Source organism: Leptosomus discolor, chromosome 4 (genome assembly GCF_034619465.1).
Source record: "Leptosomus discolor isolate bLepDis1 chromosome 4, bLepDis1.hap2, whole genome shotgun sequence".
Taxonomy (NCBI): Eukaryota; Metazoa; Chordata; class Aves; order Leptosomiformes; family Leptosomidae; genus Leptosomus; species Leptosomus discolor.
In genome coordinates, this window is record NC_141394.1 from 17,969,623 (window position 1) to 18,113,801 (window position 144,179).

The 144,179-nt window shown below is 38.1% G+C and overlaps 1 protein-coding gene across 1 annotated transcript; it reads right to left on the reverse strand.

Annotated features, from left to right (window-relative positions):
* Positions 1 to 26,402: 26,402 nt before the first annotated feature.
* HHIP (hedgehog interacting protein) lies at positions 26,403 to 101,191 on the reverse strand. Its single transcript, XM_086464280.1, has 13 exons — positions 100,925 to 101,191; positions 93,668 to 93,863; positions 86,347 to 86,503; positions 85,350 to 85,551; positions 46,146 to 46,297; positions 45,534 to 45,707; positions 44,016 to 44,159; positions 43,014 to 43,135; positions 40,857 to 40,980; positions 40,046 to 40,176; positions 39,414 to 39,495; positions 29,141 to 29,289; positions 26,403 to 26,596 (listed from the first exon to the last, which is right to left on the reverse strand). Exons 1-13 carry the CDS (start codon positions 101,189 to 101,191, stop codon positions 26,403 to 26,405), a joined length of 2,094 nt encoding a protein of 697 aa, XP_086320406.1.
* Positions 101,192 to 144,179: the final 42,988 nt, after the last annotated feature.

Here is a 144,179-nt window from a genome sequence, read left to right on the forward strand (position 1 = left end):
ATGTTCAGGGTAATAAGTAGTTCAGGGAAGAGATCAGAAGAGGGAAAGTGATGAATGAAAAAGGAGAAAGTGTATAGGAGAGATCCAGACTGCTACACAAGGAAGGGAAAGGAAACCTGGGGCAGAGGGCACATATCTTGCAATGAACAAGGCTTTGTTTGCTTCACTGATGACTGAATACAGCGGCTACACTGGGTCTGGGACTTCAGATATGGCTGTCACCAGGTTTATTCTTTACTTCTCTCTGTATGACCCTTAACTTCTCCGTATCTTTTACTTCCTTGTCTTCAGCTATTTCAGGTTTGGCGATATAGGACAGGAGAAGGCTGCAACTATTCTTACTCTGAGAAGACATTCTTGGAAAATATGTGGGTGGAGGCAATTCCAGTTTCCTCGCATGACTGTGGATGTCTCTTGGCCTTGCAATCTACATTTTAGACTGGTCAACTTTACTGGGAAAAATGAATTTGAGGCCAGAGTAAATGTGCCGTCTGCAGTCGATATTACTAGTTACAGACATTCTGCCACAGTGGTTTTGAGCTTTCTGGTTCAGGTATATGTATAAATGAAATTCTTCTGATGGCACTTTATCATTTTCCAACAAAACTAGGGCTTTTTTCTAGTTTTAAATGGAGAATGTCACTATAATATCTAAGCTGAAAATTGTTATCCTCTAATTTTCTCTTCCGAGTTACTTTCTTACTGATTTTGTAGGGCAGATAAAAAGAAACAGAATATCTTTTCTTGAATGATTTTGATGGAACTCAATGATGTTGGACAGATTCAGGATTTTATTTTGGCCTGCTATAATACTGTAGTCTGACTTCTAGGTTTTAATCAATTTTTCTTTGAGTATTTTCATGATTTTGTTTTTAATTTACGAGGCCATGTTAAAAAGGGTACTGTGGAAATTAATACTGTAATTTTAAGGTAACCTAAATTATGCTCTAAATAATTATTTTCTAAACTATGTAGGTTGAGTTGATGCTACATAAAAAGAGAAACGTTTCTGCAGGGCTAATAAAACTCTTTGCCCATGCTCATGCAGCCTCACTTTTTTTCCAGACAACCTCATGACACATTTTATAAAGCTTTTTATTTGTTAATGTATTTTTGCATTTAGCAAATAGGAAAACTGATGAACTACCCATGTTAGCATGAAGTGTTTAAGCATGTTATGCGTAAACCCATTTTCCATTTAAGTTTCCAGTGGATCTCTCTTCCGCTTGAATACTGTACAAAATCATTATAAAGCTGACCCTGCTAGGACCCCTGAAAGGTATCAGCATGACTCTTCAGCTGGTGTTGGAACCAGATGCAGTTTGGTTCATTATAAAATTTGTCCAAAGAAGGTAAAAAAGACACACACTGCCAGCCCTGTAAGTATGTGGTCTTAAGAAATGCGCACAGCTGCAGGAAAGAACTGCCAATTAATGTAATTTACAACAGGTTTCAAAATCTTGACTTAGATTGTGAGCTGAATAGTGAGGGGAAACACAGAAGGGAATGGCGTAAAAGTCCAGGCAAAGGATGCAGTGTGGCAGGGAAAAAATGGGTAAGCAACAACATCTGGAAACTGGCTTGAAAGAGGAAACAACCAAAAGTGCAACTCGTAAGAGAGAATCCAGGCGACAATAGATTGGAAAAGATCAGAAGTAGCCAAGAGGAGAACTTTGTGGTAATGTGGCACGCAGCAGGACGCAAACATGATTGCTCCTTTTGACTTGGAAAGTTCTATCACTTTCTTTAAGTATGATACCTGTGTAATTAGTTTGGCATGTTGGGTTGTTTGCAAGGTCAGAGATTAACAGAGATTTGTTTTCGAAGGTGGGAAGTGAGTAAACTCCACTACTTTCTTCACAGTTCTGCTATCTGCGATTGCCTTGTGGCTGTAAAAGTTCTTTCCTTACATGAGTATCGAGGTGATTTTATAATCACCTTACCAAACTATGTGTTTAACTACCGTCTGATGTGCCTCTAGAGGAGCATCTTTGGTTGTGTCCACATAATATATCGCTAGATAAATACTTTTTTTGGCAGGTTGCTTGTAAGTCATGTTGTCATCACCTTTGCCACTCATATGGAGCCAATCACGGCTTTCCCTGTTCATTGCAAAAGAATGCAGAGCAACCCATTCAAAGCGGTCCACAAACACTTGTTTTAACTGTTACCAGTTGCTTTACTCATCCCTCATTAATTACTAATGGATGCTCTGGTCCACGTTTACTGCAATGTACATGCATGGGTCTCTCAAAGCACACGCTGAGTGTGGGGACTGACAGTACTGGACAACTCAGGGTGAATGTGTTTGGGGAAACCATTAGAGGTGTGATGATTAATTTGGTGATTCTTTCTTATTAAAATTGGCTCTTTACTTTAGATTAGAAGTTTTTTCCAGCTCTCACAAACTTGAGGAATGTGTCACTTCTCGTGGGAGAAGGTTGAGATATGTCAAGTTCCAAAATACTGTGGATCTGCTTATACTTATCAAAACACTGAATGTTCTTATAAGAAAAGGAAATCACCATTTGGCAAAACGGAAGTAAAGGAAATTGATCTTCATGAGACTAGTCGGGTAATTTTGCAGCTGTCGTGATATTGTAGAATACTTTATTCATATTTGTATCTGCCTAAGGCAAAACCATTTTACGTTTCAAATCTACAAGTTAAGGTCCTGGCAACAAAAGAACATAGGCGTCTGAAGACAGGACAAAAAAATAACTGTCCGAACTTATTTTTTACAAGAAATGACAAAACCTATTTTTGTTCCCCAGTATCTTGGGAGGGGACACCAAACAAAACCAACCTTCTTTCACAGGGGTTTTCTTTTTACTTCAGAGTGTGAAAGCATTCCCTGGCTTTTAGACTATCTGGCTGTATGGCAAAGGACTTTTTTTTCTGTTTGTTTGGAATAATGTGGCTGCAGATCAAATGGAGTGTTTGGGCTCTACCATAGCATAGGTGACATGATAAAAATCTGACTTACGTTAATTTTCCTCAGCAGATGCTTAATGTCCATCCCTGTGATCCTAACACATGGATGTTTTCTTAAATGCCTGGTTTTCCCTGTTATCATCAAACCTAGTCTGTTTTCTCTGGACTAACTACTCCTTCTCGAAGCATAAACAGGAAGAGTTTCACAGACACTGATGGGGCCTGTCTTGGATCTGTGTTAAAAACCTGTGCACCTCCATAAATCTGTGTCTGGTGAAACAAATGTCTATAGTTACGTAAATGTATAGATGCATGTGGGACTGCACATCCACACAGTCACGTTTCTACATCTTCTGAAAAGTCCAAATCGTAACAGTAATAGTTGGACTAGAATCACGAATGGTTTCATGCAGTGCTTTGTGGAGGGTAGGTTATGTTCCTTTGCTTCTTCACTGTTGCTTTTACTTACAACTAGTTTTGAAGAAGAGGGGGGGAAATGGTCTATAAGTGATTCTTCTAAGGTCTATATGGGTGTTGTTACAAATGCATGGTGGTACAGCTGTCAGAGAATGTCAATATGTAACTGCATTTTATATTTCTCTGGACTTTTTTTCTACTTCAGTAGAAGTTCCGTAGGTTAATTGTGTACTGTAGCTTCCGTTACTCAAAATAAAGATACTTTATTCCCAGAAAATTTTACGTAAAAGAAAAGCATACAGTGAAATTACACCTCACCATCAGTTAATTTTAGTACCCTCAAGTTCTGTTGCAGTTAGAAAACAAGTAAGGGCACATAGCAACTTTCAGACTCTTAGATACCTTATATGTATGCTTTGAACAGAGATTCACCAATGAGAACTTCATACTTTTAACTGAATATTATATGCAACTCGTAACTTGTTCCTATAGTGCCTTCTATGCTGGACTATTCCTATAACTTAATACAATTGCACTTTACAAAAAAAATTCCACTCTGAAATTATGGTGCAGGATTGAAAGAATCCATATTTTTTGGTAAGCAATTTCAAGAAAAAAAATCAAATAGGTTTTGATGAAAGGTGAAGGTGGCTTGGTTTTTTATGGCCTAATTTATAGGAGCAATGAGATAGCACTGCTATCTGAAATGCTGTTTTTTTTGAAAAATAAAATAATGCTTTGGAAAATTGCATGTTACAGTAGTCTTTAGACTCAGAAGTTACTCTTTTCTGGATAGGTGAAATTGGATGATATTTGGTCCCATATCCCTTCTTCACTCTTCAGATTAATTTTCCCAACTGTTTCCTAAGGTGTATGAGTTATGCATCTGTTTGTCTTGTTTAGCAGTGGGTAGCGCTTTTCTTGTCTTCTCAATTATGTACTCATGCTGGTTAGGGGGAAAAGAATCAAGAATATCTATACTGGAATAACATTTCATGTAGATTCCATTCTTAGCTAGACAGCAGAGAAATTGCTGCGTTTCATTTTACCTGTTTATGCATTTTCTGTGCTCATCTAATTTTGGTCTTGGTTTAGGGTACACGTTTTTAGTAAAGAGTACTAGGTGTTTTAAAAGTCTTTCGGTTAAATTCTAAGCAGAGCAAAGTTTGCAGGGTGGGCTAAGGAGAATGGGTGATGTGTAGTGTGAGAAATGGTAAACGCAAAGCTGTTCTTCCAGGTGAGAGCTGGAAGGTTAGCAGAAGGCTTTACTGGACGGCAAAGCCTGCACCCGTACAGAGCTGGCTGCTTCTGTACTGTAGAACTTTTTCATATGCTCCACCAGGTGGCATGTTTTAGGAGGCTTGGTGACATGGTGTTGTCAATACATCAATAAAATTGTATGGAAAATTTTTTCCTTTGATCAAGGTATAGCATGTGTTGTATGCTTTTACAAGTCATAAATTTTGCTCTGGGAGATAACGTTATTAGTCCTGCATTTCCATCCATGCAACGTTTTCAGAGCAGTTAATAAATTCAGAATATGTTCGTATGCTTTACACTGTAGTACGCTTTCCAAATTGAAGTGTCAGCTATTTTAATAGCCTATCTTTCATGTGAACCCCTTTTTCCTTACAATCTTCTGAGGCTCCACAGAACTTTAGTAATGTTTTCCTTCATTTAGAGTTTGTTTGAAACACGTAGCATATGCAACGTAGGTTGTTCTTGGGGTTTTTTTGGGGTTGTTTGTTTTTCCCTCAGATTTAAAAAATAGAATCATAAAATTGTTTAGGTTGGAAAAGGCCCTTAAGATTATCGAGTTCAACCACTAACCTAACGCTCCCAAGTCCACCACAAACAATTCTCCCACTCCTTTAACTTTAGATAATTCAGTAAATCTTGTGTATTGCAGAAGAATTATTTTTTTAATCCCACCAAGTTAATTTTTCAAATTTTAGAGAGGATAAATTTTTTTTTATTCATTCTAAAGGTAAGAAATTTGAGGATTACTATTTGCAAATTAATCTGAGTAGAACTACTTGGTATTAAGTATCTTGCTGAACCGAGTCTCACTGCTATTGTGTCACACCATCTTAAATGTGAACTTATATCCACTATATTGTTTTGAGTCTTTATATGAAAAAGTCAGATATAATTCTCTATGATATAAGAATGTAATTAAATAATTACCTTAAAATGCGTGCATCTTTTTAGGAAGTTATACCTCACTGCAATTGTTGATCAGATAACCAGGGAGTAAGTTTTGTTAAACGGGTTAGCTGATGGGTGGTCTTAAGAATATTAATATTGAAAGATAAAATCAAAGAATAGAAGCAGATAGAATAAAATTGGTTAACCTCCCACTCTGTTTAGAGAAGGATTCTGTTTCAGTAGAAGCTAGCTTTTTTTAAGACCGTAACAGCTTTTGGATATCTTAACAGGCAAATAGTTTGTGGGCATAGGTATGACACACATCCACAGATGTTTAAAAAAGTTTTCTGGTTCATCTGAGGTTTTGTATTAAGCTTATTGTGAAGAGTAGTGAGGTGTGCAAGTACAAATGAATAAATATCTCCAACCTTTTTCCATAAGTCATGCAGCTGTGCTCTGGGGAACGTGCAGAGTAGAGTGGGACAAGCTTCTGCAGAGAAAATGGATTATTTTCAGATAAAGAAAGGTTGTAGCACAAAATCTATCTATGAGTGGTGGAAGTTCATATAGAACTGAGTATAGAATAATGATTAAGATAACACGGAGAAGGAAAAAGTTATTGGATAATGTCAATCATGATTATTTTCCAGATCTATTGAGCACTGTTTTAGTGTATATTTTTCAAACTTAGAGTTTGTTATACAGTACCTATATTCATATTCTTCCAGTAACAGGAACAGTGTGTTTTCAGAGGTTAGAATAGTCAGCATTGAAAATCAGGTTCATATTTGTTGTGCCAGCTTTCTTTTTGGTTCCTTTTCTGTAAGATGTAACTAATATTTATTACATATTTAGCAAATTAATTAGTCCTTTCACAGTTATCTGAAACTTTGAGTGGAAGGTGATACAGAGGTACAAATTATAAGTGTGAATATTTCGTTTTAGAACACAAATTTTGTCTCAGAACTTTTTTGTTGGCCAAGTACCATGGAGAAATAGAAGAGAGACAGGCTAGTCTTAATAGCCATACCCTTGAGGAATATAATTTATTTTTTGTGTTAACAGTAGATTTTACGTGCAGGAGGCAGTATTAACTTGCTATTAATTTATCTAAATGGAGCTGTGCAGTAGCTGTAGCAGCTATTGAGAAGTGATTAGTTAAATCTCAATTTCCCTTTGTGGCTGAGATTTGGGTTTGTTGGCTAATGATACTGAAAACACTAAAGTCTCGAAAAGATTTTGACAGACCTCTGTCACTCACACTTGCAAGAGACCTGGAATTCATGGAGGTTTTGTCTTTTTCCATCTGGGATCTGGGGCAGCAGTCACGTTTTAAGAGAAGAAGGGTATTTCTGCCAGTCTCTAAGACCATCAAGAGTGAATCCCTTTCCTGACTACTCACATAAATTGTTACAGTAACCTGTTGTGTTCTGGGTTATTGCCTAGTGCTTCATTTTTAGATAATTGATGTTAAGTACACATTCATCAGAACATCATTTTGCTGCAGGGGAAGCATAAAGACTATGGAAATACATACATAATACAAGAATACAAGAGGCAGATTTCATTCACCATGAATCAGTGAACTTTTGAGTGTAAAGCCTGACTCAGAATAACTCTTGCATTATTTCTTATGTGTGTAATTTGATATTTGATTAGCGTCTCAAAACCCAAATAAATCTTAATGTTTTAAAAATATTAAAAAGACTTTAAATAGTAATATCTAAGCTTTCAAATTCCTGCAGTATCATTTGATAATCGTGATTTAAAGTAAATGGAATTGTACTAAATCCCTTCTAATAGATATGAACATTTATGAACAATGAAAAAAACCCTTGTACGCAATTAACATGAACTTCATAGGCTTCTGTTATCATTTTATTGGAAATCAGGTTAATATTTGAAGGATAACAGACTCATATTATCTTAAAAAAACACTTCAGTCTATCAAATAAAACCTAATGAAATGCAATAAGTTGTTCCTGATTATTGCAACTAAGGATACAGCCAGTTTTTATAATTTTTGTTCTTGTGGATGAAATTTTCTGTTCATATTTTCCTGATGGAGACTATGAGTATGTATCCTTGAATCTGAAGGTCTATTCTACCAGTTATTTTCATGCTGGATCCAAGTTTCTACAGAACCTTGAATTAATTGACTAATTTGCTAATGGCTTTGGTTCCACCTTTACCTGAAATTATTGACCACATATTTATCCTCATGCTTTGATAAGTAGTGTTAGTATAGAAAAAGGCCTACAAGGTTCAGCAGTTTAATGAAGATGATTGTCTAGGCATCAATAGAATTTAAATTTCATCCTTAGTCTTGAAGTGTGATAAATCTGGCTAATGCTGGGAAAAAAAAAGTGACGTGTCAAAATATGGTGAATACCGTGTCAGTTTTGGAGTACTTTTGTTTCACAATTACTGCTTTCTCAAATATTTAGCTAACAAGAAGTATTTATTTCTTTGCAAAATGCCTTTTCTGTAATAGGAAACACTCTGGTGAAAGACTGAGTAGGCTCTGTATAAAGTATTGTGGGGTAACTGCACAAGCGATACACCTCTAGCAAAAGCAACAACTCTTGTGCCAAATTAACTTACAAGGCAGGAATTGGTCCAGAGTGGCTGTCATGTTAACTTAGGGCAAGGCTGTAGTGTTAACTCAGGAAGTTGCAACATTACCTTGACCATTGCTGAGTGAATTCTTAGTAAGGGATATTTTATTTGATGTGCATTGCCTTTTTGTCTATTTGTGAATGAGTTCAGAGTAATTCTCAAGATTTAAGACATTCTCAAGCTTAGTTGTTAAATACATTGAATACAATTAGTGTAGTTAAATAAGAGAGAGATAGTTAAGCGACCAACAAATCAGTGCAGTAATCATTTGATAGCATATTCAAACTTCGTTCTGATAGATAACATAGCCAATAAGAGAAATTTCTAATCTAATGGATGAATACAAGTCTGAGAATCTGGTTTCTTGTTAAATGCATGAATCATTTCTGGGAATGTTCATCAGTATCTGCTTAATTTTTTTTTTCCCTAAATCACTTCTGCAAGTGACAGAATATTTGCAAAAAATATTTCAAAGTCCTGAGTATAGATACAGTAAATCCATTAAACATTTAAGACATTAGGTGTAATATTCTTCTACAGACTAATTCCAGTGTGTTCATATTTATTTACTTATGTCATTTCTGTTTTAAAGATAGTGTCCCATGACTGAGGGCATGCATGCTAGGATAGAAACAGTTGAGAGAGGAAGGCATACATTCTAATAATTGACATAGAAGAGTCATATTTTACTAAGATTTGGATTCTGATAAGAGGGACTAGATAGGCTTATCTAAGTGCCTGGATAACGCTGTGCTAACTAGACGAGGGACTCGCAATTGCTGCTACTACAACACAGTAGCGTACAAAGTGACTTCGAGTAGTACGTAGTTTGACATAGGGGTGGAAACTGCCACTGCCAATCATCCTGACTGCTGTTCTGTTACTGGTACTACCCAGTGCCATGTCCAGTAGTGATAGCAGCAAAAGAATTCTGTCAGATGCCAGGGTAGAGATAGGTGTTAAAGAGTATTTACATTTATTATATTAACAAATAATTCTCAGCAATGAAGTATCAGGAAGACTGCTATTGTTCGTATCCCTAACTTTCTCTTCAGGGCTCGTTAGCCTATCAGCCCTTCTTTCTTTATAATCCTTCATTCCATTTCACTTTTCTTTGCCATTTTTCAGATGCCTAATCTTTTCCCATGAGTCTGTCTGATTCCAGTTCCACAGTTTTTTTACTATCCTGTCCTTTTTCACTTTGTCCATGGATGAGGAGCTCAGGAAGAGCTGACAGTACTGTCTCTGGAATAAACAGGAGATATTTTAATATAATAATAACAATGACAAAAAATAGAAAGAGGCATTAAAAAGAGGAACCTTCTCCTTATAACTTCTCCATGGTCAGAAGAAAATGCAAGAACTAGTCTTGCTCTGCGTTCTTTCCTAGAAATTTCAGAAGGTAATAATACAAAGGTTACCCAAACCCTATTTTTCCAAGAAGAGCTGTGTGTTGTTCCCAGGGTGGATGTAGTGTAGGAACTGCGTTCATACTCAAAAGCTATTGTTTGTAGCTGGATAAAATTGTTCAAATCAAGTAATCCGTGAAAGTCAACCAGTTTTGCACTGTTGCAATAGCCAGCTTGATTGTTTGCAGAAAGCAAGGCTGTTTAATGGCCATGACTTGTTTTAGGATGTGGACCTCAGTATTGCATGGACACAAAATGCTAAATCATGGAATGTATAAAGACTTATTCTCACATTTTATTTCCATATTTGGAAAAATGTCTGTTTCTTTTTCAACTCAGGAATATGAGTTTCATTCAGAAAGTCTCTTCTGTTACTGTGGCAGGGATGAGTTTCAAAGTCTTATTTTTGTTCAATGTATGATCCGCATATGCTGTTAATGAAGTAAAATTAGGCAATAACATTTATCAATTTATTTTGAGTTTTGAATTAATGATGTGGAAATGTTGAGCTTTTCCTTATATTTAGTCTTTTCTGATTTTGCCCTTTTTTGTGTTGAAACAGTACAACTATTCATTAAAAAAAAACCCTAAAACTGTCACAACCAAATTAAAGCCTTGTTTTGATCAAGATATAATGCATGTGTAAATTGCAGCACTTGCTGTTCTGTGTTCCAAGCCTGCCGTTGCTTTCTCCGCTAGTTGAGACTCCAGTACTTAAAATGCTCCTCTTTTTCATACATAAAAATGTACCTCCAGCCCATCAAACTATTTCCTTGGGAAGTTGTGGTTCACGACAGTGTGACCAAGTTACTGTTCTAACCTGGAAATGAAAGGAAAGCAGAAGCTGAGCTGTTTGAGAAACATTGGCACAGCAAGGGATTACCCTGTCTCATTTTCCCCAAACCACATTTTTCTGAAATTACGCTTCCAGTGAGAGTCCCCACCCAGGCAGTCCTTCTCCCAGATGAGTAAAGGAAGCCACCATCAAGCTAAGCTAGGAGCTGTGTTAGACTTCTCTGAGTTGGAAGCCTGTCTTCATTACATCACACCTGGCTGTATTTCAGAGATTAATGAACAGCATCTTGTCAGTTTTAATATATTGCAGTGCTTTAGTTTACATTGACGATGTAATCATAAATTCCCTGAGCTGTGAACTACACCTTAAGGACTCGCATGGAGCTTTAAGAAGGCAAGAAAAAGAAATGACTATAAACTAGAGAGTGTGCCAGTTTTGAGAAAAACCTGCAGATTTTCTAGGACATTAGGTTTCAAAAGAAGGATTACACACAGACTAAACAGAGTAGAAGTCATAAAAATTTAAAGACATCACAAAAATAAGATCCTTTTTAGCTATGACAGAATACTAAAGGAAATTTATACTGAATTATACCACCCAAGCAGACCCATTAATTAACGTAATGAGAAAATATGTTCCATTTCCATGGACCTAAGCATGTCAGGAAGCATTTGACACTTTTAAAAGGGGGAGAGGTGAAAGCATGCACTTCACCACTCCTGAAATTCTCAGATTTTAGCTTATCTATTCACGTTCATGTTTGAGCTGCTGAGGCATTTGGATTAGTACTAATCAAGAGAGGGGAAGAAAAAGTTACTGTAAGTGACTAATATGTCTAAAAAAAATGTAAACACATTTTGTGCTGTGTAACTTCTAAGGTTGCCTCTTATATCTCAAACATTGGAGAGTTTATCGTATCACACAAGGAAATCATGAGTGAAAAGAAGCTTTTTCTTGTCAAGATATGATTCTGAAAATGATATATATGTGAAACTTAAATCCATAAGCAGATGCTATATGTTCATTTCGACTGCTTATACTTCTAAAGCTGGCAAGTAGGGCAATTTGAAGGATCAGGAAATAAAAGCTAGACTTTCAAGGCTGTTCAGAGATCAATTTTATGTGCAGGTGATTTTAAGAATCAGGTTCTAATTCCTTTTCTCAGAGTTTTATTCCATTCTTGTTATTAAAATATTCTCCTGCATATTGCTTGGAAATTCGTATAGTCACTCCTCAATAGAAGCAAACTGAAAAGATTAGTTTGATCCATAATTTTTTTGTGACGCAAAAAATCCTTGAGACGTGTTCTTTCATATCTGTGATCTTAAGAATAGGATATTGTAGGTAGTTTCTTCTGCAACATCATGTAGTTTTTTAATTTGGATAGCACCTCCCGGATGATTCCATCCCTGTTGATTTGAAGGATTTTTGATAGGTGTGACTTCTCTCTGCAGATATATTCTTAGTCTTAGTATGTTGATCTGTCAGTATTCAAATGAAGCATCGCTTTAGTGTATTTTAATAAATGTATGTTTTATATAAATACAGCTGATGCTGAAGGATTTACAATTTTTACGCATGCAAAATTTTAAGAGTTAATTACACTTGTGTACGTGAGTGTGCACATCTGATCCAGTTCAGTTAATTCTTTGATTTTTTTCAGATTAAACTTTATGTTTCTTTTCACTTGTTAGTGGCAGGAAATGGGCCCGCAGATCCCTTGGCTTTTTTGTGCTAAGCAGTTTACATGCTGCATGTGCAAAACAGCACTGTAGCCAAAATAGTATTTGAAATATTTGGTCACCATGAATCAACAGAAAGAAGGCCAAACTTCATGCTTTTATGATGACATTAAAAAGCAGGAGGTAAGTAATAATAGCTAACCTATCTGTGCAGTTGAAATGCAAGGTAGCAGTTGTTTTATAATAGTAGAAAATATAGTATAATTATTAAGGTAGAAAATGCAGGAGAATTTTATGTTTAATTGAAATCAGTGAAAATATTTTACATACGCAAAATCCAGTTTATTTACTTTAAGCGTTATCATATATTGCACTATCATTTTATAGGAGTGCTAATTACTACCCTGATTATGCTAATCTGAATGTTTGCAATCCAGTGTATATTCATTTGTTTAAAATATTTTGTCTCTTGTAGTTGTTGTGCAAATTTTATCAGCATCACCTGTTTCTGAGGAGAAACTTATTGGGGAAAATGTGCTAATGATCCCATTACAGATATTTCATAGAAAGCTCTTTCTGAGAAGGTAGCTTTCAAAGTAGGCAGAGGAAGGAATCTGATTTGCATGGGTTTACTCTTTATAAAAGGGTCAACATTAGTTGTTAGTTAATCGCTGTTAATTTGAGTGATGATTTTCTGATCTATGGAAGGCTGTACTTAAGTCAGTAAAGCTACTAGAGATGAGTCTTCGGCCCTGTCTATACTGCAGTTAATCATGACTGCAGCACCCAGTGAAATTTCTGAATGAGGTGTCAGTAGGCACTTTAGGAGACTGGTTGCAGTTAAAAACAGCCATGCAGAACTTCACAGGCTTACCTGAGATGTTCCTTTGCCTCCCTAGACTTCCTGGTGCCACTGCTAGACTGCTGCTCGTACTCAAGCTGCCTTAAAGGTGTCTCCCAGACCTCTGTACAACTCAGTAGTCACTAAAAACTTCACCAAAGATGACTTCACTTTCACTTCCTTTTATAGAATAGACAACACTTCAGCACTTTCTGTTACCTGTTCAAAAGATGCATGAAAGGATTCATTTAATCTTGTGAGGTTTTGATGTCTCAGTGCCATAATCTGACAAATCTTTCTTTTTGAGTTTTTGTAGTGGTATTCATTTGTCAGGGAGCTGAAGCTTGAAACTCACAGTGATAGCCACAAGCTGCACTGAAGCCCATTGCTGTCTGAACTTGCCTTCCTAAAGAGGCTGTTAAATTTGAGCAGATTCTAATCTCTCTGTGGGTTGCTATGCTGGCACCACTGAAATCGCAGCCAGAGCTCCTGTGGACATCAACAGGTCTTATTTGGCAGGTGGATTTTGAAAAACAAAAGAAATAGCTTCTAGCTCTCAGGTAGCAAAATTTTATGTTGAGGCTGTTTTCTTAGCGGTTCCTGTGGTGGCTTTTTGCTTTTTCTGTTTATTCTTCTCTGCCTTGTAAATCTATGCCTGTGATATGAATTGGGGCTTATATCATTTGTAAAATAGTAATAATTAAAAAATCCCGTGTTATTCCTTGTAAACAAACACTTTGGATCCCATCCCTAAATTCTTCTACAAAACTTCTTGGAGACTCCAGAGATGCTCTGCCACAGTGAGGGGTAAGTGAAGAAGTACAATAGAAGAGGCATTCTTAGTGCTGCCTGTTGAAAAGGGACCAGTCACAAAAGCAGAGCACAGAGACAGAAAAGGGAGTTTGACTCATCTGGAAAGAGAAAGAACTGAGGCACTGGGTCCTGCTTCCTGGAGTGTGTAGAACTAAATTGTTAAGCAGAACTAATTTAGTGGGCCTTTCCACTTTCAAATAAGCTTTCTAGGCCAGAAGATTCTCGCTCTGTTCTTCTCCCTCTTCTTTTGACCCATTGATTTTTATCATTTCTGGCTACATCGTAGCATGGATTCAACCAGAAGGGTTGCAGTTAAAGCCGTTTCTTGGGAAGTAACCAGAAGAGTTAGATCTACCTCCTTCTGAATTGTAGTAGTGTTCTTATCATTAAACTGGCACCACCACCCATGAAGTTAATTGAGGTGCTGGCTAGAACTAGCTTTTCAGGATTCTCCAAGGTCTCAAGCAAGCATTGGCAATTGTGTCTTATCCTGGATTGCTTTTAGAAGGAGATAAATATCTATCTCCATATTGTTTGGGTACTTCTGAGAATGTATGCCAGCCAGAAAAATTTCTAGCCAGATTAAAAGGTATGTAGTGAGTTCAAGTGCCAGGAAATTTAAGTAGTACTGGAAACTGGGTAGACAGGCTTGTTGTTTGGGACTCGGAAGAGGTTACGTGCCTGGGACACACTTTGGGTAGGCATCAACAGCATGTGGTTTGAAACCTGGTGTCTTCTTGGAAGAAAAAGTGGTCCGAAACAAAACAAAAAACCCCAGTCCAATCTGTGTATGACAGACATTAAAAGTAAGATATTAAGAGTATTCCATCTGGGGTAATTTCAGGTGAATTCCATACCAGGTCAATCTGCAGTCTCAGCAGTCACTGCTGAGTGTTATGGGATGTATTTTATTTCCAGGCTAATAAAATAAGTGAAGAATCTGCAAGATGATAGTAAATTTAGAAAATATTGAAATACAGTTTATCTGCATAGTGAAATAATTCCATAGAAGTTCTGACATAAACAGAAAGCTGTAATTAAAAATGCAAAGTAAATATGATTGTAGTATATCATGGGGAGCCTCTTAGACAGAAATTGACCTTACTACTAAGGTGTTTAAATAAGAAAACATAGAAGATGTCAGACAGCTCTATTCTTCAGAATTATTTTAATAAGCTCACATGGCAATGAGTTTACCAATCGCATCCTGTTGCCTATATTCAAGTCTCTGTGCAACTGAGTCACTTCACTATAATTTTTCTCCTGCATAAACATCTTAAAAACTATCTAATCTATTATGTATCTTTTCATTCCTTGTTTGCTTTGATCTAGAACCAAATAGCTTTGAATAAGTGCACAAATGATGCATGAGGTGTTACGCATGTGTGCGTAGCTGCAGGTTTCTGGTACAGATATAATAAGCAACAGGTATATGTAGGCTGTACAGTTATATGTCTTGGAAACCTCAGGGTTAGGCTGACATAAGTGCCTTCTGATGGCTTGCTAGGTAAGATCTAGCACGAGGCTCTCCAGGGATGAATTTCTTAAAAAAATAAAAGTGGGATTGACCACATTTATTTGATATTACATTCATAGGTGTAAAATAGCAGTTTATAGTTTCACTTGTCCATTTCCCTTGCTCTGGATCTGCCTCCCTGATCAAGAAATTCAATAGCTATTAAAAGCTGCAGCTGTACTAACAGTCTTATGCTTTATAGGAGGAATTTTGCAGGCGTTCTGTGCCAGTACAGATGTTGTGTCCACCTTTTTCATAAGCAGTTTATCTGCACCATGGGCATTGCATTTCCAATGTTTGCTTGAAATTGCTAAACACACTCTGTAGCTGTAATTTATTTGGGCTGGTGTAGTTTAAAGACCTGAAAGCAAGGTCTGCACCTGTTCTATTCATCTGACCAGAAAAGCACTAATTCATTGCATGAGAGTTTGCAGAGTTTGGATCTCTTCTTTGTAAATCTCCTAAACCAAATGCAGCCCATTGATTCACATGCATGTTCCCCTTCCCTGAAGCAGAAATAGCTTACATATCTATTGCTGAGTTTCAGTTTTCTAATACTGAAGGGGGAACACACCACTTCATCTAATGGAGGACTGGCATATGACTCCTACGTTCCCTCCCTCAATCCATCTATGAGTAATCCAACGTGCATAGTGAAATGCGAAACATGTAGGACGGTGTGTGTAACTGGAGCAAACTCTGCTAGTAAGATGACGCTGGCTTCATTGTGGAATGATATGACAAAGACTTCTGAGTGTAATGTATTTAAAGTGATACAAAATGAGTGAGAAGGAAAAGAAACTACTTAATGTAACATGATTCAACCAGACAACCTGACAACACTGATATCAGTGAATTCGTACTAATATGAGATAAGCAACACTTGAAGAAGGCTGCGATATTGGCAGTAGCCTAAGTAATAAATGATAAACTTTAAATATTGGATGTTGAACCAGTGCAAGAGCCATTCATTCAACTGTTTCAGTTCAAAATTTTGGAATTCAGACAAATTCAGGAGTAGCCCTAGCTTTGTAAGACAAAAAAAAAAAAATTTTAAAAAATCTGTAAAAAACCCCAGAAACCACCTCAAACCAAGCAAACAAGAAAGTTACTGTTCAGTGAGGTTTTTCAAAACCAAAGCTATGTCCCACTTTGCCCAATTCCGCCAGAGATATATGTCGTTTGTAGACATGTCATCAAATATGACTCAAACCAACCCTTCCCCCAAAATAAATAAATGCAACCACACAGACCGAAATGATTCTTTGGCATTTTAAAGATTCTCCCCCACTTACTTGTGGTGCATTTTTAATTTAGAGTTAAACCAGGGGCTGATCCCTTACTTAGTGTTTTTGTTAAAATAAAATTGATTATGGCACAAGTGCTTTTTTTCTATCTTGTTAAACCCTTGTAAATATGTAGTAAATTTGGGACAATAGAATGAAGAAGCAGCATCACTATAAGAAAACAAAGAACAGAGCTATACGTGGAAGTAAAGAGAAGGCAATAATAGGACAGAAGCTTATTCAGTGTCTGTTTTGGGAATAGTGATTAAATACTGAAGCAAAGATATTATTAGTGACTGTGTTGCTAAAATGAAATGCTCCAGAATTGTGCATTTAGGCTTTGAACTCCTTTTGAAAGTTCTGATGACTTCAACAAACCACACCAGTCTCGTTCAAGAGGCCAAGGATACCTCCTTTGATTCATCTAAAGGCAGAGCACAACTTGGCCCCTCAGGTTTAAGATGCCATCAGAAGCTCTAGATAGAATTACAGTCTTGCTGTACACAGCTGAGTGCATATAATTCTTCAAGTAAAATTCATGTCTTATGTGTAGTAAAAGAAATGAAAGGTAGCTGTTAATTCCAAGGCTTATAAATATGTCAGTGCGTTTTCATAATGTCTTAATAAATTACAAAACAAACTCAATGACTCATGATATCACCAGAACTACATGCTGCACTGTATTTATTGTAATTATGTACTATACCTCACAGAATTCTTTTACTTTCTATATGAATACATAGATCCCACTAAAAAAATCAAAACAATCCTTATTGACTTCTTCATTCTTTTTTTGTTTGCTACCTTTTGGCTGTTTTCTTGTTCTGAGCCCTTCTTCAAATGAAGAAAATTAAGAAAATGTGTTTCAAAGAACATTGCTGCAACTACGTATTTATTCATTGAAAAGCTGAAGTAAAATACTGTTTTCAAATATCCTCAAATTGGGTGACGCTCAAATTTTCCTTGGATCCTACTTCTCTGGCTGGCCACCAGCCCATATCACTAATGGTATAACTAGCTGAAAAATGGAAAAACAATTTCATGAGAATTTCAAGATTATTTTGGCTTAGAACTGAAATGCAGGATAGCATCAATATCATAGCGTCAGTAATGCTTCATTCTTTAGTCTAAAAAATAAATGCAGGATGGGCTAAACAGTTTAGGTAAGTTAACCGTGTAAGACTAATACAACAGCATTTCAAAACGTCTAAGGTAAACTTAGTGTGTGAAGAACCTCTTGGCTCTTTAGTGCTCCCTGTCCAAACTGGTTTTTTCCTCTCACAGATGTAAGCTGCAAGTGTAGTTTGCGTTTAGGTGTCGCGATTAAATGTTCTTTTGTATCAAAAAATATAGTGAGTTGATATATTGAGTTGGCCCTGCTCCCACATGTATGCTTAGGTGTTGATTTCAATGGAACAGAACCTGTTACTTAAGATGGGGAGAAATGGAAAGAATTCCGCGCTGCATCCATTTTTTATGGCCCTCATTTAAATCACTGGAAATGGTACATCTGAATGTTGATTTGATGACATGCTTCTCTGAAGAAATTAAATAAACAAAACGATGAAATGACACCTACTGTTTCTCCCATCGTTATTGAACTAATTCTCCAAGATACCTGTACTTGAAAAGGCTGTACCTGAAATCCCCTTATTCAAGCTGTGTGTGCATTCATGTATTGCTTGCAATGAAACAGGTATCTTTGTAATAGGGAGGTCTTAATTTTCACTCTCATTTATCCAGAAGCAAACAGGAATCCCCATTCCACACTTCCCATTCCAAAAATAATAGCAGTGTTCAGCCACATTTTATGAAAGCATCTTAGAATTTATATAAATAAAACTAGTGTACATTTCAAAGAATATATAAAATTCTGGCATTTTGCTTTTACTGCAAAGATCAAAGAGCTGATTAAAATTAAAATTTCATTAATTTTAAATTATGCATTTAGTCATAACAAAAATTAAAAAAAAAATTAAAGCAGCAGGTGTACCTTATATAGTAAGATAAAGTTTAATATATTTTATTAGCTTAAGGGACACAGAATAACTATCTATCCAGAACTTCAGGCATGCATTTACATAAATATATTAAATTAAGAAAAGCAATTATACACTTAAACATCCTTTTGTCTAAAAAAAAATCATTAAATCCACAGATTAACAATAAATCCAACTCTATGCATTTATCACTTCCAGATACAACTGTTCCATTTCTCAGATATTACACAAATACATTTGTTAGAATTTATATGCATTATACATATATTATATATTACATAATAGTGTGTATACATACATGGTGTTCAATAATATAATAATAATTTGTACTTTTTATAGCACTTTTCATTGGAAGAGCTCAAAGCGCTTTACGAGGATTGACTTCACTAATTCTCAGATGAAAGGTGGAGGCACAAAGATGCAATTCTTTCAGGTTAATATAGAATTTGTGACAGTCAGTAACTGAATTCTCTTGTTGTGAACTTCAGCCATGCTGTCTCTTTAAAAAGGAAAACATGTATCGCATATGTGGTCTACGTAGGTAGACTTGCAAAGACTTGTAAGGTCTCAACCCAAGAAAGCACTTCATTATATTAATACTGTTAAGCACATGACTTCAGTGAGACTCATATGCTTAAAATTACTTGTGTGCTCCAGTGCTCTGCTAGATTGGTGCCTGTATATGCTTAGTAGTATAATACAGTTTATAGAAGATACTTAAACATAGATTGAATGATATTTTCTAAGCTATTTTCCCACATTTCAAATGTACATACAGTACCTGACAGCTACTATAAAATAAAACTAATTGAACAGAGGAATATCACAACAGTAATGTTCTCAAGTGACAGAATTGCGTTATTTCCTTTTCTGCTTGGCTCCCATTACAATCTAATTGTTCTCAAAAGGGAATTGAAGCTTTAATTCTGCAGAATATTTAGGGGGTGGGGGGAGGGGACAGCTAATAGCATTTCTGGATAATTCACAGGGTAGGGTTACTGCTTCTGGTATCAATGGAGATCACTACAAGATACATCTGGTGACTTAATACCAGGTGGTTTCTGGTCTCAGTATATCTTGATATGAATTAAATTTGTTCCGCACACCAGTTCTGACTCTGCCTAGAACATTTTCCTTTTAGTGGCTCCTCCTAGGAACATTCAGCAAATGGGATTTGGTCGTTACTGCCTTGGGATGCAAACCACCTTTTTGTCCTACAGCAAAATGCATCCTACATTTAAAAAACCTGTTCCAAAACAGCCACCTCTCTCTGCCTTCTTCCCACCCAAGAATATTGTGAACACAGTTACATGCTTTAGCTAGTGCCTTCTTTCTGAAATTTCCTGGGAATTTAAGCAATTTTTTATTTAAATATTGTTTCACTTTTGTTTTTATTGTAAAATAAAAAATAAATAGGAAAATCTAATAGACCATAAAAGGAACTTAACTATATGACACATGGGACCCTATTATCACTTATAACAGATGGAAGCCTGTTTTTTTATCAGTAAAAATAAAACTCTTCTCCAATAATGCAGCTTGCTGTTTGTGCACGTTCTTAGCAACAATTTCTGACATTTTTGATTGTGGAAGACAGTGTGTGTACAGTAGGCAATAGGTAAAGACACACATTAAATGTATATAACACAGAATATTTTTTTTTCATTGCTATTTCCTATAGCATGAAATGATCACTAGAATGATAACTTTTCAGTACTGAGAGTCCTGGTAAGCAGGTGTGTCACTTTGCTTTCAAATCAACCTGCACAGTGTAACATGAAGAAAAATTTCCTGTGGAAGCCTGTGGGAATTTTCTTTGGGCTATGGGACAACATCATAATCCTTTGCTAATATATAGACCAAATTAGTAATTATCAATAACTCATCAGTGAACTCAAGGAAAAATGTGATGTGTCAGTCGAACCACTTGTACAGTGCAATAAAACAGCAATGATTCTCTTTTCCCAGATAAGGCATTAGTAATTCTCGGATTAGTCACTCTGCACAGTGTAAATCTATGCAGAATTAATTGCTGTGCTAAGATTGTTTGGATGTTGTGCACGATAAATTCTGTGTGCAGAGTGGTAATTGAAATTACTGAGTACAAAGGCAAGCAGCTATCCCTTTGCCTAGCACGCGTCTACAAAACGCTTGCTCATGTCCCATCCCATAGTCGCTTACGCCTGTCATTTCAGTACCAAGGAGTCTCATCGCTTTCCGTCTTACTAGTCTTATTAGTAAGAGTGGAAACAACATTTTTGGATTGTCTCCTCCACAACAGAAATAGTTTTGATTGAAATATTCTACCATTACTATGAAATACAGGAAGAAGGGTTTGGAAATGTGCCTAATGCTGCTGAATTCAGCCTTTGTAATACTGGACTTAAAACAGTTGAGGGAACTCTTCTGTGGAAGTTAGCATCTGCGAGGGCAACTTTGGGTCCTGTCTTACCATGGCTACTTCATAAAATGGGGCCACTGACTTGGTATTTTAATACCTTTCCTGCTTAGTGGCATATGCTTATGTACTTGAAATAAGCATGTATGTGTGTGAAAGAGAAAAAAATGTGAGTGAATTGCTCAACATTTTTAAAGAAATATCAAGAAGCCTGGCAGATTTAATAGACCCTTATGTAACTGTTGGCAATACCTGTAAGGAAGCCCGAGAGGATTGGATATGCTCTGTATGTCTTTAAGTAGGATATGCTCCAAATGGTTTTACGCAAGGCTGAATCTGCAGTCTTATTCCAGAAAACCTTGGTGGGTCTAATGACTGCAGACGCAGACACAGAGAGGTCATGTGTGCACTGATGTCTGAAGTTAAGATCTTCTGCCAGCTAAGTGGAAATCTTTTAAGGACTTAATCCTATAACTAATGAAGTCAGTAGAAGATTTGCAGTTGACATCAATGGACTTCGAGTCAGGCCCTTAAAGATTAAAGTAATCCTGTACTAAGCTTTCAGGTGGCTTCTGCTGTTTCACACCTATATCCTAAAAAGTACATGTGTCTTATTTCACTGAATTACCCTGCTGTTGAAAGCAACAAACATTTTAGCAAAACAGTCTTAACTTTTTCCAATGTTTCTACCACATTTTGCCCTGAAACTACTTATGGAAATATTTATCAATTTTTTGTAGCCAGAACCCAGATTATTTGTTACATATTTTCTAGAATTTGGATTAGAATAAATTTAAAGGGTTGGTTGCCATTTTGGTGAGGTACTTAGTTAACGTTTTTTAACGTAATTATTTTAACATTAATAAGGGAAAAATTAGTTTTCATTTACTTCATGACTCCCTTCTGGTTTTTCTGAGACAAAGATCACGTTTTAAGTTGGACAGAAGATCAAAATGGTATCATTCCTAATTAATCTGATACACAGTTAAAGTAAAGGATAGTAAATTAAAATGCATTAATGTCTTTTAAAGGATTTACTTAATTAAGGAAAAGTAAGCAGAGCAGGATGTCATCTGAGTTGTTTTTTCCATGTAGACCCAACCTTACACATGCCTACTTCATGGAGGCACATAGAATTACACGTATGAATATTTATTTTCACCTTAATGGGAATTTACACCTCTGAAAAGTTACTTGTTCATGTCTTCAGAATCTCTATTTTGCATATTTGTACATGAAAAGGACCTCGTGTCTAACCCCAGATTAGAGAAGATGTATACTGAAAAGCAACATTTCATCATCCCAGGAATATTGTTCTGGTTTTCACTTGAGGCATCTGATTATTGGATTGAAATCGTTAACTTTCTGATAAGCACAGTGATTGCAGAGTGACCAAGTGCTTTCTCCCTTCCTCCAGCTTCAGTCTGGCTGTGACTGAGCCTCTCAGCCTGAGGCTGAGCTGCTTGAGGCTGGTGCTCCTGAACTGTAAATGCCCAGCTGAGATACAGTATTAGAAGTCACTATAAAATAACAAAGTTCTGTGGAATGATCAAAAGATCAGCCTGCTGGGAAGCCTCTTGGACGCACACAGCTATTAGGTGATTTCAAAAATAATAAGCATTACCTCCAGCAGCCAGGGATTATTGACGTTTGCTCTGGTTCTAGGAAGGAAGGAGCTGCAAAGCCAAAATACGAAATGAATGAAAGAAGGAGATAAAAAGAGGTGTTGTGTTGGCAATATTTTTACCTAATTTACACATTGTTTGCATGAAATAGAATAATCTGTGAGGATTTAAAGGTACAAAGGGTTTTCATCTGTGTCCCTGACTGTTAAAGGAAGTAATTTATTTCCTTGAGGGGGAGGGTTTGAGTTAATATTTCTTATTGGACGCATTAGAAAAATGAGTTTACTGTTTTTCTGAAGTGGAGTGAAACAATTTGGAGCTGATTTTACATAACATCTTTTTCTCTCCCTACTTATCTACGGAGTAAAGACATTTCTCCTTATATTCCAGTAATATGACTTCTTTCTGATCAGTGGCATTTAAAAAGAGAAAGATGGAGGTTTTCTGTCCCAAAATAATAAAATGAGGGTTGAAAACTAGCAGACATCAGGAATAGAGTTATGTTTCTTACAACAGGTATGCTTGTTCTCTTTTAAGAGTAGAAAGCCTCAAAGAATGTTTGAAATGTACAATGTGTTGGGAACTGAGAGGCAGTATCTTCGAATAAAGGAAGAAATGAATGGAATAAAAGATTAGGAGAGAGAGAGACAGAGACAGAGACAACTTGAACACACACATAAAATCCCTTCTAGAGGCCCTTATCTAATTGCCTCATTTATCTAGTTTCATTTATAAGCTCAGTTTTATTCTGGGACACTCTCGGAGGTTGTGTGAGAATGGCTGCAGAATGACCTAACTGGCAACAGGCTTTCTACAGACCCTTTTTTTTTTTTTTTTTTGTATGCCAATTCTCAGGGCAATTACTGCAGTTGCCCTTTTTATATTAGCATCTTGGGTGGCTAGGCCTGGGGTTTACTCGCTCTTTTTAATAGTATAATTTCTTTTGATAAATAAGCAGCTAGGATTTTTTGTGTCTTTTTTTTGAGAATACTTCTTTTCCACTGGGACTCCCTATGTACCCATGAGGGCTTAATGCAGATGCTTGCTTTCACATGATGTAAAAGATGATTTAAAAATGAAGCAACGCACTTTACACAAACTATCTCCCCTCTCCCTCTAATCTTCACTTAGATTACTTCTTAGTTCTGAAGTTTTGATGGGATGACTCAAACAGAAATCTTGTTTCAATAATATAAATTGAAGTGTTTTGCTTAAATTTTTAAAGTGATTTTCTGGGTGCAGCACAGCCGATGTGAGTTTTTTGCCATTGATTTGAATGAGGCCCAGATTTAATTCTCAGCTTTTACTGGAGTTTTATTTTCTGATTTTCTGATTCTGAACTAGTAAACTAAATTGTCTTTATTATTAAGATCATAACTCTAAGATCATTGTTATCCTTTATCTACCTGACTATGGCATTTATATTACTGGTGATCTTCAGTTTAGGTACCAGCTGTGGTATTTTTCAAGGCTCCGTGAACTAAGCAGTGAGAAAAGAACTATCACATCTCCCCAGCTGGTTGTTGAAAATAATGTGTCACAGTGGAGTTAAAGTTGGGTTTATTTTTAAATATATTTAATTAAAGAAACTGTTAAAGGTGTTATCTCTGTCAGATATTTAAACGTTACTAAAATACTTCAGTGACTTTCTTGCTTTGCCGATTATGAAGAGTGTAATAAAACTGCACTATTTGACAGATTTAGACAGCTGGCTCATTCATGAGAAGTTCACATTTTTGTCACCCACGTTGAATAAGGAAAGATTAGATGCTAAGGTCAATTTACAAAAATGGTTGTCAGGACATTTTTTAATTGTAAAACTTTTTGTGATGGAATTCAGGGAAAAGACTAAAGGCAGAAAGCAGCGGAGACAAAGAGCTGCTATTAACCTACAGATGCTACCACAGGGTTCATTTTAAGATTGGTCACACTGCTTAGCCAATGAAGTGTTTGTGTGACTATAAGGGACCACCCTTTTCTGGGGTGAGAGGGCAATTTGGTCTTCATGCTCATTTAATCCCAAGACGTCTTTCAATGGACTGTCAGTTCAATCTACATTGTGCAAAATTATGCATGCACTTTTTAATGCAGACCATTGTTCGCTGAGCACTTAACCAAGATTTCTCAACCAATTTCCATTTGGCATGAGGTCACCCGAAACCCAGGCAAACATATATGGAAGGCAAATGTAATTTTCTGTTCCTCTGAGCTGGAATACATAAGACAGAGAAAGACAAGTATCCGTCATGCTGTACTTTCAGATTTAGTACTTACTAAATGAAGACTGATAACTTTCTATAAAGGAAAATCCATTGCATGCCACTGCCCTGGAGAGGTAATTTTGCTACAGGAGAGTAATATGGCTAAAGTCTTTCAGATCTTATTGCCTAAAGTGTTGTAATTCATTGATGCGTGAGCAGGTACTTATAAGAACCATAGGATGTGCACAGTGTGGCTACTCTGCTTTCTTTTCATAGGCAAGATTTTATAAAAGCCAGGTAGTGCAAAGGAAATCTGATAGTTGGTAAGTAGTGAGCAAAGACACTGCCAATAGCGCCCTACAGCTGGAGATAAGAGGGCACCAGTTCTGAAGATACATCTAATTAGAGACTATTAATACTTTAGAAAACCTGACTATAGCATGTACACCATATTTATTGATACATTTACAAAGATTCAATTTTATGTTAGCTCTTCAAGGAACATTTACATTTAGAACTGCATTTGGCAAGAATCATTATATGTTTTGTACAAGTGACATCTTACACAGCCAACACGCGCTCATGTGAGCTCTCGTCCAGGGACGTTCCGTTCAGTGTGAAATTGGCAGCAGTCTACCCGTGTATAATCTGGCCTGTCCTGTTACAGTGAAAATCACTTTATGAACACTTTTAACATATGCTGGAATTTTATTATGATTGGTTGTTGGTTGTTTTTTTCATCCATCAAAAATGAATACAAGTTGACACAAGGATACATATCTAGATTAGATCCACAACACGTTAAAGAGTGTGTTTGCTCTCTCTTTCCCCGTCTTTCCAATTAAGTTGGTGAAAAATGTAACTTTAGTATTTTACAGGACATGGTAAAGCTGTCTCATCTAGGTGATGTCTATATTATAAAAATAAAATAAAATAATATAAATATGTAACATGAACCCAGTGCCCATCGTTAAATAAAATACATGATAAAAAGCAGACCTTCTAGGATGACTGGTTTTGAAATATGTGAATATAATTTAATTATTAAACACTTGAAACAATCTTGATATTAAGCTGCGATAACCAGATTTTGCATCTATGCTAGATAAAGAAATGCATAACATTCTGTAATAGAGTTACATTGATGAAGGTGAAGGTTACAGTCTTACAATGAATTGCCTAGATAGGAATGCATTAAGGAGTTCTGAAATATTGTCTCATGACGTAGTTCAGTTCACCTTAGAAACTGTTACAACTGGATTTTATTAAGTCCAGCAGTTTATACAGTGATGTTTGGAACTGCTTTCTTATTGCTATAATCAGATAGGTACAGACACAAGATTTCTGGGATGTCAAAGAATCCATTAAGACATCATGAAAGTCCTTTGACGAAAATGTGGTTTACAGTGGAATTACTTTGTAAACTATTTCTCATGAAGAAATAAATATAAAAAAAAAATTCCACCAGCTGTAAAACCGTATTTGTGATAGTGCGTGCATGTGTATGTGTGCACGTATTGGATATCGGTACCTCTGTGGAGACGTACAGAGATTTACACACATACAACGAATTTATCTGCACATTTGTGGATATGGTACTTAAATTAATAAAGTAAATCAAACCACTGGTGTTTGTTGCAGGATTACAGTCTTTCAAAAATGACAGGATTCAAAACAAATGCCCGTTGAAAGTGTAGTTTCCAAATAGTCCCAGAAACTATACAATATAGCTGGTTAGATCCAGCAAATAGGATGTCATGTCTAGGATCTGATCAAGAATACCTGCCCTTGTCACTCTTCGGATGTTTCTATCCACTTGCTCACACTGGGGGCCGAGATAGCCTTTTTTACATAAGCATTTATTAGGCCTTACACAGACACCTCCATGTCGACAGGCTGGGTCACATTTTGCTGTGGGTAAAAAAAACAGCGATTTTCTCATTTGTTTAGAACACCACAAACTGAAAAGATACCGTATACATTCATTAAGAGCTTTTCTAAACTTACAATGATAAAGCACAGAAATTAAAAACAAAATAGAAAGGACAAAATATTAGAAGTTTTGAAACCCTGGTTTTTAAAGTTTTAGAATATTAGGTGGAGGAAGTAATTTTGTATGTCTGAGAGGATGTCACCCAGGACAGACTGAAACTCAAATAGCAGATTTTTGAAAATGTCCAATTCCCACATTTGTGCTTGATTTTGGAGTGCAGAGAAGACCCATCTCAAAAGACTTTAGGCTCCAAACGGCTTATTATTTGAAAACAATACATAGAGCACATCTAGATCTTTAAACAGTGGTGGTCTACGTCACCCCATTTCTTATGCGGGCAACCCAACAGAGTCCTGAAGTTGGTGAGACATTCTAGCACCTGGCCATCTCCAAGCTAGCAAGTACTGAATCTCAGGTAAACTCCTTTGTACTTGCAGCTCTGCACTACTTGCTTTCCTTAGCAGAGCAGACTACAGGTGACCATAGGGTTGCACTCCTTTGGCTCTTGAATCACTTACAAAATTGGAACAAAATTGAATTCACTTTAGAAAAAAAAGAACCAGAGTATTTTTTCAATAGCTTTAATCAGTTAGATGTTTCAAAGTTTTTCCCTCTCTCTTTAGCAGATGCCTGATGATTTACCTGTAGAGTTCTAGGTTAATCAGCTTGCTTAAGTTTTTCAAATTTAAATGCTAGTTTAAATTGTAGCCAGTGTTAGCAAAACTAATGATCAATAACTTCAGTTGTGGAAGTATTTTCTTCTGGGGCACAGTCACAGCACTGTGATAAATATAATGTATCTTTCTTTTTGCAGACATTTTGCTGTTTACTGTTATCTATTACAATAAAGCTATCATGTTGATTTACAGAGATTTATAATACACTATACAAAACCAGGTTTCTTGATTTTATTAATGAGTTTCTTAATTACACTGATGCCTTGTAAGGTAGTTTTTCTTATTTAAATTATAGTAGTAGCTTGAGGTCCAACCTGGAACTTCTCTGTTAAGTGCTGTGTGGGACACAGGGAAGAAAGATCCTCAGTCTATATGTTTTCTGTAGCTTTCTTGTAGAATGCATCTATCAAATTATCTATCATAGAGTTATCATTTTCTTAAAAAACCAAATTATTCAAGACCCATGTCTGTTCACATTGGAGACTTTTTTTACTTTAAGTTCTACTTGGACAAGGGCTGTAGAATGGGCCTCATTCTCTAAATGTAGGAAATCTCTGACTGACAAGGGAGGAGAAGTGAAGTTGGGCTATCTGGCCAGACTACTCTGTGATTCTGTGATTACCTCATCCATTTCTCCAAACTGCTTTTGTTGCATGGTTGTACAATGGTCAACTCACGAATCTTGCCAGTAAGATGTATCATTAGTGATTTCATTAATTTAATTTCATTCCAAACAAAGTCACTCCTGCTTATCACTAAAAACCCAGAAGTTGCTGAAATTTACACTCCAGGCCATAAGGGCCTCATAGCTGACCCTGCTTCAGCAGGGCCCTCCTGAGAGCCTTTCCAACCTGAATTATCCCTAGTCCAGCATGTGATCCTTGCTTTGAAATTTTCCCTCTTTTGAGTTCTACTACCATTATGTTAACTTCATCTCTTTGTATAGGCATCTGGTCAAACTCTCTGAGCAAATGTGCTCAGTAAGACTGTGCTGATGCACTAATAACACCTCCTGATACCCAGGCTTGCTCTGGCAGATCTGCATAGGCCAGAGTTAGGCCTCTGAGACATAACCACAGCCGCTGTGAGACAGTGATAGCACAGCTGTGGCACTCCAGGTTCATTCATCTCACCCCTCTGGTGGCGTGCCCAGCCTCTAGTTTGATCACAGTCCCTTTTTCAAGTGACTTTTAAAAGATACGCTACGGCAACAAGATAGGAATTAATAGAAGTGCTGTGATTAATAACGTTCTGATTATTAGCTGCTTTGTGATATGTTGTACGTAGAATTCTCTTTAACAAACTGGAGCCATTTTATTTTGTAGGATCAAAAGTAAGAATGTACCAAAACTAAAGTATTTTAATTAAATTAGCAAAGTGCAAAACATGTGATAGTGACCTGCAGGTCTGAATCGTCATCTTTCCTGACAACGTTCTCCTATTTGGCACTGACAATGGTACTGCAGGTGGAAGCTGAATGTCCAAACACGGAACATGTATTGATTCATTTCACAGTCTTGGTGAAAAAAATAATACTGTTGTTTGCTATAGTTATGCTATTAATTGCATTCGTTAATGGTTCACATTGCATTAGATGTTTTAACTGTTGCCTTCATCTAAAGACTTACTGTTCTCCTAAAACTCATGAGATCAGTGTTTCTTTAATGTTCTCTTAGAACTGATGGTCAATGACATATATTGAAAATTTCTCGCAGCAAATAAATGAAAGCAAATGATGACATGACACTGCTTTTTTCACTTGTTGTTATGAATCTATATACAAACCGGTTCTGCAGAAGTCTCCTTCCCAGCCTTGATTACAGCAGCATTTTCCTGTGGGAGTGCAATGCCCATTCCGACAATGCCTTGAGCATTCAGATGTCAGTACCTGTGCAGACTGAGCTGTTCTTTTGCATTCCTCAGGGACTAAAGGCCTGAATAAAAATATACAAACCAAGCAGATGGTTAAAATTCAGGCTGAAGGAGAAAAACTTTGGGTTTTTATTAGAGGTCTGATTCTCTTTTATGGTACTATCAGTGGGAGAAATCTGTTCTAAGGGGATTGCTTTTTTTCCTCAAACACACCAATAAACACAGAGATTATATGTTACATTACAGAAAATACAATTTGATTTCCTATTCTTTCATATAACTGCCTTCAGAGATCTTTTACAAGATTAAATAACAGTCCTTGAGAATTCTTGAAGCTTGAACCTGGCAAAACCAGCTTGCTGAAGAGCTTATCGTAGGCAGCATATATGTCTAGATAATATTATTAGACATGATAAATTCTACTGATTCTAGCTGATTCATATTTCTGATTGTATGCTGGGAAGAGTAATCTGAACAGCAAGTTTTATGTCACACATGATGACATGCATAATAATTTTTTGTAAGTATTACCTCTATGAATTCAGTTTGCAGATTTTTTATTTCCATATTTTCATGAAATCGTATTACTATTATGCATTCTGGGTGTTTATTTAAGCATCTGAACATCAGGAAACACTTTTTCACTATGAGGGTGACCAAGCACTGGCACAGGTTACCCAGAGAAGTTGTGGAGGCTCCATCTTTGGAGATATTCTGAAGCTGTCTGGACACGGTCCTGGGCAACTGGCTGTAGGTGGCCCTGCCTGAGCCCTGGGTTGGACCAGGTGCCCTCCAGAGGTCCCTTCCAGCCTCATTCTGTGGGTGATTCTGTGAAATGTATGCATGAAGGAAATTCTACTTCAGCTGACTTGAAATATTTCTGATACTGTTTTTTTTTTGTTGGGCTTCTTGGTGTCAAGTCTTACCTAGTGCAATTTCTATGTCAGTCTCTACAAAATATTTCGTCTGTCCAGTAGCCTTTTTTATTTACAAACACACACATTGTCTTCCTTAACAAAGAAGGAACTGTAGCGTTCATTCTGTAGTGTCAAGTGTGCAAAACACTTAACTGTTTTAACTTAAGTGTGCCCAAACTGTTGATATGACTTCCAATACTTTTTTAGATGTTTATTGTTTTGATTTTTTTTTTTTAATTTATCTGTACGTCGTCATACTGACCACTTATTTTATTTGCTGTCTGAGTGCTGCAGCTAGAGACTGATGGGATCATCACAAGGCTACAGGTTCCCAGTGGAGGTACCATGTTTTGTCTCTCCTGTGGATTTGATTGCACAGGAATAAGTTTATGAAAGAAAGTCAGGATCTCCCAAGAGATCTGAACAAGTAGTTGAATGGGAGCATCATGGAAAATTAAGTTACCTAGTGACAAATACAAAATTACTCATTCTCAGAGAGAACTACTCCCTAAGCTTGAAATTTGCAGGACAAAGTTTCTAATAGTTTTGTGGAGAGCTCAGAGAAACCTTGGCTAAGTGTCCAGCTAGAATCCAAACAAACGAAAACAAAATTGTATGAGAGAGAACAGAATAGAAAATAACATTGTTCATTATACTGACATCAGTATTAACCCCCCAGTTATATGCAAATAGCTGGAATAGCAACTTGTGTAGATTATCCTGTGAAATATTAAAATCCTAGATTGATACTCCTGTGTAGAGAAAAGGATAGTCTTTGGCATCTGAGAAAGAAGGGGTATGATGGAGGTGCAGAAAACAATGACAGAAAAAAAAAAGAGGAGGAAAACTGGGCATTCTTGTTTATCTCTCATTTCAGCATCAGAAGAAATATCAAGGGAAAAAATTAAGCTAAAGAAAATAAAATTAACTAGTTGAACTCATGGCTTCTAAGGTATTAGTGGAGCCCATATTCTAGTAGGATTTTAAAAAGGTATTTCTATGCACAATGGGGCCATTCAAAGTGATATTAGATAGAGTAAAAATAATTGTTAAGAAAAATAAGCACTCATACCTAATGTCATAGAAGTCTCTCACTAGCTGACTGGGTTTACATTACCCCCACCACCACCATTTTGGCATGCAACTTGTTAATGGTACATTACAGGGTTTCTTGCATTTTTCTTTGAAAAGAATAATAAGAGTACAGGCTCACTGGTTTGTCTCACCGTAGCACTTTCTCTGCTCAGTCTTAATTGCTACCATGATTATTTAAACATCCATACAGAAGAACTGTTTCCGCAAAGGTGTTAAGGACAGAAAGAATGAGTAGATGCATCTTTAGTCTAGCACCAAGTTCTGATTTCAAAAGCACTTCCGAGAATCCGACTTTAGGTCCTGTATTATTTAAGGGCTTTGAAACATGTTTTGACACCTTTCGTGCAGCATATTTGAAACCCTTTCGTTTTTTGCATTTATATTTCCATGGCTGTCTTTTAAATATAATGCACTATTTTTTTGACCTGTAGGGAATTCCAGTTCTGTAGTAATGAGTGCATTACATATGATCTGGTTAAGAAAGTTCCTACACTTAAAAATTATATGTGAGATTCACAGGCAATGCTGTTTTGGAAACAGTTCTACAAAATTATATGATTTTCAATGGAGACTTGTTCAGATTTAAAGCAAAAAGATCTGTCTTCTAATTCCTACCTCTGGAAAAAAATTATCTAAATTCAAGGTGATTTCTTTATAGCCAGCTGCATAGGAGACAATGTTCTTTCTTCATCTGTCTCTGTTAAAGCCCATTTCTTTCAAGTTACTTTAAATGGGAGTCTTCTCTTTTTTGTGCTCAAACACAAGTGCAGTACTGTGTTTGGCAGGAAGCATGACCTCAGGCTCCTTGAGCATCGCTTGGAAGAGAGCTCCAGTGGCGTATCTTTAGCAAAGATATAACCTCATAATCATTTGTGAAGATAATGAATTATTTTATTAATAGATGTAAAGTATTTATCTATGATAGTGCTGGAATATATAGTGCTGGAATATATGGTTCTTTTTTTATTTGTATTTAATTAGGGAGGCAGAAATCATACTTTCTTGTACCCAGCAGTTGCTTCCACAATTTAAAGTTTTCTAGTGCTCTTGGTACTTGTGACTATAACCTTGCCTTTTATTCTACCATCAATCAATAACTTGCACTCATCAGCCTTGGATAATATTTATTAATGGTGGGGTGGAGTAGAAACAAAGATGGAAAAAATTCTGGTTGGCAGAGTGCCTCAGGAGAAGAGGAACAGAAATGCAGCTGCAGCAGAATCCTCATGTGTGAGAAGAATTACTGGTTTTCCTTAGTTGTACTATGGGAAAAGCCACACTTCTTTCTCAGGATCTGAATGCCATTATGGCACCAACACATATCAAGAGAAAGTCTCTGCCCCACAATACTTACACTTTGCATTCTTAAGGCTTTAAAGGGGTGGAAATTTTCAGGCTCAGCTTAAGCTGAACTGAATCTCACAAAGATAACATAAGTCTTGAAACTGACTGTTGAGACTTGATCTTTCCAGCACTTAGACAAGACTATGATTTTGTTTATATAACTAGTGCTTCGCTATGTCTCTTAACATGGAAAATGGAGGGGAATAGATGGAGCCACACTGTGGGCTGGAGAGAATTTTTTCCTTGTCTCCGTCAATCTATAAAACTCTAAAGGGTACAGCTTGATTACTCTTACAGTAAGCAGTATTTGGTCCGCAGAAAGTCAGCCAAAAATGTAGCTGATAATGACTATTTATATGGTCTGTACAATTCTAGTTATCTTAAAGAGCTGTTCATATATACAGTACAGTACAGTATATCTTGCTTGTTAAAACATGCTTTCATGAAACTGTATAACAACTCTAAATGTATGGAATATGGAGGAAAAGTTGTACTGGGGGCTGGGGCCCTCGCTGGGTCCCTTCGCTGATGCATGCAGTGAGCTGGGAGTTCTTGACTGTACAATGTGTAAAATAATTTTTCCTGCATTACTGTAGATAGTATAAGAAAGTAGCCTCTGCTGTTATTTAGAGGCATATAAAAGTCTAACATGCTTTAACAGATTAAAACTCGTCCTGGAGCTGCTTAGGATTTCCTGCTTTCTTTAGTGCATCTCTTCACAGTTCCACTAAATGCACAGAGTGATTTAGTTGCTATATGCGCTAGCCTGCAACTCAGACATACATAAATCAATGCAAATGGAGGGTCAAATTCAGCAGTAATACAATGGTACTGAACAGAAAACAATTCCTCCATCATGCCTTTGAGAAAATATCAAAAATCTCTACTTTCCCACTAAAGTGAGAGAAAAAAAGACAAAATTCCCGGATGTTCAAATTCGAACGAGAGACACCGCCGTAGAAATCCTGATTGTGGTACAAAATATATGGAAAGAATGTTATGCTTCAATTAACTGCACACAAGATATTAAGTCTTAGAATGATTCTTAAGTATATCACCAAAATTTGTGCATTAGTTTGGGTTTTTTTCCTTTACAAGGGCAAATGTCAAAAAAAATTATTTCACTATTTGTCATAGACTAAATTTACTACTTGTCAGAGAATGAATATAGCATCTCTTCAGGTACAGCTTCTAGAATTAAAAAGTATACCTTTAGTCCTGGGAGAGATGCCAAATGCTCGTTACTTGTCTCCAGATTTACTACATGGGAATAATGTGGAAAAAACTCACGGCTTTTAAGATTTAAACTCAGCAGCATATCAAATTTATTCTTATATGGTATACTTGTTCATGACCTCTAGTCTTAAGAAATTCTGTCATGTTTGAAAACTAGTCCCTAGTGAAGCCTGTATCAATGTTAATAGCTAAGAGGTCAATGCAACTGCTAAACAGTTTGTATTACTGTCAGGGTGGTCATGAAAACAACACCTGCTGCATGAGCACTTGGCAGCTGGGTCAACAGGCACTGTGGGAATTTATCAATTTAGGGGGCCACTTGCATAACACTTTGACTGATGAATTGGGAAAGACTGGCTTACTGGGCTAAAGCTGCTCTATTATGTATGACTTTCTTTAGGATGGCAGAGGCTTCCTGCAGGCTCCAGAAAATAAGCAAAAGATAAACTGAGCTGTTTTTTCCTTATAAAGTGATAAAAAGTGAGAACTCCTTAATAGCCAATGCTAGAAAGACAAAAAAAAAAAAAAAAAATTAAAAAAACCATTCCCAAACCAAAACAAAAACTTTTACAGTCAGTGAGCTGTGATGTGATTGAAAAAAATCCTTAGTTTTTTCCATCATGGTTACAAAGGAGTTTTTGTGAAGTACTTCTGTAAAGTGAAACTCTCTAGACTGGTATTCACAAAAAGCTCTAATTTCTCTTTAGTGTCTCTTATGGGAATAGTAACTGCATGTGGGTAGGTAAATGAGATAAGAATTTTGCATGCTCTGGCTAAACTAAACATAATTAGACATTAATTCTGGCTTTCCATTCCCTCAAATGACTTAAGGGATAGTAACTTTCTGAACAGAAAGAAATCATATGGCCCACCTGGGTTGGTGAGAGCATTCACCAACAAAATTGGCTCATTCTACAGAGAGTTTCCAGTAGTAGCTTCAGAGTATATCTATAACCCATCAGAACTACGTATCTTGATGCAGATTAGTCTAATATCGCATGTTTCTGAGGTTCCATTTCCATAGTAATTAAAGTCTTCAAGAGGGCTACGCTTTCATAAATTATGCTTTTCATATTCTTCTGTTATACCATCAAACGATTCTTGACTCATACTAAAAAATAAAATCACCAATGTTTTTGTAAAGAGCCTGAACACTGTCAAAATGAGATATGATCTAGGTATTGTCCCTTAGTGTTTGAAATCAATCTGTTTGGGAATACTCTCTGATAACGGAAGTCTCAGAAGGTGATGATGGAAAGGATGATAAGTGGAATTACATACTCTGGAGGGGCGTGAAAGAGGAGTGAGACAGTTTGAATCAACCTCAAGTTTCAATCCGAAGGAAAACAGCTATTCTGGCTGTTGACACAAAACATATTGAAATCCAGATCTATAAGGTGTTATAAGGAGAGGAAGAGGACATCTGCTTACGTGTGCAAGGACTCTTAAGCTCTGCCCTCTTTCATAAAAATCACCAGCTGGCTCCAGTGATTCATCCTGGTCATAAGAATTATTCACCCTCTTTGGAATCACCCCATCGACAGTGGCAAACACTTAAAACTTCACAGGGGATACAGCACTGTGTAACTGCCCTATTACCTTTTCTGGATTTAGTCTCATCTTTTAAATGGAAATCTTTTGCATTGTCTGTCAGTTTGAGTACTCTTCTCTGAATCTCTTTCATCTATAATTTGCTTAGAGATAAAACTGATCATAAGTATTCTAAAAGAAGACTTACAAAGCCACATTATGGCTGTTCTGCCACTTTCCAAACTTTATTTTCTTACTTATTGGTCTGTCCCTGTCTATGGTTTTCAAAGAACAGCTGGTAATAATGTTTAAATTACAGCTGATATGAACCTATCAACAGATCTTTCTCATTTGAATAAGCATTTTTAATACTGTCCAAAGCTGATTTTCTCCTCTCATTATCTAGAAAATGTTTCCTTTTTCTTTTTGAATGGGTTTGTCTCTCATTTTCTCTGCTATTGACTAACAGGAATATTTGGACCTATACACATTTTCTGTATTGCTGTTTACCTAGTTATTTTTCCTATGAATTCATCAGTGGTTTTGTACTTGATATTAGTATGTATTTGTAGAAACAGAAAGCAAGACAGAAAAATTATAAAGCAAAAATTAGAAAAATAGAAAATAAAAAGTTTTTCTTTTTTGGTCACAAAGACATTTTATAAAATGATAGGGTTTGCAGTGGTCATCAGGACATCTGACTAACTCTACCTTTTAGTTGAGAAGTACCTAAGTCTTTCTCCCTATAGTTTCTCATTAGTTCCTAACCCTGGAAAGCAGTTTAGTGGTGACAACATTTTTTTATAATCATCAAAGAATGGATATATTTTTCAGAGTCACAGTTTTAACTTAGGAAATTCTTCTTTTGTCTGCTAGTTTAACTAATTTACCTAATGCTGGTTTTAAGTGTTTGTAATTCCTAGGGTTTCCCACATCTCCTCTTACCTCAAAGCTAAATATACTATCACCTATACTCTTCACTCTACTCAAATTTTTGAAATAGGTAGTATATGTATATTCTGCAGCACCTCACGTACTTGGTTTTTACATTAATTTTTAACTTTTCTGTTTCTGATTTATCACTTCTTTGTCTAAGAGCCCCCAAGTACTAATGTATCATTGTAATAACTTTGCTACAAAGAGAAGGATTATTTAATTCTGTGCTTTTGATGGCAAGATTGTTTTAGGATAGGACTTTCCCATTGCTGAGTACTGAACAAGGGTTCTCTGGATTAGCCTCATCCTCTGATCTTCTAATGTTTTAACCTGTCCACTTCTGATTTGTTTTTCTGCTGCTAGCAATACCCAAGTAGCAGGTTTCTTTCTTGAGCTATATTTGAGACAAGGAAATCAGGGCCACGATCATGTTTTGAGAACAACTTTGGTTATGTAATAGTTTTCTACAAAGATCAAAAGGCATCAAATCCTGCATCTTCATGTAATATTTATTATTAAGAATAAAAGAATAATTTCATAAGCTTGCAGCAGATTATGAATGACCACTAGCAGAAGAAGATTGGTTTTTTGCATTGTTACTAATTTCCAGTAAGGAAATTTGTTAGTAAGTAATGGATTTCTAAGACGTGACAAATCAATACTTTGATGACTTTATTTATACCTGATGCTTATAGCCCACCTGTAGCATCTTTACTTTGTGTTCTAGAAAGGTTACTGTGCTAAGGTTTACACCTATATTTGACGTATTTGTGTGGCGCATACCATAAGGAAGACATCAAAACAGTGACAAAATATCAGCACGCAAAAAATATTAGCATGTGAATAACAATTAATGTTTTGTTAATAAAGCTTTACATGAACATTTGCCAAAGGAATGGAATTTTAAAATTGTTTACATGTGTAATGAGAAATTAGCATGAAATGGTAAATAGAGCTGCAATGCTCTTTTGTGGAAGTAGTTCATTATCTTTCACTTAAAAGCCTACAATGGTGTGAGACTGAAAAAGAAGAAAACTCGAAACTTTTCCTGAATGAAAATTATCCCATGTTTCTAAAAAGTGTTACCAAAAACTGTAACTCTTTGCCACAGTCTGTTTAATTTCAACTGTGTGCCAATTTACAGAAGTATTTCATAGTTTTCTGGTTACTTTCACCAGTAACCAAACACAGTCTTGACCCTTTTCCATACATGAAAACAGCCAACCGTGAGTGTAGCAATGGGAGGTCTGGCCTTTCAGGTATGTCAGCTGAAGACCACCCTACTGGAAGAGGTAACAAGAACAAAAAGCCGAGGTCAAACAAGGCAGCCCCACGTAATTAGATACTAATAGTGGATTTAGGGTGTAAAATTCACTTAAAACCATACACCAACAGAATAAACAATCCCAGTTAGAATGGCAAGTTTTGTTCTAAAAAAATGTTTTTAATACCAGAAAGCATAAATAAAACATACATAATAACTTTGACTGACAGACTGCACTAACCTGCAGTAACATCTGCTTCCAGATTATTTGCTATAAGTTTCGTATAGTATAATTATAAACCACTGAAACTTTATTCTAACTTATAGTACAACGTGCATCCAATTTCATGAAATTATTATTGAATTCACGTATTGTCCAATAACAACTTTTAGAATTTAAATTCTGTCAAGAAAATAAATTTGTCTCTTAAACAGCCAGCAGCAAAACCGAAAATGCAAGCCTAACTGTATCCGATGCTAATGGGGGAACATGCTGAAGTAGACGCTGAACAAATAGGCAGCTGCTTTTGCAGGGTAGGATGGGGTCAAAGCAATTAATATAACAAACTTTGTTTCTTTTGAATGTTTCATTTTGTGATAATTTCTGATGCTTTTGCAGGATGGATGTTGTATCTTTACATGCCACAAACTTGGTCTGATAGAGCAGCAAGACCCATCATGAAGAAAATTTCTTCAGCTAAAGTGAGTACCAGCTAGTCATCTACTCTTATTGCTGCTGGGGCCCCTGGTCACATTCGGAACTGGCTTTTTGCAGTCTTTCCAGATTCCCTTATATTTTCACAGCTCTAGCTGCTCTGCAAAGATCACATCTCAAGAAATTCTGGTTTGATAATTTTCATTTATCCTCATTTTACAACTGGTAAATTACTCTAAACAGTTAAACCAATCATATTAATTCCATGTCTTATAAATCATTTGAGTGGGATTTATGAGCCTTGTGGAAACAGTGCTTTAAGAACTGGTAAAGAATTTAGTGTACTTTTGACACACAGTCCAAGGATAGAAGGTTTCCTTCCTTGGTGCTCCAAACCTGCCCAGGGACAGTCAGGTAAATGCAGGGGTGTGGAAGGATGTTGAAAACTAGTAAGCAGTGACAATTCACACCTACTGAGGATTCAGTCCTCTGTATGACGTTGGTGGTATCCCCTACACAACAGAAGTTTGGGAAGGACTCAGTTTGTCCCTTAGAGCTTACCTATGGCAAACCTGAAACTGAGGAAGTGAGACTGGAACTGACGGGAGATGGCTTGTCCACTAGCTAGTACTGTCAAATTATTTTCTGTAGTAGCTTTTCAGTATACAGAGCAGGTATTGTCAGCCAGTACTAACTTTTTGAGCCAGCTCCCGTCCCACTGCAGCAGCAGGTAGGGAAACAGTAGCACTGGGGAGAATTCCAGCATCTGCCTTCCATTGATGCTGCATAACTCCTGTGGTACCTACAAGTCACTCAGCTTCAGAACTACCAGGAGCATCTTTTACCTGTACTGGCCCATATGGTTCCACAATAAATATGTCTACAATTCTATGAAACCATGCAAGGAATGTGAATCTAGGTGGGAAAGGGGGCAGCATTTAGCATAATGTTGAAGAGTAAAAATTTCCAGAAGTTAGTTGGTTACACCTCTGTTGTTCTGACATTCACTTTCTATCAGACAGTGATTACGTTTAGTGAATCTATTCTGCTTGCTGCTGATGGCACATTTGCTTTTAGGAAAGCCCCTGCATTGAGAATTTCCTTTCTTGCTGAATGTCAGTATTGCATAATTCAGCTACATGGAAAGAACTACATTTACCTTTTGTTTTTTAACCTGTTGAAGGAAAGACTGATCTTTGTGATGCTCACCTTTTTGGGTCAATGATCTTGTAGAGTTTTCCGCTGTGAGGCTGTGTCATGCTTTTACTGCTTGATAATATGTAAATCTCACCTGGTAAAGAAACCAGTGAATTAATTAGTTCTCCTTTCCTCAGATGTCAAATACATGACTTTTGTGATCTAGCTGCAGTTGCAGGATGAGATTAAAAAACCCACTCATCACTGAAATACATAACAGAATCATTGCTATTTGAAAATTTAAAGAAGCACTTTATCATGAACATCTTTTGTATCATATTGTGTAGAATTGGTTAAAAAAAAAATTGGGGAGGAAGGGAGAAGAGGGGAATTGGTCTGGTCATGCACTATCTTTGCCCCTTAAGTCTGTATTGTTGGGAATAAAAGCAAGTATGTGACACATCATGTCATAGTGAGTGACAAAGTTCACAGAATATGAGACACAGTAAGGAGCTTTGCCCCTTCCAACAACTCATTCTCTTGTCAGCAGCTAAGGTATAGCTGAGAGCAGTGAACACAGCTTTAACAATGGAAAGATAGCCTTTACATTTCTTGGTTTTAAACATTTACTATATTTTTGAATAGTTCAGCAGGCATTACCAATGAGGCTTATGATTTAATAACATTTTTTTTTTTCTATTTACCTAATTCGTCTTCACCAAATCCCAAGACAGGGCCTGAAAAGAAACCTCTACATGAACCAGTGTTGCCAAGACAGAGGGGTTTCTCTTGCCACTGTTTGGTTGCAGGACTCTGTTGCAGTGTTAAAAAATTTCTATATTCAAAAACACATAAAACAAATCGTTACATTACATTTTGTGTAGAGAGTTTTCACTGTCCAGATAAATAAGTAAACACTTGCTGGAAGTAGCTCCATAGATACATCTGTGCAGTTCATCATCTTATGATTTCCTGCCTGTTATTTTTCAGATGCTTAAAAAGCACAGCATTTCCCCTCTTGTCATTCAAACATTGCAAAATTGGTTTCGAGCTATACTATATAGCCATTTGTGAATACTGAGCTACTTGGCATGGAAAAATTCTGCCCATTCATTAAAAAATATTCATTTTGCTCCATCAGTGATATTTCCATAAAACCCCAGAAGTTTTCAGTGTCTTACCAGTTAGACCTGTTTGGGAAACGGCTCCATGATTAACATTTATTCCCATCATAATGTAAATGATGCACCTAAGTATCTGTAGAACTAAAATCTTAAGAGCGCCATGATGTCAGTGTCTTTGTACTTTTTTCCAAGGATCAGGTATGTTACATATGTCGCTATTCATTAGAATGCTGTGCTATTTTATTTCCAAATCTAGAATTTAATCTTCATTGTCACACCGCTAAATTGCCAAAGTGACACAATATACAAGACTGTTGGTGTTCCTTTATACAGGAAGCTCGATAACTAAATATATGCATTTTTGTTTAAGAGTGAGTTATAAGAAACCTACCCATTGCGGTCTCCAAATACATAACTTCCATAGAGTCTTTCAGACTGGCAGCCTCGATAGACAAATCCACCAACCAAGGATCCGCTGCTGAATGGTTTGAATTCTAAAAGTGAAGGCTCACTTTCTAAAAAGGAACTACCGTAGCATTAGATCATATGCAGTTTCATATTTTGAGTAACATCTATGAAAATGTCATTACTTCAAGAAAAGAGGTTAATTCCATTTAAACTTCCTCAAAATTCAAGATGTGTTGCCAGAAATGAACTATGAAAAAAATCAGAAAATTACAACAATGGCTGTTTGTGAAACAATTGGTTAGGGATTTAGAAAGCAGAGGCTATAATTGCTTTCTTCCGTGTGCACAGGCTGGGAGAATAAAACTGTATAAGGATTAGGTCAGACTTCCATTGAAGTTGATGTGATTACTGGTATTAACTTTTATGTGTCAGTACAGTCTGCAGAATGGATCTCCTCAGCTTCAGGAATACAATTAAACCCCCCACACTGTAAAGTCCTTCCAGTATCTAAGAGCAGAAATTCCAGTGATTTTCAGCAGAGCTTGTTTTCAGAGCCTTTCAATAGTTTGAAAACTCTTTCAAAAGGACAGTTTTAAACACGGTATGTGTATTAAGTCCCATAAAACACTAGTATTGCTGGCTGTAGGTTCTGGTTGTAATTTATTTTATGCTGCTCTTGTTGCAGTTCCTACACATTTAGGTTTTTTCTTTTAAACTGCAGAGTGTAGTTGTATCAAATAATGTCTTAAAGGGAGTTTCAGTATAAATGTTCCTATCCATGCAATCAAATACTGCTTAGGGTAAAAGTAGGCTCAACTTGACTTACTAACTGCATAATTCTAAATGAAAGCCACAGCCAACAGACCTTTTTGTTTCATAGGAACTTTTTTTTTCAGTCAGAGGGCTATCTGCAAGTCTTTGATAAATGAATTTCCCAGATTATTCTACAGGAGTAAGAGCTGAAATTTCATGTGGGAGAAAAGGATGATGAGCTCTTTTTATTGAAGCAATTGACCCACAGCCTACTATTAATACTGGCAAGCTGTTCTGGATAGACACAATATTGCTTAGTTTACTCTGCAATAAGGATGCATTCAAAATTCCGTTGGAGCAGTGGTTTACCAAATATTATTCTTTGGTTTGGCTTTTATAAAATGAACACAGAAAATACATGCAATAACTAAAGTAAAACAATTGCACTACACCATTGTGTACTATGGTACTAGCCAGCACAGCTGCTTTGCTTTTAAGTAAAGTTAGGTGGGAGAACGAGGGATGTGAATAAAACCAGAAAATGCTACGTTACAGGACATAGAGCTGTTCTTGATGCCTTTACAGACCATTGGCTTTTATCACCTTTTACCACCATGAATTTGCAGGCTGCTCAATGATCAACCAAGGTAGATGATAGCTCAGCATAACTGTCACCTCGCTTGCCTGAACTAGCAACTGATCTTAGTGAGTATCAGAATTAAACATTAAATTAAACTTGTGACTGACAATCATACTGATTCAGAGGGAACATGAAACACTTTAAAATTTTAAGTCCCTATTGAGTACCTTTATCTTTTTACAATCTAATCTAAACTAGTCATTTATTATGAAGTAGTAGCATAGTGCGTTTTTCTAACTTTTTCATTTTTAGTAACATTTAAACAGAGTTCAGTCATTGGCCTGTTTGGTTGTGGCCTGTTGTTGTCTATCTCACTTTTTCTGTTATAGGTGGCACATTACATGAGGTTTCCATTCTGTGTCTTAAAAGGTTATTTGTGAATGTCTAAGAATACGTTTTCATCACTTCCTGATATTCCAAAATCTTTTCTTTATGAGCTGTCATATGCAGCATCAGTGAGATCTTTGACACACTAGCAACTGGCATATTTCTTAAATCTTATTTATATGATATTCTACACCAACAAGAACAAAGTTGGGTCTTTTAAATTTTTTTTTTTCTTGCATCTTTTATCGTCTTGTACCATACTTTTCATAAGTTCTATCTTTTGTAGGTTACTTGTCCTGTCCATGCTGTAAGTTACCTATCACAGCTATACAGTCCTTTATCTATTTTGTTCTTCTATTTATTATTCCATGGATATAGAAAGCAACTGTTCCCAGTAGCTTTACCCTGGGTGGAACTTACCATAGTCTTTACCCTTTATTATTTGTAAGATTCTTGCTGAAGATCTGTTCTTTCCATTTGAATCTGAGCAAAGTATAGTTAAATTGGTGTTTACGTCTGTTGGGTGGCGGTCCACAGCACAGCTGTAAAACAAAAAATAAAAGAAATTCCATGAGCTAGATGAGTTCATAATGCATAATTCTCTATCAGCAGTATGAAGCGCCACAGTTTGAAGGATTATTGTTTCTTTGTGGTGCCTACTCATTTGAAGGACCTGTTTCATACTGAGCCAAAATATTCAAGAAGTGCGTCAGATTTGTATACAAGAGATAATACACCTTTCCCATCCCTGCACCATTTTTTATATAATGTAAAGTAAAACTATTTTTTCCTAGTGATAAAATGTACTCTGCTCAATAGCACCTGAAATGAATAGTGCTTTAACCAAGCTAAATGAGTTGACTTACATGGTGTAGGAATTTTTGACTATTAAAAAGTCCAAGAATCAACTCCTTATCTGAACAACTTGACTTTTAGAATTTTTTCAAACCATGACCTTAAATGTCACTTCAGTACTACCACCCACCTAATTTGCTGAATTATGTGTTGTTTAGTTAAAGCCTTGTTCTCCTCCTTGTTATTGTTTAGATATCACCAGATGTTCTCATTTGTTTTCCACGTGCCTTTTTTACTCAGTCAAGATTCCCATCTCAGCTGTAATTTACTAACTCTCTGCTTTAAGTTCCCTTCTTTCATAAAAGTAATAATTTTATTATTCATTAAAAACAAAAATCCTGTCATTTCAGACTTGACTTGTAACAGTTGTGCGTGCTTTTCTCCTTCCCCTTTGCCAATGTACATTTGTTTCTAACTGTGGCATATGTGTGGAGGTGGAGGAGTCGAAGTTTTAAAAAGTTCATGAGTGCCTTTATTATTAACATTTTGTTACCGAACTATATAAAACATTTCTGGTTGAAAACATATCTGCTCCAGAATAATTCAGTTTAATTGAAACTTACTTACCGGCCTGGATTGTGGAGTCCATGTGCAAAAATCTCAGGAGGTTGGTTTGTGCTATTAAAATGTGGGTTGCTCCGGGGTATGGAATAAGGGACATTGCACAGGTCAGTATTTACGTCGAGGCGCAATACAGAACCTGTAAAATCACTGAGAAAGTTGGAGGATAAAATAATTGTTTTTTAAAAGTATTTACTGGTACATTTAATCCATATAATACTACAGTGAACTAGCAAAATAAACCACCAGCTTTACTGAATAGTCACATATAGATTGGTTTTATGGTACATGCAAGTCTGAAGAATAGTAGTAGAACCTATCAGAGGTTCAGTTTGGGCAATATGTTGCCTTGTTATGTGCATATTAGAATGCCTCTGGCCATACTGTTGAGAAGCAACTTGATAATAAGAGCAACTTTCCATACATCAATATGGTTTTATGGCTTCAAACATAAGGCTATTAACTCTTTTATACTGTATCTCCTCTAGAGTAACTATGGATATAATCACCATGTAGTACGTAATGCTTTTTGCTAACACTTTGAGTCCTACTCTTGAATTCAATGATTTCTAGTCACAGTACAATCTAAAGATTAATTATCTGTTAATAAAAAAAAAGTAATTCTATTGGTTGAATGGAGATGTTGGTATTTTTTTTAAAGAATCAGAATTTTCTTGTTACATGAAACAGGACAGAGTAAAATATTTTGCCTTATATTCATTATTGTGATGGAGGAAGGGAGAAGGAAAAGAATGTAGAAGGAGTAGAAAAACATCAAAACTCTTTTTACAAACATGAAAAGATGTGATATTTTATTTCTGTCTTTCTTCATCATGAATCTGTTTTGGTGTCCCCTTGTTTTACATGAATTTAAAATCAAGTATTAGAATTGCTCTCTGGTCTTGGTTCTAAGTATATCCACACTGCAAAGGGCAGGAGCACCTGCTATTCTCCTGAGCCAAAGAGGCCTTCAAGCACAGCAACACCTTTCAGGCCTGTAAAGGCTCAGTACTACGCTTTCTCTAAATTAAGGCAAATGTCACAACTCTAACAGAGTAGAGGGAAAAAGCAGGTTGAGAAAATCGTATAGGTAGAACCGAAATAGGACTGCTTTGTATGCTCTCTAGACATTTTCCTAAGTGATACAGTGTTGTTATTGACTCTGGTATGTGTTTGTAGACACTTGTTTTTAGAACGTTTGCTCAGTAAAGTTGTCTTGTTCATGTAATAGTAGTTTGGAAAAAAGAAGTCTAACCTATGCTTAAATACAATTGCACTTACTGATGAGGGCTCCAAAATTTAAATGGTTTGCTAGCACACAACTACAAGAAGATTTAAACAGTAAGAATGTTCTGAAAATCAGCAGTTTGCTAAACCTAGGCACTGAAAATAGTAGGATATATAGTAAACGAAGAAGGAGTAAGATTTGTCCTGACAAGTGCTGATCACTTTTGATTCTGACCCCAATCACTGTGCAAAACCAGAAGACAATAATAGAAGTCTATCCATTGGTGGTTTGTGTACCTTAAACCATCCATCTCCTCCATATCATCTAGAGTGATCATGCCATCTCCAAGAAAAATGTATAGGAAACCATCTGGGCCAAACAGAAGCTGTCCTCCTAGGTGTTTTCGATGTAGTTCTGCTACTTCTAAAAACACTCGCGCTGTTCTCATATCAACTTGGTGTGGATTTTTCCTGCAATATAAAGATACGAACACAGTTTTCACAGTTCACTGTCATTGTTCTTCTTTCTAAAAATACATTTGAGTCATCAAATTATACTTTAAGATGTGGATGTTGTAACTTGTTGGAAAAAAGTCAAGCAATTATTTTTGAGAAATTTCAATTTTCCAGCATTCACAAAAAAATATTTTGCTGCCTATACACAAGAAGTAGGAAATAACTATAATTAAAAAATGACAGAATAACTGAAAGAAGTCTTAAAAAGAATAAACCAGTGTACTTACTGGCATTCCAAAACTACTGTTTGAAATAAAATCAGCGATAATTTTTCTGCAAGTGCCCAAGTATACACATTGTAAATCTGATAGTTCATTTTAGAAATGGGAAATAGTAAAATGAAAAGGTTGCTGAGAAATACAGAATTTGTGAATTTTAGTCTTCTACTGATACCTGGATACTGTGTATTCTACAACTCTAAGGATGTGGTCATGAGGTCCGATAGCCCACCGTTCTTGGTTGGTGGTATAAGACACATACAGCTTTCCATTTTTCTTGTAATTGGGATGGAATGCAAGGCTTAACAGTCCTCTTTCATCTCCTCCCTGCAGTCAAATGAAAAACACAAAGAATTGTGAAGTTAATTATGTTCTTTATTGTGTTTCAGCTGGAACCCAAAAAAAAAAAGTTTCTTTCTTGTGGATAATCTTTGCCCAAACTCTTTTATTTCTTTCCTGACTACTGCACAAAAAGGATTATAAAACATTTCACTTTGGGGAAGTCTTTAAGAGTTAGAACAAGGCAATTGTCTTATGTAGTTATCTATGCACAAGTCTCTTACGCCACTTTTGTGGAGTGATTTGTGTATGTAATCTTTGGGAAGCCATGAAGACAAGTTTAAGTGCTGTGAAGGATTCTTTGCTGGGTTACTAGGTTGCTTGTAATTCGTAAAAGACAAATTAAAAAGTCTATAATCAGCAGTCACTTCTAATCCAAGTATCCAAAACCTAAAACACAGTGCTGGCTGCCAACTCCCACTGTCTTGGCAATATGTTTAGAAAACAGTTAAATTGCTTGTGTAATATGTAAACCTTTGTTTTACCCTGGAGGCAGCAACATCAGTTGTCACAACTATGGTGGTCTGTTCGTCATAGCTAGTATACTGTAGGTAATAAGCAGCCTTGGTCTGTATGCAGAGAAACCATAGTTTTACATGTGGTCCTTCAATGGAAAGGTTTTTGTTATTTTTTAAAATAAAAATAGAAAAATCTCCAAACAACTTTCTTTTGTTATTATGTTTGCCACAAAGATTAGTACAGTTATATGTTAAACTTCAAATCCATGTAATGTACTGTGACAATGCAAATACCCTCTGCACTTAAATAGAAGGCAGTTTTCTCTTTGGCTTCTAAAAATGTATGTAATATTACTATGCCTAGAATCGTATTTGTATAAATGAAGAATAAAGCTTAGATTCATTTGTTGCTCTTGAGGTAATACAGGAGAGAGAAGCTGAGGCATAGACATAAACAGAGGACATAATTAACAATTCAAATTCAATTCTTATATGTGATTATTCATAAGCTGACAATTGTTTTGGAGTTTAACTCAGGGTTTGCCAGCCTTTCAAAATGAGCGACTCTGTTGTAGATTCAAGTGCTCCAGCTCTGCACCCATAAGGAGACAAAGTTTTGCAACTCTAACCACACCCATGATAACTAATTATGAAATTTTAAATTATAAGAGAGAATGAAGCTTTTAAAATGTATTTGCAATTCAGAGTGACGGATGGGCCTGTCTTCCTGTTGAAAGACATCCCACAAAAGGCCTAATTGGGAAAGTGCACAGCTGTAATTTATTTTAATTCAACATGATTGCCATACTTCCTTTTTAATCACAACCACCAAAGAGAAACCTGAGAGTCAGAAATGGAGATGTAAATAGGTCAAGAGATTTCCATACAAAGGAGATTGTACAACGAAACCTGGATCCTGCTAATTTAGAGGCAGCCAAATTTTGCTAGTTTGTTTGCTAGAAAAATTTAGTTTTGGGGGGTTATCAGAGAGGTTAGTTTTGAAAGTCTAGTTAGAGCTGCCAAATCAGTTGCAGCCATCATGGATGAAGGGACTGGTAATCTAGCTCTTTCTCCTTTACAAGCCAAAAATAATTCTGCAGCTGAGTCTGAACTGATTGCAGATATTATTGTATGAGCTTCTAAGAGTTTTGACTAAGTTGCTCTGATAAAGTCTGAAGCAAAGGGAGGCAAATCAGTTGCTTTGGGAACAGTAAGGCATATTTCAGAGATTCCTGATGAATGATTCTATCTGTTGTGCCCAGACAAAGACAGTCCTATTTCTTCTCCTGAGAGATGAGTTCAACTCATTTAAGGGCCCAGGAATGTCAATGAGTCACACTAGGCCTGCCATTCAAGGTGAGTTATTGAAAGTATTAGAGTAAGAAAATCTTTCTGTTACTAAGATGAAGATTTTATTTAGCACTTGATGTCATGGGAGCAGTCTCAGTGTGAAAGTAAAGTTGTTGAAAGTGTAAACAGGTGAAAATTAAATTAAAAGTTTTTAATGAAGTACACATGAAGCAAGAATTTGACAAATGAATGAAAGACAGGACCCGCAAGGTAGTAAGTATGGCAAGTTGTATTCATAGGATCAGGCCAGTTTTTCTACTATTTGCTGTCTTGCATGATTCTATTAGACTGCAATATATTACTTTCTTTCTTTGTAGAATGTATGTATTGCTTCCCAAGAAGTCATGCTGCTCTCTGTTTTCCAAAGTCAGCCAGACACACTATGTTCTAAAAAGTCTATTTACTTGTGCATTTCATAAAAACTTTGGAAATATCCCTCTAAGATACTGAAATCAAGTTCTGCATCAAGCCATTAGTTGGCTTATGGTCAACTAGAAATCCAGCTGAGTTTTTCCATATTTACTTTTTCTGGTTTTGGAAAACAATTGTTCATGTCTACTTTCAGCTTTATCACTAGCTGGCACACCTGTTGTTTCCAATTAAATCACTGCCACAACTTCCATAGCTTTTGAAATTATCTCTATGGTGCCAGAAAGTACATAGTTTTTCTGTAGTGTTATGTCTCAGATGTTGTGGGGTAAGTTGAGAGATATCCAGCAAAATCTCTTACAAGTAATCATTTTGGTACTGTCTAACTGAGTAATTATGTACCAATTTCAAAATTTCAGATTTTCCCTACAGAATAATCCTCACTTTTATTTTTTATCAATGGACTTTTGATGTCTACTGTGGAACCATCATCCCAGGCTTTATCGTCTTACAGATACCATGTGTCAAATACCTGTATCTTAGCTAAGTAACTTATTGACATCCTTTTCTTTTTTAAGTTTCTCCTTAGGTAAAACCAGGACCAACAAACTGTAGATGAAATAGCAGTTTGTATGAGATTCTACACTACACTATTTGATGTAATAACCATTAATGTTTGTCAGCTGTATAAGGCAGGGCAAGAAGAATGAGACAAATCTTTGTATTCCATTGGGATGTCTGCTGAAGACAAAGAATGATGGTTGGCTGAAATGAGTATTAATTACCTAAACATACTGTGGATTTGGTCCAATGTGAAATCTCTATTGTAAATAAACGTGGAGGCTCATACTTCCAACGTCTGCCTATGCAGCTCTTTAGCTTGAACGCTCCCAACTTCTCACAGTAACTGCACATTTTGCATCAATACTACACTTGTTTCAAAACTGATTTTCCTTGAGCCATATTATAAGCTTCAGCTAAGGAGTTCTGTGAAAGGAAAAACATTCCTTTAAAAACCAGTTTGGTCTAGTTTAGGACCACAAGCATGAAAATCATTTAATCAGAATTATATTATCTTCAGTCAGGACAAGCCAAGTAAAGGTTAATTGTATACATTCAACTTAAAGTGTTTCTTTACTTTTAATTTTTAAATGGTTAGGTACATTGTGTCAGATCTGAAAGTATATTACACTAGTGTCTCAACTGAAGTGTATTTTTAATATTTCTTTTTGCATTGAAATTTCTGTTGTAATATATTTACACTTGTAAAAATCTGAAACAACTGCACAACACAATCTACTTTGTATTTTGACTAACCCTAAGAAGAGTAATTTTTGCACGTGAATACTGGATTTTTATAGAAAGGTGCTATTTTCACGTAAGTGCTCCTTAGAAGAGGGTTCTACTTTCAGTCTCTGTGTTTCCAAATGTACTCTGGTATGTCTCTGATATTATATACAGAAGTATTATTATATGATTAAGATATTATACTTTTGCTATAATGCAGAAACATATGCGGCAGTTATTTTTAAGACACGCTGCCATTTCATTACATCAATATACATACTATTTCCTATAGTAAGTATAGAGAAATACATGGGAATACCTTAACTGGTATTGTTAACTATTTAATTTAGAATAGATCATATTGTAAGCATGACCCTTAATTACATAACCTTAATAGTAATTAATTTTAGTAAGTAAAACCAGACATGATAATTTATTTCCATTACTCTGTGTAGCTTAAGAGTAAACAATATAGACAGGAGATTCTGAGTTTCCTTTAAAATTGATTTCACAATTCACTCGCTTATATAAAATAGCGGTATTTATACTTAATAGCTTTTTCATCTGGACAATCCCATTCTTATGTTGGAAATGAGTAGCAACCTTTTTTAATACGGGTTGTGCTTAAAATATGTATATTCAGTGGTCATTTGTGACTTAGAATATTAATTCTAATGTAATGTCTTCATATCATTTGTTTTCATCTATTATTGTAGAGCAAATGCTGGGTAACTTGTTGAGGTAGTGTGATCACCCTTAATTTATTTCCTGTGTAATAAATACCATAACTAATATGCATTACCATGTGTTTGATCTTGAGAGGTTTTATTTGTAAAGAACATGGGGGAGGAGGTCATGGAACATCTAAAATCTCTTATCAGGCAGTACCATATGAACTCTTCAGAAAGGATTTCTAGTTAGGAGATCCCAAAAGAATCTCTGCTTATTTGAACCTTCCTTTACCGGATCTTACTGTAGTGCTGAAGATCAACATCAGCTGTTTTTCTCAACAGGAAGTGTTTGCTTTATCGACATGTTTTGGAAATTTAGCCCCATCACAGGACAGAAACTTGACTACAGCAGAAGTAGAAGCCAGTAAAAGGTCTGCTGCAAGGGAACACCTTGCCTTTCAAGGCTGCATCAACTATTTTGAGAAATGCAAGGGGAAGGTGCCTCTGACAGGTGAAAGGGGACAACAAATGCAGAATGAGAAAACCAGAAACTGATTGGGCTGTAGGTATGGTATAGGAATAGAGCTTCTATAGACCCCTTGGGTGTTGAGAACTCAAGTGTTTTGCTATCTGAACATCTGTGGGGCCTGAGGCCTCTGGCAAGGGAGGAATTTGTAACATAAGACATTTACCTCAGGGAAAAATAATTGCACTGATGTCATGGCTCAGTATGGTATAGATACTCCTATCTCCAAAGGATTTCCTTTTTCCTATTGTGCTGCAAAGCTTCATTTTTTTTTCTTATTTATAAAGGGCTTTGCAGTTATTTAAGGATTTTTTAAAAAACATTTTCAATATTTTTAAACTGATTTTAACAAATGCACTAGTTTAATACTTGACTTTAAGATAACTTTAGATACAGGAATGCTTTATAATTAAATTTATATAGGAAAAATACTTACAGGGCCATACTCGGAATTTAAGCACAAATCCTACTGAAGTTAGGGTGGTTTTTGTTCAGTTAGGTGCAGGGCAGGATTTGGCTGAAAATCACTGATGGCCAAAGTGCACTCATCACAAAGTTGCCTGCTGTCATGTTTGCAGTGATATTTAAATTGTTTTACAGGACAGCTGAACTCTCAATAAAGTCATGAAATCTCACTCCTTTAGTGCCCAGTAGGTCCAAAAGTCAGACCTATCAAAAAGTAGTAAGAAGCTGATTCATAAAACCAGTTCTGCATGGATTTTGAGTGGGGCTTCTCTGCATATGGGGAAAAGTCAGAGTACCTATTCACAGGAATTACACACACTTATTATTATGCAGCATAGTTTTCCAGCAAAAGAATTCTCGAGTGGCCGCAACTTAATCAGAAATTATTAAAAATTGTTTGAGATCTAAAGATAGCATTGGAATTTAAAACCTAATTCTTTTTTTGTTCTTACTTCTGTTGCAGCAGACAAAATTTTGACATGGCCTCGATATTTTTTTCTTTTCCTTACCTTTACAGTCCTTTGAAGATACCAGTCACTAAATGCAGGACCTTTCACTTCTAGTCCTAGTCCTCTGTCCTTATTTTTTTTAATTTCTCAACTCCAGATTTTGCTGTTCTGCTGGGTTGACTAGTTTAATCCAAATGACAATCCTCGTCCCCTGACAATACAATTCTTTCTTCCCATCCTCCTAAAGAAAGTATATGAAACTTAAAAAATGCAGATACCAACCCAACACAAACCCACAGCTTGCCTCCTTCACACTCTTCTAGTAAGGCATGAATCCTGCTTTGACAACTCTCCCAATTATTGGTTAGAAGCAGCTAAAAGCTTTGAGACTGCCAAGAGCCAGCCAATAATTGAGAGGTTTTGGGCAGAGTGATATACGATTGTGAGTGTGCTTGCAAGGAGGTGGCCATGAGCCCATGTGAGGTCTGCATCTGGACTGAGAAACTTTATGTACTGCACTACTTTAGGAGAATTGGAATAACAGAAGACAGTGGAAATCAGTCCCGGAAGAGGGAGATTCAAATAAAGACCAGATGATTATTGCATTCAGTAAAGCTGGCTCAAGAAGGTGTGAATTACACACTTTCCTGCACCACAGAGGCCTCTTGAGCTGTAAGCAGCATTTATCCTCTGGGAACACAGGTGGTGATTCCACCTCTGTCCCCAGCTGGATTTATTTTCAAGGAAGCTTTACATTCCACCAGCAATTCAGTGAGTGGTTCACTAGCGGAGGCCACTAAGGGAAGGTAAAAAATAAGCATGCTCCTTCTTATTTTCCTGGCATGCCTCCACTTTCTGGTATATATTTATTTATTTATTTGGCATATGTCCTCTCCTATACTTTTCCTCTTCAGCGTTCTTCCACTATAAACTGTCTTCTCCTGACAGCTTTTCAGCTGCATTGGTTTTAGGTCTATTGTGTTGTAGAATTAGCCTTCTAGGAAAGTGAGAAAGCATCCTTCAAGTGAACGAGAACGCAGTAAGTGTTAAGAAATTTACTGACCATGAAAATCCTTCATTAATAGGGAGAATAGACTTGGTGACCTTTGTATTTTTTTCTCCTTCCTTCTGTTGCTTTTACGCTTTACCCACCTTTCCATGCCACTTCTGTGATAAAGACAAATTTTACAACTCTCTTTCAGTGGACAGTCCAATAAAATTGTCTCAGATGATACCCCAGAGAGACCAGACTACATTACATTACATTCACAAATACACGACATGATGACAATAGACTAATAATCCCTTTTTCATTCACCCAAACTGTGACTTAACCTCTTCCAATCAGGAATCTTTTTTTTTTAAACCCTATTTTAATGCTATCTAACAATATTTTTCTGTAAACACATAAACAGTACAAATTAATCTTACTAGTGGTTTACTGTTCTACCAATGCTCTAATTTGACTGTGGTCTTCTCAGACATCTACTCTGGTTTTCTCATGCTCTCATTCTTTCACTATGTATATAAAACTTATCTTTATTTTTCAGTAGCATGTTTCATTAATTTTACAGACCTGATGGCAGAGAGTTGTCAAAAGATTTTAAGAATTCTAATTCAACATGTAAGTTGCTTTTATATGGCATGACATGTCAGCCAATCACTCCTGCCTTTGTCATTGCTAAGATAAAAGTATGCTACAGAAAAATAAAAATCTTGCTATGGTGCAAAGATCTCCCTGGGTTGCTAAATTAAGTATTTTCATAAACGTGCATTAAAAAGTCTGCAGCACTTTAAAATGAGCCATAAGACTTTTTTTCTTGTGCTGAGGGGAAAAAAAGGGGCTGTATGGTGACACATAGCAAATTTGACAGTGCTTATGTAAAATGAACCAACCTACAACAAATTCTATACTCCGATAATTGAAAACAAATTCATGCTGTTTTACCGTGACCACTTTATATGGAAATTTAGGGATGTAATTCAGAACAGAATAACAGTAATTATCATACTCTCTGCATTAAATTAAAACCAGAAATGTTGATCTGTCTAATTGCAGGCATTAAAAAATAACTAGTTTCAAAAAAGAGAGATGCAAATGGAAAGATGCCCTGATGACATGACTCTGTTGTACAAACAATTCTGCCTTTCTCCTTTGGCTCAGTAATGAACTGTTGTCTATTAAAGCAGATACTTGCTTTTTCTGGTTGCAAGTGGAATGTTGCATTCACATAAGCTATGTATTTATATATTGTGGGGCAGGGGGGGAGAAGGCAGCAAACCACACCCAGCTTGAAGGAAAAAAGCTACAGATTTCCACCTAGATTGGTCCCCATGTCTTTACTGTTGTCTGTATGCTAATGGATATTAAAACGTGCTCAGCAAGTGATAAAAGTAAGCTGCTAGCAGTCTGCATCTTGAAAAAAAAAAAAAAAAAAAAAAATTGCACACCTTAAAGAGGATACCTTTTGCCACTTTTGCCAGAGGGTTGTAAAGGACTACAGGCACTTCATTCAGTTCAAAATGGGTTTGTGTTTTTTCCCCAAGCATTGCTATGGTAATTATTCATGTTTGCAACATAACCTAGATTAAACTGTGGGCTTTATGAGCTGGGGTCTGTCCCTGCTTTAAGAGAAGAGTGAGTTCAGTGCATGATAATCTTCACTATAAAATATAAAGGTGCTCTTCTTCACTGAAGGTTATTTCTTTAGCAGACTTCTAGCTTTAGTCATCAAGGCTCTGCAGGTACTTAGCAAAGGCTCTAAAGTGTTTTCTGCAAGACATCTAAGCTCTGCACCCACCACGGCTGACGCAGCTGCCCAGCCAGATCTCCGGTGCTGCCGCCCAGGTGCCAGGCTGCAGGCTGTGCCCAGCTCCCACGCCAGTACAGGATGGCAGCAGTGACCCCAGCTGTGGGAGCTGCGCTCAGGGAAAGGAACTCCTTCGCCTCATGGCAGAGCTCCAGGAGGAGGTCACTAGGTTGAGGAGTATCAGGGAGTGCGAGAGAGAGAGACACAGACTACTGGAATTGCACCCTACCTTCTCTGGGATAGGCCCCACAGGCAGACAGGACACACGATATGGAGGATTCCCTGTCCTCTCTCTGCCTGGCTGAACACAGTGACTTAGGGGACAGAGGGAAATGGCGACACACTCCTGCCCAGCGCAGCAGGCGCGAGTCCTTGTGACTACCCCACCTTCCCAGGTGCCCTTGCATAATAGGTGTGAGGCTCTGAAAGTGGAATTGAACAGGAACGAGGACATCTAGCTTGGAGGTTCATCTAGCTTGGAGGTGTCACCGAGGTTAAGTTGGCCTGTGCCCTGCATCAAAACTGCTTCCACAAAGATAAAAAGACGGGTCACTGTGATGGGAGACTCCCTTCTGAAGGGAACAGAAGGCCCAGTATGCAGATGGGACCCACTTGTTAGGGAATTCTGCTGCCTCCCTGGGACCTGAGTTAAAGACATGAAGATAAAGCTTCCTACCCTGGTACAGCCATCAGATTATTGATTTTTCAAGTAGGCAGTGATGAAGTTGCAACAAGAAGTCCGAGGGCAATCAAGAGAGACTTCCAGGTCTTGGAACGACTGGTTGAGGGATCAGAAGCAGAAGAAGTAGGGTTCTCTTCTATCCTTCCAGTTGCAGGGAATGATGAGGGAAGAAACAGGAAGAGCCAGCAGATCAATACCTGGCTCCGAGCCTGGTGTCACCAGCAGAATTTTGTTTTTTTTCCAATCATGGGTCAGTCTACATGACACCAGGCCTGCTGGCGACAGACAGGCTACACCTGTCTCAAAGGGGGAAAAGGATCTTTGCACGGGAGTTAGCAGGGCTCATTGAAAGAGCTTTAAACTAGATTTGAAGGGGGAAAGGGGTAAAATCAGGCTCGCTAGAGATAAGCCTAGGGGCAGCATACCAATGTTTGAGAGATGGTGTGCGAGTGAGGCCCTTCAGTCTGCCGTCTCAGTCGAGGTAGGGGATGGAGATCCATGTGACATCAAAGATGCAAAAGTTATTGATATGTTAGAAACCATGGAAGTTTGTGAAAATGGTCACATAGGAATTAGGGCTTCTCCCTGCAAAAAATGTGGTGGGATCAATAGCCCCACTGAAATGCATCTACACCATTGCACACAGCATGGGCAAAAACCAGGAGGAGCTGTAAGCCACTGTGCAGCAGGAAAACTACAACATAGTTGCCATCATGGAAACGTGGAGGGATGACTCGCACAACTGGAGTGCTGCAATGGATTCCTATACACTCTTCAGAAGGGATAGGCAAGGAAGGAGAGGTGGTGGGGTAGCCCTGTATGCTAGGGACACTTTTGATTGTCTAGAACTTATTGATGGTGACAATAAGGTTGAGTGTTTATAGGTAAGAATCAGGGGGAAGGCCAACAAGACAGATATCCTGGTGGGAGTCTGTTATGGATCACCCAACCAAGATGAAGAGGCAGATGAAATATTCCATAAGCAGCTGGGAGAAGTCTCACAATTGCTAGCCTTGGTTCTCTTGGGGGACTTCAACTTACCAGATGTCTGCTGGAAGTACAATACAGCAGAGAGGAAACAGTCCAGGAGGTTCCTGGAGTGTGTGGAAGAGAACGTCCTGACATAGCTGATGAGTGAGCCAACAAGGGAAGGCACCCTGCTGGACCTGTTGTTTGTGAACAGAGAAGGACTTGTGGGTGACATGATGGTTGAAGCCTATCCTGGGCACAGCAATCATGAAATGATAAGAGTTTCTGATTCTCAGAGAAGTAAGGGGGGGCGGTCAGCAGAACTGCTACCTTGGACTTCCTGAGGGCAGACTTTGGCCTCTTTAGGAGACTGACAGAGTCCCTTGGGAGGCAGTCCTGAAGAGCAAAGGAGTCCAGGAAGGCTGGACATGCTTCAGCAAAGAAATCTTAAAGGCACAGGAGCAGGCCATCCCTGCACCTGAGCAGGCCAAAAGATGAGCCAGCAGGGAAGACGATTGGCCTGGCTGAACAGGGAGCTTTGGCTGGAACTCAGGAAAAAAAAGGAGAGTTTATAACCTTTGGAAGAAGGGGCAGGCAACTCAGGAGGCCTACAAGCATGTTGTGAGGTTATGCAGTGAGAACATTAGAAGAGCCAAAGCCCAACTAGAAATTAATCTGCCTGCTGCCATAAAAGAAAATTAAAAATGTTTCTATAAAAGCATTAGCAACAAAAGGAGGCCTAAGGAGAATCTCCACCCTTTATTGGATGCGGGGGGGAACATAGTGACAAAAGATGAGGAAAAGACTGAGGTACTGCCTTCTTTGCCTCAGTCTTTAATAGTAAGACCAGTTGTTCTCCAGGTACACAGCCCCCTGAGCTGGAAGACGGGACTGGGGAGCAGAATGAAGCCCCTATAATCCAAGGAGAAATGTTTAGTGACCTGCTACACCACTTAGACATGCAGAAGTCTATGGGGCCAGATGGGATCCACCCAACGGTACTGACGGAGCTGGCAGAAGTGCTCACCAAGACACTCTCAATCATTTACCAGCAGTCCTCGCTAACTGGGGAAGTCCCAGTTGACTGGAAGTTAGCAAATGTGACGCCCATCCACAATAAGGACTGGAAGGAGGATCCAGGGAACTACAGGCCTGTCAGTCTGACCTCAGTGCCAGGGAATGTTATGGAGCAGATCATCTTGAGCACCATCACATGGCATGTACAGGACAAACAGGCAATCAGGCTCAGTCAGCATGGGTTTATGAAAAATAGGTCCTGCTTGACTAACTTGATCTTCTATGAAAAGGTGACCCGCTTAGTGGATGAAGGAAAGGCTGTGCATGTTGTTTACCTGGACTTTAGTAAAGTCTTGACACCGTTTCCCACAGCATTCTCCTGGAGAAACTGGCTGCTCATGGCTTGGATGGGTGCGCTTTTCACTGGGTAAAAAACTGGCTGGATGGCTGGGCCCAAAGAGTGGTGGTGAATGGAGTTCAGTCCAGATTGGACATTAGGAAAAATTTCTTTGCTGAAAGAGTGGTCAACCATTGGAACAGGCTGCCCAGGGAAGTGGTGGAGTCACCATCCCTGGAGGTATTTAAAAGATGTGTGGATATGGCACTTAGGGACTGGAAGAGAGTAGATTTAAATTAGATGTCATGAAGAAGCTCTTTCCTGTGAGGGTGGTGAGACACTGGCACAGGTTGCCCAAAGAGGTTGTGGATGCCCCATCTCTGTAAGTGTTCAAGGCCAGGCTGGATGGGGCTTTGAGCAACCTGGTCTAGTGGGTGGTGTCCCTGCCCATGGCAAGGGGGGTGGGAACTAGATGATCTTTAAGGTCCCTTCCAACCCAAACAATTCTGTGATTCTATGCTTCTATGGTTTAGTGGTGGACTTGGCACTGCTAGGTTAATGGTTGGAGTCCATGGTCTTAAAGGTCTTTTCCAACCTAAACAATTCTATGATTTTATGATTCTGTATTTCAAATCACCTTTTCTTCTCATTTTAAGAAACTGGAAATCATCTCATCTGAATGGTTTTTGGTGGGAAAGTAGGAGATAATTTGAAAGATGACATAAAAACACAGGACAGAGACAGGAAGCATATGAAAGGTTAACGGTAATTGGTGCTTATTATATTCCACCTATCATCTTGTCTGGGATTTTATCCTGAAGGCAGAGCCACCATGTAGAGTGTGAGCCTGGCTGGCACTGAAAGATGGGAACATGTCACCACTTTCCAGTTGCCAAAGAATGTGTGTGTGAATTCGAGAGATAAAGCAAATGCTATTCTGTTCCCTAATATCTGAAGAACTTTCGGACTCTGAAATCTGGATGCATGGGTAGGCATATTTCAACCTATATTTAGCATCAGCATTCAGCATAGTTTTGATAATGATGTGCCGTATCTTCAAAGGAAACGCTGGTTGCATATGCTGCTGATTTCTCAGTAGATTATTATGCTAAACGTAATAGGAAAAATCAGAATTTGTATTCTTAGAAGCTCTGTAAGTATTCTTCAACATTTTACCAGTAGACATACAACAGATCTACTGGATGAAAGCTAGACAACTGTTATGTCTATTTACTCCAATATTAAAATTGTTTATATCTGTTCTTTGTCCATTCAATTTTTCAAAAAAGTGAACAGTCTTGTCTTATTGGCACAAATGCAAACACAAAATCAATTTAGAGGTCCAGCGTCTGCTACTGAGTTTTAAGATTACACGTGTAAGCATGAGCATTGGAAGTATATTTGTTATCCAAAATGAAACTGTTTGAAATGTAAGGACTGCACTTGGAGTCCTGATACAAAGGCAGCTAGAAAAAACAGAAAATGCTATTATTGCATTTTTTTTAACAAAAATTGTGCATGTGCTTCATGCTTGTACCTGGGTCAGAAATATATTTAAGGACCACACCCTCACATTTCTGAAAAAGCACTGAATAGGAGCTGGGAAGAAAAAAGCGTTTGAATTCTCTGATACTGCCTAAGCATTTTTCTCACTGGTCCTTTGCCAACCCCATCAGCCTCACCGTGCTTCAGGAGCTGTGTAGCCCAAGGGCAGAAATGCTAGCGTGCAACTTCTCTGCACTGCTGCACTTAAGCAACAGCTTGGGTTTCAAATACTGACTCGAGTAGTCAAATAATTTGCGTTCCTTCAGTAAGTCCCTTCAGTAAGTCTTAAAAAATATGTGTAATTTGCCAGCTACCTGGAAACAAGGAGTAAATAAATCCAGAGAAATCCAGATTTTTCCACAGACATTTTGCGAACACCAGAGGAAGCTAAAGTAATCAAGCATTTTTGTGGATCCCTCATATAGATCTTTACCTCTCAACTAAAATGCTGAAAAAATATTAATAATTTGAAGAGAGACATGAATATTTTTATGAAATATGCCAAGTGGAAAAACCAGGGTGGTGGAGGATATACGGTTTGCTCTTCATGACTAGAATCTGTATATAAGAGGAGAATGATGGCAATCCACAGCCGTGTTGACAATTCAGACATACAGGAAATACCCTTGTAGGAAACTAATACCATCTGGGTTTGGCCCAAGATGTGTGAATGAGAAATATGTTTCTTGTTGAGAATGCAAAGATAGTTTTGGACATTGCAAAGAAGGAATGCGTTAAGCATGCACAGTTATAAAAATGAAATAGGGTGAGGCATTGCATGCATATGGAATAATTGGAGGAATATGTTTGTGTGCGTCATTGGCTGATGCAGACTTAGAACTTCAGAATTCATTTGTCGTAAGACAACCAGTAAATTACTATGAAAAATGTCTTCAGTATAAATGGCCAGGAGCTTTCTGAATAAAGACAGTATTTGAAAATGCTGATTTGTCTAAGCCACCATGTTCCTGACAGAAAGGGACGTTTGCTTGTGGCACATATTGTATTGCGGGGAAAAAAGTAAAATAGTTTTGAAATTGTTGAAACATCCAGTTCTAATATTTGTAAAATTGGGAATTTTGATTCAGTGAGTTGTTTTCAGTTTAGAAATTACTTTTAGTTAAAAGAATGTCAACACTGAAATGGAATATTTCATTTGGCCCTTCCTGAGAACCCTTCAGTCCACACTTGGTGAGAGTATGTTTTCAAAATCTCAGAATATTCTCACTCCTCTCTATCCTGTTCTTGCATTAACTGTCTGAGATTTTAGTGTCTGTTCTTGGCATAGGAAGGCTCTCTGGTTTCTAACGAAGCCATTGCCAGCATTCTGAGGTTCCTGAGACTCGCTGCCTGTAGGATGGATTTCTGCCTCTCCCTCGACACCCTCATATACTTGTGAAAGCCCCATCAGTGCTGATTTTTCTGTTATTTGTGAGGCTAATGAATGCCTTGCAGGACAGGAAAAAGTTCCAAGCTCTCTTTTTTGGTGCACATTTGACTTCTCCAGACTGGCCCTTAGTACTATTGTCCTTTCTCTAAGTTCAGGCTGCAAATGCTCATTTTAAAGAAAATTATTGAGAAGATAAAAGGTTTGCTAGTCTTTCATGTCTGTCAACATCCTGAATTAACCCTGTTCCAAGTTCAAAGACAGCAGTTATCCAAATTATTGTTCCTTAACTGAGCAATGCTCATACGATAACAGTAAACTGTCTGTTATTTTATCTTGGTCCTAATTTGGTTTTTAGCAGATTTTTCACATATATTCTTATCACTGCTAAACACTGCTGGAGACATTTATTTAACATGCATTAATTGTTTTAGTGCTTATGCAGAAAGCACAATGCAAAAAAAAAGATGGACAATTAAAGTGGACATTTTGATTCTTTTATTTTTCATTCTTTTTTAGTATGCATTGAACCTGCATGGCACCTGAGATCTTTGGACAGGATGATCAAAGTCTATTGAATCAAATGTTATTAATAGACCAATGGCACACCATCGCATATCTTTGATTGATGGATTGCATTCAGGTTGGCATGTGCTATCTGAAGAAGCAGGCAGGCTAGAGGTATGAACAGCAGCCCATTAGAGAGTCCATTGCAACTGCAAGTTCCAGCAGATCATCAGGGCTGAGTTCTGTGCTTGCTAGCTAACAGACTATGAATATATGACTTGATAGTAAATCCATTCCGTGTGCTTTGAAAATGAATTATTAGTGCCACTTTCAGCTTCATTATAGAATTGTGTTATATTAGTTCATCCTTTACTGGGCTGTACACACAAAGCATTGCTTTCATTTGCATTGCTGTGGAACGTGCACATCTGCCTTTCAGGGGAGAATTTATGACTGTGCAAGGCTTGAACTTTCCAAGCTGTTTATGCTTATGTGTTATGCATATGCTCACTGCATATACATACAAACATACACATGCATCCAGCATTTAGGTGAACACAGACTTCCTTGTCCCTTTAGTTTAAAGTCTCATCAAATTTAACTCTTTTTTTGTAGTCCCAAAAGTGGAACATGAGTGGATATAAACAGTGCACATGTGCTTGATTTGCATATCTTAAGGCTTAAATAAATGGTGTTTGAACTACCTAGAATAATTTATTTTATAGTACAGAGTAAGTTACTGTTGTTATGCCTACAATGTTCAATTCCAATGTTGGGGAAAAAGGGGTTTGCATTTCATGTATGTGCCTGTGTTTTTTAAAGAACTCATTAGATTATGGTTGTACTACGTATTTTAAATATTGACATTTCTGAGTGGGGTTTAATTTTTATTCTGCCAAGCGTTGTAAATTCCTGTTTTGGATCCTGAGGATTTTGGTGGAGGTGGAAAACCACTAATAATTTCTTCTTTTTCACGCAACTTATATTTACTTTCATGTTTTAACTTGAAGCAGACCTTTTCTGTTGATGCTGATAACACTGTTCTGAGTATAAACCAAACTCCTTTGGAGTAGGAAAGAGTAAAATTTCCTCAAAGTAATGGCAATGATAATTACCTTAATACAAAATTTTGTTTCACAAGGCCCTAATTCAGTACATGTATTTAGGCACATGCCCAAACTCCACTGATTTTTTTTCTAGTGCAAACCAGGATACTATGAGGCAGATGATTCTCTCCACTTCAGAGTTTATATGACTTTTGATGTCAGTAAATGAGATGTGATACAACGGTGATGAAGGAATTTATCAATCAAAAATGCTTCTGATTGAGGGGGAAATATTACTGGAAAAAATCAAGATTTTTCTCTTAATGAATCTGACCCTGAGATTTCATAACGATTTTTTTATGGTCTGTAGCTAACGTGGTGGTTATGCAGCTAAAGGCATTATCTTCACATCATTATAATGAAACATAACACTGGTATCCTTGACTTTATTAGCCAGGCTTCATTGGTATCTGACATTATATATTTCCTATTATAAATCTAAATAAGAACTTACATTGACCTGCATTAGACCAAACATTAAACAATTTACTAAGATTACGACTTTGAAAGGGAACTTAAAAAAAAAAATTAAATTCTTTTAGACCACCAAGAAACAACCATAAATTTAAGGAAATATGAGGTTTCCACCACGTGACTTCCCCTGCAGAGTTATGCAACAGACTGCTGTTACTTAAAGGTCATACATAAAAAATTTATGGTACATTTTTTAAGAGATTTATAGTGTTTCTATTTATACAACTTATACGTCAACAATTTAAAGGTATAGTATACTAAAATAACAAATTAAAGTCTAATCCCTTTGAATCCTTGATAAAATAGAATGCTCTAATATAAGTCCTATAAAAAAGAGGTTTAATAAATAGCAATTGATGTGGTATGTGTGATGTAATGATTAGCTGTTCATTATCTATTACACATCATTTGTTCATTTTTACCCTGAAAGTCATTTGCAAACGGGGTTGATTACGGGAGCATTCTTTGTCACATAGGCCCATCACATGGAGTTTCAGAACTACCTTTCAGTGTTGAGATGAATGATGCCATTGATACTATCTAGACCTCTTGTTTCAGGATATCTTTGATCTCAAACACATATCATTTACCCAAGATGTTGTTGGCTTCTCTGGAAGTAAAAATTTGTTGGACTATATGAAGGTACCACCCCTTAGTTATTTGCTGAACTTTGTTTGCTTTGCACCAAAATGAAGTGGGAGCAGTTACACAGTTACTCAGCCTTAGCTGAGGCAAGAGAGTGACAAAGACTGAGAGGGGGTAATTTCTCAGATCACCAGAGCTGCTTTACCAGTAGGGTTTGAACTCAGCCATAGGAGTCACAGTTTCAACCTTGCCTTTGCACACTTAACCCATATACTTACTTATGTATATTTATGTGGGAGTTGAGACCACAAATGCATCTGTTATGCCAGGGGTTGGAGCCATATATGCAGATCTGGCACTGATTATTGATGCTAAATTCATCCTTGAATTTTGCATATTAAAATAATGCATGAATACGAAGGTTCCATTAGGGCACAGTATTTAAGGAACCTACTGTGTGTAAGCACTTTGACACCATAAATATTAATTTCTCATGAAAACAAGTCTTCATAGATAATCAAAGGTCCAAGTACATGAAACGCCTATGAACATGCTCAACCATAAACACTTTGATATTTCCATTGCCTTTGAGGTCAAATATAAACATAGTGCTGAATGGGACAACAGCATTTGGAGAAAGATACTAACATGGTCATGGAGATTTGTCTCGATCTGGTATCGTGGCCTAATCTTGTCTGTAGTAAAGAACCTAAGACTACAGTCTGGTGGTGCCAAGTTCCTAAAAATATGGAGGGGAATTCTCCACAAAAGTCAGCCTTTGGATTGCTGTGCCACCCACTAGGTTTTAGTTATGAAGTCTCTACTGAATTCATCATCATATCGAGTCCCTTGATGATTCTCACAGTATTCCTGTAGGGATGACCTTTGTCTGGGCTTGAAAAATGTTTCTTGCCTTGCTGTGGGAGATCGTGTTCTGTTGGTCTCCTTCGCTACTGCTGTCCCCAGCTCTGAAGGTAACATACAAAGCCAGAGCGGCCCTTCTGAGCTGGAGCTGATACAGTACTTCTTGGTAAGAGGTCCTCAGCAAAATTACCCAATAGAACTTTGTGAAAAGTACTTCTGCAAGCCTGGATTACTGTGGTTTTTGCTGTAAAACAGAGTTATACTGGTTCTGCAGATTTTGGATGTTTCTAAAGTTGTGGCACCCTGTGATTTGCCTTTGCTGACTGAAGAAACATATCACTATTCCTAAGCTGGTCATCACCCCTTCATCAGCATAATTCATTTCCATAGTAAGAAACTGTTGTAAAGAAATTTGGCTACAAGTGTTCCAGCCGAGTTTATAGGTTCACAGGCCAACCCAAGCAGCAATTAATTTAAAAGAAGATGTGATCATTTCCTATCTTTTATGAGCATTAAATAATACATTTTTTTCTTTTGGACAAAAAATATTTGATGTGTCAAATGACTAGAATAAGAGCTGATAGTATCTATGGTATTTTAAAGTATTAATACCTTTTACAAATAAGAAAATCACAAAGTGTTAGAAAAGAATAACAGGTATGGCATTTTAAAAGCTGTTTTTTCTTTGTAACTGTAAGTCTAGAGTTTCAGAGAGAAAACACTAATAAAAATTAGTCAGTCATCATTATGATGTCATTCTCATAATTTCCCTTGAAGTAAACTAGCAAGTACAAATAATATTTGTAATGTCTGACATCATCTATGTAGCTTTCCATTGCTCAGACTTTGGGTTAAATTTAGTGATGTTTCCCATTTGTTAGAGAGAACACCTTCTGGGTGGAATGGATTCCATTAAGAAAATCTCTCTAAAGTTAAGCCACCTTTATAACTTGTTTGAAACCAAACCAAACAGGCCAGGAATGATCGGAGTACAGCAGTAGGAATTTGTCAAAAATGTGATCACCTGTAAGAACCAAAGTTTCAGTCCTGAGTCTAAGTGCTCACATGAAAAAAGGAACCATGCCCGTCAGTGATTCTTTCTTTAAAAAGGAATAAGCATCATCATAATTGTTTTACTCAGGAAACAATATTCCCTTCCATGTGAAATATGCCCATTTATCACAGTTCAACCTGCAAAGGCTTCTTGGAATCACTCAAACTTTAAAAACTGTTTCAGAATAGCCATGGACTCATTTTTTGTTGCTTCTGCTTTGAGATGTTAAGCATTAAAGGACATTTCTAAAAGTGATTCCTTGTTTTTAAGGTTTAACTTAAAGCAGCTAAAAAATGTATAGGAATCACAGAAAGGGCAATCAGTATTTCCTCAAAATTAGTCTCGGATTGACCACAAGCACTAACTCACATTTGAAATTCTTAGTCTTATATTTATGTTATTTAGAATACTGTCTATTAGGTGATATTCTATGCATATAGAATGGCCAGCCACTGCCTTTCATCTTCCTTTTTCTTTTCATTTGAAAGTTTTCTACAATTTTTCAAATGGTAATGCCATTATTGCTTTCTATTAGTGACAGGAGATATGTCAGTGCCACAATATTATCGCAATTCTATACAACAGCATATGCTAATAACACATGCAAAAGATGAGAAAGTTGGATTTCACAGGAAACAAGTCTTGTTCCACTTGTGGAATACATGGTCTTGCTTTTTCTGTCTCTTGCCCACTGTGCCCTTTCCTGGATCTAGGCCAATGATATCTGAGCCAGCTCTCCGCTCCCAGAAAGGAGCAAAGAAGCAGGAGAGATGGTAGTGAGACATGATCCCCATTGCCTTCGCCAAACCATCTGTGCTGTTCTGCTCCATGGAGTGACTGGCTCATCAGCATCTTTGTCCTTAACATACTTTTGATCTAGACAAATATGTTACAATTGAGTTCATTTTTAATGAAATTATCAACTGGAATTATATCTTTCATTTCTATTCATCTTTCAAAGATATGCAGTACACAGATGATTTGGACCAATTTAATCCTAAGATCTCTGATAACTTTTTCAGATAATACATTGCATTACTTAATATAAACTTGAAATTTAAGAAAATATTATTCATTAGTCCTGATTTTTTTTGTTGTTGTTGGAAGACTTGGGCAGCTTTTTAAATGGTGTCGTTATTTACACATGATGACTTCTACATTTGAATGGACATTACCTAAATGTGACAGTTATTCAGATTCAAAGTGGAGAAAATGACTAGAGTTGTCAGTGCTGTGATACACTGATTCATTATTCCTCGATAAATGCCAAAACTTTCTATTACTCTTCCTCGCGAAAAAAACAAGGAGTAAGGAATTCAGCCACTTACAATCTATACTTAAGTACTGAATGGAACATTTCCTGAAAGAAAAGTAGCTAACATAAACATAATTTCATCTTTAGAAATGTGAGGTATGTAATAATTAGCAGAGCCTCACTGAGCTACAAAAACCATATTCCCTTAGGAGAAAAAGAACAACTACTGAAAAAAGTGACAGGCTATACACAAGTATTTATATCTGAAGAATACAAATACAACTACTTAAACGTATTTAAAAAGTGGTAAAATAACTTCCTCTACAAATTCATAAACTCACAAATGTTTCCTTGCAATTGTTCTTGGAACTGACAGAGGAAAATCTCCCAGGGACACACAAAATGTAGTAAGTGTAATATGAAAATTGCCCTTTCTCATATGATGATTAAAACAAAACAGATATTCTCCAGAAATCCAGGAGGTTCCCTTATTCTCTGCTCATATGGGCTCTTCCCACAGTCTCACTGCAAGGACTTACAACCTTCGTCAGAGCTGACTGTATGGAAGGAATGTGGACTCAAACATTTGAAGGCATGCCACAGAACCTCAGCAATCCAGTCTCTTCCTAATTACAACTAATATTTCATTATGTTGTGGAATTTTCAGCTATGTAGATGTGTGCACACATCTTAGTATGTAGTGTGGCCAATGCTTGCAACTACATTACAAGCCCTGCAAAGTGTAAGAGCTGTATTGAAAGCTGAAATTAGTAGAATAAAACATTGCAGTAGGTTTTCAGCTTTTTTGATTTGAAACTTTTAGACTTCATGATTGCAAGAAGAAATTTGAGAACACAAATCAAGCTAAAAAGTGAGGAGGCAGTGAATTTCCACTCCCCCTGTTTCCAAATGGATTTTTAAAGCATGTGGCTTTTAAGCCAATTTCATGATTTTGGAGTCTGCCTCATGAGTGTCTGAATGGACAGGATTGAAGGTACTTTATATGGCTTATTTAAAAATAACATCTTAACCCAAGCTATAAATCATGATAAGTATTTAATGCCTTATGTATATAATAAATATTCAAGTCTAAGTATCTGGTTACAGCAGTGATTAAGAGTTCTGAAAATCAACCCCTTAAAAGACGCTCTTCAGTGGAAATGCTGTTAGTGGTGAGGCTTCTTTCACACCCTTCTAAGCATAGGTACAGTTCACAGCCATTAAGTCAACAGCATGACAGCACCTGTTATTTCTCAAGTGTTGTGCACATCTATACACTTGCAAATCTCATTTGAATATTGGGGTTTGAGAAATTAAAAAAATTCTTAAGAGAGAGGAGCCAGCCTGATAGGAAGCTCTGTGCCTTACAGTGGTTAAAGCAACTGGATGGGTTTCATAGTGGGAAGAGGGACAGAAGGCTAAGAAAGGTATCTCAGGGGAGGCTACCTCTAGATTAAGGTTTTGATGAGAAATTCATTGAGTTGAGGAAGAACCACCTCTGGCTGGATAGCCACAGTCAGAAGGAATGAATCTGAACTACAGGTACAGATTACTGCAGACTTTTTCAAATCCTATTACATCTGCAACAATACAGGCAGGGGACTGACTGGCTGGGGACAGCTCTGCTGAAAGGGACTTTGGGGCCTTGGTAGACAGCAAACTGGACATGAGCCAGCAGCATACCCTGACAGCAGAGGAGACCAAGAGCATACTGGGCGGTATGAACAAGAGCACAGCCAGCAGAGCAAGTGATCATCCTTCCTTGACTCTGCACTCACAAGGCTGCATCTAGAATACTGTGTCTGGTTTTACAGGCCCCCTCAGTACCAGAATGGTATCGATACACCAGAGTGAGTTCAGTGAAGGGTGGTTGGGGACTGGAGCACTTGCCCTGTGCAGAGAGGCCAAAAGAGTGGGACTTGTTCAACCTGGAGAATAGAAGGCTTCGGGAGCTTGTTCAGCAAGTGAGGCAGTTAAATATGGCAATGAATATATAGAATTAAATCACTAATGCTAGTCTAGGATTTTTGGCAAAACATTACTGCGGCACTTAAATGTTGGAAAATCCTAATTGGTAAAAAAATAAGTTACACATCCCATGTAAAGGTCTAACTTATCAAGTTATTGGTTATGTTGTTATGGACTTTCTCTCATTTTCTTTCTTTGTTTTTACTAGAATTTCTAGTCCTGACCTGAGAAGGTTTCCAAACAACAGTTTCTGTAAAATTGGAAGGGGAATTCTGCACTCGATTCGTAGCAGGGACTACAATCTGTAATTTGCATATCCTGAATAACTTCCCTGATCATCTATATAGAGCAATGATTCTCTTTTACCAAACAATATTTAATTACACACAGGAGCACAGCAGGTCTCCTTATGAGCAAGTACCATTAACTTTATATGTGCCTTTGGAGCTGCTTCTCTGAATTTCATCTGTCTTATTGTATATTGCGTCCAATATTTTACAACTGTCCCTGGAAGCATATCTTGACAACCCTTAGTCACTGTTGATAGCCTTGGAAGTGCTTACTATTGCATCCCGCCCTGATATAAAGCAGACTACGTGTGAGTCTGATAGCCTAAATGAGTTCCCAAGTCACCTAACTTTGCATCATATTCAGAGTTTCACATAAAGGATGATTTTGAGAAGTCTTGGTTCTGCTCCACACAGAAATGAAAGAAGCAAACATTAACAATAGGATATTTCCAGACAAGGAATCTGAAACAAAGATTACAGGTGATAGTTGTATAGACTACAACACCAGCAGAGTTAGGACCTACCTGCACCGAGTTTTATTGACATATGACCTGATTCCCTATCAGGAAAGCTACATGGCTACTGTAATTTTAGTAAACAATTGGATAATAAATTATAATAGTAGGAAAGCTACAGGTGAATCCTTCATCAATTGGTGTTGAATCAAAACTATCAAAGCAGCAGTATGTAACAGACAAGTGATTATGTTGCTCAAATGTCATTCCTTTTTGTGTGACAATTTGTTAAACTTTTTCATCAAAGAAAAAAAAGAGAATGAAAAGGCAATATTGCCTTCTCTGAAATGTATTACTTCACCTGTTTCTGCCACGTCTTATTCTTTTGAAAGTAAATATGTATTTTTACATGTCACCAAACAAAACCTCTTTTCAACATTATTTAATCCAATTGTGCCTTGGTGAACTCCTGAGGATGCTGCTCAGTTATACAGGGACAGTGTTCATTCTCCAAAGTACTTCAAACCCTCTTTTACATACTGCTTAATACCTGCTTTTTTATAGTTGGATAGCTACTCGGAGTTTTTGCTGATGCTTCTTAAATATTTTTCAGGACAAAATAGAATAAGGTGAGAGAGCTCTTTGTGTGTTTAAAGATTCTTCCTGAAGTATGTTATCCTGAATTTAGTGTGCCATTTCATTACCCAGATTTAGAAAATTTCTCTAGATTTCCTATCAATGTACTTCAATCTTGCATCACCAGCAAATTCTGCCACTTAGTTAGCATGAACTCTTCAAAGTAATGGCTGATTTTCTGGAAGCAATACTAGATTACACATTTTAAAATTATTTTTAAGATATCAATGATTTATTTCGTCTATTTGTTTTTCACCTCCTAATTTCGCAGTAGACTAGAGGTATGTTACAGAGGCACTGATACAGAGCAGTTCTTCCCTGAGAGCAGTCTGAAACACAATAGGGTTTTTCTTAATTTTATGACGAGCAATCTCTCATATTACTTTTTTCAGAGACATTGTATAAAAACTTCTAGAAATGTAAACTATTTTTTCTTCATTATCTTACGAATTCTTTGACAGAATTCTGTTTGTGGCTGCAAATTAACACTTACACAAGATGCTTTTTTTGACCTAATTTTACAATTCTCTTAGTTTTTCTCATGTAGGGTTTTTCTAGGTTCTCACTTCTCTATAATGTGCAAGATGACCTTCAGAGCCCTTTTACAGCCAGACTCACAGATAACAGTTAAATTGTGAAAAAAAAAAAACAACCCCACAAAAAAACCCCTGAAGTACAACTTCATTATCTCGACTACTCCAATTTTCAGTTCCTTTAGAGCACTTATTTTTAGTGCAATATATGCTGGTGCTTTCCATCACTTCTTTTTTCCCTCTCTTTTTATTTTTCTCAGCCTACAGGTGGAGAAACAGAAAATGTTAACCACGAACTATAGGGTGTGTCTTTCCCAGTCTCTCTTATGCAAAGAAATCAAGCATCTCTCTTGCTTTTATACTCTATAAGTCTAGCTAAGCGGCCTCCGCCAAAGACCATCACCTAGCTTGAGGAAGTTCTTTTATCACAATGTGTTAAAAAATTCTCTGTATTTTCCCCTATTTGTTCTTTAAATTTCCTCTGAACCTCCAGAATGTTGTTTTACCATAAATGTTTATGGGAAACTCCTATTTACTTTGCCAGTGAAACAATGGCAGGATATAACCCTTACTCTGGTGTTCTGAATTTATATTCTGCTCTATTAGTGTCACTTGAGTTGGATTTCCATTTTATTATAGGATTATTATTTTTGGGGGGGCCTGAACATTCTCTCATACCTTGCTATATTTCTCACCTTCTTGTTTCCTAATTGTTCCAGTATATACATACTTGCTCTGAGTCTAATAAGGTACTTTTAAAGAACCTCCATGCTGCTTCTATGGATTTTAATTTCCTAACTTTCCCCTTCAGGCTATTTCTAACTTCCTCAATATAAAAATCTTCCTTTTTTGAAAAGTACGGTAATATTATTACCTCATGGTAGGATCCCATGGGAGGATGTTGAACTTAATTATATTATGGTCACTTTTATTTAGTGGCTCAACCACATTAACTTCCTGAATCAACTCATATATTTCACTCAAGACGTGCATCAAGACTAGATTCGCCCTCTCAGTATTCCAGAATTCTTGTAACAGATGATTGCCTTTGGTGTCCACACACTTTTCCAGTATTATACTGAGAGGGCTTAAAAATACATGTCTGTGATACACATGAAAAAGTCACCAGGAAATACTTGTTTATTCGATGCACTTTTAAGAGTGCCTAAAGTCTAAAGGGCTTGTCAGTGAAACCACATGGGGTTTTCTAAACTGAAATACTCCTCTGTGCATGAATCAAACTGTGTATCTGGGAGGTCAGTTACACACCTAACTCTCCGTGTGTTGAAATTCATGTTGGCGCAGCATGAATTCTTGCAGGTTAAATATCCTATGGTTATTTCAAATCAGCAAATGCAAATCAGTGGTTCTCCCATGGCTTGAGAGCCTAAGTCCATTGAAACAGCAGTTGGTTCCTGACATTATGAAAAAGAAACCCTGAAACCCAAACTGTAAATTAATGATTTTGTGACCTGTAGTAAATAGAAATTGTGTGAAAGTACATTATGATGTACAGTAATGTACCTCGAGTAATCAGTAGTCATTAGGCTAACATTCAGCTGAAAACAAACTTTAGTAATGAACTATATAGTGGTTTTGGAAAACAGATTGAAATATGGTTTGTCTTTGAACTAGATCCACTGCTTCTCTGAACTTATAAACATGACTTTGAAAGAATGTACACTGTTTTCCTGATTAGAAGTCCCTTTTCTTTTTTTTTTTTTCCATTACTCACTTATTTCAATCCCAATTTTAAAATCTAGCTCATTAGAAAAGCATTCTCAGTAACAGAAGTTGAAACAAATAGTCATGTGTATCCTCGTTCAGCACAGTGCAAGACAGCTATTACTATTGCATGTTATAAGAATACTAATATTTGTCTGTACTAGACAAAACTTCTTTATTATTTTAAATCCCAAAGTGATTACTCTTAAATCTAACTTTTTCTTAAATTTGCCAAGTGAGAAATATTTGCTTCATTAATGTTATAATTTGTGGTTCACATTTCACAAGAAAGTTAAAAATAATTTCTGAAATAGTGTGTCTTGCTGACATAAACACAGTTAACTTATATTTTTGCAGTTTCCAGGACTGTTTCACTTGTATAAAGCAGTAAAAGTATTCTGCTCTTTCCATTTTTCTTGTACTATAAGAACCCAAAAAGCAGGAATTTGTTTAGCTCATTGGCTCCATTTATCCTGAGCCAAGACCATGATCTTGGAAACCCTTTAACTTGGCTGAATCCAGTACAAAGTTCTTTGCAAAAAGCCAGTGCAATTAGAACAACACAATGTATGTTCAGTCTCAAAATTAAGACGACAAAGTTTCAAACAGCTTGAACTGAAACACAGAGTATCATGGATGCAGACCTTTAACCAGTTAAACACAAATCCTAATTCCACTAGTTTTTGATCAAATGAAGAATTATGTACTTGAGGACAGCATTAAGAAAACACTATTCTACCTTTTGGCAAATGGGCAGAATTAACACAGAAAACAAGGAAACATAATGGAAGAAGTGTAAGTTTTATGCAGTCCAGCCTCAGAAGTGTCTCTAAATACTCCAGACAGTGATACTATAATACAAGCAATACCCTTTGCACTTTTTATTTTATAACCAGTTACTATTAAGTGATAATACAGGTTTGCTAACCAATTTGGTACACTGCAGTCTGCTTTGAAACCTGGTGCTTCATTTCTGAAGCTGTTTTTTCCCCCAAACCTCTCCTTCACTGCATATCGAGTACATCAAACACACAAATAAGATATTATCTTCATTTTCTATGAAAACATCTGTAATTGGTGTTTTGATGAATTACAGCACTTAAGGAAATCAAAGAAATCAAATTCAGTACTGAGGATTCTAGTTCATTACGTCTCACTTCACCTTCTAAATCATTCACTGCTTGTTGAAGGTACATTTTTGTTTTATTCAACACAGGTAGGAATTCTCAGGCCTTATTAAAAGATAATTTTAGCAGTGCTCAGATTGAGAGAAGAGTACTAGTTTCCTTCACGCATTTTGTTTGGGTTTTTTTTTTTTTGACCATTCATTTAAACTGATTTCAGAAGTTACTAGTTAGTAAGTAGCCAATTAACTTCATTTCCCTTAGTCATTTACCACTGTTTTTTCCATAGAATACTTACTCCTGGAAGTTGAAATATTTATGCAGATAGTAAAATATAATAAAATTTATACACATTGATAAAATGTATACAAATTTTATACAACTATGTTCCTTTTGTTCTTGTGCCACATACATATTTAACATACTATTTCAAAAGTGAAATTACTAAAAGGTCTCTATAATTTGTAAGAAGTGCAAAATGTTGCAAGTTGCAAAATACTGACTCATTAAACTACAGCAAAACCACAGTTTTAAACGCTTCTGCTTCAAGAACTGAAATGGCTTTCAAATTAAGTAATTGATTACACATTTTTTTACCAAGCATTTGTAAATAAAGGGTTTGGTCCAATTTTATCTGTGGCCTTCCCAGACCCACAGGCCTTTGGAGAAACATGGATACTGTTCTGTGTAATAGTTTTGATTTGTCCAGTGAGAGGCAACCCAGCGGAGGGGGTAAAACCTGTCAGAGACTCGTTTCTGTTAGGCAGTTCTCTAATATTCTCTACATTTGGATTTGTCTATTACTTCAAACTTTTGACATGACATTTAGAACTTCACCGTATTTGCCAGGGCTGTGATCTGTTAGTAAGTGTAGGGGCAAATTTGAGTAATCTCATAGGTGGCTTGTTAAGTTTTATTTGATCTTACTGACTGACTTACAGATGCACACACATGCATGTTAGATGAGACCACTGACTTCTTGCTCTTTCCCTCAAAAAGTCACTGTAGCATTAGCGTCCTGATAATACTGTCCTGCCATATCCTGTCAGGCAATTATCAGGGAGGAAAATAGCAGTAATGGAAGCTGCCAACATTTTGCATTGGTTTTCTTCTAATCTGAAATTCTATTTATTTACCTAGATCTCTAGTGTTCAAGGTTTAGTGCATGCCTGAAAGCACCTAAATATCATCCGATACTTGATAAGGAGAGTCAACAGCTCTTAGTCACATCTTCAACTAGGCAGTACAGTATTATTTTACATTCATTAGTCACAATTAAGCATTCAATTTGTAATGGACAGGGATGTGTTTTCTTTAAGGAAGAGCTTGAAATGACGTCCTGAGAGGAGCTAACTTCCTTCTAATGTGGTTCCTCATGAAAACTGATTACACTTCCGAAAACTGATATGGATGTTTCAAGTTTAAGTAAATACTTATGTAGTTAGATATAAAAAAAATTCTCTTCTCCTTCACACACAGTGTGATGCAGATCCATTTATCTGCTAGCACTTCTGGTAAGTTGTCTCTGGGCTGGTACAGTGATTGAGAATCTAGCTGATGGAGATTCACAGAATTTTTAGGAATGTCAAAAATATAAAAGTTTTTTGTGATTTAATCCCACTTTTATTTCTTTTCAAGGCATTCAGTTAGCATAAAAATAATGATTATTACATAAATTAAAGTTGTTGCAATTCAGCTGTAGGGATTACGATTCAATGCCAGTGAAGATAGATCAAGGTTTTAAAAAGTATCTGCTGTAAATTAAAAACAAATGGTTGAAAGTATTTTGCAGACCTCTCTCCCACAGATTGTATATTCCATTTTCCAAATTGAATCTAAGAGAGAATATTACTTTATTGAGATTTATGGAATAATTTCTTTTAAAATTCCAGCAATATGAGAATGCAGGCAGACACTGACAGCGAACAAAAATAAGTGTCAGCTACTAAGTGGTTTCATCTTTTGGAGGGTTTTTTTTTTTGGTAATGGGAAAAATTAGTTCTGACTGTTTTTTAAAACTAACATTATATATAAACCATTAAATTAGGGACAGATCATTTGTCCAATTTTAACTGCAAAGGGGATAACATGGGTGGAAAACATGATAATATACCAGTGCTCCATTGGAGGAAGTGTTCCTCCCGCAATCCAACTTGCTGATCCTGTCTAAGGAATAGGACTTAAGAGCTTGTGAGAAAATGTGTGTAATAGGATATAGAGGAAAATTGTTCTGTGGCATCTGGAGGAAGTATATATAGGAATAGCAGTTGGGCTGTATTAACTGTGAAAGTATATATGTTAGTCAGTTGTTAATCTCTTTCAAGACAAAGACATGACCCATTTTCTGTATGGCATAGTACAAGGGATATAACACCAGAGGAAATCATATAGCTGTGATGGACAGGAAAGAAGTCTCAAGGACTTGGTACTGTTTTTGAGAGCTCCAGTACTTCATGGGTTCCCTGAAGTATTCTAGGACCTCACTACAGATTTTGGGGTGTCCAAGAGCTTAAAGGGATGATGAATCTTGGAGCCTTAGTGGACTGTTAAATCTCCTCCCATTAAAGAAAAACATGTGGTTGAAACTGTGTTGGCTAAAAACCATGGAATTTTCTGCGTAACTTTATTCCTTCTTTGCCATTTTGTATTGGATATCATGATCTGCCTGTTATATTTCAGCCAACGCAATAATTTCCTTGTAATTAGATAATTACCATGTTATTCATTGGTTTTGATCACTTCTAAATTCAGCTTTTGGTTTTAACAAATGCAATTTCAGAAGACGATGGATTTTTACATTTTTAAAACCGCTAAATGTTCAAAAAGGATTTGTACACATAACAAAATTAAAGTAGGGATTATCTAGCACTGTGTGTGGGATACAGCTATAATCTATATAGCGCATGGAAAAGAAACTGGCATTCACAATTGCACTGCACACATCTCAGTAATAACAGGGTATGAGGCATACAATTTCATGGAACACCCACAATGAAAATTATTCTTTCCAAACAGAGAATTGTTTTGGAATAAGTTAGGTTAATTGGCACCATGGGATTCCTCTCAAGGAAACACAGAACATTAAAATCTACACATGTGCATGTAAAATGATAAACTATTATCTTCTTTCCCCTCTCAGCTCCTCAAATCTAAGACACACTACCCAAAATCAACAGAAACGATTATGTTTTGTTGATTCAAATTTCCTTAGAATAAACTGGCAATTCTTCATCTGGTCAGCTTACAACCCGAGAGTCACTGCACTGTTCCACAGTTGCTAGCTTGGGTATGGTTATCTAGTGCAGTCTCTCACACAAAAAGAGAGGTCTCTAGAGCTTTTGGCGCATGCTTTTCAGAATTTTAAGAATCTTTATTTTCTGTGCAAGCAACAGAGCTATATGGTGGTAAGATACAGCCGCTTTTGAAGGATTATTGTGTCCCTATTAGGATTAGAACCAAAAGCTGCAAATGGCTAATTGGAAATCCAGGCACATTTCACTGTCATTATATAGTCCTCAGTTGAAACACTAATTGCATTTTACAGTTTCTGAATACAGTTGAAGTATATTAAGTAAGTCCTCACAGAAGTATTATCGCCCTCTCAAAAATCATATAGAAATTATAACTAATAGAGAAAAAAATCTTCCTTTTCATGAAGAAGGCTGAATTCTCATTAAGGCTGTTGTGCTGTGTGCATTGTGTCTATTTCATTAACATTTAAGGTCATTATAAACAAGGACATTCTACTTGGTTTAACTTTAAACCTGTACTTTCACATTTGGCCATCTGCACACCTTAACCATTATTTCTTTCCTAGTTTTCTGCCCCAATTATGTCAAGACATTTAAAACCAATTAATTGTGATTCCTAGTGGGCAAGTCACGGGTGAGGTGTAGCCTCGGAAATGACGTCTGTTGTGCTACATGTCTAACTGAAGCTTTTCTGACCTCTTGAACGAGTGAGAAATCCCCATGTCCTGTGACGCCACACGACTTCACAGGTAAGTCCTGTGCTGAAGAATAGTCTCCACTTCCCCCTCTGCAGTCTTCAGTGGAAAGCTGAGGTGTGTGCTGGTTGCTTTGTCATTTTTGTAACCACACAGACAACGTAGCATTTCAGCGTTTCACCAAAGATATCCTAAAGTCTCCCCTTTCATACTCTGAAAGAGGAGTTCCAGGACAGCAAAGAATACCCCAAAACATACCGCTGTTATATGCCAATAATTTTATTTCCCTTGCCACTCTGCTAGGGCCTATGCACATGCACTTACCATTTAATTAGCCTTAGTTAGAAGTACAGGAGCAAGACAGCAAATAGAATTTGTACTCAGCATTGGTGGAATTAATTGCAGAATGAAACGAAAATGAAATCTTACACTGTTCATAGAATCACAGAATGTTTTGGGTTGGAAGGGACCTTAAAGATCCTCTAGTTCCAACCCCCCTGCCATGGGCAGGGACACCTCCCACTAGATCAGGTTGCTCGAAGCCCCATCCAACCTGGCCTTGAACACTGCCAGGGAGGGGGCAGCCACAGCTTCTCTGGGCAACCTGTGCCAGTGCCTCACCACCCTCACAGTAAAGATTTTCTTCCTAATACCTAATCTAAATCTCCCCTCTTTCAGTTTGAAACTTTCACCCCTTGTCCTATCACGACACTCCCTGATAAGGAGTCCTTTCCCACCTTTCGCACAGGCCCCCTTTAAGTACTAGAAAGCCGTGAGAACGTCTCCCCGGAGCCTTCTCTTCTCCAGGCTAAACAACCCCAGCTCTCTCAGCCTGTCCTCATAGGGGAGGTCCTCCAGCCCCATGATCATCTTCATGGCCCTTAGTAGGATATATGTAATATTTCATATTCTATACTCTAACAATGTTATTTTAGAGGACTAACCCTATTCTTCACAGACAGATGAGAGCTTGGTCTGGTAGAACAGAGGGTTTACTCTCCAGAGTTTTCATAGACAATGTTTCTTAGTAACTCTGAAGAGTTGCAGGCCCATTAGGTTAAAGAACGAAGATGGGGTCTCCCAATTCTCTTTCCAGTCCTAAAGCCTGGAAGAGAAGTACATCCTTCCACTGCTCCCCTTTCTCTCCATGCATCAAAATAATCCTCTGTTCGGGAGTCATTGGTCACAAATTTAGTAGCCACCATAAGTTTGGCTTTTTAGGGAGCAGAGAGCAGAAGATGGCCTTTGCCAAGCCAAGTGCATAAACTAGTGTTTAGTGGAGGAGAGCCTAGCTTGCTCTGTGATGTCAAGGCAAAGAAGTCCAAGAAAGGTCCATTGATTTCACTGTCATCCACATAAGAATTCAGAGGAAAGTAATTGATTGAAATTACTGGACTTAGATGGAAGGATTAGCATGAATCGTGGGTCTTTTGTCAGTAACATAAACCCTGTGGGTATTGATGGACAGTGTATGTATTAACTTAGGTCTGTACATCAACATGATTCCAAACTAAATGTCCATATCCACTGTCAGGAAGATGTGAGATGTTTCGTCAGTGATAGAACTGAGCGTACAATTCAGCAAATGACACAAACAATCTGATTCTATTCACACACTAAGTTTTAAATTGATTTTATCGCTGCTTTATTGTAGTTTTCTGTAACAGCACTCCTCAGTGCAAAGGCTGCACAACCCATTACAAGCTCCTTGAAATACACTGCACCAATGCTGGAGGTAGTGGTATTGTTTTCACTTTTTTTATTTGTATTTTATATTGAATGATCTGAGTACTATGTATTCATGTGATTAAATGTTATGTTGTGATACAAACATGAAGGCATAGTAGAAGTTTCACTACTAATCCTGCATTCCTGCAAAAAGGTGCCTATGGTGACAAGGTGCTCATGTGATCCTGAGAAACTCTGGAATAACTGGCTCATAGCAGCATAGTTAGCATATTTAATACCCGACAGTCTACTTTCATAGTCTGATACTGAATATAAGAATTGCTGTGTTCCACAGCACTCTTCATAGAAGATTCCTACCTGAATCACTGAATCACTCATGAATAAGACTTTGCAAGACTGAAAGGTGCTGTCATATAAAAACTAACCAACATACAGTAAGGAATATATCCAACTTTTAACTCTTCTTCAGACTATTGGAAATTTGCTGAGCATACACTTAGCATAATTGTCAGATATTTCTATATTTTTTTCACTGCAAAGAAAATCGGATGTTAAAATATTTACGAGGAATTATATAGAAATACAGCATTTAAAAACCTTTGGGAATTAAAAAGAACATATAAACTAGTCTTACTGATTAATTTGAAAGATGAAATCATAAGGTGATTATGGCTTAGGATTTAGGGGAAGTTTCTGTTAAAATTTAAGTGTTTCTAACAAGGAAAACCATAGGCTTAGAGTAGAGAAGAAGGTGATGGAGGTCAAGGAGTCTAACTCATATATTCTTAACAGTGATCTCCAATAACATTTCATGGGAGATTTTTTGTCCCTTTTCCCTTCCCTTCCCTCCCCTGCCCTGCCCTTTCCTTCCTCAGAGGCCTTGCTTCTGAGTACCACAGTATTCCTATGAGATAGAATATTTTATTACTAGCTCCAAAAAAAAAAAAAATCTCTACACAAGTACAAGTGGTAATTCCATAAGCACAGTTTTAAGGATACCCATTTTGCAGGGGTTTCTACTCTAGGCACTGTGTGAGGCAAAGTGCAACAAAATACAGCCATTCTTGCTGGCTGCACAATTTATGACCCTATAGTCAGCAGATATACACCAGCGCTACACCAGAGCTTGGTCACAATCAAAAAAAGTAGCAATAAACTGAAAATAACTTGAGGATCAGAGATGACAAGCAACAGAACACAAAGCCCAACTGCAATTCCATACCTAAAAGGCTAATTCAGTTGGTGGATTTATATGTAGAAAACTACCATGTAACTACAGTGACTTGATTTTACCATTGGCAGTAGTAAGATGTAAACTTGGCTACTTTGTACAGTTCTGAGTTCCTTCACTTTAAAAGGATGTTAGGAAGTTGAATGATTGTAGGGAAGGACCGCAAAAATGATTTAAGGACTAACAGTTGCAGTCCTAGAGCTACTTAGCTTTTTGGAAAGTATTTTGAACGGTGATTACAGCATTTAACTCCCAAGAGAAGTGGTAGGCTCTTCCTTTTTTGTTGTTGCTAAATCACACCTTGATGCCTGCCCTTCTGAACAATATATTTTAGACCATTACATGTTTTTGGGCTTGGGAGACAAGAGAGTGACTGAAAATTGATGTAATAGGTTGTGCTACATTTTATGGTGGCTGCTACTAATCTAAAGGTTTCCAAATCTTAGGAAATAATACAGTTAATAAGGTAAAATACAGCCATGGGAGCAAGGAAATTTGAGGAACTGGTAGAGCATTCAGCATTTTTCTGTAAGTTAGATACAATCTTGAGTACAAGGTGACTCATTTTGCAATAATAACATATTCAGCACTGCTACATCTCCAGAAACCATTAAATTCAAGTATTTAGAATGTTTTGATCCTTTTTTTTTTTTTTCTGAATGCATTATGGAAGAAAATCATATTTGCCTGATACTTTTAAAGCATTTAATTATTTTGCCTAACTTTTTGACAAAATTCAGATACATCAGGACTATTTTTTCTTGATAATTCATTAATGTCTCCTTAAACACCAGTGAAATCAAAGTATTGCCATTATTAGTTCAACAGCTTCTCATTCAAACTTTCTGCCTCTCTACTACTTGGCAGTAGTTTAAAACAAAAGAAAACAATGGTAGTGAAAATCAGTCTGAAAGAAAAAAACGGGTACTAATATTTTCATTTAAAAATTGTCTTTGCTACATAACTTTCGAGGAACAACTGTAAAATGTTGCTTTGTAACTAACAACTCTCTTCACCACCACATAATGGAGCAGTAAATCACCAGAACAGGGAAGCAGACTTTTAGGATTTTTTTTTTTCTGGTAAATACTTATTCTTTTCAGCGTACTTTGTAATATCAGTGGGCACAGGTGATGAAATCCGTATTTTCTGCACTACAATGGGCTATATATTCCTAAGTAGCTGAGCCCAGGTGCATGTCCTAGATTCAAGTTACAGGCACATGTCTCATTCACATCCTTACTCAACTTTGGGGCAAGACTGAGGTGAACAGCATCCTTCTTTCCACCACGTTCTTGAGATAGGGAAGAGAAGGTTAAGGGTGCCAGGAAGGTCCTGGCCAAGTGCCCAGTGCATCCACACATACTACAATACTTATGTAGCCAGTGTGACATGCATAAAATACATTGGAGAGAGGTACAGATGGTGAATTAGCAACTTCTCATTAAGATCCATTCATGGCTTCCAACAACTAAGTTGAAAAATAGAAGATCAAAAAAGCATTCCTGGTAACTGTGCTGTCAGAGAGGATTAGAAATTGGGAGATGTGCAGAGAAAAAAGGCTCTTCAGAGCTTTTTTTTGCCTTTTTTTTTTTAATTTTCAGGAATCCTGCATCACATTTTCTCTTGAGTAGGGCCTCCAGGAAGCAGAAGCTACCATCATCCATTCATGGCATCTCTCTCTGTTATGAAATACTTCTACATGTGCTAGTTCCTTCTAAGACACTGTCAGCATATAAAACTACCACTTCTTCTCTTTCATTTGAACTCCTTTAAATCAAAATACGTAACTTTCGGCAACAATTTTCAAGCAGAGACCTCAATGACTTCAATGAACATTAAAAGGCAATGGCCCAATAAAACATATGTATCAGGTTGTACCACTCTTCTTACTTAATTTCCATTTATATCCACAGGCCTTCACAGGAGTGACTGACAAGAAGCAACTCCCGGTAATCCTATTTATGTGCTTAGATTATCAGGACCAGCGAGGAAGCCCTACAAGCTTGCTCACAGGAATGTTAGGAGCTCCAAATGAATTTCATCAACACAGGGACCATTTGTTCCATTAGAGAAACAAACCAGCATCTTTTTTAGGATCATGGCTGATTGCTATACAATGCAGTCTCTTCCTCTGTTTTTGTATATTGTTTTCCTCCTTATCTGACTGCCAGTGCTGTCATGAGCGAAATGATGTTAGGGAGATCGGAACTAAAGTCCAGGATTATTTTTATGAAGGAAATATGTCACTTCTGTTTCTTGGTTATATCAGCCTCAAGATATAACTCAAGTTTTAAGTATATTCTTTGGAAGATCACCATGCAGCTGATTTGCTGCTTTGTGATAATGTAACTATTTTATCGCTCCTAAATTTCCTCTTTACATTAGAAAAAGAAGAGGAAATCAACCACCACTATTTTACTCCATCTATCAACAGTAAACATATCTTTTTGGGATAGCTGTCCAAAACACTTTTCAGAGGCATTAATTTAAATTACCTTTCATTCAACCACAGCTGCATTATTGTAGATGATGTTTTTTTTTTTTTTTTTTTTTTTTTTTTTTTTTACTGGATACAACATATATCTATAAAAGTTAGAAAAAATATTTTTACTATTGTCACTAGTCAACAGAAACTGCTATTTTGAGATACTTGGGGAGAAGAGAGAAAATTTTTACACTTATTTTTAGGGAAAAAGATTTGTTTGCCTTTTCTTGCTACCGTTACTCCAAGGCTGGAAAAGAGGTGAACAGTTTTTGTTTACTTCAATGAAGAGTCTCTATGTTAATTCAAGAATAACATTATATGGATGATGTTATACAGGAATTGACTAGATATTTGGGTTAACATCTACGAATCTGTGCAAATGAACAGAGGACCAAAAAAAGGCAACATATTACCTTGCCAAAATACTTCACTGGAACATATGGGCCTAAGTTTGTTCAGGGACAACTAAAAATTCATTTATTTAATTTTACTTTTTCACTTACACTACTACATGAGAAGTATCAGGCACATCAAGGAAAATATACACATACAAACTCATCTACCTGACACTACAAGCATATTGCAGGTATGCACAGAGGACACATTCAGCAATTCTTGCACTTGGCATGTGGATGCAGTGTTTTAGATAGTGGGGCTTTTTTTAATTGCTGGTTCTACGCTGTCTGCACTGCCTGCTGGAAAATTGTCTATCCCCATAGTATTCTCCATTACTGATTTATAGTTTTAAAGTGTGTAACAGGTAAGTAATATCAAATACCCTTCAAGTAGTCTATTTTGATGGAATAATTGCTACTGTTGTCACAGTGATCTTGCATACTTGTGGATAAAGGACCATGGACAACGATTATAGGAATCAGACTGCAGGGGATAAACATAAAAATGTTTACGAACTCTTGTTTTAAAACTACCATTTGGATTATGTGGGGTTTACTTTATTCTATTTATATTTAGTATTTTATATAATGTACTCATTCCTCAAATTCTTTTCCATTTCTATTTAAGAGCTGGAGTATTGCTTCGAGGCACATTCCCCTTCTCCTTACCTGAGAAGTACATAAAGCCTCTGTTCTTGCCAGCCTGCATTAAACACTGCAATACAATTATCCTCAGTCACTGGACTGTTATCTCAGGGAATTGAATTAGAGTTTCTAGCTTAAAGAACATCAAATTATTTACACAAAATATTATAGTTGAAACAGATCCAGTTTACAGTATTATATGATGGTTAGGGAAGTAAAGACTAAAAAGATGATGTCACTGATTTAAAACAGAAGTAAAAATTGAATCTTAATCTGAGGGTAGCTGTTGAGAGTCTTATCGAGCAGGCTATTGCCTATTCAGAAGCATGTAAAATCAGTTTTCCATTTAGCCTTGCCTCTAAGTTCCAGCTGTATAAGCTTCCTTGACGAAGGTTTCTTTGAGACCAATAGCAGCTCTGAGGAAAGTTTCAGTGTCAGTTTTTCACAAGGATAAACAATCAGACTTTTTAGTTAAGAAATGTGAAACAGCCTTAGATTGATGTTTGGAAATACCCCTGATAAGTCCCTTCTGTTTTGGTATCTTGAACATAATGGTTATCTATAGAGGCAGGAAGAGAAGTGTTCAGGAAATCACAGAATCATATAAATTGGTTCTTTTCCTGAAAAAGGTGTAATATATTTCATTTCTCTATCTCTTTCAACCCAAACCAAAAATCTCTGAGATTTCCTCTAAGAAAAGACTATCTTAATTGGCTTATTACCCGTATAGCTGAAACGCAAAATAACTAGTTAGCATGTGCTATGCATTTTAAATCGATACAGTTTTGTCACAGTTATTATTTAAGATTAGTCTGTCAAGAGTATGTCAATATATCTTTCATCCATGAAGGCTTTATGATATATAGTCCTGACTGTTCTAGGCAAAACCTAATTACAATTTAAATTTGCTTTATGTATCTGGATTTTACTTGCATTACCACTCTAAAATGTGACAAGCAATCAACACAGAACAACACTTACGAAATTTCCAAAGTAAAATATCCCCCAATAGACTTAGGAGTTTTCCATTAGTACTTACCCCATACCTAAATGTAATTTCTTACCTCCACCCTCCAACGTATTCCCATCAGTGCCCATTCACCATTCACTCCCCTGACTGTGTAAGTCTCCCCATTAAACATGATGAAATACGTTGCACCAACCTGCCCACACATCTCAATTTAGAGGGTCAGTCACTTTTTACGTGTGTCTCGAATACATGCGGTTTTAAAGCAGCCTCCCACCAAGGGCAGCTTGTGCCCCATTAGAGCTTGAGCCAAGAGGGAGTGAGCACCACTCCTGGGGGTCCCTGAGCACTTCCAGGCCCCCTCCTGTGTCCGGCTCCCGGGGCATTGCTGAGCACCCACAGGTCAGGAGAAGCCCTGAGCCTAACTTGCTCCCACTGGAACCACAGCAAAGCTTGCCTGAATTTAGTAGGATGGAAATGAGCCCAAAGGATGAAATTACAAAGATAATGCTATGGGATGCTGGTGCTGGATATTTTCTTCTGAATTTAAAGTGAGGAAAAAATGAAGAGAAAGAGAAAAATGTGATGACAGTTGTAAGATGCTGTTTTCCCTTAGTGAAACAAGGAAGTTTTCACTTCTTTCCCAGATAGAACTGTTGTGTCTGTTGTCATGAATCTTGTTTTTTGTTTAAATTACATTAATTTCTGAGAAACATTTCTTCCCTTTTTCCCCATATACAGGCTAAAATATAAACAGATAGAGATAAGTATAAAATCGAACCTTTATTCCACTTTGAACAAGCTTGTGTATATCCAAAAAAGGCTCCTTGAGAATGTCTCCTTCAGGACTGAAAATCTTCACGTATCCTTCTTTCTCAAGAATGAAGAGGCGATGGGATCCATCCCCACAATGTACTGCTCCAACAGGCTGCCTTAATCCGCTCACAACCTCCTGAATACAGAAGCAGTTGTGCTTGTGTTTTCTGAAAAAATGTAAAAAAATAGTGAGAAAGTCCTTCTTTCTTGTAACCATGACACAACAATGTCCCTAAAAGATAAAACGATTGGTCTCCAGTGGTACTAAAGGCACAGTTATACAATCCAGAATAAATTATTTCCTTGAATGTATGCAAGCAGATAATACTGAAAATCAATTTGAGCTTCACTTGAGCAAAATTTGGTTTGTATACAAGAAAGAGAAAATTAATTCATCTTAGAACTGAAATGTAGAGTAATAGGAGAGAAAAAATTTGGTAAAAAAGAGAACAATTTATAAATATCAAATTGCTACTGTACAATAAATAAATTCCAGCAATTTGACAAAATTCGGCTTCTAAAACCTGTTTAAAAATAACGACTTATGATGGGACAATCTAGTTTAATTATTTTTATGAAAAATAATGCACGAATGAAATAAATTGAAAATCATGAAATAAATTTTACTAATGAACTGATCGCAGTTGTTTAATAATACTAAATTCAGGTAGAAATTACTTCCTAGAACTATTTATGATCCACAGGGTGGACCATAACCAAGATCCACAGGGTGGATCAAACCAGGATTCTAACACCTTTTCAGCAACATAAATATCAAATGGTACTGAAATATTGACACTAATGTAACTTTCTCTTTTGACATCCACTAGCAGCAGCAAAAGAAAGTAACATCTGGAAAACACAGCTGCTGAGCATAAGCACACACTGAGCTGTTTCACTGTGAAAACCACAGGCTTTGCTGGAGTATTTTTTCAGATTAAACAGCATTTATCGTTATGAACCTGCTGATCTCTTCCTCTTTGTCATATTCTTCCATGTGGTCCAGGGAGTTGGAAGCTGGCCCTCGCACTTGTTTTCTTGGAAAATCTGGAAAGCATACACCACCATCTTTTCTTGCATAGTAAAAGCAAAACTCATCAGCTGTAGTTTGGAGAAAACCTTAAAAATGCAAAAGAGCATACAAATATTTAGTATGTTGTCATGTCTGCAGTTTTGTGCTGTTAAACTAATCTTTAAACAGATTATATATTGAGTGGAAAAAGAAGGCATTTTAAACAAAGTGCTATCTGCAAAAAAAGGCCTGCTTTGAATAAATACAAACTCAGTATTACCTTTTATAGTTTATTCATCTATATTTGTATTAAACATAATTTTCAGTGTGCTTAAATAAAAATACCCGTTCATTCAAAATGACACTACTGTTCATTCATTAAAAAATTAAGAGACAAAGTTCAGAGTTGAGGCTGTGATACACTTTCCCCTGATTTTAATCAAGTGTAGTATCTGCTGTAAAATAGCTTGAGCAGCTTTCATTTAACTTTGTTGGGTTTTTTTAAGTGTCTTGTTGTAGTAAAAATTTCAGCAAAGACTTTGGTAAAAGACATGCAGTAAAGATTTTGTGGAATGCTGGCAGCAAAGGACATCAGTCAGAGAAGTGAATAATTAGTTGTCTCAGAAAGCAAGAAGTACTGCTGAGAACTGCACTGTGTTGACATGCAGTTGGCCTCTGGTTGACTCCCAGCATTACAGTGGGTGAACGCAGTGTCCCATCGTGAGGTCTAGTTCCTCAGCCCCCATCCCCCGAAAAGGGGGGATAGGTCTCATGCCACACTGGAGCTAGCTTGAAGCTGGCTTCGATGAAAAGTGATCTTTAGGTTTTAGGTTAAAATGGGAAGGAGTCTTGAAGACCCAGGGAAACAAGAAGTTGGTAAAATGAGAGCCTTTGAGGAAAACCCCTGGCACTACTGATATTGCACTATGTTTAATGACAGCAAACATATCTATTTCTGTCTACAAACCTATTTCTAGTCATTTCTATCCCATTTTTAATCATTAGTATTAAATCTAAGAAGATAGAATTTAGCTAGTTATACATGTACTATTTTACTAACATGTTGTTAAGATAATATGTCTTAAGTTACCTTCATTCCCCTTTGTGTTATTGGCATACTGTGTTAGGATGTACTACAGTCCAGGACATAACACACAGGATACACAGAATTAGCACTTCATTGGAATTAGAGGCCTAATTGATGCATGGCTTTACCACTTGTGAATAACGCAGAAATCCATAGATCTTGGCCATAAACCCTCTGGCTTACAACGTACTATATGAGCTGATCAAGGACAGCTGTGTTTCATTGGAAAATGCCAATTTCCTAAAAGCAAAGCTTTTTCAGAAATATTATCAGTTTGGACAAAATTTTAGTTAACGTGATGTTTCTGGTCCAAACTCAAACTTCTAGTCTAAATGAAAAAGAGAGAAACAGACAGCAAACCTTGTATCACTACCCCAATGTCTTGTAATTAGGGTGTTTCATTAGGAAGAGGAATATTCAGGTCAATGCCCCTCATCTGTCAGGCAAGAGTTTGACCCTAAGTGTCCCATTTCCCAAGTAAATGTCCTAACAACGACTTTATTAGCTATCCTGGGGTGGTCTCTCTGTGGCTTTCTTCATGGAAAATTTCGAAAGAGTTCAATTTCTTCCTTATGTGGAATAGGAAAATTTTTTAGATCCCAGAATTTTTGTGGAGTGGAAAGCCTTTCCCACCCAACTATACTTCTTTTCATATGCATCTTCCTTTAAAAATATTGGAAAAATAACACGACAAAGCCTGCCTTTGGTTTCTATAAAATAATATCTGGAAACACATGGTAGTGTGTTGTGGTGTAAAAGTTTAATTACCATGATTTGGAGCTTCAGTAAATACCATCTCTGAGGAGCTGGTTTTAATTTATAGTAGTTATTTGGAGAAAATGGGAGATATGATTTCAAGTGGAACAACCGAAGAGGAACATTGATATAATCACAGAGAAGTATCGCAAGGCTTGTAGATACAATGCCAAAATCTAAAATCTTGTTGTTGAATTATTTGCCTTAAGAATACACAGTTTTGTCTTTAATAATTTATTTCTGTAGGCACAGTGGGTCATTCAAGAAAAGGCAATAGCAAATTAGAGGTGTACAATTTCTAAGAATTTGTAGAATTTTCCAAATATACCATCTACTATTTACTAAAGATAAACTACTCTTGGCTTGAATGTTTTCTTTAGTCAGAAAAACTGAGAGCATAGTATGATCATATTGTTTACTTGGTACATGTTCATTTCAAATAACAATCAGATGCAAACTCACTTGACTAACACCTTATGCAATGCCTTTTCTTATATGTAAGACTAATCCCTTTTCCTTACGAAATATTTTATCATGCACTTAAATACATGTTGCACTGCAGTTGCCTTTTTCTATTTAGCAAACCCATCAGCAGGTTTCAACAAAGGGTAGGCTTATGTTCCATTTTCCTTAGAAATACTCGTAAAAAATAGGGCTTGATAAAAACTATGAAAATCAGTCAGTAAATTGCTAAAATGTTGTGTTGCTGGAAGGAACATAACCTCTGTAACTACAGTTTCACCTGTGTATTAGGGATGGAATTTTGTTCTATAAAAAAGGATAATTAAAAAAAACCCCTGCTTGTGTTATATATGCTAGATTCAACATATGAACAGCTTCACTAGACAGTTAGAAGAACATTTGCTTCTACTCGCCTATCTGCTTATAGCCATTTAATGTTTTCTTTGTCGTGCTTAGATTGCAAGGTCTTTAGTGTTTGCTGTTTTGTTCAGTGTTTGTACAGTGTCCAGAAGAATGGTCCCTGACAAGTGCCTCTAAGCGCTAGAATTGTTTGGAGGAAAAAAAAAAAAAAAAAAAAAAGATCATTTTGCTCAGTCTGAGTTTATTCAAATACAGCTCTGTCACTGTCCTCTATGAGAACTATGCCTAATAAGGACTGCAACATTTGGTTCTGTGTGAATTTCTATACTTATTACTTTCTTTTAAGAGACTCATACATATCATTACAAATTTCTTACCAGCTGTGTACCAGCAGAGCAGTGCCTGTGTTAACACAGAAAACTGAAATCACAAAGGAAGATTAAACATAATGTTTAAGTGTTGTACATATCAGATTTTGCACAGGCTGGCATTTCTACGCTTTTAAAGCTTTATGTCTTGCAAACAAGAATCAACTACAGACTTTTCAGTTATGGCAGTTACAGTGAAGGCTTTCTGTGTTCGTCTCTATGAAAAACTGTGGGTATGGGCTGCATGATTTCAAGCCTTTTCAAAGGAAAACTTCTCTCAGCTGATCCTCAGCTTCTCTCTCCATCCGTATTTGCCGTCAGCTATTCTCACACTGTATCTCCCTTCGTATCTCCACTTTTCTGGATTCCCTGCTTACCCATCCCTCTGCCTCTTCTCTTTGATATACAACTCAAATGTTGTGGTAGCATTTGTTGGGGTCTTTACAGCAAGTCAAGTTCCTATTCACTCCCTTCCTTGTTTGCACTGCACACAGGATTGAGTATCATCCGTTCATCTGAGTAGACCTACACTGGCTCAGAGAGCATCTGGAAATCAGGCTTACCTGCTTTATTCCTGCCATGACCTCGAGCATGCAGTTCAGTATTGCGTAAAAGAAGCATTTTCCTGTTTATTTTTTTTCCTGATTTGCACTTTCGACAGCTAGATGTGAACAAATTCTCCTCTCTCTTCTCAACTCTCAGTGAAAACTAAATCAAAGAGGTGGTTCCAGACTGACTGTTCCAAAACATAGTAAGTTCAGTGGTAGCTCACATCATTTCCTACTAGTTTTCAAGTGACTAGTGGCCCTCTTTTCATAGTCACACATTGCACGTACCTGCACACAGGCAGTGCCAGGGTTAATCCCCTTGTTAGCAGTAGCAACATTATGAGCCACTACTATTTTTCTGCAAGATGACTATGTTGACTGTGACTATTAGTCGACTATGCTAGAACTTAATGGAAGTGTTGTGTGGGTTGCAGCATTTCTTAGACTTCCAGCTTTTTGGGCTGGGGTGCCCCTGTTTGTAGCTAAAGAAATTCATCTCAAGCATCTGTTCTGGTAATGCCTGGATTCAGATCTGGGCCTGGATCTGAATTCACCCACAATCATCTGGAACCCATTTCTTCAAATGAAAATAATGGAGAGCATGTAGTTCAAAATCTCTCCAATGTCCTTGGATGGCAGAATGTGTCTGTGGCATAGGTTTGTTCCTTAGAATATGTCACTTCCACTGTCATGGATAAAGTTTCTGCTCATGCCTAAAGGGAGAATCAGCTGTGCCTTTCTTTACTAGCTATATTAATAATAAATATTAGACAGCCTTCTCTTACGACCGTGGTAAACTTAAAATTCATGTTGATTGAAGATACTTCATTAAGTCACTTAACTCCAGTGTCTCCATCAGTAATCACTTAAACTGAGGCGTAAAGATCAGATGAGAAATTGTGAGAACAGTCACCTGCGATGAAGCAGGGAAGCTCTAATCTCATAGACTTTGTGAAACATTACACCCTCCTGCATTAACATATCTATACAATCCTAACAGTGATTGTTAGTATTCCATTTGAATAAAGAATTGTGTCCACTTGTTCTTTGGATATTCCTAATGAAGTCAATGAAGTTCTGATACAGTAATAACTGGCGGGCAAGTTGCTGTCTTCAAAAGAGTTAACCAAGATTTATTAGAGTTTTCATCTTTGCAAAAAGAGAACAATAAATGAATTTCTGGAGCTAACTCATGAAAAAAACAATGTATAGTTTCTCAGTCTTCTTGGTTAACAGGTACTGCTAACACTTCAATTCCAGAAAAGATGCTTGCTATCTTAAATCACGAATAATATTTCTCTCAGGACTTAAGGGATAAAATTATTTTTGTAGTCAGCAATTTCCTTGAACTCCTTTGTATCGGTGTTCAGAAACAATTAGCACTCCCTAATGGAGGAAGAGTAATTATATGACTTTTTAACAAATGCACAGTGAATCACTGCCAGAGACCTTGGGTTTGGGGCCCTGTTAATTTCCAACTCTTTGTTTAATCCTCTAGGCTAAGTTGAAAACATAGCTTCCACATTCTCTGTTTTTTCTTTCTTTTTGCAATAAATATTATTATGGATATATGGGTCTCACAAGTAAAACAGAAAACCCAAATAAGTTGATATTTTAATTAGTTCTATTTTAGAATGTATAAGTCTTTTAAACAATATTAAAATCCTATAGGCCATCTTCTCATAAAGAGGGACCTGAATCTCACTTAACGAATACCTTCAGGAAATCCTAGCATAGGTATCAACCACCATTTGTACCAGTCAAGTCACCAGATTAACCCTGTTGGTGGATGTAAGTCCGCAACAACTTTTTGTTAGTACAACCCACTTTCAGAACAAGTATTTAGAATGATTATTAGCATCTGATTGATGTAGGAAAAATCCTATTTTAACTGACGCTAAAGTATGTAAGCTCTTTTCCTGCAAAGCACAGTGCTCTGTCCAGTGCTAAAGTTATGCTTTCATCTGGTTATCTTTCAAGGCAACCTGGGTGGTCACAAAAAGCACTTGACATCTTGATGCACTTCAGCAGTTTTACATATACACAAACTTTGTAGAAAAATAAATTTGTCATTCGTCACCACATATGTTGATCTGAGGAGTGAGGTTCCTGTGGCTATAGCTCCTGTGCTGCTCAGCACTTTCTCATTCTCTCTCCCTCCCTTCACCTCCTCCTTCTTTCTCCCTTTTCCCTCTTTCACTTTTTCCAATTAGACAAATTGTTTCCTCAGAAAGCTAGAATTTCACAAAACAACTATGAAGGACTTGCTCTGCAGAATATGCTAATCATTTGCACTAGCTACAAACTCATGTCAAAAAAAGTCTTTGTGCTGACTTCTTATATGGGCCAAACATTTAGAATATCTAATCTGTTATCGCTGTTCAGCAGGCAGTCTTGGCAACTGTGATCTATTCTGCTTTGCTTTGGGGAATGTGATAAAGAGCAAGGAACAGCTGGTTTAAGAAAGCCTTAGAAACATCTCTTAGTTTATAAAGACAATAATAATATTTTCATATTTGAATGGGTTGAGATACATGTTAAACCACAGTAAAGGGAAAAAGTAAGTCAATTCAAAATGTTTTCTCGAGTCAATAAAAGAACGCTGCAAAAAATCCCTGCACTCTTGGGATTTCAGAGAAAACAAGTACACACTGTACACACACAATTAAAAAAACCCTCCTCCAAATCTCATCCACTTAAACTATCCCCTTTACTCAAATATGTTTATATTATATTACAAAGCTGTGTTCATATGTCAAAAATGACTATTCACAAATTCATTTTTCATATCATTATCAACTCTTTTTTCCAGTCTGTGTTGTTAGTAGAAAAACAATCTTAGCCAGTTTAATTATTTTCTCCTGTGTGGCATTACTTGTAAGTAGTGTTTGGACAGGGAAAAAAGCATAGTTTAAAAATGACAGTCTTAAACATATAAATAATTTACTATTGAGAATACCAAAGATGTTATTTAATATAATAGTGTATTAAGACAGTATTTCTAAAAGAACCGTCTTTGTGGTTATTTTGTTGATATAGTTACAAATGATAGCACATGTTCGGCGACTGCCTCAGACAACACAGGTCAGATTTGGTTTTGGTTATGTCCAGCTAACTCTACTGACTATGGTGAGGAAGTGTCAGGTTAGTTAAGAATTTGGTAGTTAACAGCATGTTGGAAGTGATTCAAAGATCACAGAAGTCTATCGAATAGCTCCTTTTGATTTCAATGGGCTTTAAACCCTGTGGAAAAAACCTCAGTTTCTAGGGTAACAAAACCAGAAAAAAACACTTTACTTATCAGCTTTTAGAGTCTACAGCAAACAGCCAGCATGCTTTATTCCTTGCATTTTAAAGTTATCTATCATTTAGAATAGCCTTTTGGATGGCCAACTGCTTGTTTACGTAATTTGAATGAACACGCCAATATTTCAGCAAAGGTAATAGTTTCAACTGGCTTTCACAGCAAACGATCCTGTGTTTCACAGAGAGTTTAATGGGAGGGTGGCAAGAGTGCGCTCAAAATATTTATTGTGAAGACCCTGAGATATTCTGTCCTGGCTTGGGCAAAATCCCGTGGATATCAATGGGGATTTTACCTAGTCAAGAACTGGATCTATAACCACTCAAGACAGTATCAACATTTCAAAACAGACATCCTTTAGCCCCCTTTTTTGTTATAGGTTTTACCTGGTACGTGACCTCTGCAGGTATAATAGAATTCTTTACAATAGTCTTTGCACAGGTAGGGAAGAGTTAGTTCTCTTTCAGGTGTTTCGCCTTTCTCAAGTGAGTGGAATAGGTTCTGAGCGTGAGGTGAGCAGTGTGCACATTTGATTTCCTCCAGTAGCTTCGCACATTCTGTGTTGTTGGTAACAGAAAGTACCTGCAAGCCACAAACCAGAGACAAATAAACATATGACCTCTTTCCCCATCTTACACAAAAAAAAAGATTGCATGATCTAATGTAATAAATAATGCTAGCGGAACCAATACAGTTAGTATAAATGCATCATGTTTCACACCGTCGTTCTGGAAGTGCAAAAATTATTACTACGAAATGTGCAATGTTTCATTAGTACAGTGAGATTTTAAGCACTTGTTTGCTTCTCTTTCTCAGATAAGACAAATAGCACTCAAGCTATTTTATGGACTTGTGCCTGCAATCTCTTAATTGCATAGGCAATCTCTGAACTAGAGGAATCATGTATGTAAGGAGCAGGTACAGCAGCAGGCCTTCTACCCACTTCTCTCACGAGCAATACTTAAAACCTAACTTGTAAGGTGACCTATTCAAGTATTTAGAGACTAAAAATTAAAATTCTACCATCAAAACACATCAGGAAAACCAAATCTAGGTATTTGTTAAATAGGTGTATCTTGAATGATACCACAGTTCAGCTTCTGAAATGACTGCTGTGGAGTTCAGCAGGTGCCTTGGATTTTCCATGCTTTAAATGCTGCTCTGCTGTTTGCTCTCTCTAATGCAAACTACTTGGAGGTGGGAAAAGCAGTATGTTTTCAGAGACTTCTTTTTATAAGCCAAAAAGTTGAATTTTTTTGTAACATCTTTTTGGTCTCAATATTGAAACTGTAACTTTGTACTGAAAAAAGAGCATGTATTATGCATGGTACTTAAAGAAGCATGAAACCACGACTGACAATGTGTTTAAGTAAACACAGGAACCTGAGGAGTGCGTTGTCATCAAATCGTGAAAAATAATGGAAAACAGGACAGCCGCCTTTATTGGTCTTTGAATGCAGAGCACTTTGTTAATCTATCGTTAACCACATGGGTTGATTTTTGATCATTCATCCGAATGGTGGGTAGTGGGAAATGTGTTCTCAGTTGAGAGGGACTGAATCTGATCCAATGCAAAAACAAAGCTCAGGTTTTTTCTGCTATTTGTTTAATGCAGTTATAAACAAAGACTGTAAGACAATTATAGTAATAAATATTAATGCGGCAAATATTTGTATTCTGTAAAATTCGTAAATATTTGTAAATAGCGCATTTGAAAATATTGACACAATTTTGCTATTGTTCTTATGTCTAAGTTGATTTGTAGAAGGACTTTCCAATGTCATTCCTTTGCAACATAACATTGAAGGGAATTATCTAAATTACTTTTGATAAAGTAAGTCATTCAGTGCATGAAGACTCTTGATATGATTGAGGATGCTGTCTCATAGGTCGGCTCTCTTCTAGGATGCAGTACTTTGATAACAGTTCTGAACTCAGCATTTTATTTACAGATCATAATTACATAAATCTCAAACACTTGAGAGCAATGCACTGTCCATTGTTTGAAAGAGATACATATTCAAAATATTATACAATATATGGCCTGTACAGTTACACAAAATCCTATTTAAAGGAACCTTAATTTAGAAGACTTTTCCAGGAAAATTTAGTCTTACCATACATATATTGTCAAAAGGCCATCTGAAATGTGTACTAAAGTTCAGTGCAGTAAGTTGGACCACTCATTAGAAGAACACCATTTGGCTTCTACCCTTATTCTAGAAGAGCTGCCACTGGCTTCAAAAATAATTCCTCCAGATTTGCCAGGATTGTTAAATGCATTAAATGTTCTGTTCTTTAAACTATCTGTTCTCAGACTATCCTTGGCTTCATAGCACCTGCAATAAAGTAGAATCATAGAACCATAGAATCATTTAGGTTGGAAAAGACCTTGAAGAGCGTAAAGTCCAACCGGGAACGTGACTAACATCTGCCACGCACAGTTTATTATCTCTCTTCAGACCCTTCATGGGAATATAATTGTCTCACATGTTCTTTTGGAAAGGGTTTGTCTCTCTTTTTTTTTTTAAACCTTGAAGACAGCGATAAATTAATCGTATGTTGCATGTATGGCAAAAGGTTTGCATTGACCCTGAATTCTTTGGGGAACTCTCTCCATAGCCCCAGCCCCTTCTCTCCTAAAAAAAGTTTAGATTCTTTTTGCTAGATTGCTCATTTAGGCCATAGCAGCAGAACTGTTAACTTTTTAGTCTTCCTTCTTGACTTTCAGATGTTCTAGATACAGTAGGTTTGGGGAAAAATGCCTTGAATACAAGAACTAAAAATATAATGATAACTACAATAAACTATAACCAAAATACATAATAACTAAAACTTTGAACTTTACTTAATACTGCCCAGGATTGCAATCCAGGCAGCAGAGAACAGACTTGATATGCTTGCAGTAATCCACACTGCTGAGGCAATCTTCTGCACTACCTGGACTTTCTTAAGAGATGATGGTGTCCTGACCTTGGTACTTTGTGTTGCTGTGGTTCTGATGTGAGGTGGCCTGTATAATTCAGTCAAGTCATTGTCTGCCAAACAGAACAAAGTCTGAAGCCAACAGGGGATGATCGAAGCACTATCCATAAGAGCTACTTTTAAAGAACATTGTGTCACTGAGAAGCTAGGAGTTCTCCCAAAAGTAAGGATGAAATGACCTATTTTGGTGCTTCCACCAAAGGAAAGTGCACCATGACTACAGACTCTTCAGAGTACTTGCCTACATTCAGTACTACCACCTGCTTTGCAAAAGTCTCAGATGTTTTCATCATGGAGTTGATCTCAGGGAGCAGGCTCTCTTGTGGTAGCAGTATGATGGTGTGTTTAGAAGTACAAGTAAACACGAGGTATTACTAGGTAAATACTCAGAGTATTTATTGAATTAACTCCACAGTGATGCAGATAGAACTGTACTTCTGCTGGAAGACTCCAGAACACATTGTGAACAGGGGGGAAAAAAGAATAAAATTACAGGATAGCAAAGCTAATTTACGGTTTCTTGTGGAAAACGTAATTGACGTTGCCTGGTGATACAGGAGGAGTAATGCTTGCCAACATTTCAGTCCTCAAAGCTAAGACAAAAGGATCCTAATCCCCCTGAGCAGCTGCTATCCAGGAATTAACCACAGGAATTCACCCCCTCATGTCATTTCTGGAATGAATCTTGGTCATATAATAGCTAATCGGAAGATTAAGGAATGAGAGTCAATCAATTATCTGAAAATCAAGTACAATGTTATTTAACTTTTAGAAAGCTCAAGCAAAATAGGGTGGTAACATTTGCTCTGTGTGAGGTCTGATGTGTAACTCTGTCCTGGCTGGGAGATAGGACAACTGTTCTATTCTGAATTTCAGTAAAGTGACAACTTATTTATCCTGGAGTATATTGAACCAGTTTTAATCGAAAGCTGAAATAGTTATTTGAATGAAGCTTTTCCTGTTGGATCTCTACTTTGAAAATGACCTTAAAGTTGACAATGACTTTGGTCTTTTGAAGAAATGTAAACTAATTTCCTGCTTCAATTTTTAAAGTTGTATGTGAAACCATCGAATTGCAGTGGTTTAAACTAACTGTGCTCTGGAAAAAATGTAAAACTTCCAAACATTTATTGCAGCATGCCTAATAATGATTATGCCTGCTGCTGACTAATTTACAACATCTGTAAGATCATCCTTTAATCTCTATCCACATGAAAGTAAAACTTGTAGACTAAAGGTAAGATAATTCCTGGAATGCGCAGGAAAGCATAGCATACTAAATTGGTTTATCAACAAAAAGATTAGTGCAAAGAAGAAGAAACAGAAGACAACACAATAGACAGAAATGCTTTACGTTGAATATTGTCATCTGTTTTGTGTACTCTGTCATATCTAGTTTGAGAAACGCAGTATAATTTTGCTGTTAACAGAAAAAAAACAGTGAAGTAAGTCATTGCATTAAGCCATATTTGATATACAAGCATTTATGTCTAAAAATCATATGTTTATGAGATTGTCCAGCTGTTGAGTTGAACATATGCTTCTTCTGTATTATAGTGCTGGATTATGTCATTAAAGAGTTCTGTTTCAATTTTAGGGTAATATGTAAATAGATCATTGTACTAAGGCAGCTGTTAAAGGGACCCCAAGATGAGTTATTTGTTTAGTTGCATGTGTTCAACAATAGCCTTTGTTCGTGAAAGAGCCAGAGCAAACAAATGATTGTAAAAGGGCACACTTGAAAACAATTACTTTTCACCCATTCCTTGACAGCCTTGGCTGTGAAACCATCCAAGGTAGCGAGGACTTCTTTGCCTGTCGGGCTGTAAGCAAACTTTTAGAAAAACTGGTATTACAGTGTTTGACTGGGATGTAGTAGCCCTTAATAAACAAGGGGATATTGCAGAAAACTAGAAGACAAAGAGTTAAATGTCAACAACAGGATGCAAAAATCTTACTTGAGCCAGTGCAATGTTGTATCTGCTCGCTATGGTAGCTCCATCTTTGTTCCCCAAACCGTGGGCAATGGTAGTGTTTTCAGTATAAACATAGATCAATAATCAAATATTCTCAAAGACCCAGCGTCTTAACCAAGAAGCTCTTATGAAAGTGACTACTGAGCATGCTCAAGTCTTTTTTTTTTTTTCTTAAAAAAGCGCTAGCATTCAGATTTCTGTTAATGTCACAGCCACTCCATCATGTAGATATATGATGGAGTTTAAAAAAGTTGGGTTTGGAACTATAGTACACCACAGTTTAAAAAATGTGCTTTCAGAAAATTTCCATTCAAATGTATTCTGTAATAGTTTGCCACGGAATGACCACCTCATTCTGTCAAGTGTAAATGACATATTTTGACACTTTTTTCTAAACATATATTGATATGATGAAGCAGATTTGCAAGTTTCATAAATGTTAATCTTTGGTGAAAACAGTCTGCTTTTAAAACCCTGCAAAATACTATTCTTTAAAAAGTGTAATTTATATTTAAAAACAGGTTCAGCAGCTCAGAAATAGTTACTGTGGCATATATGGTCAATTCCTCACGTTTATATCAGGTTTTTAGTACCATTATTAAAAAAAACTCCTAAAGTGAGTTAAAAATATTTTCAAGGAATAGTAAGAAGAGAATAAACCCTTCAACTGCCTGGAGATTGAAAACTAACCCAAAATTCAACTTCCAGTTTACTGCATTCAGCCAATTACTGCGAGGGTCTCCAAGCAGTGAATAATCAATCTCAGCAGCATATATTCACTGAAACATCGCAAATAGGGTGAATTAAGGACATATTTTCCAGTCCTTATTCTCGGGGTTTTTTTCCTTCTTTTTCCTTTTTCCCAGCTAGATCTTTCAGGTTATCTGTGTGTGGTTAGTTTATAGTTTAATTCAATTATCACACAGAAGCTTAATGACACTCTCTCTAGACAACATGAAGAAATATATCTGCCTTGAATCTCAAACTGCTGCTGCATATGGTATGAATAAAGAGAGATCTGCAGCTGAAAACCTGCAGTAAGACAGTTCTCACTCATCTGGGAATAGAGGGGGTAGGACAAATGCTCCCTCAAAAGGCATGAACATTTGGACAGAGCTGGGGACTGAAGGAGAATGATGTTCTCCAGTTTCACCCATTAGTGAACCAACTAACAAACACAATGGTGTTGTTGTTATTCTTTTGCCATAAGCAACAGGACTCTGTGTGTGGGCAGCAGTTTAGTGGGGAGGAGGATAAGTCGACCCCTTTTTGTCCTATTGATTTTTTCCTATTTGCATGACTTGAGCAAATTAAATGATGCAATATGGCTTTTTGTTACAAAACAAAGTGAGAGATACCACCCAGACACATATGTTGATTCGTAGAAGCTGTTTACATGAGAATGGAGTGAAATCTACCGTGAACTGAGCATAAAAATTCGATTCAGGCTGGGTATTTTTTTTTTTATTATGCTTGGGCCAGCAAGACTGAAACACAAGTTTTCCAAGAGTCTCTCAGACCTTGACAACTACAGAGTTGTAACTGAGGAATTCTTAATTAAACCTAAACCAGGATGAAAAAAAAAAAAAAAAACCACAGAAAAGAAAAGAAAAATAAAAAGACACCTGATTGTTTATTTCACGTGCGGTGATTCTTAATGACATTATTCAGCAACTTCCCTCCCTGTGCGTACCCCTGGGTGCCACACTGGTTACCCCAGCAGAGCTTCTCACACACGGTCCCGCAGGGTTAGGTACCACCGCGTCCGAAAATCTAAGCAACAGGCTGGTAAGCAGGGTTGAACTTGCTAAAGGATGCCGAGAGCTGAGCAGTTTAAGAAATCGGTGAGCAGAGGAGGTGCTTCCCTTCACATGACCGCAGCTTGAAATTGGGCAGAGAGGCTGCCAGGTAACGTGCAAAGCCAAAACCAGCTCCCGGCACCTTGCGTGAGAGCCCGCTCATGGGCGAGGGCAGGGTCCTGAAGTGGGAACTCCGGGCTCTTTCGCAGCTGGTACGCGTAACCGTGAGCATTACACGGGCCCCGAGGGGGCTGGAGATCACAAAGTTTTGGTACACCGGCACCATCGACCCTCCAAAACCCTTCCTGACTAAACGTGTGGAGCAAATCGGACAAGATTTTTCACCCCAGGAAAATAAACCGCCGAGCGAACGTGCAGCCCCACCGCTGCCAGCGCCCGCCCGGCGCCCAAAGCCCGCCCGGCTCCTCCACCTTCCCCCGCCGCCGCGCCCGGGCAGCGAGCGGTACCTGCGGGCGGCCCGGCCTCGCTCCCCCGGCCCACCGCGGCGCTCCGGGACCAGGCGGGGGCCGGGGGCCGCGGGCCGCGCCCCGCCCCCCCCGCCAGAAATTCGGGCGCTGCGGGCAAAAAGTGACTCCCGCGCCCAGCCGCCGGCCGGCACCGCCGAGCGCCCGTCCCCTCCAGGGCGGCGGATCCGCAGCCGGGCTCCCCGCGACTCCCGAGGCTATAAATCAGCACCGGTGTCATGTTGCTGCTTCGCTCTCACCCCCCGGGCACAAACGGTCACCCGCCGCCGCTGCATCCCCCCCGGCCCCGGCAAGGGAATGCAGCAGGTTAGCGGGGAAAAGGAGAAAAAAAAGGGGGGGGGGGGGAAACCCCCCAAAACCTCCCCCCAGACCCCGCAGCAGCCCCAGGTGGTGCCTACCTTCGCCTCGGCGTGCAGCAGCCCCTGCGCGTCAGGGCGGGAGCAGCAGGACAGGCGCGGGTAGAGGCCGCGGCACATCGCCTCCCCGCCGCCCGGGGCCTCCGGGGACAGCACCCGCCGGTCGCGCTTCTTCAGCCGCCGCGGCGGTGTCCCGTTGAGGCACCTTCTCCTCCGGGCGCCGCTCTCCCCAAACTTGGCATCCCCCTCGAAGAAGCACAGAACCACGGCCACCAGCAGCAGCTTAAACGGCAGCATCTTGAGCATCATGCCTGAGGGAGCGTGTGAATGCACCCAAAAAACGGGGGGGGGGGGGGGGGGGGGGAGAAGGAGGGGAATCCCACTGACTTTTCTTTGCACTTCAGATCAGGAAACCACCTCCCTCCCCCAGAAGGGGAAAGTCTGGAGGAGAATAATAACAGTAGCAATTAAAAAGCCTGAGGAGGAAAAGCACTTCGGTCACCCCCGCTTCCAAAAAGGCGGACGCGAAAAGGCAGGAACGGGGCGGGGGGGGGGGGGGGGGGGGGGGGGGGGAGAAACGAGCCCCCGCTCCCCGGCGGGAGGATGCTCGAAGCCGGCGAAGTTGTGCAAGTGGCACAGGTTTAGCAGCTGCCGCTGCCGCGCCGAGGCGCCGAGGCTCGGGGCGGGCCGGGCAGCGGGCGGCAGCAGCCCTCCACTTGTCGTCCCATAGGAAGGGTGTCCCCGAGGTGGGACGGCGGCGGCGGCGGCCGGGCCGGGCGATGCCCCCTCCGCTGCTGCCGGCGGCGGCTGCGGCTCACCAGGGCTCTCATGTTTCGCTCCCTCTTTTCTTCTTCTTTTTAAGCCGCGCGCGGGGAGGTGCTGCCACCGCGCGCCCTGCACGTCACCCGGCGGCACCGGCCGCGCGCGCGCCGCCCGCGCCGCCGAGGGGGCCCGGCGGCGGGAAGCGGCAGCGCCGCGCCCGACACCCGCCCCCCCCCCCCCCCCCCCCCCCCCCCCCCCCGCCCCACTCCACGTCCCGGTCCGCGCGGGAGCGGAGCGGGGCCGCTCCCGGCGGGAGCCGCAGGGGCGCGGGGCACGCAGCGGCGCGCCCCGCCCTGTAGCTGTCTCCTGGCGGCGGCCCGGGGGTCACCGCACCCTCCCCCCCCGCCCCGGTGAAACGGGAGCCGGGGCTCCCGGAGGGCCGGGGGAGGGAGCGGGCGGGCGCCTTCCCTCTCCCGGCCGGCCCTGTCTCGGCGGGAACCGGTGAAGCCGCGTCGGTGCCCGGCGAAAGGCGAGCGCTGTAGGTGGGTCCTGCGCCCCTGACGGCTGAGGTGCCCGGCCCGGGGGGCCTGGCGGAGGAGCCCCCTCGGCGCGGCGCAGCCAGCCTTTGGGCGCCCCCGCAGAGGTGCTGCTCGGGGTCTGCTTGGCCGCGCCCGCCTGTTGCCCCCTCGGCTCATCGCCAAACGCCAGGGAAGGTTCCAGACGCGCGGGGCAGGCGTCGACGGCCACAGGGGAGAGCGTTGTGAGGTGCCGTCGGCTCCCCGTGGCTTTTTAGCAGAGCTTCGGTCTCGTAACTTCCCCCGGAGGCGCAGCGGGCTGACTCCGTGGTGTCTGTGACACCATGACACTCGCACCTTCACTCTGACCGCGCTCCAAGTACGGCCAGTTGGTAACCGCGGCACCTGACATGGCAGCCGTTGCTCATGGTAGGAGGGAGCGGGGCGTAGAGGGGTGAGCGTCCTCCTGGTATGCTGGGAACTGGAGATCTGTATGAGGGAAGAGTGGGGTGAACCGAGTATCTGGCACTTGGTGGCAAAAAAACCCACCTGGGAGACCAGGAGCCAGCTGGGAAGGGAACAGCCAAGTGTCACCAGGGGTGAAGTGGGTTTGGGAAGGAGAAAGGTGCAAGCCGAGAGAACGCCAGCCCCGGGGAGAGGCCGAGGGCCCTGGGGAGGAGGTGCTACAGAGCCCCGCAGGTGGGAAACGGGAGCTAGGGCATAGCGAGGCGGTGTTAGCGTCTTCCATGGGGGAGAGGAAGGAGTGGAAGTCCTCAGAGGCAGCTGTAGTGCAGGTGCAGCTCCAGCCACCGACTTGGGGGTGAAGGGCAGCTGGACAAAGAGAGCCCCGAGGTATATTTACCAGGGGCTTGCTGCTAATCCCTGAAATAGAGGAAAAACCAGCTTGTGCCCCAATAGTCCCTTAAGGAGGGACAAAGGGAAAGAATACAGTTCCTGGTGTGCAGTAGTATTTCTAAAGCAACTAGGACCTGTTACTGTTCTCACATTTGCTTTTAACCAATGAAAATTAGTCTCTTCAGATTTACGTTTGATTTAGTTATCCTTAAACAGCCCACACTGAACTAAACAGGAATTTGGCATGAACAAGTAGTACGTCAGATAAATCGCCGAGTAGACGTAAAGACTGTTTCCTCTCCCTTTAAGTGTATTTCTTGAAGGCTAGTGGTTCCTAAACTCATGACCACCACTTCTCTTACCACTGAGTCATTTGGCTGAAAATGTTCCCAGCCAAGGCTTGAGCTACATCGACATGAACGAGGGAGGCCTGTGGTACAGCACGGGCGCCAGCCCTCGTGTTGATGAGTGAAATAAGGATGGCACCCTTAGGACGTCAACGGCACGGGTGATAGAGCAGCCTTGCTTTCTAGTTTTAGAGAAAAGTACTGCTTTGCAATACGTGAACTTGTTCCGTGAGCCACCTGACTGGCAGAACTGTAGCAATGTAGTTCTACTACAACAGCTGTGCCATTCTTACTACTCTGGATTATTGCATACATTGTTCTGAAATAAAAGTGATTCTGGTATAAAGCAGAGTAACGGTAACAGAATAAAGTCGCTTTTATTGCCAAGCAGACTCCTTACAGAGGGTTACACTGGCAGATTTGTGGTGGGCAAAGGATGCAGCTGGAGGTCTCTGCGTCTCTTTCCTTGTGTAGGCAGGTGCTCATGCTTTTTGAGTAGATCACATACTCTGCCCTGCATCTCCTTTACTGGAGCGGGAAACTGGAACTCAGTGGAAAGAAGTGACTGTGGGGCAGAGACCCGCTTGAAAAAACAAGTGTTCAGTGGAAATTTCTGTTGAGCAGTTGTGGCCTGGTCCTCACAGCTCCTGTCTTGCTGAAGGAGAGAGGAAGTGAGGAATATAAATCTGTATGATCAAAGTAATAGAGCTTTTAGTAAATAACCTTTCTTCCTCCTTCTGCCTGCATAAATATCCGTTTCTATGTATACCTGTACCAGTTCTCAGAGGAGGTGAGTTTGAGGTGTATTAATTAAATAAAGAATGATTTCCCGAAATGGGATTTAGATCAAGTTGCCAAACTAAGAAGGAGCTGACAGTTTGTGAAGGTCAGTTTCTACTACAGAAATTTTACACAGATCTATGGTGAAGACATTTCCCAGAAATTCTGTGGAATGTGCTGTTGGCCTCGTATAATATAAAGTGCTCAAAACTTCAAGCTCTGTAGTGATAGAGTGATATAAAGATATATAAGCAAAACTTGAAGAAAGCTAGGTGTTCTTTAAAACCTCTAAATAGAAATTGCTGATTCTTGGGGTTTTGTGCAAGAGGACCTTATTTAATTTCATGTTCCTTTCCACTTTAAAAGTACGTGATGGCTTCTTTAACAAAGTTTATTTTTTTTTTTCAAGCTGGTTGATGCAGCATTTTATTTATAAACCTTTTTAATAATGCAAAGTTAGGGTCAGTGTTAGTATATGCCATTTCAGAGTGTCAACTTCAGGTGACTTCCAGCCTTTATCAGAGATAAACAGAGATAAGGGAATGCTTATGAGGTCAAAACATACACATAGGAAATCTGGTTAATAAACACGTCAGTTTTGTAAGTCAACCTGGATTCTGTCATATGAAGCTCATTACCAGAAATGATTAAACATGGGAATGCCATGAGCGAGCTGAATAAATTCTGTAATTTATTCAGACTATGTAGAATGTAGATGAGCATCTTTGGGTTATGTGTGAAAGGGTTAGAAATTTTTAGAAAAGGAAGCTCTTGCTGCTACAGTGTTTGTTTGAATGTAGCTGGGTTTTCTTCTGGTTTTGCCTAGGAGATATGCAGACTGTGCTTATTTATGCTTTTACCTTCATTATCTATATTATTGTCTGTATCATGTTACGTTATTGTGCCTGCATCATGTGAATTAACTGTGTCAGAATATCTTCAAAGAGTGTAAGGCTGACTGTGGCATGCACTTGAACTTAGTATTTCCCAGATTATCCAATGTTTGTTCTCAGACAGTCATACATATTTTGCAAGGGAATTCAATTGCACCAAGAAATCTGCTTTAAGGTTTAAAGTTAGTGAATTCCTCAGTAGTTTCACCAGAATGTCTAGTTATGTGTAGCAGCTAGTGTCAGTTTTGGGAAATACAGTTACCGTATGAGATAGGAGCAGAAGCTGGGCCAAGTGATCTTACGGCATCAGGTTTGATGGAAGGAATCCTGTAGCATCAAATTGTTCCTGAGCTCCCCACAGATGTCATCTGATGGCGCACCTTTACGTATTCTTGTGATTCACAGGAGAACTTCTCATGCCGTCACCTCACTTTTACAGCTAAGCCCATGCAGTATGAGATGTGTCTTCTCAGCAGTGATACCAGGGAGAAATGACATCCTTTCACACTGGTGGCAAATACCTGGCATGCCATGAGGAGGAATGTTGTGGTTTTGGAGCAAGCTAGGAGACAAACCAACACGCACCTTAGTCTGCACCTGAGATATTATAGTGTTTAAGATACTAGTACAGGAAGATCACTCCTCTATATCAGGGACGCTTCACTAGGTGAAGCAAGTGGGCTTCAGCTCTTGGAGAGTGGCTCTGCTTTTGTTCTAGCTGGCATTTGAGTTGAACTTTTGAAACACACTTTTGTCTTGCCATTTATTTTGTTAAGAGAAAAAAGTTGGGTTTTTTTTTTCAGAACTACTTCCTTATCAGATGAAATGATGGTGGAATCTCTCCATGTCTCATCACCGTTACACTTTTCACTGAGTCCATTGGAACATGATCAAGCACTCTCGCTAAACTGTGGGACAGATAGTGAAGCCAATGATTCTACTTTATTTCTTAGTTTTAGGTAGTCCTACGCGAAGCAGGGAGTTGGACTCGATGATCCTTATGGGTCCCTTCCAACTTGAGATACGCTATGACTCTCTGATACTGTGTTCTTGTTGCAATCATTCTATGTCATAGACCAGCGAGGATCACTCAGTCATGGATGCTCCACTGTAGTTGCTCAAAATTAGAGTTCCATTTCCAGATTAAATTCTGAGAAAAAAAAGCCTTCAATTTTGAATTTTATTATGTTTAATTTAGAAAGGAAAGTAGAAAAATCTTTCTAAAGTAGTCAGATAGTTCATCTAAATTACTTTGAAACAAAACCAAGCTTGAGAGTCCAAGCTCTGAGGCTTCTGCCTCAGCCTTACCTCCTGAAACTGAAAGGTTCTGTCTCCTTGGTTTCTGTCAGCTAGGTGGACAGAGACCTGGGAATCTGGAAATTTGGAATGAGGACTTGGGCAGGAATCTCAAAAGTTTGGCAGTCTGGGCTCCTGTGCTCCTGGCTTTTTTTTGGGTGAAAGCCTGACTGTCCTGAGAGTCCCATTACAAGTGAAGTTGAGGGTTTTTCCTGGCTCTCTGCTGCATCACTGAGGCTGGAGTTCCTGTGGGTTCAAGGCAGAGAACTGGAATATCAGGAAACCCCGACTCAGGGACAGACTTTATGGCAGGAGTTCCCCACAGCTGTGAACTCTGCAAGTCCATTCGCTGTAGCAGCTCCTCTGGAATGATTTCGTTAAAGCATCTTGTGGTTAGTCAGAAGTTTATAAAACCATTATATTTTTTCTTATTTTTCTGTTTGTGATGTAACAGAATTTCTTCAGTTTGGTCAGAACGTTTCTGGTTGGTTCTATCCACCATATACTATAGCCGACATCATTTTGTGGGGTTGAGAATAACATGTTGCTTGTCTTTGCATACCACAAATATGAGGTGTGAAAGCTGGTATAACATGAATGAACAGGACTTGTTAGGATATTTTTTATGGGAAAATAGGTGCCCAGACAGTCACAGACAGGCTTTTAGGGTATGTCTTTACCACAGAGTTCCCCATGGCTCTTAGAAATTCTCTAAACCAGCTGAAGCCACCTGGACCATTTGGGACTGTAAACTAATGCGTCTGCTCTTTAAACATGACTTCAAAAAACCCTGAGTCCCATCTGGGTACAAAAGCAGCATTGGCCTGATGTTAACTCCACTTGATTGGCCCGTCAGGGAATATGAACTACAGATTATTTTAGTACATCATGTCAGCTGCTAACACAAACCTTCAATTACATGTGTTCAATTTTGCAGCAGAGGCTAGGCTGACTAGAAGGCAGCTGAAACGAACTATTTTGTGAGGGAACGAAGACTCGAGAGGCCCTCTTGCCTATGGTCTGCATACTTTCGCTACCTGCTGTAATTCACCTCAACAGCGGGTCTCTATTTATGTGTGTTACAAAGAGACAAAGGAAGCTGCTGTGGGAAAATCTTTCTTTCCTACCAGGGACTGTAGTAATCCCACTGCCTACTGGCGTCTGTCAGCCATGAGTATGCCATCCCTGGCTCCAGTGTTTGAAGTATCCTTAACTTGCTGTAGGAACAATTGGTGTAAGATGTCATCAGGGAAACTCTGAAATGCTTGTAATAGCTATCAAAGGAATAAAGGTCTTCCTGAATAACTGATATTGTGCATGCCGGAACTAAGTAATGGGCCTAAATGTTTGTGCCTAGTACTCTTTGTTGCCTGCTGAGTGTGGGGATGGAAATTGTAGCCTGGCAGTGTTAAAACTAAGTGGTCACGAAGCTCAGCTCTGAGCTGCTCAATGACTGGGATGTCAGATAGGATTCTGCAGATGTTCTCGGTGTTGATGCTGTGCGTGTGCATTTCACCCTGTCACATGAATCAGTGTGAGTCAATTCATACTTGATATGGAAACTTTGGGAAATTCTTCATAGTAGCTTTCCTATAGTACATGCTAAGGCACCATGTACAGCATTGCTGCATGTGGAGGATATATGCTCTATTAATAGTGCTGTTCGAGGCTACTTTCCAAACAATAAAAAAAAATTTCTCGCACGGGAAAATAACGATAGTGTCAACAACCATTGTCATATATTTTCCTAGAACAGCACGTGTCTAATTCGTATGTGTAATGTAGCTTTCAGAAAGATGTGTCTAATTCAATAGCATAATTTGTCTTTCGGAAAATAGGGAGTTCATCTCGAATATATAGGCTGCTATAGTTCTCAGAACTACCAAGTGCCCTGGTGTATGGAGGAAAGTACCAGTGCACCTAACAGTCATTTTCAGACACATGCTAACAGCATGCTCAAAATCAGTCATTTTGGCCTGTGCTAAATGTCTTTAGAACGGTGCTGAAAGCTGCCTCAGGTTTCTGGCACCACACATGCTTCTGCAGGCTCATGTGCACTTCTAGGCTGTCTTCTCTGTGCCGGTGTCGTGCATACATAGCACCGTCTTTTTGAAGTGTCCGTTTGTTCTCCACTGACGTCCTGTTACAAATTTTACCCTTAGTAACTTTTTTCTGTCTTGCTTCCCTGAAGAGGCATTGCGAGCATTGTGTTAGCAGCCTAAATCCTGACTGAATGAGATCAGTCTGGAGAGGGTTAAAGCTATAGTCTGAGTCCCAGACATGCAAAGAAAAAACTGGGGGAAGCAGGTGATCTTGTAAATGGCTAGTTCTTACAGAGGCTGTTCTTTGGGAACCCTTCATTGAAGTGACTGAGTTTGGCCTGCTCACCTGCCCTCGCACTGCTGGGGTGCACAGCAAATTTCAAGCATGCAGATCTTAGATAATTTCCAATAGTCAACCTTTAGCTCAAAAACTGTGCTCAACTTCACTGTGAATAAATGGAATGTAGACACCAGTTTGGGTAGGAGTTTAGGATGTGGTCATAAAGCCACTTGTATCTGCATGGAGCACTGTTGAACCATCAGGGTTTGTGACTCGCTGGTTCTGCAGGCTGATACTATTTTGCCAGGAATGTGGTTTTCAAAGACAGATTGGGCCATGTAAATTCTTCTAAACCTTGAGATGAAGAGTCCATTAACTTTGGTGAGAAATCTAAATAGGTGGTAGGTTCACACACAGGTGGCAATGTGTGAATCATTTCTTTCATTTGACTGTAAGATGCACGAACAAAGAAGATCCTTGGATAAAGATGTAAACTGATTTGGATGCCAGATGAACTTTGACTGAACTTAAGGCCGAACCATATTTTTAAAAATAAATAAATAACCCAGGATCGGGAGACACAATAGCAGATGCTGGAACCATCTGGTCCTGGGCAACTCTAATAGAAATCTTCTTCTAGTCTATTGTATATTTTCCCTGTTAGGTAGTAGTATTCCCTGTATGAATGTGGTCTGCCTGTGGTGAGATATGAACAATAATGGCCCTGATCTCCAGGTGAGTTGTCCTCAGTCCCAGAACTTTTATATGCAGGCTGGCTCCTACAGCATTTGAAATTCTGTGTATAATCAAGTGACTGAGTTAAGCACTCCATCCTAACCTTAAGGCATGTATTACAATCACCATCAAATGAACTTTAGGGATGAGCTGTACTGCTCCACATAATTTGTTACAGATGTGAGGGAATCCCTAATTTCCCAAGGAATGGTCACTGCAGAATAGATGTTGTTTGAATGAGGTAAACAGACTGCACTTAACCCTTACTGCAGAGGTTCGGTTCTGATTATGGCAAAAACATAATTTAAAGTGGTCATGATTCCAGTGCTTTAACCTTTCCTACTCCCCATATAAACTTTTAGAGTAGGGCCTAAATGATTATTTTAAGCAGGAATCATAGCGTTACAGGCATGGTACAAAGTTACAGACTACTTCCTGTGATGGGGCAAGATTAGTAGGTGTAGGTCACTGCTCAGGTATGATACAGAGATCAGTGGATTGAGTGTTGACTTCCATAAAGGACAATAATCAGGATCAGTTTTTCAGACCCATCCACCGGAAGAATGGTATTTAGTGATTTTTAATATAGAAATACATTGTGTATATGATGGACTAGTTGTTTAATTTTGCTGGCAGATAAGTATGGGTGGGAGTCAAATGAGTTTCTACTGCCATTCAACGTCTTTTGGAAACTCAAGGGTCAGTTGGTTGTTCATGAGGGAATACTTTGTTCCAGCAGTCAGGTTTTTTTTTAGTATGAAGTCTGAGATGCTAGCACTGTACTTTCAGTGGAACTGTTTATAATAAACTTATCTGAATGTATGTAATGGAGGAAGGCCCTGAGGACATTCACATATTGTGCCTGTGGCAGATTGAAGGAGCAGAGGGACTGTGTGGGCTGTTCTCTCTGGACCTGTGTTTTTTTTGTATAACCTCACACCGAATGATCAGTTCTGCTGGGAGGCTTCTGTATCGCTCCACCAAGCATGGCTTTCCAAAGGGTTTGAACTTTAACATTAAGGGCACTCGAATGTCTCAGGAGTAGGTAATCTGTACAGAAAAAACTTTGGGAAACACTTCTAAGTGACAGCTGTATGTTCCCTGAGAGTGGTATTGTACCAGGAAATCAATGAACTAGTCTGGAAGTCTGCAGAATTGAATTGTTTTGACAGAACTGAGTGGACAGGTAATAATTCTAAAGTTTCCAATATTTTAGGCTAGGAGACAGAGATTTTAAAAGTTTTAATATTTTTTAGCATGATGTTAAAAATGCAGTTTCAAGCAGATAACATAGTAGTTGTGAGTTACTTATCTTTCTGGTTTCCTACAGGGAGGGAGCCATATAGGACACAAACAGGACACTTCTAGAAAAAGAACTTGATGGGGAAACAGTGCTGTGCTTCTCTTCCTTCTTACTGATCCTTAATTTAGAGATTTCTCAAATAGGATTCCACACTGTATCTTGAAATCCCCCTGCCTACAGCCATTAGGGTGAGGTGGAATTCTGAAAAGATGTAACATTTAAATGGGTTAATTATGATTTTTTGCATCCTTTCTCAAAGCAGGCAGCAATTCACCCATTGATGGGTAGAGCTAAGTAAATAAAGAAGAAATTTGAAGAAAATAAACATTTGTGAATAAAAGGAAAATGAGGTTAGCGCTGAAAACCAGAAAAAAATAATGGATAACAGTTAATGATAAAATAGAGAAGGAAAAGTGAATAATGAAATCAAGGTTCTTTCAGATATGCTTTATCCTGTTCATTGTGACTTGATCTAGAGCCCATTGAACAGGTTCCCCTAAATCTATCAATCCTCTCTTTATCACCCCCTTATTACATCCTTCTAGCTTGGGCCTGCGCTTCAGCATTACAACACCTTGACACTTGCAAAGACGTTAGCTACCTCATATACAGTATCTGTTTACTTAAATACTTATGTTTATTTTTATATGCATGTTATTAATATTATATTAATATGGAATATTTTCAGTCATGCATTGATAGAACAATAAAATTGGTTCATGTATACCACTTAACTTTTGGACAATCGAGGAAGCCATGGTTTCTGGTTAGCTCTGAGATACAAACCACTGCAATGGATTCTGATTCTTATTTGAGAAAACATTTGGTTTTAAATCTTTCATAGAGAACAATGTCCATTTCAGTGACCTTACTTGTACAATGCACACAATACTTACATGTTTGTTTGAGGAGTATTGTGAAATACTTCAAAGTACTGAAGCAAAGCACTTCATAAGTGCTAAGTACTGTTTATATTAGGAAATTTTTCTTGCATTCCCAAACTACCTAGGATCTTCTCAGTAAATTATTTAACCAGGCTGTGCTGGAGTTTCTGTAGTGTTTAAATGAGAATAATGTTTCATTCCTTCATTTGGTATGTAAGATATAGTCATTGTGTATGGCAACCCTCAAAGTAGAAAAGAACTATAGCACTGCAGTTTATGTTATTAAATTATTGTATGTGGTAAACATGTATTTTTCATTGATATCAAGTGCTCTGAATAACTGTTTCAACATAAAGGAACAAAAATGGGGAGATATTATGTATTGTCATATAGGTTTAATGCTTAATGCTTTGTGAGTTTGCATATTCATAAACACTGTGGAATATTTACTATTGACCTGATGGAAAAGAACTGAGGTTCTGTTGGATCAAAGTATGTCAGAAGCATGTAAATACTCAAATATTCCTGTTCAAGTGAATGATAGACATTTCTTCTTTTTCATAGTTACAGTTTTACATTTTCAAAACATGTGAAATACTTGGGACTTGCAATTCCTTTGATTTGCTTTGCCCGTGGAAATACATCTTTGGAAAGAGCCGTATTGGTTGATACTATGATTTTGTTTACATGTCTTTAGAAAGGAGACAATTGGAAATGATGATATCACTGTTTTACAGGTAGCCAACACCCTTGGCTGAGTGAATTTTGGCTGAGATGGTGAGGAGTGCTGCAACCCAAGTATGATTCTACCGCCAACTCCGTCGATGTTTCATACTGAGAATGGGTAATTAGTTTTCACTAAAAAACTTTAGTTGACACTAAAAAATATGGGTATTGCTACAGAACACTATTTGCGGGACCTGCATTGAGTTTCTGGTACAATGTGCATCAAAATTATTATTATTTTCACATGGTGGCAGGGGTAAAACAGTGCCTGAATCACCTAACTTTTGGAAATGTACTGACTGCAGTGATGATACTGGAATGAGACACATAATGAAATAGAAAGCTGAATACGGTTATTTTAAGAACCTATATTATTTAAGTTAGTTTAATGTATCTCTAGTCTTTTGTTTTAAGCCCCTTGGAAGTTCATTTTCCATGTGTATTTTATATTTATTTATATGTTGCCCTGCACAGTGGCAATCTACGTTTGATTTTGTCTTCTAATTCATATTACAGTAGTCTATAGACCAGTATTAGAGTCAATTTTGAAGAAACTGTGGAGGTACAGAGATTGTAGAAGGAACATTTAGTAGTGTTGTATATGCAGAAAATGCATGCTTCCTTCCATTATTAAATCAAATATCTGTAGGTAGTAATTGAGACTTGTTGAACTCTGGTGTGAACTCTGAGCTATGGATAATATTCAGAATGGTGATTTCCTGGTTTTGTGAATAATTCTAAGTAAATGACTAAAGATTGCATGTTATTAAAAAAAAGAGGAAGACTGTTAAATTAATGGCTTGATTCATTTACTTATTGGTTGTCTGGATCTTAATGTAAATTTTAAATTTGGGAAAGGAAAACATAGCCCATTACTTCTCTAAGAGATTGAAAATGTCTAAGCAGAAAAATTGAAAAATTCTAAGCTTTTGAAGTGTCCATGCTCTAACAATTAAAGAAGTAAAAATAGCTGAGCTTCATTAAAACCAGTAGCACATTTGCTAAAACCAGTAGTAGAGGCAGATGTTTGTCCTTGAAGTCTGAGGCATGGAAATTCTGTGACAGGACTTTCTGTGATCCTTTTCTGGCCACATTCAAGACCCACTTGTGAAAGGCAAGAGGAGGCTCATCAGCTATTTAAAACTGTCATGTCTATGTCAATTTCAGTTGTGATAGTTTCTGCTACCTAAGAATCTGCCCCAAGGTTTCTGTTCTTTGAAAGGCAAAAAACCATACCCACGAAACAACAACAAAATGACTTGCGCTTTATCTTGTGCATTATCGGTTTAGACTGTTGAAGTGTCGTGGCACTTTAGTAGCAAAAGAAAGGAAGGTGATCTGCCAGCTAAAGCAGGATGCAGTTTCTACCCACCATCTTAGATAGTCTTATGTCCTGTTTGCTAACCAGACTCTCTTGTATTACTTGTATTACTGTCTTCTCCTCGTTACTTTAAATTCCAAATATAGAAATAGTTAGTACTGGTAAGGCAGAGTGAACCAGAGAAATACAGTATCCTTTTCAGATTATACTTGTAGCACTGGGACTTAAAAAAAAAACCCCAACAAACCTAGTTCAATTTCGCCTGCAAACTTAAGAGCTTTGGTACGCAACACAATCACTGAGAGATCATTTCTGTGGTGCCACTTCAGAGAGAGCCATCTAAAAAATTGCTGACTTGGAGGTGCTGTGAAAGTACCTAGGATTCTGACTGTGTTGCTGGTCTTAACTGTAGGGAGAGTTCACCAAATCGAAAGAACTCTTGAGGTGATGCTTCTCCAGTTTGCTGTCCTGGATGCTTTGCATTCCATATGTCCTGAAGGAAAGAAGTATCCCTTTTTTGTCGTTGTTGTTGTTTCATTGTTTCCCTCCCCTGCCCCCCTTCCCCAGAAACATGTGTAACTCAGTAGAATTCACCTTGCAGAACAGGAAGACTTTTTAAGGCTCCCAGTGTGCTGCACAAACATGTGCTGCACATGTTGTTTTGGTTAGCAGTTCAAGTATCCTAGCAAGTCCTACTTCATAATTGATCTGATAAGGCTTGATTGTGCTTCACTGTGTTTAAATTTTTTTGGGAACTGTTTAGATAATGAAAGTGCTCCAGTGCCCTCATTTGTGTAACACTCCAAAATTAGAAAACACAGCCTTTAGCATCTCAAGGTCTCAGATGAGGGAAATACCGAAAGGAATTGCATATTGCAGTATTTTACTCAATATCTCAAGGTTAGCATACACTATACGTTGTGTAAATGAGGTCTATTCATACTTTATTTTCTGTATTGTGTTTTGTTGGTGTGAGTGTTAAATAGAATGGTCAGAAAGCAGCTTCATAGCTCTTTGCAGTAACAGAACCTGTGGAAGGGAAAGGTCATGCGTAGATCATCTAGGTTTTATCTTGGCAATAGAGGATTGTGCCCTGTGTTTTTTGAGAGATTCTTGTGACTTTTCCAGCTTTAAACAGTACTATCAAATTGTAGGTGGTGCTGTTTCTCTTTGGCATTATGTTTCCATTACATAATGTATATGGAAAATAATTTGTCCTCACAGACCAAAAGCATGTTATATCCATCTGGAAAAAAAAAATCTGCCTTGAATCTTAAGAACTGATCTCAGATAACTAGGAACGTATTGTTGTTTTTGTTATTATTATGCAGTAGCTTTCTCCTTTGTAATTGCTCATGGTTATGCAGTACAAACGATAGAATACAAACTTCCATTAGGTACTTGGCCTGAGTCTTAATATCTCAAAGCTATTACTTCAATGAAAAAAATGTCAAGCTACGGACCATAGCTGCTGTGACAAGTAAGGAAATCCAAAGAAGGTTATAGGAGTTAACATGTTTCAGACCTTCAAAATCCCATACTTCTGGACACATTCCTTCACCTCACGTTGAAGATATCCATGCGTGGTTCTGGTGATAGCGTTGTTGCAGCTGTGGTTGTTTAGGGTTTCTTTGTTTAAATATAACTCTTCCTTTCCCTTCTGCCCTGGCATTATTTTCACTATTCACAGTGTTTTTACTTAAATTCATCATTTCGATAATTTTAACCGGACAATTCCATTTCATGTACTTATAGCACTTCATGTGAAACAGTTCTGTCTTCATTTCCTGTTTATTTTTAGTTGCTAATTTTCAGACTTTTTCCATCCCCTTGGGTTTTTTAAAATCCTGTTTGGTACAAACCAGGGTGGTCCAACTGGCAGCCCAAGGAACAGTTCCATCTGGCCTGCTGCATTTGCCAAGGAGAAGCTAGGAAATGCACGTAAGGGCATGCACTGCCCTCACAAACAAATGTTACCTATTGCTCAGATACATAACCATGTTGAAAGCCCAACTGTTGTGCCATGTCCACCCAGAAAAACAGATTGGCACTAGACATCCCTTTTCCCGAGCACAGCCAGGTGTCTGGAGGGTCTAGTTGTCCTTTCAAAACAGTCTTCAAAGAGGATGCTACAAGTGGAAGCTGGCATCTGTCCCTAAAAAGCTAGGCCACTGTTGTTTTTCCTGGTTAGACTGATAAATTAATAGACATAGTGACAGGAAAACTGTGCTTAAGCCCCGGGACAGTTGGAGCTAATTAGCATTTTAGTATCAACTTCAACAAAGCTGATGTTATTAATTCATGGTATAGTTGCTGGCTTTGCATCTGACTTCTGTGAGTGCCCTGTGTCAAGTCACTGTATCTTTTTCCCTTATGCAAGATGAGCATAATGATAATAACCAAGCGCCGTGCATTGGAAGCACCATAAGAGCCAAGTATATTTTGTCTAATTGACAATATAATTTCAAAGGATTTCATGTGGCTACTTTGCACACTTCTTGCTGGAGAATATTGTACCTTCAGATGCACATGGGTGCCTCACTTGAAATCAGTGCATCTGCCAACGTACAATTCCTCGTAAGAAATTATCTCAAAAGCTGAATTTACCCCAGGTACTGCATTATGTTGTACAATAATAGCCTTTCTGTAGCAAAATGAGCCCAGCTAGGCATGAGGTCTAACCAGTGCCTCGTAAAACAATAGTATCACCTCTTTTGATGTGTATTCCATTTCCATTAAAAATATTTATAATGTTTAGCAGGAATGGGGCAGGCTACAGCTTGGCAAAATGTTGAAATAAGCGATCAGGAGCAATATACCCAAATGTACATTTACTGTTACCATCTATCATTGTGTGATGATGCAGAGATCTGCTACTTTTAGTATTTTTATTCAATATACTGTATCCCATAGGGTTATGAAACAGCATATAGTAGAAAAAAACCCACCTTAATACAACATCTTATTTTTATGCTAATGCCTTTTAGGATCCTGCTTACCTTTAAAATTGTAGAGAAACACCAGATTAATGTTCGTAACTTATAACCCCTTTCGAGTGCACAGCAGCACAACTGCTCTATTCACTCTGTGCTCATTTATTTTAAAATATTGCTTCTGTTTATTGTCCTAGGCCCTGTACTCTGGTCTGTAGCATTCCCCATTATACTGTGCATCTCCAATTTTGGTTAAAAACACCCCTTTTTTCTGATACAGATCGTCTCCCCAGGGCTTTGTTTTTGGTCTTCATTATCTCCTTTGTTTTCTGTCTCCTCGTTGTCTGTTCTTTCTTATTGTCTACTCTTTATGCTATCTATAGCTATGGTGTTTCCCCCAAGTCTTTCTTTACTTTTCCTTCTTTTCTCCTTTCATGCTCAGCTCTTTTTTTTTGCACCAATTTACTCCTGTCTTCCTTTTGGTGTTGCTCCCCCCTCCCCAGTTTTCTCCCCGTATCCTTCAGTTTGTCTTTTCAGTTTTCTTTCTGCTCTGTTCTCTTTACTGCACTATCCTACAGCCCTCTTTGTTTTCCTTTCTCTTCCCTAATGTTGTCTTACATCTGATGATGACAAAAAAGAGGAAGGGGAGACAACAGCTGAAGGAATTAAGGCATATGCTAACTTTCAGAGAAAACTTTTGTTCAGGAATAAGTAAGTGAATGGAAGCATCAAACAGGAACAGCAACAAAAAGAGCCTGATTATTTATGGTTAATTATTCATTAGTGAAACCGAATTGTTTAGAAAATTACAGTCAGCAATGTTGTAGAAGCACTATGTGATGACATACTTATATAGATAGATAAATAGATAAATATAATAGACAAAGCTTAAGTAAAGGCAAAACATAGATATTAAATATACTTATTAAACAGTTGTAGGGTGCGTGTCTCTGGACATGTTTGTGGAGAAAGAAATTGCAGTGGAGGATAAGGGAGGCTAGGGAAAAAATAAATACAGAAATAAGATGAGGAAACTGCGCAGTCATACATGAAGTATGAAAAGATAGTGAGTCAGAGGCAGTAAAGACCTGCATCAGGTATTTGGAGCAGGTTGAAAAACAGAAAAGGTAGCACAGAACGGAGAACAAGCAGTGATTATTCTGTTACACAAGATGGAAAAAACAGGAGCAGTGGAAATGGCAGCAGAGCCAGCTTACAGAGGCTACCAGGCACACATGATTCGTTAAAGTAATTTCAAGCAGGAGGCAAAACTTTCTGGATAAGATAATGAAGTGCTAGGAACCCAATGGGTTTGCAAGGGGGTATAGTTCATCCTGATTGATTTCTTCCTTGTTTGGATTGCAGAAGGTGCTCAACTAGAGAAATTTAGGTCATAGCTACCCATTGGACAGTGGTTTGTCAAAATTTTTATATTTTATTGGTGATAGTATCCAAAGTTTTGGTCTAGATTCTGCTATTTGTGTTCATGCTTTCTAATGGAAATTTATTCTCAGAGTTTTTACCTTGCTTTAGTGAAATCACAGCTACAAGTTGAATCTAGTCAGTTACTGGCATAACTGGAGTAACTCCTATAAAAATGTCACAAGCTTTTCTATTGCAATATGTGCAAGGACTCAATTTGCAAAATAAAAGATTATTTTAGTAGCTTTGTCAGCATTTCTGAAATGCTGGTCACCTCCCATTTGCTATCAAAGATTATGATTAGGTGGTGTGTATCATAACAGTATATTAATCTGATAATAATACCAATGAATCCTCTGCAGCTTCCCAGCACAGGGAATAATTGGATAGCATAACCTATGTGGCCAGAATATTTTTCTGCTTGAAAGTATTATGCTAGGAAATGGTATCATACACCTGAGTACCATGAGTTTTGTTAAATTAAGATGAAGGAAGCACATTGTTAACTAAAACATCAACAAGTTATGCAAAATTTACAGAAATTAGACTAGAGATGGCCAACATGGCTTCACCAAGGGCAGATCATCACCAAGGGCAAATTGTGCGTGACCAATCTTGTGTTCTTCAACAAAGAAGTAACTGCATCAATGGAAAAGAGAAGAGCTATCAGTGTCATCTGGTCCCATACTGGGACCAATACTGTTTAATATCTTCATTAATGGAATAGATAGAGGGATTGAGTGCGCCCTCAGCAAATTTGTGAATGACACCAAGGTGAGTGGTGCAGTTGATATGCTAGAGGGAAAGGATGCCCTCCAGAGGGACCTTGTTGTACTTGAGAGTTGGGCCCATATGAACCTCATGAAGTTCAACAAAACTGAGTGCAAGGTCCTGCCCCTGGGTTAGGGCAATCCCCAGTATCAGTACAGACTGAGGGATGAACTGATTGAGAAGGACTTGGGGATACTGGTGGATGGAAAATGAGATATGAGCCAGCAATGGGCACCTGCAGCCCAGAAAGCCGATTGCATCTTGGGCTGCATAAAGAGAATAAAGGTGATTCTCTCCCTCTACTCTGCTCTCGTGAGACCCCTCCTGGAGTACTGCATCCAGTTTTGGAGTCCCAAATGCAAGAAGGACATGGACCTGTTAGGGCACGTCCAAAGGAGGGCCGCAAAAATTATCAAAGGGCTGGAACACCTCTCCTATGAAGAAAGGCTGAGAGAGTTGGGGTTCTTCAGCTTGTAGAACAGAAGGCTCCAGGGAGATCTTGTTGCAACCTTTCAGTACTTTAAGGGGGCTTGTAAGAAAGACAGAGAGAGACTTTTTACCAGGGCCTGTAGTGACAGGACAAGGGGTAATGGTTTCCAACTGAAAGAGGGTAGATTTAAATTGGACATAAGGAAGAAATTATTTACCATGAGGGTGGTGAGACACCGGCACAGATTGCCCATAGAAGCTGTGGCTGCCCCTCCCTGGAAGTGTTCAAGGCCAGGCTGGATGGGGCTTTGAGCAACCTGGTCTACTGAAAGATGTCCCTGCCCGTGGCAGAGGGGTTGGAACTAGATGATCTTTAAAAGGTCCTTTTGAACCTAAACCATTCTGTGATTCTATGAAAACCCAACTTACAGACAGAGACAGATAGAAAGGAAGACGACACAAAATACTGTAGCCTATGCTCATTGTGTCCATGGGGTTTACACATAAAGAACAAAGAGTAAGAAATGTTTTATTTTTTACGTGCTAATTGTTTTCAACTGTTGTCTGAAGGAAGAGAAAAACAAAATAGATAAAAATGTTTTCTTTATTAAAAAACCAAAAAGGGACAGTTTATCTAGGAAAAGATTGCATATTACAGGTTCATTACAGTAGTGTTGTTTTAACATGTGAATGATTAATTTTTATAGCAATTTAGAGACAATAAGGGAAAAAGAACGGGCAGTACTGTACTTGGAATGGTTATGGGCACTCAATCTCCAGTCTTGTCAGTTGCAGTAATAAATTGCCTCAGTATCTAATTGAACCATGCATGTATGACACTTATTACTATAATGTATATACCTAAATAATTTTCATGACAAGTTAATCTGTTCAAGTCAATACCCACTTTACAGAAAAGAAGAAAAAAACTTCCTTAGCTTCCAAGCCATAAAGTGGATTGGGCAAGTAGGACAGAGAATGGTTACAACAGCCCTTGGATTTCCATGCTATTCTATCCCCTTCCTTGCTGTGCATTGACTTCTCTTTGAGGGTTTGTAGGGAGTGAATATTACTTCAGCATGGTGTTGTAATCTTTTTTACAGATATAAATGAAGACAGAGATGAGCAACATGTAGACTCATCCTTTATATTTGCCTTTTCTTTAATATTGATTCTATTACTTAGTCATAGTTGTAGGAGAGAAATGAAGGGGCTTCTCTCCCCCAAGTGAAGCAGATGTTTTACTGAGCCAAGTCTGAGATTTTGTTCTTTGTAAGGAAGCAGAGGGAATGCCTATTTATGGTATTTTGCAGCTGCACCGAAGGAAATATTCTCTTCAGATTATGTTGAGTGGCTCCATAGTACACAACGTTTGTGGTCCCTCAGTTGAGCCAAGAGCCGTTTAAGCAAATTTTTGCGCAGACTGGACCTTAAGAATCTGATCCTCAGGCATGAAGACAGTTCTTCATAAGTTTAACATTCTGTGAATTCAGGAGTCTCTGCAATAAGCAGAATTTTCTCTTGTCCGAGTAACTTGGGTTACTAATCAGTTGGTGGTTGTACTTTTCAAGTGTAACTCCTGTGAGGAAATAACATGTAATTGCAGCTCTCCAAAAGAGGTAGAATTGTAATCCATACCATATCTCCAAAGTTATTCAAGGTATAAGTAAAACATGTTGCAGTTTTATGTTCTGGTGCAGTGGATTATAGTGGAGGGCAAAGAGTTAAGGGTTTGTCTGCTTCCAAACTAAATATGCAGAAAAGCAATAGTAGTTGAGGACACTATTATCTTGACTACTTCTGGACTGACATGGGAGCTGGGGATGTATTAGTCCTTTTGGGTGCCTTCAGCCCTACATCCTAGTTCCTAGCATGCACCTGTTATTTACAGGAATATCAACAGATTCTGGACAATAAGTTTATTTTAATTAATTCAGGAATCTTTTATCTTCATAGATCTCTTGAGCAGTAGGGTGTTGTGGCCCAGAGGGAGCAGTGTCTGTCATTCAGAGTAAGCTTGTCTATCCGTATATGGTACTGTGTGTGCTCCAGTTAAATATACCTCAATTGAGTTGACAACACAGCATAGCTTCGTGGTTGCATAATCAATGTTTTCCCCTTTTGCTTTGTTTGTGACCTTTAGCCAAACCCTGCTTTGAGTAACTAATTGCCATGTGGGATTTTCTATGCAAGTATTGCTATAGTAAATGTCTTCCCTGCAAGCAAGGAATAATGTATTTTGTGAAATGAGCTGCTTTCTCTGCCCCCTCCCCCGAAATAACTGTGTACTTGAAAGAGAGAGCAAATCCTGTTTTGTCAAAAATGCCTAATACTCAGAATGTAGGAGACTTTAGGCCTGATTGCTCATATGGTTTGGAGCTGCTTATAGAGCTTGAAGTGTGAAAAATAGAGCTCTTCTTGACTTTTGCTGCTGTTGTAAGAGTTCAGGTCTTCTGGCAGACTTCGGAGGCAGAATACAGTTCCCATAAAGCAGCCTTCCATTGCAGTAGTGAGACCTCGCTTTCTCTTTGTTCACCTTTCTCTTGACACAGCCTGCTCCCTCAAGGGTTGTAGTGCTGATCCTTCCCTCTGGGTCTCCTCCTATTCACCTCTACACCGACTTTTAGTCACTTTCAGAAGAGAAGACCAATCTTTGGTTTTGCTTGGTCCTTCCAGGGTACTATCTGCCTTCTGAAGCAAATCAGGCAGAAGTCTAATGACAACATCCTTATTCAAAGCCTAAGCCTTAATCATTCCCTAAACACTGTATTTCCTGACCATTGAATGAAGTAGAGATCTAGGACAGATTATGTTCATGTAAAAAAAAATGAAATAGAATCATTCTACATGCAGGAAGCAATTAAAGATTGCACAGGTGAACTTAATACTGATATGTTCTAGATTTTGAATAAGACCTTGCAGCACGTATCATATTTTAAACAGATTTTAAGGTACCATCTTAGCTTACATGGTAGGATACAGTAACCTTCCTGAGAAACGGAATTGTCATGAGGTGGAGCTACACAGAGTGCTACTTTGGTATTAACCAGAGATTTTACAGACCTGTAGCACAGACTCTTGCATGTCTCCAAATGAAATATTTGGCAACACAGATAAGCTATCATCTCTTTTGTGGGTTGGCCACTGCGTGGAGAAGATGCATGCAGTTTAGCAGTGACTTTCCCAACCATATACCTACAGCAGAGGAATCTTAAAAATTGAGAACCCTGGGTCCTATTCCAGGTTCTTGTGGGAAGTAGTTGTATTTAGTAGTACTAAGTTGTAATTAGTAGTACTAATTATTTTTTTTGCACACTTTTCCCACCAGTTTGGCCCTTCTGCTTTTATCCATTAGCATATCTCACTCAGCCAGCAATATTTTCTGGTAGTCCTTTTTCTCTTGTCAAGTCTCCCCATCCACTTTTCACTCACTTTTTTATGAGCACTGCGCCTTCCAACCCAAGCGAGTCTTTCTCTCAGCTGTGTATATAACAAGAGGAACATTGAGAACACAGGAAGCCTGTTTGCCTCTTTTCTGTTCCAGTGCCCAGTGCCATAATTGTTTCTGGCAGCCATGAGGAGCTGTTGCAAGGAAAAGCTCTGTTCAGTTCTGGACAACAAAATGTGAAAACAGACTCTGTAAAGAATGTTGCTTGATACCCTCTAACAAGCTTTCAGCAAGCACGTGCAAATGATTTTTGTGAGAAGTTTATAGCTTGTCCAAGCAGGGTGAGATTGCATAGTGACAGTGAAAAGCATCATGCCAAATTTTAAGTCCTTTCTTCAAAAAGAAGGTTGGAGACCCTCTCAGTGAAACAGCTGTAAGAATTTTTTAACATGAGTGGAAGCGTATAATTAAGCTTCTTTATTGGTTCTTTTACAGAAATGGAGTTAAATCCATAAAATCAAAGTCTGTAATCACATTCAGGTTTAGAAGACTCCTACAGACAGCATTATTTGCCTAACATTACGGGAAGTTCCGGATTCATGCATAGAACAGGAGTTTCTAGAAAAAAAACTTTTTTCTGGGAAAAAAAAAATCAGTGGGACTTTTTAACATGTGTGTCTGCCTACATGAAGGTCATCAGGCTAGCTTTCCATCTGATGTAAAAATAACATAGTTCTGCTAAATACTAACTGTCTCATTTCAAGAGAGAAATCGAAAAGGAATGACTTACCGTGCTGTTCAATAAGTGCAACTGTAAATTAATTCTTAAATAGCAATGGGACCACTTTGCATGCCTTAAACTCTTTGGCGATTCATCGTGTGGTCAGCTTCACTATCTGCAGAGAATGTATTAGATCTTAAGTATAAAGCCCCTCTTTCCTCGAGAGAGCCATCTAGCACTTAAATGATTTGTTAATCCTTTCCATGATTGGTGACTGTTCTGAAAGCTACCTTTGATAGCTAGCTTTATTGTGGAATGGTACGAAAGAATTTTAGAGAGAACAGAAGAGCAAGTCCTTGCCTATCTGATTAATAGCTGGGAAGAATGAAAGGACAAATTTAACAACGTAATATCTTCTGCTGGCCATTCTGAAACCAAACTGTCATTCAAGAAGTGACAACAAGCAAGAGTGTTGTCTGGCACAGGCCAAAATGGCAAGACTACTACCTCATCCTCTGTTTCTTTTGGGAACAGTAAAGCATTACAGTAGCCCTGAAATATATGAAGGGTAGGAAATGAAGATTACTGAACTCTTTGCCACAGTATGACCCTGTTTTTTTCCTCACACCCATGTAAATTGCATCCAAATGTTTATTATTACCTCCTTTTGCTTGGACTGTTGCCTTTTGCCTATGGTGTCATATTCTTTGCTCTCTAGACTCCAGGTTCAGTCAGCTCAGTGTGCAGATGGTTCAGGAAGTCATATGAAAGCTATGTGCTCAGTACTACCATGTAAATTAGCTCACAGTTTGCTCTCCAGATAATTTGGATAACCAAGTACCTCCCTTTCTCAGATCTTAAAGGAAAGGTATCATTTTAGATTGCCCGTCATTAATAATTTATCCTCTCAGATATTTTTAGTGAATTAAACACTCGATTTGAGAGAAATTTTAACTGGATGGGATTAAAGGCAGATTCTGGTGACTAGCAGCAGCAGCAGCAATCTGTGAATTACTGATGTATAAGTTTAATATCTCCCTCGAGAGTAGGAAAGTTCTTCAAATGTTGAAACTGGCTTAAATAATTTAAATTCTTATGAGTGGTGAAAATTCTTTGGCTAATAATGTTAGCCTGATTTCTTCACTTCCAATTTAATCTAGACTATTTGGAATATTTGTTAATAATATGTTGATTTATTTGACTAGCTTATTCAACAGAATAGTTTGTATCCTTACACTCACACCTTTGAACTGATTAGATTAATATTCTCAAGTTGCTTAAAAGAAATATATTTTTATCAAGCAAATGGTTATGTTTCTTGACATACCTGTTTTCGTGTGGTGCAGTAAGACCAAGCAAAATGCCTGGCTATTTTTCCTTTGTTTCTATAAAAGCTATAGGAACTTATAAAATGATTTTTTTTTTTTTTTTTTGCTAGAAATGCTAATTCGTGAACACTTTCACTAGGAATGGAGAAGAAAGAAGAAAATGAATTAAAAATATGAAAAATGAAGGGGGCACTGTGTGCCCAACTGTGGGCACACCCAACTGTGACTGAGTTGCAAGAATGCTAAGTTTCAAATACTTGCTCTGGCCTTAAAATAAAGGCACTGACAACGATGCCTCTTTTTTTGCTGTTCTGGAGTCTCTCTTCCTTGCTTTTATGTAGAAAAACTTTGAAACTTCTGGGGTTAATTTCAATGTGGGGAAGAAATATTTTTGAGATTTCAAAGTTTCACAGGAAAGGAACTATTTACCACCCAGCTACAATGTCAAGAAATAGCATCAGGGAAAACAATTGTCAGCAGCAATCATTCTAAGTAATTTTGTATCCAGGTTTAAAATTTCTAGTTCCTACCTACAAAAGGCTGCGGTTATTAATAGGAGGGTGCTTCTAATTGCTTTACAGAAATGGAGCTCTTTAGTCTAATGATAATGGAGTCTTTAGGAATAAGAAATGGAATTTAACATGAAAACTGTTAGGTAGTACAGACAGTACATTAAGCTTTCATCTCTTTTTTCCTTAGACCCATCTATTTTCTTTCTGCATAATTTGAAGACCTGGTATCTCTGCTTCAATATGAGTCGAAGGTTGCTATCTACCTCCTTGCAGAGAGAAAGAAGCGGCAGTGTATCTCACAGCTGTTTGATTCTGCTGGTTTACATTCATTTCAAGTTCTGCAACAGCTTGTTTTAGGACTTCCCTTCAACCTCTTCATATCCTTCTACCTTAGCCGAGGTCTTTAGGTCTTTCTGTTCTGTCATACAGTCAAGCCACATAGCTGCAAGTTTGCTTTACTGTAGATACTGTAAGGAGGACTTTTAGAGTCTCTTCGTCATCTGCTGATTTCTCATGTAGCCAAAACCGACTTTTCCTTTCTTTACAAAGTAATTATTCAGCTTTTCTGTGAATAATAAATATTAAGTCATGTTTAATATTTAGCCTCATAAAATATTCTGAATTATACTCTTAAAGGAATACTACAAAATGAAAGATGAGATCTTGTATTTTACTGGTCAAAGGAAGAGAAACTTATCCCAGTTTTAATGGTGATAACCCAGTAATGCACTAGTGTTAGGTACAGTAGGGGAAAATAATGTTTAGTGTGTTTATAAACCTCCATTGTGTATGTGATACAGATGTTAGGATTGCATACTAGGTATCTCCAAGGTAAAAAGGAATCCACTTTCCAAGTTTATAGTAGCAGCAACATGGCAAGTGCTGCCAAATCAAGAAGTCTTGTTAAATTCAGGCAGGGCCAGAAGTGTGTAAATGTAACCTGCACATTCAGTACAATGTAGAGGTACTCAAATACCTGTATAAATAAGAAGGTTTGACCACTGGAAGAAATCTTGCTGGGGAAACATGGACGTTTTCCAAAGAAAATAAGCTGATACGTTCCTCCATGGTAATACAGCAGGATGGCTTCTTGTAGCTGTCTTAAAGTGAGCTTGGTCATCTCTGCACTCCAGTTTTTTGTACAGACTTTTCTGTGATGTAAAGCAGCGGTGGCATACCAGTCTTAAATGTTACTTTATTGCTGTGTAAAAAATAATGCATTAGAAGGTTACCTCCAGAAAAGGTATAGTAAATAAGTACTTCTAAAACAAAGCAGAATGTATTGCATGGGTTGATCAGCAGTCAGGAACACTTAAAAACCCAGGGTTAATCAGATGCAGAAACTGTTAGATAAAACAATTCTCATGAGTCCCTGAAAAGGCATAGCTAGCAGAGAGCTTCTGGTTTGCAAGATGCTGTACATTTTCAGTTATCAAAGAGAAGCAAAATCAAATTCAACTTCTGGGAAGGATGGCTTTTGCCATTCAAAAGTTTTGAAGCTCCTGGCCTGTAAGTCAATATTTTTCTGCTCATTTTGTGTTGCTAAAAATATTGTGCCATAGGGTCACTGTTTGGTAACTACTTTGAGAACCATTTTTCATGTCTTATAATGTCATACATGATTTATGTCACAGTCTTTAGTTAGCTACTTAAGGCTGCTTAGTACCAAAATGGCTTTTAATAAATATGACAGAGACTATCACCTTCTGACAGGCAGCATGTGTCATTGAAATAAAGGCAGTCATACAATAGCTTTAGAAGAGGAGTGCCACAGCTGAACAAGCAGCTTTTATGTTCTTTTTTTGTTGGACCCCCTCTGGGAGTAAGGGGCAAGTTTAGTTTATTGCCTTAGTTTAGCTTTTGGTTTAGTGCTAAACAGAAATTTTCTGGCAGCAAGCTTGAATAGGATCTTAGTAGGATAACCTTCCAGAAAACACAATAGAATAAATGTAGTCAATCATGGCCATACACAAAATGTAGTAGACGTAAATTGCTTTGTAAACTCTCTTTGTTATAATGTTTGAGTATGCAGGTACATGTACATATGACTGCATGTGTAAAACCTGATCTATGTTTGCGGGTATTTATCTGTATGAAAAAGAAAGCAGTAATTTACTATCAGATTAATATGCGTCAGAAATAACTTCACTGAAATCAGAGTAGTTTTGCAATGTAAAGCAGAGTGAGAAGAGAATCAGACCTCCTGTGTATGAAGGGCACAGATCAAATTCAATTTTATTGCAAAGTAAATCACATACAAACACAGGCACGTACACACACAACCTGTATTAAAAGAACAGTTAGCATTGCCAAGTTTAGCAATCAGATAGTAGGATTTAATATATTAGCATGACCTGTGCAGCTCGATTTGAGCTTTTATGTATGCACCGTGTTTAATTACATAACCTCACACATTTTGTTCGACACTGCTCAGAACAGATGAACACATACAGAGGCATGACTTCTGCTGTTGTGGGCAAGCTGATAGTATTGCATATTACTGAATTCACTCAGTTCAACCTGTGACAAAGTCAAGTTTTCCGTTACGTTCTTCTTTAAGTATGGTAACCTTGAACCGAACTATTGCTTTGTACACATACATTCCTGCACTCTTTTAAACTGGATTTGATCTAGGTCCAGTCACTGGAACAGATCAGGGAATCTGTTTTATATGTGCTGTTTGTTACCCCCATGGAAACATAGAGGAGGAGTTGCCTTTGTGGAACATAGAGGGGAAAAAGGCAAACATATATAAATAAAAGGAACAAACTGGGACAAGAACAAGAGAGGAGTGGACAGTGGGGATAACAGAGCTGTGATAATAGGTAGGGAGAAGGAAGGAGAAAGAGCCCAGGTGTTTTTGATGGAGTAAACTTGGTCCCTCATATGTTTACATTTAATTATGAGATGACACTATATTTCCACAGAATTCCTACCTCATGCAGGATACACTTAATGAGCAGCTATTAAATATATTGTTTTGCCCTTATCATGCATGGCCTCAAGCCCTACTACTGCAGACATTTCAAGTCCTTGTCCAAAGGCAGAATTATTCATTTCTTCGGAGATTTTTGTAAGGCTCCTGTCACTCAACATTTTAAGTAGGGTCGCACCAACAACACTAATGCCACTATTTCCTAACTTTTCAATGCTTAAAGTTGTAATCTTAACATTCTTTTACATTTTTTGTGTATATAATTATATGTATACATTCATATATATACAATATAGCATAAGCGAACAAATGGATGTATAAGTGTTACTGAAGGACATAAAGCTGCTTAAAATTTTATTTTATATGGACAGAAAGTTATGTGAGGACATGAAGGACTCTAGAAAGGACTGGCAATAAAAGAAAGCAAAGATACTCCTTACTATTTTTAACCATTGTGTTACATCATATAGTTCTGCAGCAGATTAGTCATCACATCAAAAGGTTGATGGAAATAATAGTGAAAAGGACTTGGCGGACTTTGAACGTATATGAGGTCATTCAGTAGGAGTGACAAATGACTTCTGGCATTTTAAGGTGACATGGAAAATCTACAGCCAGAATACCTTCCTCTTTTCTGTTTTTTATTTTTTCTTGGCTTTTTTTTTTTTTAAATTTCTGGTTGCAATATGCAGGAATTAGGTAGAATAGAAGGACATCAGTTACAGTAAAGTAGTTTTGCGATTTTGTCCTGATTTGTTTGGGATGGAATCACAGCCCAGCCATTCTAGGCAGGCCATCAGCAGTTTCAAGCCAGTCAGGGCAGCTGACCTGAGTTAAGTACAGGTGTAGCCCTTCCCACAATGTCATGGTCGTTATAAAGGGGGAAGGTTTACTGAGGAAGGTGGAGTTCTGGTTGGGGTTTCCTTTATGTCTTGCTTTCTCCTTTTGTTCCCAAAGACTGTAAAGGTCAGATGTTCTAGGCTGAGTGTAACTTTTTGTATTTATTGTTCTGTTGTTTCATTAAATTTGTCTTTGCTTCAACATTTGGATCTCCTCTGCTTTTCCTGGTTCCCCTTCTTGACTGGGGAGTGGCCATCAGGTGATAGGATAATTGCCCCAGTATGGGCTAAACATAGTATTTTAAGTAGTGTGGTTGTCCATGGGAGCTATAAACAAGACAAAGTTCTTGCTAGAATAGTTAGGAGTATGATATTTGAGAGAAGGAAGCTAGTGGTTTCTTAATTACATCAGTATATTGGGACAAACTTCTCCCTAGTAGTATATAATAGCTGAAAATAGTTTTCAGTATCATTTGAGAAAACTCTGTTTTTTTGACAGAGCTCTGCAATAACATTTTGCAATGCTGACTTAAAATTATTGACTGGCTGAAGTTGATGGTCCAGAGCTGAACTGAAGGTCATTAACAACAGCTAGTAGTGAATACCAGGAAATGCTCTATATTGAGCATAGCATAGTTAAAGTGAAAGGAATAAAAAAGAGTTTGAACCTCTTTTTTTCTTTTAGAAGCAAAATAGTTTCAACAGATATGAATAGTACATTTCTAGGAAGTTACTGCCATGTATTGCAGTCAATTACATTACTTGATATGTCTTTCTGGTTTCACCTATGCAACATCCATTTATGTTTGCCTGTTAGGATCTTCAGTGGGGCTAAAAATTATGGAAACAAAGCGAAACATGAACAATGAGGAGGTAGGTGAAACTTGTTCATGAATATATGAATTAATATTGGACTGATTGGAACTATGTGTCCAGCTTTTTTAAAGAGATATCTAGTATATGTATAGTAACAGTAACAATTATTTTCAAGGGAATTGACATAAGGCGAGGTTAAAATTTATTTAACGTTTTTATTGTGTGATGAAAGGGTGATCCTGACATTTTTGTTGTGTAAGTATTAGTAAGAAGGTATAAACGTTAATGTTTGTGAAATAGAAAAAATAACCGAGGAGCAAAAATTTATCTAAAAGGTCCCTTTTTTTGTAAGATCCTAAAGTAAAGATGAATGTAGAATATTATGCATCTTAATAAACAAGTGATATAGTGCTTCATAAAGTCATGCTAGTGTCTAGTTTGTACAGATTTGCACCATCACATTAACAACTACTTAATTGACTTTTTAGTATTAAAAGTGCTCTCTTGTTTGGATCTGTGTTTGTTCCCATTTTATTTATTATCCCCTTTATTGAAGAAGATGGTGATCAGTATGTTCAGTTAAGTTACATGTGATTTTGAGGCTGCAGTTTCACAATTGGTGTAAACCAGTTTAATCTATTCTGCTACTGTCCCACCACTTTTCTGCTCCAGGCAATGGGTTATAATGCCTTTCTTCTGCTGGCACCAACATTCATGCAGCTGTGTAATTGGTTGGATCAGAGACCTGATCTGCCTGAAAACTAATGAATTAATTTTGGTAGTTTTCAGCTGAATAGAGTCAATCCATCTGATCCCAGCAATCCAGTGCTGGCACAAAGAAGGGGCCAAGGACTTAAGGAAATAGGGAGAACTTTCCCTTTTGGTGGCAACGTGTATGTGGATTGTGAAATAAACTAGTTGTGAAACTGTGCCTGAATTAGGATGAACAGCATGCTCTAGAGAGGATGGAGAAATAAAAAATGAACTAACAAGTTGTAAATGAGCACTGCATAATCAGTGGAAGTGCTTGTAGGAAACAGAAAATTCAGTTTTGAAGTTAATAAACTGTATCATGGAGTGAAGAGGGAATATTTTTCTCTGTGGGCCTAATCCAGTTCTCTTAAGAGTCCATACAAAAGCTGTCATGTTTTCAGTGTAAATGGATCAATTGCTGTTTGATGCTAACATGATTCAAATTGAATGGCTAAAAGAAAAATAGTAGTGAAAAGTTTGCTAAGGAAAAAAATCTTCACTGAATATCCATAAACCAGTGAAATGACCTTAAATAGTTATTTGAAACTGAAACTATTAATAAAACATTTAATAAATATGCAGTATCATATAGCTTGCTGTTTGAAAAAAATATTTTAAAAGTTTATTTTATTTGGCTGCTAGTGGTCGGAAAACTTACACAATATTACTACTGTGTCCTGGTCAAATACATGCTTAAATTCCAATTTCTTTTCTGATGCAAATGCTGAATTTTGCTTTTCACTGACGTTTAAAATTAGTTCCTTAGTCATAATGGAAGTATTTGCTAATATGAATGTTATCTCAAGTAGTTAATGTCTACGTTGAATGTATCTTCATGGATGTAGGAAGATTATAGTATTTATTTGTCCCAGAAAACTGCAGCTTGCTTCTAAGCACCAAATTTCCAGAAACCTTGGAGACTGCAGTAAAGAGACTAGGCTACAGAAATGTTTTAAAAAACAAGATTATGTATTTTCAGTATAGCTGGGTGAGTTTCTTTTCCTGGCAGACTCTTGAAATGGGTATTATGGTTCTCTTTCTCATTTAGCTAGTTAGGTGAAAGTTGGTAGCTAAGTCTTGCTGTCCATGTCATCTGCCTTCTTTTCTCCTCTTTTTCTTAACCCCACCTTCCAAGGATGCACTCCTCATCTCAATCAGATAGCCATCCAGAATTAGATTTTTGAAGTTCTCTGGCCTTCTAAGTTGCTTTTCTCGCATTCGTACAATTCTCTCCTGCCAACTTAGCCTTCTGTCCTCCACCCATCCCTGTTTTGATTAATTTCCCTCATGCCGCGTGCCTAAATATTGCTCAACCCATGTGGAAAGTCCTTAATTCTTGTCAAGACAGGGTCATGACTAGCCCACCCAGGAAGATCAGAACCAAGGCTCCCAAACTGGGAACAAGGCTTGCCCACCAGTATAAAAGCCATTATTCCCTCATGCTCATCCAGGCCTTTGGGTTAGCAGACAGTTTGAGCAGAGGCACAGAAGGTATGTATTAGGAGAGATGGGATAGACTGGGAAATAGCCACAGATTTATCAGGGACATGAGGGGTACCATGCAGGGGACAAGCAGAGTGAAAAGGCTGACAGAGACTGGACACAAGAGCAACTAAACTGAAGTTAGAGATATGGGACAGGAAGGGTCAGTGGGCGAATGGCATAGGGGAAAGCAGACTTGGTAAGCTAGCCAGTATGTTTTCCCTTAGTTATGTCTGGACATTCGGAGGAGCTGGGGAAACAAGCTTGGCAGGGGACCAGCAGGCCACCTACTCCAGCTTTCTCAGCCCCATGGGGGAGGCTTGAATTGAAAAGAATTACTGAGCAGCCTGAGGCTATGCAGTGCTTAGTTGTGGAACAGGCCCACCCTCAGTTCTGTGATGCCTTTGGCCACCTCCATCCAAGTCTTTGATGAGTGTTGCCCTTGGTCCACTGGCTTCTTTAGCTGCACAGCCTCTCAGTCCGTTGACCAATCCATGGCCTGCAGGATACTTGGAGAATTTAAAAAGCTAGTAACTAATAAGATGAACAAATCAAGTTCCCTGGGGATTTAGAAAACTGACTGTACAAGAATTTTCAGGAAAGGCAACATTTTGGGGGTGGTATGGACATGTACCAGGACCTGAATGAATATTAGAAAACTCCATTAATCCAAGCTGTGCCTTCATCAGATCGTAGTGGACGTATGGTATAGATATAATTGCTGTCTCTGATACCTACCCCTCATTTTACATAACTGTGTGAAGTTTCTGCGATTGGTGTACAATCTGGTTCCAGCCCAGCCTTGAGATATGCTTGAGCCAAGGACAGTTCTGTAATAGCTGACATCTTTGTTAGTGCTCTTCAGGCAGCAGACATTTCCGACTATTCTGCTACCCTATTTATCTGCTCTCAAGTAGCAAAAATGTGTTATGCATAGCAGTATCATTTCTTAGGCACATTTTACTAGTTGGTAGCTTCTGTGGCTTATCCTGAACATAGTCTGAACATATCATCCACCATAACTATTCTTCACAATAAGCTGTTAAACACTTAACTTTCCTGGAATTGAATGGAAGGAGGCAATGGTCATGCTGGGGAAGCTGTCATTACTTGTTAACTTAAATCTTTTTGGATTACATAAAATAGGCCAAACTATGTGGCTACCTACACCCATGTTGTTTTGCAGATATTTCTGGTTTTGCCAGGCAGAGAAGGCGTATAAAACATGGGAAGTCCCCCGATCTATAGCCTCAATCTTTTTCTTATGCTGTCTTCATTTTTGTGGTATGAAGAGCCCTGTTTCCAGAGTCCAGTCATCACAGTGGGCTTTACACAGCTCTGCAAATTTCTGATTTAAAGGCAGTTACCTCATTCCAGTCAGGCTATGCTATTTACTCCTTTCTAGCATAATATGTCCTATGGCACCTGGCCAAGTAGCCTAAGTTCCTGTGACACTTTTTGAATTCCTTGACCTTTCTGATGATTGCCACACAGTGTATAATTAACTGGACCACCTGGCCCTAAATATTTGGCTCTCCTACATGACTTTTGTGACCTGGAGTAATCAGCAAAGTGGCTTATTTGGTTATGAAGTGACTAATCTCAGTTTGCTGTCATTGTTATTGGACAGGCTCCTATATAGAACTTCATTGTAGTCATCTTACTGGTGGTGTTTGTGGAGGATGCTCTTAGGAGTTTGTCTGTTAGGAAGTTTATTTCAAGAATTCTCTTAGGAGCATGGCTTCAGATACACCAGAGATCTGCTTGTTTCCTCTCAGAGCTCACTGCCCAATCCCCCGGTTCTTATGGAATTACTGTAGGGAATGAACAGAAACCAGAGCAAGACAAGGATATATATAAGAACTGTACATTGTACAGATGTAAAGAAGGGTGAGGGAGAAGAAAGAGTGTCCCCGGCTCTGCTCAGTAGTAGTGGTGGGCTATGACTCTCTGAGTTGACTAATGAAATAGCCTGGGGATCAAACTGATGGTGATTCATCTTAGAACTGGAAGAGAGGGAAATAAATTGTGGTTGGAGAAAATGGGGCAGTTAAGAAATGACCTACTGTCTTACCTTGAAAGGCCGTGTAAGTACATAAATCAGTATTCTGTTCAAATCATTGATTCAAATAGTCTTGAATTCTCAAATCCTAACTGTACCATTAGAATGCGGGATACTTTTCAATTATGGTATTTTAGGCACAGTGACCCAAGATGCAGGACGGCCCGTTACCTCTCCTATATAACAAGCAGTTGTAACTGGTTTGATGCAGTCTGGGATACTGGTGAGGCAGATACATTGTAGAGTTCATAAGGTTAACACTCTTGTTCTAGGCTATACATGTAAAGTTTAGTGAGAGAGGTATAGAGTTGTGCCTACCTGCTTCCCTAACACCCTGATCAAGAGAAAGAATCCTGATGTGGTCGTGTCCAGTAGAATTTGCATGTCATGCAAACTCACAATCTTAAAACATGGACGCATGTTTAGAGAAAATGTTTTATAGCACTTTCAAAAACATTAAAAATTAAACATAGAAGTTAATCATAACACACAATGCCACAATGATGAGCAGAATCTTAAGAAGAATGAACAGAAAGTTAATGTGACGATGTCTGATAGAACAGAATGCATGAAAGGTGTAGTTATCAAGGAGAAAAAAAAAATGCTTCCTAGGAGCCTTATAGACTAAATTTCCATAGGAATTAGAAGAAATCCTATTGCTTCAGTCTATCATGACAGAATATAAGTGAAAATGGAAAAACCATTCTGAATGGACAAGGGCTGGATGAGATCACTTTCTAACGCTGCCAACCATTAATATCTCATAACACACAGTGCAGCAATGTTGGTAGGAACTGAAGTAAGAAGAAAGCTTTATATGGCTGTTCATGACTGGCCTATCCCTGTTAAATGCTGGAACTGAAACACTTGTAGAGTAAAAGCTGATGTACTTGACCAATGTTTCTGGCACACTCACTGAAAATGCCAGAAGAATGTTGCTTTCCTTCACTGCAGTTATCTGTAGCATGTTTGGGGTTTTTTCTGCCTCTTGTGTATTTATCCTAGAATTGAACATCCCATATGGTTTATTTGGAACTAGGGCATGAAAAATATTTTAAGTCCTATCTTACCCATGATACTTCACCCAGTTAAGCTAATGACTAGCAGAATTGGCTTTAGTCCTATTAGTCTGAACTCTGAGATGGCAACTAAGAACTGTAAAGGGCTTATCTTGTTCAGAATTAGTTTTGAGACATGAATGTAATGTCTTCCTGTTCTTTGGCTTATGCCTGGAGCTTCTCTGTTTATATCATAGGACATACTGTGCTGTTGTAATTTTTATCTGGAAAAGTAATTCGTGTTTCTTTTGGCTGAAATGGAACTGATGGAAATTACTGCTTGTAATGTCATGCAATTACTAATTACTGGTGTAGATGATGAGACAACATTTCTCCGGTGTTCAGGAGCTTGATGTATAGTCATGTCAAATAGTAAGTAATACTTCTTGAAGCCTGTTTCTCTATTTGTGACTAGCACACTTGATTATTTTGAGTAAACCACTTGCTAAAGCAATAGCATTACAACATCCAAAAGTTTTTAATCTTTTACTCTAAATCTTCATGTTATGATTTTTAAGTAAATTGAAGTAACAGAAAATGACTTACAATTTCTTTCATTTCACTAAGAATGCTGTTTTAGTGTGAAAGTTAAAATCTTTACTACTTACTTTCAGAAACAGTATTATATGATAAGCCAAATTATTTAAGATCATTAGAGGCACTGTTTCAATTGACAAAAATTAAGATAAATGTTTATTTGGTTACATTATAAACAAATGGGCTTATTGCTCTACAAATTGTGGCAAGACATAAACTGATAATACCATGTCTGACATCAGTAAATGCTGCAATTCTATTTTAGTCCTGTCCCTGAAAACACTGCTTTCCGGAACACTGGCATTTAAACACAAAGGATGTGATTTCTTTGAAATGTAATTTTGTGGATGGCAAGTTGGAAGTAAAATCAGTTGTTTCTGTGAATGATGGCATTCAGCAGCGTAATTATCTGATTGTACTCAAATGGTTTTAGTCTTTAGTCCAAAGAGGGGCATTTGTACCCAGGTATTTTGAGTACGCAACATGATGCTAACTTCAACAAACTTAATCTAAAATCATTACAAAAAAAGAAAGATTTTGATCACCTTAACTTTAATCATGTTGTCAAGCCTCCTACTGAAGCCAGTGTAATTGTTCAAAGGAAGCAGAATATTAAAGCTATAGAATTCAATTGTTTTATCACAAAGAATGAAGGGATGTCATTATAGGAACAGAAATGGCCACTTCGTTTTGTTATGTTCTGTGACCTACATGGGAATCCCTGTTACTTCTGAAATGTGTACAAATAGAGATGTGCAGGAGACTGAAAGTGCTTTCCCCCTCCCCCAGGGTGTACAGTAATTGTGCCAGTAAGCATAGCATTAAGCTATGAATTGATAGCCAGAGACACAACTGCCAAAAAGCAGATATATTTTATGTCCAAAATAAGTATGTACATTCACAATATATGCCTATGTATATCTTCAAACATATTTCTGCAACTCTGCCGAGCATTTTCTATGATGTGCTAAACCTCTGAACCAGCTATATATGGCTATAAGAATGGCTCTTTGTGTAAATTATAATTTTGTATGCTATTGTCTTAGCCTCTTCATATCTGCGTTTTGAAGCTGTCTATGAGGGAGCTAGGAATAGTTTTCTGAAAGTGATGAACATCTTGAATTCACATTAGAAAAGTTGGCCCAAAAGAATGTGCAACCTCTGGGCTCAGATAGCAGTATACACGCAGCTTCAAATATTCAAATAAAATATATTTACAAACCTACCAGAGTAGATGAAGGGTAGACTTCAGCAACACATGCTATATGCATCAAAACATGGAAGAAATACAGTGGCAAGTTAGTGTTCTTTGTTTTGAGGAAGAAGTGACTTGACTATTTCCTAAAGGACAAATTTACATTTCAAGATGGATTTCCTGCACAAAATTGTTGCAGGTGACAAGTAAGACGGATCTGCAAATTTAATGGCTGAGATTATTAAATATGTTTACTCGAAATAAGAAGAGGTATTAGTATGTCTTAACTGTTATCAATACAGTTGCAAAACAATTATGAATGGAGGGGCCAATCAAATGAAATTTTTATTGTATTGATGTTTTCCAAGGAGAGGAAAACATTCAACAAATTTGTGACTATTGTACTGGAAGGAAGTGGGGAGAGTAACTTTTGATATCTATGACAAATATGAAGTAAATAAAGTGTTTAGAAGCATCACAACTCATGTGAAACCCATATCATTTGCTCAAAAACATTTTAATGTAGTGCTGCATTTCAAGATAAGCTGGAAAAGTCTTGTGATTTTCATTTTTATTTAAATGCTGAACTGTATTTCCTATATTCTGATATCTTAAATTTTCTGGTTTGATTCCGTATGCCTATTCTTTTCCTGGTGATACTTGACTGAAAAAAAGTTTTGATGATTTATTCTCATTGTATTTACGTTAATAGTTTGAATGTTTTGTAGTATTCTTTAATAGCTTATTTTTGAAAAAATCATATCATATTAGAAGAATCACAGAATGTTAGAAGTATCATTGAAAGAATTTGTTAGAAGAAAAATTCAAGGATGTGTCAGCTGTACTGTTTCTTATAGCCACATTTAAAGATTTTTTTATAGACTGTTGGAAATACAGTGCTAAAATACATAAACGATTAATAAAACGTGGACCATACCAAGAAAGCACATCAGTGCAACTCTGGAAAATGTTAGAATGAATAATTTCTGTGCAGCTTGGTGTGGCTTTTGCTTTGGAAATCAAGCATCAGTTTTTTTGGTTTTGACTGAAGTAAGGACCACCCTGAAGCCAAGCTTAATTGAAATAAATCCCTTAGGAGGCTCTATTTATCACTTTGTTATGAATTTGGCAGCTAAAATGACATAACAAAATATGCAAATTAGAGATAAAATAACTTTTACATTAAAACAAACACTTAATTTTGGGTATTGAATTCATCACTGACAACTGATTCTTTGGGGAGACAGAAAATTACTTTAAAATAGTTCTGAAAAATTGTCAGTCTTAACCAGGATATGTGGTGCTAAGAGATGCAGGGCTTTACTACACCAAATTTTAGTCATTTTTTCATAATGAAACACTGCTGGAGAGACATAATTAGAAGCCTAAATCCATTAATATTTACCAACAGGTAACTCTCTTCGTCTGTTTCCTTGTGTTGATAAAGGAGATACTCCATGAATAATTATCTTGTAGGAAAAAAAATCATGACCTCAGTATGTTTAGAATCTGCTGTTAAGAAGAGTTTTGAAATACTGAGCCAATCACTGTCAAGCAGTCTTTAGATTAGCAATTGATGTGGAGTGTGATGTTAATCTCTGTTGGAATGCCTTTATAATGAATAATTGGAGTTTGGAACTGAAGGAAAATGTTATTAAAAATATGATATCACTCTGACTAAATATCAAGGTGATGTTGGTAATTTGTTCCAACTTTTGTATCAGTTTATCTAGTTGATGACCACTGTAGAAAAAGGGTTCTTGCCGTGGCTGATACATAACTGTTGTTTTTAGAAGCAAGTTGTGAAAGCATTGAACATTAGTAGGAAAGTATTTTTTATAAATGAAACTTCACATTTTGTTTCTTTGTGTCAGCACAATTTGGTATATCTGAATATCTTATAGTGTTCATGTGTGTATTTTGTATTTGGCTTTTGTCATGTCAAGGAGATGAAACAAAGTTTTCTCCCTTTTTACTACTCACAAAACAGTAATGTAACAGGTAACTTGAAAAAATACATGCAAATGAGGAAAAGCACACAGCTCAGGTGCTCTGATCTTGTTCTGATCCTCAGAAGGCTCCAGAAGACGCAGATATTGTTGTTCTTCATTGCTCGGTAGCAAAAGAAAATGCTACATCCATGCTGCTTTCAGCTTGCAATGTGGACTTATTGTAGCTTCTTCCTTTCCTTGCTCATCTTTCAAAAGTGTATCACTGTTCATGACAGCATTCTTTCCTGTTATCTGACAGTTAATAGTTAGAATAAATTTCCTTTGATTCTCCACCAACTTGTTTTCAAAAATGTGTGAAGTGTTTGAATGGATGGTCCATGTAAAAGTACATGGTAGGTATTTCAGAGTAGTTTCAGTGTTTCTTGGCTCTGACTGGGCGCTATGTTTTTCTATTATGTGCTTTGGTCTTGTTTTGCACAAAGCTGGTTTTAGTAGCAATATGTACCTGCTCATTTTCTTGCTTGCGAAGCACAAGTTTTGCATACAGTTTTGATTTATTGACCACACGATTACCAAATAAAATAAAGGTACTGTACGCGATTCCTCCTATAAACTATTAGAGGGATTTAGTAGCTCAAGAAGTAAGAAGAATTAAAGTAGGAAGAAAAAAAGAAAATTAGTTATATTTACATGGTTGCTACATTCATACTTGATATAAGTGCATTATAAATATAATTTGATTAAATACCTTCTGAAGTGCCAGACATCATAAGAATAGTCATAGGAACATGGTGCTTCAACAGATACAGTCATGGTCAGTATGGTAATGGTCCTGGGTGTGCAGAGTGATAACAGATAAGGTTCTAGGCCTACAAAGTGACAAGTTGCTGCTTACTTGTCAGAGACAGATAGATACATGAAAGTTGCTGGTTTTACAAGGTCCCCAAGAGACATACATGGCACGGTTTAGGAGTCTGATTTATAAAACTCCCTTGAATTCTATGATTATTAGTACATTCAGCACATGAACCTTTTGATGCAAATGCTCCTATTTACTCTAGTGGCTTTGCCTAGAAGTACAGGGCTATCTAATTCTGAATCGACTCGCAGAAGGAAATAGCAATGGCACTTGATCAGACATTGCTCTGGAGGAAGATGTGATATAAGGCGGTTGTGCTGCTAGGGACAGGTTATTGTGAGTATAATGCGCCTCCTGACACGTGTGGTAAATAGTACGGTGAGATGACAGGCATTTTATGGCCTACTCTTGCAACAGCTTGCAGTTGTAATTTTTGTGGTATTTCATGGCCTTAATAAAATGGCAGGATTAAGCACTTCTATACATTTCATTTCTTTCAATATTTTAAAAGCAAAGTGCTACACATAGCCATAGGTTCAAATTACTCACCCAAACAACACCAGCCCTGTCAGTTAAAATTCTGTGCAATGAAATATTAACCGTAACTCTTGTCTATTTTTAATGTGTAAGAACGTGAGAACTGGAAATTATTTATTCTTATCTATAAACTTATGCTTGGGAAAAAAACTTAGAATTGTGCTGCAGTGATTTTGAAATTGTTCCAACGTTTATGTTCACTGAAATTACAGGAGCATTTTCAAGGAAGTCATTAGTTTTTAGAATTTGCAGTCAGTTCATCCCTGGAGTACCCTGCATATTTCACTTTTTATTCTAGTGACAAAACTTTATTTGATAGTTTATGTCAGCAATAAGTTAAGTTCCTATATAGTTGCACTGCATTGACTGACAGCCATTGTCCAGATAAACCAAGCCAAGGTGTGAGGGTGGGTTCTGCTCCTTAGCCAAGTTAAAACAGGAAGTCAGTTTGTGTTTGTAAACTTTGATCATTACTTTCCATTACTACAATTCCACTAGAACTTTAATTTATTAAGTGCAGGCTTAGATATAAAACTTAAAACAATTTAATGAACCCGTTTGTTACCGGCTTCTTGAGGATGATCCTGGTTCATTGCCAACAGCAAGATAGTGAGATTTGTCAGATCAAACAAATCCTAAAATATCATCTTGATACAGTTCAGCTGAGTGAAAACTGCCACTGAGTTAGACAAAGATTCTCAGGGGGACAATGCAACTCAAAAAGTAGTGAGGAAGCCTGAAGTGTTTCTGCGTATTACACCACGTAACATATAGTATTCTTCAACTCCAGGCTTCTGATTCAGCTGAGCTCACTGAGTTTGGATTTGCATGATCAGACCAGGAGTGCATCTGTATTTTACAGTGGTAGGACATAAAAACAAGTGGTTTATGTTAATATATAATGAGAATTAGTTGAAATACATTCTATACCTCCATGTTCAGCCACCTATACTTGTTACTCTGTGCAGCAGAATGTTCCAAAGTAGCCTGTTCATTTCATACTATTAAAAAACTTCACCTTGGTAGACTATTTTCATATTCTGCTGGTTTTTGATAAGGCAAATGGAATCACGGACTAAGAAAAGTCATAAAATGTTGGATCCGTGTCAGTTGCATCTGTGTTAACAGACTTGTATTTATTGGGAAGCAATTACATGAACAATCCCATTATTTGTTATTTCTGCATCTTTAAAATGCTGACTACCCTGCAAGCTGCCTTCTTGGAAATCCTAATTATACAGCAATTCAGTCTGTTTATAACGTGTTTTCAATTTTCACTACATATTCTACTGTCAGAAAATCCTCTGACATTTGGTTTTATGGAAATATTTAAATTGTAACAGCAAGCTACTACACTGGAGCTCTGGCTTTTGGAGACAAGGATGGGCTGGTGAAATTGTTCTCTTGTAAGTGGGACATTCAAAAGAATTCCCAATTGAGCTCCATAACAGATGAGTTAAGTCAGTGTGGAGAGCATCTGAAATTCCACTGTATTTTGGCAGCATTTGTAAAATGGAACGAACATACAAAAATGCTGATGAGCAGTGTTCAAATACTGATCTAAATTGATGGTTTGATTTATTTATTCAGAACTTAAATATATCTTTATGACCCAGAATTTATTAAACTATTCCTGACCCTTTAACATAGCCACTTTTAAAATACATGTTATCAGATCAGTCTTTGGTTGTACTTTTTATATTTATATTTAGAAGGCTAATTATTACTCACACTAAGTTTCAGTGGAAACACCTAGAGAAATCCTTTTGCTTTATATTACAAATTAATCTGTGCTTTAAAGTCGTGTATGATTTCTTTCGAACTTCTTGATAGTAAATAAATAAGCATGTGTAGCAGCAGCATGCAATATTGAAAATGTCATTAAAATAAGGCGTTAAAGTTACCTGTAGTCAAGTGCCAGGCTTGAGTTCTCTCCTGAAATACCGTTTGGTACTGCCACTGTTGAAAACAGAACAGTGGGCTAGATGGGCCCTTCTCTGACTCAGTAAGGCACTTATTTTCTTATAGTGTTAGCAGCTCACTTTCGTTAACTAGGTGTGAAGTTTCTATAAGCAAACCCCTTCACCTTTGCTACTGCTGACAGTGTGTATTGCCCATAGCTGCTTGAATTTTCCCTTCTAAAATCTTCTGAGTATATGCTCTGTTCAAGCCTAGAATTGCCTTAGTCTTGACTGTCCTAAATGAATAAATGTATTGCTCGTGATAACATCCCATCAGGATTTGTAAAACAGGCATTGCACTCTCTGTCCTGCCTACAGGGCCTGAGAACCGGCACAGTTGGCATGGTAGGACTGGATCATTTCCTTGTTGAGTTGCCCATAGTCTCTAGCATTGTAGAAGCATTTTTCCTTGCTTTAATAAATATTTAAACGTTAATGCAAGGTGGAGCAGCGTCAATGCAAGAGAGCTGACAAACATTCAGACCTTAAAGGCTTGTAATTAAAAAGTCTTCTGGGATGTAGGTGCATGGAGGGGAGCGGGGAGAGAGAGAGAGAAAGGACTGAAACTGGAATGCTTTTGCTGTCTTTATTACATTTGTCAAAGTGTTTCTTTTGTTCCAAAGAGCTTCTGAATGAGAACATTTATTCCTACATTTGTATGCGTAGTCTAGGGCTACAGGCTCCAGTCTTTTCTGTTACTACTTGGAAAGAGTTGAACACTACTGACCTGGTGTTACATGAGCGATATGTTAGACATTTCTCAAAAACTGATAGAGTGTGTTCTTCAGAAAGTCCCTGAAGAGTCTCACTAGTCTCCTGAATGACCAGACTTTGACTTCATAGCTTCCACCTCATCTCTTTCTTAGTGACTTTTTTGGTAACTTCCAGGGAGCAAGTACAAGCTAGCCATTGCATTTCCTGAGGGTCCTTGGTCCCTATTGCATCACATGACTAGAAATATGTAGAAAATAACAGTTTGACTTAGGATCCTTCCTGGCCCATTGCCAAAAAGGTTGCCAGGAATGAACTTTGTCCAGCTGAACACTGTGCAAGACACACAGGCGAAAAAGTGGGCATTCTGATCTATAGATGTATTGGGTTTGCATAGCAAGGTTTTGGTAGCAGGGAGGCTACAGGGATGGCTTCTGTGAGAAGCTGCTAGAAGCTTCCCCTGTGTCCGATAGAGCCAATGCCAGTTGGCTCCAAGACGGACCTGCTGCTGGCCAAGGCTGAGGCCATCAGTGATCACGGTAGTGCCTCTGGGATAACGTGTTTAAGAAGGGAAAAAAAACTGCACAAGAAAACTGCAGCCAGAGAGAGAAGTGAGAATATGTGAGAGCAACAACTCTGCAGACACCAAGGTCAGTGAGAAGGAGGGAGAGGAGATGCTCCAGGTGCCAGAGTAGAGATTCCCCTGCAGCCTGTGGTGAAGAACACAGTGAGGCAGGCTGTGCCCCTGCAGCCCATGGAGCTTAACAGTGGAGCAGATATCCACCTGCAGCCATGGAGGACCCCACACTGGAGCAGGTGGATGCCCCCAAAGAAGGCTGTGACCCTGTGGGAAGCCTGTGCTGGAGCGGGCTCATGGCAGGACCTGTGGACCCATAGAGAGAGGAGCCTGTGGTGGAGTAGGTTTGCTGGCAGGGCTTGTGACTCCATGGGGGACCCACGCTGGAGCAGTTCATGAAGAACTGCAGCCTGTGGGAAGGACTCATGTTGGACAAGTTCATGGAGAACTGTATCCCATGGGAGGGACCCCGTGCTGGATCAGGGCAAGGGTGTGAGAAGTCCTCCCCCTGAGGAGGGAGGAGCAGCAGGAGAGACAATGTGTGATGAACTGGCCACAACCCCCATTTCCCATCCCTCTGTGCCACTGGAGGGGAGGAGGTAGAGAAAATAGGGAGTAAAATTGAGCCTAGGAAGAAGGGAGGGGTAGGGGGAAAGGCGTTTTTAAGATTTGGTGTTATTTCTCATTACCCTTCTCTGTTTGGATTGGTAATAGATTAAATTAATTTTCCCCAAGTGGATTCTGTTTTGCCCGTGATGATAATGGCAAATGATCTCTCCC

What these genes read in the sequence shown, in the direction of transcription:
- HHIP (XM_086464280.1), bottom strand. Translation starts at nt 101,191, where the DNA reads ATGATGCTCAAGATGCTGCCGTTTAAGCTGCTGCTGGTGGCCGTGGTT. An exon ending in CTGCAGAGGTCACGTACCAG is followed by an intron (nt 86,504 to 93,667) that starts GTAAAACCTATA and finishes TGCATTTTTAAG; the next exon opens with GTTTTCTCCAAACTACAGCT. An exon ending in GGACTCCACAATCCAGGCCG is followed by an intron (nt 43,136 to 44,015) that starts GTAAGTAAGTTT and finishes TTTGTTTTACAG; the next exon opens with CTGTGCTGTGGACCGCCACC.